Consider the following 140786-nt stretch of genomic DNA (forward strand, 5'->3'; position numbering starts at 1 on the left):
CTCACGGCACTTCCTGCCCCGAGCCACACTCCTGTGGAACAAATTACCACCTTCCGTGTTCCCCAACCAGTACGACATGGGAACCTTCAAACAAAGAGCCTACACCTTCCTGAAAAACCAATATCCTTCTGAAAGCCGGCAATACGATCGCAGTGTTCCTAACGTTGTGATCGTCATGGGCGGCGTCTATCACCTACCACCAAGTGAGTCGCCTGCCCTATTGCCAGGGTTATTATAAAAAAAAAAACGTAAACATGTACCACGGGCGAAGCCGGGGCGGACCGCTAGTAATATAATAATCTCAAAAAGTATTGCATGGATATGGCAAATCTGGGGCTACGGGCGAATAAATAAAACACAAAATTGATAATTATTATTTTATTTTAACTCTAAAATATTTACACGTACATATTCAATAAAATAACAGAGCCATTTAACATGCACAGGAGTTTTATGTGGATCAAATACACTTACTGCTTCATTAATGATATCGGAAAATAGGCAAATTAGTAATAAATGGTCTATTGAATAATAACTACATGAAACGTGTTCAAAAAATATTCATGTGGCTCGAATAGCCTGGCAAGGAAACGCCCTGTAAGAATATATTTTCAGAATTACAGCCAAATAATTTGTCTCAATAAATTTATGCCATGACTATTCCTGTCTGCAAAAACTGGTTAAATGCAACTTACGACACTACATTTGATTTTCAGTAGAGATAATTATATAAACACGTAAAGGTTACAAAAATAGTGTAAAATTGCATTAAGATTTTGCATTTTACATACTTACAACTTCTTAATGTGATTTTATACAGATACATTTTACACGCAACTTAGCAGATAATAATTTAGCTCAACAGAATTTGCAACCGAGGAATAACAGGTGAACAATATTCTGGCTACAGGAATTATCTAGTACAAAGATATCAATAAAATCATTAAAAAAATCTATTTTACTAAGTTATATCGCCATTTCTCACAACACGCAATACAGCCTTAAAACGAATTGTGAATAAAATCTAGTATTAATTATTAAACGTTAACAAAATATCCAATACATCGCTGTCATTTGATCGTGAATTTAATTCAACACATGACGATCGACATTCAATGAGAGCTTCAGTAAAATTAGACGACAAGACATATAAATAACGATTCTAAAACAAATCATTTATAAAATAAAAACACTTACGTTAGATTTATGTTTATATATTAATATTAAAATAGTTTACAAAACTACACCTAACGAAGTGTTCGACAAATATACGAGACGTTACTTCAATTTAACACACTTCAATTATATTCGTAAGTAGGTATAGTAGAAGTGTTAATAATTTACGCAACAGAATTAACAAATAAGTAGGTATAATATTAACATCGATATACAAATTGACCTATTGTTTTAATTAAAAATTCCGCGCTAGAGATGGCGTTCCACTCTGACGCGTCTTATAAAAGTGTTAATAAGTCTACGGATGCGAACTCAAGGCGCGTGCGTTCGACACCACAGTGACACATCCATAAAGTTATTTACTTCATACTACACATCAATTACATTCAAAGGGTTGGTTATTATATTATGATCAAAATTGAGGGATTGCACATACACTAATTTTAGTTATACACATCAATACATTGATACATCGAGACATATAGTTTAAAATTATGTTTATATACTAGTACATTGTATTATATCTGAACTATACTTATATGGGCCAATAGATAACAGGTATGAAATTGTATAGTAAAAATTGATTGAACAATATTGATGTAGATGACGTTGTCGTTAGCGCGTCTATAACATTAATTAACACCACAAACAAAGCGGCTAAAATGCAGATAAAATATGAAACATCACAGAGCCATTTAAAGTGTAATCTACGTGGGGAAAGTTTTATTCAATAAATAAACGAAATGACGTCACAAAATCTACAAAATCTATGGCAATTTAATAAGTATTTGACACAAAAAAAATTTACACGTCTACTTTTGACTTTTTGAATTAAATTAATCGTAACAAGGTAAAATCTTGTACACAGTTCAGAAACTTCGCGATCATTTTAATAGTTTGTTTCAAGGGTCAAAAAATTACAGTGGTTTTGTCTTCTAGGATGGAGTTCATTAGTACAGGTAGTTGCTTTGAGAATACGTCTTTAGACATGAATGGACATGAACACACGTTAAATAAATATTACATACATTAATAAAGCAGACAATTTTAGTAGCTAATTTCAGCAATTTGATCTTAAAACAAATAAATTATGTCACAAATTAATTAGTTATTGCATTGCACAAATAAGTTAAAATATTTAAATTACATGCAAGAAATCCCAAAAACGGTAAAAAATAAAATGGTATTATAATTTAAGACAAATCAACGTTAGATAAATTATTGCTAAATGTAAAAATAATTGAACTATTTTGTGATGAAGGATATATTTTTACACCAAATTGATGCTTAAACATGACATTGAGCTAAGTTTCAAGGTTAAAGGTTTCATACAAGTTGCTGAAAAATACTTTAAAAAATATACGGAATACATCTTTTTACGTTTTTTAAATAAATATATGTACAATATAAAATTATACAATACATTAAATAATCAAATTCTAAATTTTATTTTATTTTATGTAAAGTTTCTGATCACTATGTGATGTTTCTGAATATTATTATCTTAAAAAAATTGGACATAAAAGACAAATTTTAAAAGGGAATAGTATGAAAACCATTAATTTACAAAAACATAAAAATGTAAAACAATAAACCGAATCAAAGTAAATTAATTAAAAAATTTATCATAAGAAACGAAAGCTATCATTCAAACCGAATAATTTTTTTATAAAACTGGCTCGGTAGAATATTTTTTCAGTTTTAAGATCAATCAAAATTAAAATCCATAGTGTATAGAATTAAAAAAACATTTCATTTTGTCTATTCGATGGTCATTGCTATTTTGAATTTATCTTTGTTAAAATGGAAGACTATGTTTGTAAATCAATGATACTGAATTTAATAGTCATAAAATTGTATATAGGGTCAACCGGGGCAAATGCAACTAAAAAATAACAAGTTTCAAGTTTGATCGGTTGCAGTTATCTCCTTTTATATTTGGTCATTTATTTGACCCATTTAGTGATTTTTGTATTTATTCAAGATTATTTTGAACCAATCAAGCAATACAGTAGTCTTATAAATAACTGGTAGTGAGAATATTTCCTAAAATTGGTAGAAAAAGTTACATTAACCCCTAGTCGGGGGTAAATGCAACTAACTGCCATAGCTCTTCTTCTATTTCATATAAAACAACGAATATAGAATATATTTATGAGATTTCATGTTATTCATAGGATTTTGAACTGGATTACCGTGTAGCAAGGACGAGTTTTCAGGAAAAATCTTATTTTTCTGATTGTGGGGCAAATGCAACTATTTGTTAGAGAATTAGTGTGGGGAATGCAAAAAACTTATTCATCGATATATTTTTATTATTCTATATACATATGCAATACCGTTATCTATACAATAACGTTGCGATCGTAGATGGCGCCGCATTATTTAGAGGAAAAACTCATGTACCTACTTTGATTTACCACTTTAAATCGCAACAAAAAAAATAACAGTGTACTACCTACTAAGTCAATTTTAGTTTTTGGTCAGAACAAATAATATTCTTTGTGTTAAATATTGTTAAAAACGTAAACCAAACAAAATACGTTTATTAGTTAATCAACCGTTTACTAAAAATTACTTGAACAATCACAGAACTATCCTACCTATCGTTTTTAGTTACTTATATTCTTTAACCACACTTTATCTAATTTGAATTTTACTTATGAACCCGTCTCTGGGTATAATATCGAAGAAATAATCGATGGTTCTTCTTTAATTAATCATAAAGAAAGTACATTTTGACTACCAAGAAGGATACATAATAAAAATATCGACACTGTCACATCACTAGTGTTTTTAGTTTCATACAAAAATATAAGGGGCTATTGTAACTAACCTCACAGTTGCAATAACCCCACAGTGAAATTTTCATGAGGCAATTGTAACTGCATCAATAACACAAAATAGAGTCAACTAACGCACTAAAAATATAAATGAAATAAGCTTAACGGCTTTTGATAATCGTGCCCAATCAAAAACACCTGCAAAAAATCACTCCTAAACAATTTTTTTGTCTGCAAAACTCGACACCTGTTTTTACGCACACCAACTTCAAAATAGCGGTTTGACACAATGGCCTATCAATCAAATAGTTTTCATCGTAGGGGCACCATCTATTACTTGTAAGATTTATTAGTCGTTGAGTTATTGAATCATAGGTGGCGATTTATTACAACAACTCTAATAAATTAGTTATGATAACTAGTTGCCATAGCCCCATAGTTGCATTTGCCCCGGTTGACCCTAGATAAAATATCACCATATTGTTAATAACAATATTATATAATACTAGCTTTCCGCCTGCGGCTTCGCCCGCGTTTTCAAAAAAAAACCCGCATAGTTCCCGTTCCCGTGGGATTTCCGGGATAAAACCTAGCCTATGTCACTCAGAAATGATGTAGCTTTCCAACAGTGAAAGAATTTTTCAAATCTGCCAAGTAGTTTCGGAGCCTATTTAATTCATACAAACAAACAAACAAACAAAAAATCAAACCTTTCCTCTTTATAATATTTGTATAGTAATATTGCACATGCGGTTTGATAGATCACTGAATTTAGTTAGCCACTACTTCTTATGGAATTACAAAATCGATCAATGTATAGTGAACGCTTCATCAAAATTGACCAAAATTATTGAAAACCCTATCATTTAAATATAATATGTAATAGTGTGGAATTAAAATTGACGCATATATGTCACCGAGTATTATGCACTTAGAAGATATCACGCGTAAAATTATTAAGAGTTGAGCCTGCAAGTATTGGTAATATATTGTATACAGTAAAATACTAGAGTGCATGTTTCCGTAGCTTGGCCAAAGTAATGGCGTAAACACGAAATTATTGACCTACATCTCGATAGAGCTGAGCGACAGGCACTAACTACACGTAAATTATATTTATTATGCCACGAAGTGAATACTCCAATTTTTCGAGCGCTCAGTTCCATAGAAATAAAGTCAATAAAATGCACTTAATAGATTCACTTAAATAAAATGGCGAAACTACATAATCAACAAAAAAAAAATTAAGTCATCAATTGACGTGCAAACAACGCGGAAACGTAACCGACGAGTTGAGCAATGTTAATATAGTGCGTAAATACATCCTGAAGCTAAGTTTTATGTTGTGTGTTAAGTGTTATGTTTCAGTCAAACGTGTAAAATTAGTGAAATTTAGATTAAATTTATTCAAGTCACACGGTACTATAGTTAAATTTTAAATTATTTTGTCTGTTAATACAGTTTAGTAGAATCTGATTTTGTCGGTGAATAAATAAATGCCTATAGATAAGAGTTTACATACCTTTAGCATCGTTTGATATTAAGATAGAAAAATGAGTTCAGCAGCTTATGAAAAGTTGATTACAAATCAACTTTTAAAAGCGTTTGAAATAGTATTGATGTATATCACCTCTTTAGTTAATTTGAAGTTATTGAATGTACTGGCGTTAAGTTTCACGTGGCATTTTAAAAAACAACTTTCCCAAAATGCCATGTAAAACGCTGGCTATCAACTGAACGCCAGTTACAAATATAAAAATACGTCAAGAAGAATGTAACGCATACGTACGTTATCGTCAATTACAAGTGATGGTTGAACAAAAACAACAGAATGATTAATAAAAAAATGACTGTTTTTCACGCGGATTGCAAAGAAAGTTCTAGATAGTGTTGCCGCTCGATAGTCCACTATCGATAGTCTATCGATTAACTATCGATAGTTGGGGAAAAGCAATAGTATCGATAGCACTATCGATACTATCGATAGTGTCGATACTATCGATAGTATCGATAGTCCTATAAGCGTAAATACTATCGACACATAGCAATACCATCGATAGTATCGATACTATCGAAGCTCAATATCGAACGAACTATCGATACTATCGATAGTGTCGATACTATCGAAGCTCAATATCGAACGAACTATCGATACTATCGATAGTGTCGATACTATCGATAATATCGTCCCATCGATAGTGACCTTTTTCTCGATAGTATTGCTTTATCAATAATATTATAGTGGATGACAGAGAACTAGATGTTTGGTTATAATACTTTTCAAGTTATCTATTGGCGCTTTGTACAATCCATTTTTTTTAGTTCGTTAATTCGTAATCCAATAAGCCCATTGACTGACCCATTATACCAAGAAATCGTGAACAATACTATTGCACAATTTACTACTATCGATAGCTCAAAACTATCGATAGTATCAGTACTATCGATAGTATCGATTGTAGTTGCAATATTCAGTAGCAATAGTATCGATACTATCGACAGTATCGATAGTATAGCAACTATTGGCAATCAATACTATCGATTTTATCGATACTATTGCAGTTCATCAATAGTATTCCATGATTAACGCTATCGATAGTATCGATAGTATCGATAATATCGATACTATCGATAGTGCTATCGATATTCTGACTTATTTTCAAGGTCAACTATCGATAGTCAAACTATCGATAGTTCGGCAACACTAGTTCTAGAAACGTACACGTTCGTTACTGCAACCCATAGAACCAGCCCCCCTAGACAAGTGGCTTTCTATTAGCGTAAAGTGGAATAGAATAGATTATGAATGTATGAGATTGACGTAATCAATCGTCGTCGTCGTAATCAAACGTCAATCTTATACATTCATAATCTATACTATTAAAGGAGAATGGGCAAATTGGGCCTGAAACTTGGGCTAGGACCAATACACACGAAATATTGTTGTTGTGATAGATCATTACACATACCTTACGAAATAAATAAAATAAAAAAATAAATCAACCGGGTTCTTGTACAGTCAAGGCAAAAAGTTTTATTTATTTGGCTATTATTTTTCGCACAATAACGGTGTTTTTAGAGTGAAGTAAATATGAATCAAAATGTCACTGGAGTGTTTAAGTTTAACCACAAAAAACGTCTAACTACGTTGAATTACAATAAAGTGAATAAACACGGTTTATGTACCTGTTACAAAACATAATATAAGTGTATTTCGTTTATTAGAAGGCTTATGATTAGTACGTATTTGTAAGTGAAAGTGAATTGGAGTAACATAAAGATATTGTCATTGTCTTATAACAGTTAGGTATTTATTGCAAAAAATATTATACACAAAGAAATAAAACTTGATGTGACTGTACAAAAACCCGGTTGATTATTTTTTTATATATATTTTTCCCGTTATGTATGTGTTATGATCTATTATAAAAACAATATCTCATGTGTATTGGTCCAACTCAAGGGTTCAGGCCCAACTTCCATAGTAAAATGCCCATTCTCCAACTTTACGCTAATAGAAAGCCACTTGTATAGGGGGGGCAGATCTACGAACGCTGAGATAAAAGACAATCTCGATCACGCACGCAATTCTGCGTATGGGTTGTAGGAACGTTTATGTACATTTTTTAATAATTACACACAATAATTACGCGTTATACATAGATTGCTCAAGCCGTCGGTACAGGGAACGATGGATACCATGTTGCGCTGTTAAATACGAAATAAAGTTAAGCCCCCGGGGGGTTATCCAAGAAGCTTATATCTAATACACTGGAGATTTCAGTATAAACATTAACTTGTAACAAGAAAATATGACCTTGAATGACGCCTGTATGTTTTTTATCCCTTTCACACCAACTTGCCAAGTTAGGTGTGAAAGGGATAAAAAAACATACAGGCGTCATTCAACGTCATATTTTCTTGTTACAAGTTAATGTTTATACTGAAATCTCCAGTGTATTAGACATAAGCTTCTTGGGGTTATCACAAGGCGAGTTGGGTTGGGGCTTGTGGGTTCAGGCGGTGTCGATGTCCCCAACATTGATCCGATCCTCGGCGGCTGTCACAGAGAAGCCGAGGATACGAGCATCAACTTTCATCATTTTGTTCTTCTTTGTTTTCTTGCCTTTGCCCTGAAAATTATAACATTCTCATTTATCCATACTAATATTATAAATGCGAAAGTAACTCTGTCTGTCTGTCTGTTACTCAATCACGCCTAAACTACTGAACCAATTTTCATGAAATTTGGTATGGATATATTTTGATACCCGAGAAAGGACATAGGCAACTTTTTATGCCGGGAAAATGACGCAATCCCGGAAATCCCACGGGAACGGGAACTATGCGGGTTTTTCTTTGACTGCGCAGGCGAAGCCGCGGGCGGAAAGCTAGTTAATAATATGGCTAATACCTTCACTTCTTGATAGTCCGAAGTAGACGTGTTGCGGGGATTTATAGCCAGCGCAGGAGAGCAAAGATCGTCGGACGGCGTTACCATTCCGACGCGAAGGAGTTTGGACCTGCAAATGACATATTTAAATAACCTTTGCTTATGGTAATCTAATATTAATTCATTGTCTGATTACACAATAAAAGAAGAGATAATTTGTCAAGATAAATCTCTTGAGAATGAATTGGAAAGAATTTATGATTAAATTTCCTAGTATAAAATGTCTTTATACAAACCTAAACATAATTTAATAATAGTGATATTCTATAGCAACATTAATTTGCTTAACAATAAAATAAAACAAATAATACCTTCTCTCGAGGAACTGGCGGGCAAAATCACTGGAATCTTTAGATTCACCGAGATAACACTTGACATAGTCCTTCACTTCATACGGCGACTCTATGTCCTTCAGAAAACCAACAAAGGTCGGCACTGCAAAATATAAACAAAATGTTAATAGCTCTCACATACATCTTTAAAACTACAAAACGAATTTAAAATTTAATAAATTGTCTTGGTAATTTTTATCATGTCGCGTTTATAGTACTCCTCCGAAACGACTTGACCGATTTCATGATTTTTTTTGTGCATATAAGCCAGATCTGAGAGTCGCACATTTATTTTCCCCAACCAAAATGGTAAGAGTGAGGCAACGTTTGCCTGGACAGCAAACGTATACTCCATCCCAATATTCAAAATTCAACATCGGCCCTAAAAAGATGCTTAGTGAAGTCCCATGTCCCCTAGTGGGGTAAGGGGCAGATGCATTATCCATACATCTGTTTCACTGATCGATTTTCTTTAGGGACAAGTAGGTGATCAGCCTTCTGTGTCCTGCCAGACCGAGACATTTATTTTTCTTTGTCTCCACCGTGAATCGAACCCAGGACCCCTCGGTTCTACGATCATGCGTCAACCACTGTACCAAGGAGGCGGTCAAAAAAGATGCTAAAAAAAAGCATATTATCTCAAACAATATATTCACCATCAATCTTGGAGCTCCAAGCGCCAAGAGCTTGCGAGCACCAAGTCTCGAACTCCATAGCTGGCGTGGTCTCCTTCTTGGGCACGGCGCCGGTGTTCACCGCGATCGTCACCTTCAGCTTGTTCTTGTTCATGTCCGCTGGCTTGGGCTCCTGCTTAACGGGCTCCGGTTTGGCCGGCTGGATCGGCTGCGTGTCCCAGAAACCACCTGGTGGATAATATTACTTTACTACTATAATAAGTAATAATAGTAATTAATAACTTAATTTTTTTTTCTTCTTATTTTTTAAACTTCGTACTTTGTAATGTTTATTATGTACTTGTGAGTTGTGTGTGTAAGAATTTTCGACCAATATCAGTTAAGTTCATGGTCGGATTCGATAACAACTAGATACACAAGCAGCGTCAAAAAACGTAGAAATCTACCCAATCTAAGATTTGGGAGGACTTTGAGTTAAGTTGTGTTCGAAAGATCGAGACGTCAATATGTCATAGAGCGCGTTGAAAAATTGCAAAATCAGACATCTAGGATGATTCGTACAGTGTGGAGAATGGATGACTGTATTAGCATGTTAAAGACCTGACGAATTATTTTAGACAACATTAGAATATGTTCAAAGCATTTCCTAGAAGGTTATGGACAGAATTGTATAAAAGAGGTCAAATAAAAGTGAAATAAATCAACAGTCTAATAACGACGTGTGTTTCTATTGCCATCCGTGTCTTTAAATTGCTAATAAAGTACATAATATAAAAATTTAAATTTAAATTAGATTAAAAACCCTTACTTCTCTGTTAGTATGTATGGGCGGTGGAAGCACTTACCATCAGGCGAACCACCAGCTTCTGAGCCGACTATGGCATAAAAAAAATATTGTTATTATTGTCAAAATAAATATCATAAATGTTTGATAGTAAAGAGTTGTCCATACTATCCCACAACGTTTTTCTAGTACCCTTTACTGAGAAACATTGACGCTTATAACAGCTATGAATATGAACTTAAGACATAACTTTTGCATTCATGTCCACCAGTTCAATAAAACAAAAACTAGAAGTTGAACAATATAGGAAGAAAAAACTTTGCAAAACTTTGCTTTGCTTTTGAAAAAACTCCTGGCTCTGCTTTTTGCTAGTATATTTAGATTCAGTTAATAATGTTTATTCATTAGTCAGCTGATATGCCAATAATTTGAGCTACACTGATGATGTGATCCTGATCAGCACCTCAATCAAAGGCCTGCGATAGCTGATCGTAATATGACATGATATTATGTGAAAGATATGCTCCATCACATTGCTTACTGCAATTTTAAGAGTGACTGAATTCCCTCTATACTTGCCAATTTTAGATCTATTATACTAAAAAATCACATGATGGCATAACAGTAGAACATAGTAATATTTCCAGTATATGATGGGTCTAGAAAAAATTCTGTAGCGATTCTGATATGTACACAAAATTAAGAGTGAAATCCTTTAATTTCATTAAGAGAAACAGAATTGCATAGTATGTCAAGATTATAAAAATTGTACAGCTTTTGATAGGATTATGACGAGTAGTAAATATAGAGCATGGATATGAATTCTAATGGGATGTATGTTCTGAAATAAAGAAATGATTAACACATTAATTGTAATTACATGCATAATGTAACGAAAATGAACTGTATAAAATAATATCTATAGTTCGAGTTCATTCACTCCATGTTCTAGTGACGAGCTTTGTCAGCGGTTGGCACTTGCTAAATTTAATTCTTTTTTTTTGTGATTTCTAAATCCATAAGAATGAGTTGAGGAATTTATTTAAAATTGGTTGATCTAGGCTCATAGTTCTGTGAATACACCTTTATCGTAATAAGATTGACTTTTTTCTTTGGACTAGAATTTTGACAATCACATTTTATGACACTTTGGTCAATTTTTGTGTGGGATTGTGTATCTAGTTGTCACTTAGTATCAAAGATGAGAGGACAAAGATATTTGCTCTTATTAATGCATTTTCACATTATTGTTATAGTGAAAGGACATTTATAAGACTGTCTCGATTCGTACGATGCATAATGAATGAATCCGGAGGCCCATATCCCTTCCCTTTCCTTTCTCATTATTGATCCAAATACTATTCTATCATCAGACATCTATGGGCGGCGTATTTCCTTTCTAATGCTGTTTATTTCCAATAACAAAAGACATAATGGTGTGTAAGTACGAAGGCCCACACCCCCACCCTTTTATTACTTCGTATCTAGATACACTTTGTAATCGTTTTTATTGGTGAAAATTTATAAGAGAAGCTATAAAGTAACAGAAAAAACATGAATGTAAGCAATATTTTCAACTTATAGTTTTTATAATCCCGCTATTCGTCCGCTATCTGTCTGTGTGGCATGTTCTGTCCTTTCTAACGTTCATCAACAAAAAGCCATATCCAAAAGCCAGTAACCATGGCAATGTATTTCCTTTCTAATACATTTATTGATCAACAAATAATCCTGTATCACAAAAGCACTAACCATTAGACGCACTGCCCCACGGCATCGGGTTGGGTATCGGTGTGGGCAAAGCCTGAGTTTCCTCCAGCGATTGCGTCGCAAACGCAGCTAACGCGGCGACCGTACACTTGCGGCGAGCCTCCGCCTGTTAAATATACATAAATTAAATATATACACTTATTAAATACAATAAGTCAGTGTGTGTGAACACTCATTATAGATATCACTATAAAAAAAGACAGGTTGCACTCCGTGCCGGCAGAAGTGAAAACTTGATTATTGACTAAGATTAACGTTGAGCATGTTTGATATTTTGGAATGGTATCCGTCTTACGCTTTTTCGATCAGGTCACGTGTCCTGACGCGAGTTTAAGATTTTATACCCATTACAGAAAAAGTGCTCAACGCCACTAAAGAAGTTTTCACTTCAAAAATCCCCGGATATTTCATGCTACCTAGATTATGTTTTTCTCAAATTAGTACTGATTAAAGTGACTCAGAGTTTGAGTTTGATATCTACGCTATAAAGCTGAAGATTGTTTGACACACGCTAATCTCAGGAACTAGAGATCCGATTTGGAAAATTCTTTCAGTGTCAGATAGCCCTTTAATCGAGAATGTTCTAGCCTATTTAACATGACACTAAGAAAAAGTACAAAAAGGAGCAGAGCAAAGCAGAAAACAACATAGGGCCATCAGTGACCTGTATGTGTCAAATATAAGAAATCATGGACAACTCCATTTGAACACTTCAGCCTTAATGGTGTGATAATTTAATATTAAACCTTTTTTTTTAAACATTAAAAAAATAAACTTTATCTACTATACCTGAATCTCAGCCAAACTTTGTCCTGGTGCGTTAGGATTTGCACTCTTCTTTTTAGCCCAACCAAGACCAACTTGCATCTCCTGTAACAATAAGACAATATAATGGTTAAAATCTTAAAGCTTACACTAACCAAACACTGTAAACACTTAGTATTGTGAGACTTACGATTATCTGAACCAAATATTAACATGATTCCATCCATCCATTGCATGTAACCATAAAATATTAAAAAATTTACATTATACAATGAATTGCCATTCCAGTCATAGTGTATAAATTAAGCCAACAAGACAAAAAATAATACTACAAAAATTCCAAAATTAAGACTCTGGATAAACCATCTAATAAAATCTTGGTTAATTTCAGTGTTTGTTATATGCAACAATAATTATCTATTTTATCCAAATTCAAAATAATTTCTTTCTTTTTTTTAAATAGCCCTTAAACTAGTTAGTGTTTGGGACACTTAATGAAATGCTTGTTGTTAAATTTATCTATGTAATGTTTCATCACTATAATACACCATTAGTCAATATAGGATAGAGATTTGTATATAATAATAATACAAATCTCAGTCAGTTTGTTTGAAAGCGGTAATCTGGAACTTCGAATTCAAATTTAAAAATATTTTTGTATTGGTTAGTCCATTTATACAAAAAGGCTATATATCATATGTATAATGTGATATAATAGGGCACAGGTAGTTTGGGTGTCATTTATACTTCAAAGTGTTCAATACCTGTTCCCTTGCCAAAGTAGCAGCCTGTTGCTGCGCGATAATCTGCATCATCTGCTGTTGTTCCTTCATTTGCTCCAATTTTTTCTCACGTTCCATTTTCTGTATTTCGGCTAAGGTTAGTCCATCCTTGTTAGTGGCCATCGCTTGATTGGCCACGGCTGACCAAGGAGCTTTCTTCGCCACCGACTCGGCCGCTTGCTTCTGTTGTTGAATTTCCTGGGCAAATAACAATATTTCATAACTAACTAGTATTGAGACGAGAAAGTAAAATAATTAGTACTTAAATATGTATTGTCAATCAGTAATAAGGGAACTTTGAATTATATTTCTTGGAATAGGCAGTTGTTGTCAAGTTGATTTTGAGTTCATCACAAGGATTAAAAAGTTAAATTATATTTATGCATAAGTTATATTCTATGTAACATTCTATCATGTAATAAACCAATGTCACTAAAAAGAATACTTGGGAAACTTATTTTGCTTGGGGAACATATTTTTTTCAATATCAATTATAAATGTACTGACCTGTTGTTTTTTGGTGGCAGCTGCTATTTTTTTCTTTTCTTCCTCAAGCGCTAATTTCTCTTCTTCTTTCCTAAAATAAGTAGATATATGTAAATTAGGGAGAAAATAGATAGGTAAAACCGTTCAAAGACAATAAATAGGTTATTAAATGAAAAATTGAAATGTTCTATTAAAATGTAAAAGCAATTTGAAAAAGAGAAAGCGTTTCTACCCAAATCTTTTTTTCTGTAAAAAAATTTGTTGGGTAATATATAACGGTAAATAATTTATACGTATTTTGACAATTCTTAGAACTTAAAGGGGTAATGTTGAATTAATAAATATTAAAATTTTTGTACCGTTTACGTTCAGCTTCTTCGGCAGCCTTAGCCTCGTCTGCTTTTTTCTTTACATCCTTGTTGTTATTTTTCTCTGTACTCTTTACCATGGTGAAGCCGTCTTTCACCAATTCCTGTATGACATTAACCAAAACTGTTTCATATTGTTCTAAAATTTGAGAAAAAGAAGGAATAATGAAGCAAAACTAATTATTACCCTTTTCTCCTTTTCAATTTCTTTCTTGTTTTGTTTTTCTTCCTTCTTTGTCTTTGATGGTGAAGATTCCACAGACCTCTTCTAAAACATTAAGAAATTCATGTAATACTTTGAATTCACTATTTGTAACTAACTATCAACACTCTTTACCATAAAGAAACAAAGATTACCGCAAGTTTGTTAGCATCATCATCCTTAGATTTCAATTCAATAGTATCATCTCTCTTGTCATCCTTGGATTTCTTATTTTTAGCTTTTGTAACGGTATTCTCTTTAGGTTTAACATTCTTCTCGGAGTCATTCTTAGCGAGTTTTTGGCCCTTTGGGTCGGATTTAACTGGAGTTTGTTGTAGCTTTGCATTATTTATCTCATCAACAGGTGAGTCAGCTTTTTCCTCTTTTTCAGATTTAGTTGTTGTCTTTTCCTGGAAAAACCGTATCTATATTATATTTTGAATATGAGTTTTTAATAATAGCAGTTTTAAAATTATTTAAGTAAATGTATGCTGTTGTATAATAGAACGTTAATGTTACCATGGTAGTGTCCTTTTCAGCATTCACTTCAGCAGGGGGTTGTGTACTCTTTGGAGGTTCTGGTTGCATCAACTTTTGGAGTTCCGAGAGATCCGGTGTCACGGGAACTTTGGGGAATGGCACGTCACTGTTAGCAGCGCTGGCAGGCGCTGGCACTGGATCGTTGATGAACGAAGGCTGCGAGACCGGTATGTTCTGAGAAGCTCGCAGTTGCGCTAAAATCTCATCTTCAGTTTTCATCTCCTTGGCAATATCTTCGGGCAAGATAGAATTGGTAGGAATTGCTGATGGCTAAAAAGAATTAAGAACATTTAAAAAAAATAACAGTTTAAATAGATAATATTCATAATTGGCGATATCAAAATTACGAAATGATATTTGGAATTTAATCTTGGTTTAGATGCGTAAGTCATCATTATTCAAGTAACCAATACTATTTTGTTAGTTACAATTAATTCTGAAAACTATATAAGCATGCCTTACATTACTAATACAATGTTTGTGACTACTAGGTATATAAGCTGGAATGTGGCAGACATTTTGCAGCGATGATCCACAAACCAGCAGTCAAGCTGGTCCGCTCTACAGCGCATGATTTGGTTGGCACTGGCCCGCACACGGCGCGCTAAGGATGTACGTGCATCTCCATCGTATTGTAGCATTTAAAAAACAGTCTATACAAGCTTCTGCAAATTTATTTATAAATACACACGTTTCACAGTCATAGTTAACGAGCTATAATTTATTGAATGTACTTGCAAACATCTTTTGTGATTGACGTTGATTGAAAGCTTATTAACTTTAAGTATGTATGTATTTATTTCAAATAACTTAGGAATAAGAATAAATTCCAAACACGAAATCGTCCGTTAACTTACACACCTCGTATAAGTTAATTGACGAAATTCGGGTATTAGTTTAAATAATAATATGTTAAGAAAATAACAGTTACCAGTTGTTACGATATTCATCTTTCCTCACATCTATACATTACGTTAAAAGTCCGATACCGCTCATTGAGCGAAAAAATAGCTCATAACATGGTATAGTTACAGTGAAAAAAATAAATAAAAATCATTTATTTTTCTAGGTTTTGTACAATCATGTCACATTTAGACACCAAACATGGACAGCATGTATTTTGGGATCCAAAAAAATATCCATAGGCTGAATTTCGTGTTATGGCTCTAATGAAGACGGTCACAACGCTTTGTTAAGTGTCGTGGCCGACGTGCTTTTCGACCAGCATACGTTTTCGCAATAAAGAAAGGCCATGACGCGTTCTGAAGTTTAATTAATTCACCATAACACGATGGACAGATTTTATTATGTGGAAAAAAATTGTCACACCTTAAAATTTCCTTGTTATTTCTTATAGTATTTCTGCTCATAGATTTCATTTTAATGCTCACAAAAACCTTAAAATTATGCTTATCCTTTCAATAAGAACCGTAACTAAACAAATATGACATATGCGTTATGGTTTTTCTACAATGCCACAATGCCTTGAGGTGCATGCCACGACACGAATTTCACGATATAGATCTTTTGCTGTGACCACAAAGCGTTGCGAGCTATTTTTGGGTCCAATGAGTGTTATCGATCTTTGAACTTAACATATATAAGTAAAACATCACAAAACACAAAAGGAACATTGATAGTAATCAAAGCCTGCAACTTTGAGGCGTTAAATTATTTCCACATCCTTACGAAACCATAACAGACGCCGGACAGGTTTATTTATAACTCAATTATAGGTATGTTTAATGTATAATTGCAGAATATTTTGTAGTTAAATCATAAAAACTTACAACTTCTTACGGAGCTCTTTAAAATTATTGGTAAAACTTTAGGATTAAAAAGTAAAACATTTCGGCATTTATCTTAAAAGTCTTAAGTATCCTGTCGTCCACTCGATTATAATTAGCTTGTGTCTATAGATTATTATACGAATATATTTCTTCGTTATATTCTATCAATATTATCCTAATCCTAATACTATTATATAGGCGAAAGTTTGTATGTATGTATGTTTGTTACTCTTTCACGCAAATACTACTGAACCGATTACAATGAAATTAAGCACACATATAGAGGGTAACTTGGATTAACACATAGGATAGGTTTTATCCCGGAAATCCCACGGGAACGGGTTTTTCTTTGAAAACGCGGGCGAAGCCGCGGGCGGAAAGCTAGTTATTTTAATATTTAGGAAAGAAGCCGGATTCCCTAATTGGGAAAGTACCTATTGTTCTTTAATAATTGATCATTCGATGTATCTACGATTAATCTAAGTTTAACGAAGTAAGAAAAGTAAATAATGTTAACCACATAACAACTTAAAAACTATAAGATATTAATAAAAGTGGCGTACTTAATGGCGAGGACACTCATGGTGTACCAATATGGCGCGCATAACGCTGGTTCAAGCCTGGTTTCCACCACGTATTGATGTGATATATAAACATATATATAAAAGCCTACAAATTGTTATGTAGGTATACATAACAATTTTTATCTAAAAATAATAGGTAACATGCAATCACTAACAATATTCAAACAATATAACAACAAAACGTCAACAGTGTTACACTGATACATCTTCAATTGTTCGTAATAACTTTAATTATACTAGAATATCAATAGACATCAATAGATACTGAAAATCAAATCGCGTTCACCTAAAGTGGGTATCACCATCGTAACACTCGGTAAATAAACTGCCAGTTACATATCGTTAAAAAGAGCGGATGTACACATTTACTATAAGTAATAACATTATTAATGCTAAAGTCCGTTTGTTTGTTGTCTTTCAATCAGGTCGTAACGGAGGGATTTTACGATATATGATTATTGTATCTGGAGATAGGAGGCTGTTAATGATATAATCGTTAATATCGCGTAGAAAAATCTCTTTCCCATGGGAATTTCTTTTCAGTAGGTACGCGGGCAAAGCCACGGACGAAATTTAATATTTCAACTTACGGGATCTTGCGCGATATCGCAACACAAATATAACTCTCACAAGCGCTGCGTAGCCTTAGGTATGATCGCTTCGACTGACCGTTGACGACACCGCAGCCCGCGACACTCGCGATAGCGTTCTGTTCTGATTAGCGGTTGAGACGGCGACAATACAGTCGCAACGCTGTCATTTGTTTAATTTTGACTACTTAAATTATCTTTAATGCTGATCGTTGTCAAATTGTAAAGATCTATATGAAACGTATAATAGTTTAAATAAAAGTACGCACCATTTACGATTTTATCCATGAAGTTCTTATACCACACAATGAATATTTTATTAAATCAGTAAATTTCAATTTATTCGAAATAACATCAGTTTAATCCAACATTTAATTTAATGGCATTACTGCAATGCCACGAAATGCAGAATCGAACAATTGATATTAACTTGACAGATTCGGTTGTCGATACGGTTGACAGTTGCCACTTTACAAAAACATGAAATAACACAACGTACGATGATTTGTGTTATTTTATACAAGTGCAATTATTGAAACTCAGCTCAGACAATTCACAAATTTTTTTTTCAAAGCCTTAACACTCTGCGTCAGTCGTGGACAAATTAGGGGTATCCCGAGCATCTATCTAGTCGCTGCGTCTAATCGTGTTGAGCATGCGCATGAGTAGACACTCGTGCGACAGCGCAGCTTCAATGTCTTTACGAGTGCTAAGGGTGCTTATCGACGTGCGAGGAATGTATTTGTAAATAACCAAAGATATCGCTTCATTTAGTTTGAATTTGATTGGTTAGCACGCACATTATTGGTGGAAAAGTACCCTAAGGAAGGTGCGTGCCTAATTTTACGAGAATATCGACAATCAAAAAGGGTGCTATTGTCGACGGAAGGGACAGGCAGGAGGACAAGACGGGAGATCTAAAGCCTCTAGCCCCTCAACTTTTTGTACAATTTCGTTTTTTAAACGCGCGATAGCATTGGCGCGTGTTATTCGCATTTGCAACGCACTACATCATTTAGAATAATAGATTTTGAGTATTTTAAACGTTGTTACATATGATTTACTCCAAGTAATTTCTCTTATTAAATAGTGCATATGTGGAACTGTATCAAAAATTATATAGTATTTTTGTGCCGTTACAGAATTGGGTTTGTATCAAGCCAGTATCGATGCGGTCGCGCGACATCACTGCATAAAATCGCCGTGGGCGAACTTCGCGACTTGTATACACGCAGCGACAAGTCGCTTAGTATTCGGCAGCCCTTATTAGATAACAATAATGATTTATTTGACACTATTCACTCTGGTTCCTGTTTATCATCAGATTTTATTGGCGTTAATATTAAACTTCTCATAGAAATAATACAATTTGCTTTTCATTTTTATGTCCCAAAACGTTCACCTCCCCACCATTAAACTGTTTGGGGGCTAAAAAATATCAGAATCTAATCAGACACGTATTCCATTTACTTTAAGAAACCCAGCAGGGCTAATAGTTTAAACATCTTTATACAAGTCCAACGGTAGTTGGTGACATCCTCGCTGAAACCGATCGGGCCGTAGGCAATTTCCTCGTCACGCGTAGTCCAGCAACAACTGCTAATTCACGTACAATATCTTCCATTCAAATCAGGTTACATACGCCACAATAGTTTTAGTAAAAAAAAATTTTTTTTTTATCTCCACGGGCTAGTTATACCGTGAAATATGCCAACATTGCCCACTTTTTTTAGAATAATTTCAATTTTCGCAAAAAATTTCTATGGAAACGTTAGTATTTTCTGTTAGCAAATTTTTTTCTTAGATCGTGTGCATATATTGTTGTAGCAAATTTCAATATACTTCAACATTTAATTAATTTTTGTCTGTTTTTGAGGGCGGGCAAAGTTATCTACACTTTTTGCCGAAATCGCCCACGTCGATATTTGACGTAAATATGACATCTGAGAAAATAATAATTAATTGACTATGAATTCAACACTATGTCTATTGTTCATATCACACACACACTCGTACACTCAAAAACAAAACTTTGCCGCTATTCCTACCCATCCAAATCCTAATCTTACTAAGAATTGCTTTACCCTACCAATCCGTATCCGTCAACGTAATTTTTAAAACATAATTTTAAATTACAAATAATTGGAATATTAAACTTATACACTTTACTCTTATAAAGTATCAAATATTTCAAATCACGAAAATGACAGTGCACGCACGAATCACAATAATCTTTTTCTATTTCGTAGTTATTTTTGGCACGAGGAGCGATACATCCGTCCTTCCAAGAGCGCTTCTGAGCGCTGTCTGAAAAACCGCGAGAGCAAAATGTATGAAGAAATCGAAGTATTTTATTAAGAAGTATTTTTAATTTAGCTCATAATTGAAATAAAATTTTGATGTAGATACAAAAATAAAATTGCACCATATACATATAAAGGACTATCCCTCAATAAGATATAGTTAAGAAGATAGATTAGGATGTTTTAGACCCCATTTTTTTTGCATTTTATGCAATTATTGTTATGGGATAAACGTATTTCAGCGACAATTTTGTATGATGTGGTACAATTTTTATAAGATACTAGTACAGTGGATATTTTATTATCTTTAAATTAAGATATAACTATGTTCTCACGTATAATTGCTTGAGTTAAAAATTGTACTACAAAACAGCGCTTTTTGTAAAAAATACGTAATAGCGTCCTTAACCTTTGTTTTTATTCAATAAAAAGAGTGTTTTAAGAGATTTTGAGAGTTCGATTTCGTTCGATTAGTTTTTTATAAAGTTTCAATGAAGTAAAATATATATTTTGTCTGTTTGCTGTTCTTAATTATTATTATAGTCACAAGCTTTGTCTTTTTACTTGGTAAGATGTACATCTCGTAATTACTAATTACATTGTATTGTATTGTATTTCAAGAGTGTTCTGTAAGTAATTGTAATTGTTAAAATCTCGAAGAACATCCAAGAAATAATTGATATCACAACGCTCGGGAACATGAATCAAATTCTAAACCATAACTTTAATATATCCAATATAATATATCCCATATAATATATTTTAATGAATGTTTTACTTTTTATTTTAGTATGGAAGTTATAATTTTAGAGTAATATTTATATTTGCGTGTTTCATTGGTATTCTTTTCTTTTTTTTTTTTTGTACAGTATTTCATTACCTCACTTTTTCTCAACCATCACAAATTGGATAGAATTTGTGAATAAATAACAATTTGACAGATTTTACTCTGTAGTAGGTATAGTTATCGTTTTCTCCCCTTACTTCTTAAATATTTTGTTATTTTTAGCAATTCAAGGGCTCTTACTGAAATTTAGTATAGAAGTATTGAATATTTGAAAATGGACAATAAAATAACTAATGCTAAATTATACTTTATTTAAAGAAAAAATACAAATTAATAAACAACAAACTGTAAGAGTTTAAATTATAAATAAAAAGTAGTCAACTTGACTACCAAGTTGACTACATACCAAAAGTCCAAAAATTAGTCAACGTTTCAACGTTGGTAACGTAACAGATAAATATTATATCCTATATTTTTTAATTACATTATCTCAAAAAATCAGTCTTCGAATAATCAGTAACAGCCAAAAGTGTTTAACTTAATTTTAGGCAATGGAATATTCATAAAGAAAAAATGAGTTTATATATTACTTACTATAAATACAATTTTCTTAATAAAAAGAAAAACAAAAACGAAAAGAAAGTTAAAGTAAAGTAAATTCGTAAATATCCTTAACAATAAATGCTATTTGGAAATATAATACTACTGTATGTCTTCGAGTTGATCACCATCTTTACCAGAGACAATATGCAAGAATTTTAAATAGTACTTAATATTAATACTCTTAATTATAATAATCTAAGTTTTTCATTATACACCTTTTCAGAATTTTTATTCAGAACAATTTTAACACAAAGTATGAAATTAGTAAAATTTATGTTACTTATTGAATGTTTTAATTTAATTACTGGTGTTGTTAGAGTGGCAATCACCTCGTGAGCATATTGCTGTAAAATCTAATCTATGACTAAAACGATAGTCGGTAACAGTTTCAACAATTAACTTATCAATCACGTCCAATTAGTTCTAACAGATCTTTCCAATCCTACTAACAAACTAATTATTATAATCAAACGAATTTGAACTTTCATACTATGTACGAAACCCAATACAACAAAGAAAGTATTCCGAACTCATCGGAAACGATATTTAGGATTTTTGGTTTAATTAACAATCATAAATCAGTTCATATAGACTACAGGCCCATGTTGAAAAAATTATGGGTCATTTGACCCACCACCTGACCTATCTAGAATGATATAAGAGCATAAAATAATAAGATTCAGCACTATGACGTCACTTGTAAGCTGTCCACCTGAGTGCAGATGAGAATTCGAAGGTTCAGGTAGAGATTTTCTCCCCTTGTCTCCATGATTTTTGTACGGCGTTGCGGAATAATGGTTTAAAAGCAGTATAGAAATAGTATGACACAGATGCCGTACAAAAATGGTGGTCCACAAAGTCGGAATTTATTTTTATTTTTCGACAGTTGCCGGGGTAAATTTGGTCATTTGATTTTGTACGGCATCTGTGTCATACTACTTCTATACTACTTTTAATCAATTATTCCGCAACGCCGTACAAAAATCATGGAGACAAGGGGAGAAAATCTCTACCTGAACCTTCGAATTCTCATCTGCACTCAGGTGGACAGCTTACAAGTGACATCATAGTGCTGAATCTTATTATTTTATGCTCTTATATCATTCTAGATAGGTCAGGTGGTGGGTCAATGACCCATAATTTTTTCAACACGGGCCTGTAGTCTAATAAGTACCAAAACGTATATATAATTGAAATAAAAAACGTTTTGTACTTTGGGTCTTAAATAGACTAAATACTAATTAACAAAAATAAATAAAAGTTGAGATTAAAGACCAAAACAAACCTATACCTACAAATTATAAGGGTGCCTTTCCCAAATCACACAAGTTTATTTGTATGTCAAGATAATTTTCAACTAATACGTCCTAAATAGACTTAATACTAATTAACAAAAATAAACAAAAGTAGAGAGTAAAGACCAAAACAAACCTAAACCTATATATTATTGGGGTGCCTTTCCCAAATCACTCAACTATTGTATGTCAAGAAATTTTTAAACTAATACGTCTTAAATAGACTTAATACTAATTAACAAAAATAAAAGTATTGGGTATACATTTGAATGGTTAACAGTTCAATTTATAGATCAAGTCAAACCTAAACCTACAAATTATAAGGTTGCCTTTCATTAATCAAACAATTTTATTTTAAAGTATGTCAAAAGAATTTTGAACTAATACGTATTTGATAGTAGCCTTTAATGTTTAGTAACAACTTGAACTTGATATTTTATTCTTCATTTTTATCCGTGAAATAGGTATTCGAGTTCTTCTATTTTCGATCTCCAACGCTCTTTGTTTCTACTCTTTTACTGGTTACTTTACTGAAAAATTGTTTAAGGTGACTATTTATTTGTACAGATGTTCAAAAAGGAATCATGAACTCAGTACTATAAAAAATTGCCCGTAATATCTGAAAGCAGACGATTTGAGAATCTTGATCTCTTGAAAGATTTGTTATTCTGGTTTCGCTTCTCCTTTCTATATGTACTGCATCAGGATATTCGTAGATTTCGAAAAAAGTTCACTCAATATATATTTAAGTTGATTTCATACTTAAAACGATGAAATTCAACATTTTTTATTCCAGGTAAACATTGAGTAACAGTTGATCAGCAATGTTGCTGGAAACTTTGAATGTGGTCGCTTCTCGGGCAGACACATTTCAACAAGCTTTATCAACCCTTGGCACACGCACGGTCCACATCATTTAGATAGCAAGTTTAGCAACTCTACCATTTTTATGCGAGTTTTAGAGACATACTCTCAGTCATCTCATAAAATAGAAGAGAGCATTTTTTTATAGTGTTTTTTGTTTGGACACGTCAATGATAACTTGATAACTTACGAAGTTCTCGCTTTTTTTTTATTACAGAGAAAAACATTTTTTTCACCCAACAAATTTAGTGTCAACAGATAGTTTTTATCATACCTGATACAATCTTGACAAATGAACTTACCTCTCTCACCAGATAGCTATGAATAGTAAACTTTTGGCAAGTCTACCAAGGCATATGTTAAAACTGATATATTGAGACTATATTAGTTTGGTTATCATAAGAGAAGTGACGATGAAATAAAAATTGATCAAAATTTATTGCATTCATTTTATTTCAAACCTTGTAGTGTTAATTTGTGTGTATATATGTATAATAAACTAAAAATCAGCGGTTGATCGAATAAAACTAATAAAATAAATAAATAATTGTGCATATACAGAAAAAAACCTTTTCTGGAATAAAATAATAATATGACAAAAAATCATACATAGAACACTTTTTTTACCTTAGTATAAGGCCGGTGAAACACATCTTGTGAAAATATTTACATTTATGGTTACTTTATAATCAAGTTATAATATATTAAAAAATAGATCAATTAATCAATTTAAGATTTGAGAGCTCAGTTTATTTTATTTCTTACTAGCTTTCCACCCGCGGCATCGCCCGCGCAGTCAAAGAAAAACCCGCATAGTTCCCGTCCCCGTGGGATTTCCGGGATAAAACCTATCCTATGCCCTTTCTCGGGTACCAAAATATCGCTATCAGAGGCGGCTCGCCCTAAGGAGCGCTGGTGCAGTGAACTCCCATAAATAATTATAATAAAATCATACTCCTTAATTTCATTATTAATATTAATTATTACTATTTAAAATCAATCGTAATCGTAAAAAACTACTGTCAATACCAATGAATATATCCATCATTCCATCATTCCATACACCTGAATAATACTGTATTATACAGAAACGCGCGAAGCGGAGCGCTCACGATTGCGCTCCAATGAAAAAATATTTAGTACATTTCCTAATACGAAATCCAATAGGAGTGAAAGAGAGGGTTTGCCAGTGCCCTGCGCGCGTGAAACAGAAGATTTTCTATGGAAAAATAGCAAAATTCGGAGCGCCGCTCCCGCAAACGTTGCCGATACGTGTTGAAATAGTCTTTAGGTACTTATCAGTATTACTTGTGAGTGTGAAAATGAACAATTATAATGTGGCGTTCATTAAAAAGTGTGTTAAAACGTTACAAATTCGGCTTGAATTGAAAGCTAAGGGACTGCCACGGCCTGAACTTGACCTTACGCAAAAATGTACGACAAAAACGAAAACGTATACCTACGCGTGTGTTTAAATCCGAACAATATTATGTGAAAACACCGTGGTTGTGTGGTTGTGATGAAAGCAACAACAGACATTTACGAATGTCTTGTCGCTTTAAGTTATAGATATTTTTGCACACCAAAAATAAAGACGTATGTATTTCCTTTATAAGTAATTTTTTTGATAAATGTACTGCTTTACACCATGTATTTTCAGTGTTTTATTTCAAGTGAACACCCATAAAATTTTGTCACGAGCCGCCTCTGATCGCTATACCAAATTTCATGCAAATTTGTTCAGTAGTAAAGGCGTGATTGATTGAGTAACTGACAGACAGACATAGTTACTTTCGCATTTATAATATTAGTATGGATTTTGAATATAACACTCTCTATAGAAATATTGACAATTACTATACTTCTACAATTTGAATTATTTCAAACTAATATGTAGTTCAAGATTAATTATAGACCAGTGCCGATAATTTTTGAAACAAAAAAAATCGCAGTAGGATGAAACCCATTAGAAAAGGAGGATAATATGATAAAAATGTAAGGAAAAATAACTTACGGTCAATTCGGATTGACCGAACTCGGGTTCGGGAAATGGGAGGTGGGGAGCTTTTAAGAGAAAACAATTGTCTCTCTCGATTTCCGACAAAACTACAAATTCTACGAAATAAAGATCAATGGCAAAGTTGTAGGTAATAAAAAGATCTACAACCTTTGTATTAATAATTTTTTCACATAACCTCAAAATTTAGGCATCAGGCCCAGGAATCACAGACACAATAGAAAATCTATTGTGTCGCGGTCGGATCTGGCCGCTCGGTGGTGAGAGGTTAAACTTTTTTCTGTAGGACTTACAAAACTACAAGTTTTGTCGGAAATCGAGAGAGACCATTGTTTTCTCTTAAAAGCTCCCCCCCCATCCCACTTCCCAAACTCGGATTGACAGTAATTTATTTTTCCTTACATTTTTATCATATTTTCCTCCTTTTCTAATGGGTTTCATCCTACTGCGATTTCTTTTCACTTTTTATTATTTTTAAAGGTCCACCCTGGTCTATTATATATTTTATTGCTTGAAAAATATATTCCTAGCTATAGCACGCTATAGGCTATATTTATCATAATGACAATATGTAATACGGCATGCAAATTATTGTTACAACATACATACAACATACTATAACTACGCTACTACTGCCGAAATTAATTAATTTGCTGAAAATAATGCATTGATATCTTTAAACCCTCATGAAAATTATTTATTTCCTTTGATTAGTTCAACAACTAAATGGATTTATAGTCATGTGTAGAAAAAGGATAAGTTGTTTTGGAGTTTACTTGATGATAAAAAATGCACTTAATAAGAGAGATTATCAGGTTTCATGTGGTAATCATTAAATTTCGAAGCTCAGTCAGTATTTTAAGAACAAAAGGTTCTTACCATCTTAACTTATATGTAATATGTGTATGTGGATGTATGTGTGTTTCACGAAAAAACTACAGGACGGATTTGGATGGATTTGGATGGAACTTATCAATTTATAGGTTATAATTTCAGAATAACACATAAGTTATAGAAATAATTGATTTTGACGGCGAAGCACAGCAAGTAATATTATAAATGTGAAAGTGTGTTTAGTTTTTTTTTGTTAGTCTTACTTTCACTTCGCTACGGGGCTCGCGGTATGATCAGTTTGGAGATAGTTGCGAGGGTACTTTCAAGAGTAGAACATATAATTCCAATAAAATCTTAAGTCAATCTCCTATCTAAGTTAATATTATGCTATAGTTCTGTTATTATTGTGTCATTAAGGAAAGTGGACCCCAAAATACAGGCTGTCCTAGTTTGGGGTCCAAATGTGACATGTTTGTACCTAGCCCACAAATTGTTCAATAAATGATTTTTATTTTTTATTATTTATTAATCCTTATGAGGAGGTAAATTTTGATGCATATCAAATTCCAATAAATGGCGCTATTACTGTAAATTTCCTTTGACCACACAAGTGTAGCCGCGGGCAAAAGCTACTAAAATAATAAATAGATAGTATGATAAGACTTAAGTGTAGAAGAATTAAACAATTAAATTAAATATTAAAATATAGCCAACACGGAGAATTTGGAGTGATCTGATTCCTAATTTTCATCAGTAGCAATCTTATTTTATATATTTCCTGTCACGCTTAATATTATTGTCCTGACTGCACCAAATTTATTAAAAGACTAATTTATATGCATTCTAAAATATATCTTTCCATTATCCGAGCGGTATGACTAGAGCATATATTAATTAATTAAAGCAGACATTTTTCATTTGAAGCAGTTAAATTGAAGCACCACAATCCCAAGTACTTTATACATGAGGTACATGAGAACTCAAAATAAGCTCTAAAAGCAATCAAGGAATCATGAATTAGATAGTGATATTTTACTATTTTTATTTACTGTTTAATTAATATATTATATCCCATACAGAAAGCTGATCACCTACTTGTCCCTAAAGAAAATATATAAGTAAAACATATGTATGAATAATGCATCTGCCCCATACCCCACTAGAAAACACGGGACTTCACTCATATAAAGCCTTGTCTAATCAAAATAATATGTTAATGATAATAATATTGTTAATGATAATATTATTTATTTACTTTGTTATGTTATTCTCATGTAATTAGCTTTAAGTCTTTAAATGAGAATAAATGCTTCTTTAAACCTATATGTTGTAAATAAGACAAGTGGACCTATTTTAACCTTGTTTGGATTAGAAGAATGAAATGGAAGTGTTCAAAATTTTTTTTTATCCAGTTCGAATTTTCAATATATTTTTAATGCAGTTATATTTCTTTTAAAGATAAAGGAATGTTTCCTTTCAAAAAGTAATTGCTTTTCAATTTTCAATATAGAAATAATTATCAAAATATAACTATGTGAAGGATAACATGACGAACTAATAATAATCATTAAAATCATTATATTTATTATTATATGTTCAGCCGTTCCCGAGTTATAAGTGCTGTATATTTCACCAAGTTATTTCATTTATGAAATTTATAATTCACTGGTTTCGCTCAAGAAGCATTGAGTGCACATGAAGAATCCTAAAGAAAAAATATCATATACATGTAGCACATTGCTGAACAACTCTAACTGTTGAGTTTATACCGCCATTTAATCTTCACACAATTAGCTCAATGTTAAATTAACTTCAAGCACATAAAATTAACAAATCTTTCATGAAGACAAAAGCTTTAATAATTAATTAGTTTTTATTATGTTAGTTATTACATCTAAGGTAGTTCATGATTCCTTTTTTTTTAGGTGAAATGTAAAGCGTATTTTAGGCGGATATTCGGCGGAAATTATTTCACTATTTCATCATTCAGTTTTTTAGATAATAGAAACTCTTTGTGCTCAATATTAACCTTTTGACCGCCAGAGCAAAAACGCATCGCCGTGCCCTCCACGCCAAGCCACAAATTCAATGAGATAACCTTGAAAATAGTAGGGATTCCAAAATGTTATCGATAAACATAATAATTCACGTCTGAATATTTGAATAAACAGCTTATAACACAAAAATAATATTTATTTAACCTCATCTCCTACTGTAAAAACTTAAGACCACATTAAATAGCAACTATCAACAAAAAAAATCAACCTTTTGAGATACAAAAATACATATAAAATTGCAGCAAGTTACAGCACTATTCTCTATCAGTTACGCCCCATTGGCATGTATACATGCCAATGGCGCGGGCAACCATCCTTTTTTTTATAATCTCTCGCTTCTGATTAGGGATGTGTAGCTGTATATTATTATAACTTATCGAGTTTATTTATTAAGTTTATATGAACTATAGGTATTATTGTGGAGTGTTTATTTGTAAATATCAAAACAACTATTACCTTTAAATAAAGGGAATTGCATTATGGACTGGACTGGACTATTACTGGACTGGACTATTACTGGACTTACTCCTGGACGACAGTGCGCAAGCCCCTATTTAAACTATAGTAAGTCACAGTCGCCGGCGACTTGTCTACAGTGCGTAATAGCTCTAAAACTACATATTTATTTTCCAATCATTTAGTTTAATACTTGAGTTATTACAAATACTAATTATATGTAGGTTACCATATTTTGATATGACATAGCGACAATTTGTATCATAAGAATATTCTAATAAAGGCACTCACACTCTCGGCAATACTCGATAAAATATTTTTACAACTTTCCGCACTTAACAACACGGCACGCGCTTACGACGTCACCAGTCCGACATCTATTCATGTCAATGGCGCAGAAGGGATTGCATATCGATACTGTGCTAGGGATGCGCATGATTGGCGAAAAGGAAAATATTCAAATCAACAATATCCACAATATAGACAATATGGTATTATACCAAAGAATGTAGTATTTACCTTTTTTCTCAGTGACTAAGCTTATATATTTTTTTTTGTAGTTATTACAAAAATTAAGCGAATTAGAGTAATTTCGCTGAAATTTTAATGAAGTTACTTGAATATTACACTACATCACTAGTAGGCACGTATACATGTCATTGGCGCGAGAGAACATGCTTTTTTAGCCATTAATTAAGTTATTTTTTGTCATCAAATATTTGAATAACTACTTGGCAATTTTGTTTACTGTGTACAATTATGTAATAACTGGGGATTCAGTTCATAAACTGTATAAATAAAACACGTAAAAGTAAAGGTTTAATATGTTTATTTTGTATTTATCTATGATCTGTTTCTTGGCATGTATAGGTGTCGTTGGCGCACAGGGCACGATTGCGCATGACATCTATAGATGTCATTGGCGTTCAAAAGGTTAAGGACGCTGTCACAAATCTGCGTTACTCAAATTTAGGTATCTAACGACGTAACTTTGTTCGCGGCAATATCACGCTCACGTAAACATAGCGCATTCCATTTTATAGACCATCTTCATACTTGATATTATTTTTAATTTTTGATATTATGTATTTTTATTGAAATTGATTCCAGAAGATTACTGGGAACTTTAAAAATTCATTTTGTTACTTTTATTAGTAGGTACGATCCTAATAAGTATGTTAGTATATTCAAACAACTTAAAAAAGTGTGACTATTTTACATCATTATTTCATTGAATAATAATCTATGAATTGTATACAATATCAAAGCTTTTTAAGAAATGTAAAATTATTATCATACATATGATGTTACCGGCACTGACCGGCATTGTATACAATTCTTAGTAAATGTATGTTATTCCGAAAAATAGTCGGAATGAAATAAATTATAGGTATTCGTCACATAACACATTACCTAGGATACTCTTAAATCTGAACTTTTCCTACGTAGTAAACACATTTGCAAGTGTGGGTGGTTTTTGGGGTAGCTATTAACCAATATGAGGTCAAAACTAAAATCCAAGATGGCGCCGACGAAAATTTTACATCTTTTCGTCATGGATGTCATTTTCAAGGTTTTGGAGTAGCTCTTAACAAATATGAGGTCAAAACTAAAATCCAAGATGGCGCCGACGAAAATTTGACTTTTTTCGTGATGGGTGTCATTTTCATGGTTTTTGGGGTAGCTATTAACGAATATGAGGTTAAAACCAAAATCCAAGATGGCGCCGACGAAAATTTGACTTTTTTCGTGATGGGTGTCATTTTCATGGTTTTTGGGGTAGCTATTAACGAATATGAGGTTAAAACCAAAATCCAAGATGGCGCCGACGAAAATTTGACATCTTTTCGTCATAGGTGTAATTTTCTTAATAATAAAGAAGTAAACTTAAATAAAATAACAAAGATGTTAACGTTTTTGTTATTCTATTTAAGCACGCTGTTTCTTTTTCCGTACAAAAAATCTAAGAGATATTGCAATAAAATTGATCATCCATCCAATTTATGACCGCGCCAACCGATGCTTAACCTCGATATTTTTATTTGTTCTCTCAAAATTTTAACTGTTTACCTATCACGTTTCATGAGATACCTGGTGACAGATAAAAACACGAAATCTTAGTAATGAGGTCCTGTCATTTTACATTTACAATTTTATATTTATTCTATGCTAATACTAATATTATGAAGCTGAAGTATCTATTTTAAAAAAATAATTTTCAGTTTGTATTAGTAAGTAGGTACAATAAAACAAACAAAACATTTTCTAATTATGTAATTTCCGATATTATTAATAATTACAATAAATCTTGGCTCCACAGTGAGCTATGAGAATATGGGGTGGGTTCAGTATTTTAGATGAAAGTAAGTAAAATAAAAATTAAATCATAAAAATCTCTATATATCATTTTTATATAAGACATGATGCAAAAATACACCAACAGTTGTACTGCTATTGAACTTTTGCTTAATTTTTGTCAGTCAACGGTCTATTGCATTTATGTGAGTTATGGTCCCTTAAATCCAAAAACCATGAAAATGACACCCATGACGAAAAGATGTAAAATTTTCGTCGGCGCCATCTTGGATTTTAGTTTTGACCTCATATTGCGTAATATCCACACCAAAAATCATGAAAATGACACCCATCACGGAAAGATGTAAAATTTTCGTCGGCGCCATCTTGGATTTTATTTTTGACCTCATATTGGTTAATAGCTACCCCAAAAACCATGAAAATGACACCCATGACGAAAAGATGTAAAATTTTCGTCGGCGCCATTTTGGATTTTAGTTTTGACCTCATATTAGTTAATAGCTACCCCAAAAACCATGAAAATGACACCCATGACGAAAAGATGTCAAATTTTCACCGGCGCCATCTTGGATTTTAGTTCTGACCTCATATTGCGTAATATCCACCCCAAAAACCATGAAAATGACACCCATCACGGAAAGATGTAAAATTTTCGTCGGCGCCATCTTGGATTTTATTTTTGACCTCATATTGGTTAATAGCTACCCCAAAAACCATGAAAATGACACCCATGACGAAAAGATGTAAAATTTTCGTCGGCGCCATCTTGGATTTTAGTTTTGACCTCATATTAGTTAATAGCTACCCCAAAAACCATGAAAATGACACCCATGACGAAAAGATGTAAAATTTTCGTCGGCGCCATCTTGGATTTTATTTTTGACCTCATATTGGTTAATTGCTACCCCAAAAACCATGAAAATGACACCCATGACGAAAAGATGGCAAATTTTCGTCGGCGCCATTTTGGATTTAAGTTTTGTCAAATTGCTTTACCCCACCAATCCGTTCAACAACCCATAAAAAAAGAGGATCTCAGTCAACATAATTTTTAAAACATAATTTTAAATTACAAATAATTGGAATATGAAACTTATACAGTTTACTCGTATAAAGTATCAAATATTTCAAATCACGAAAACGGCAGTATACGCACAATAATCTTTTTCTAATTCGTTTTTATTTTTGGGACGAGGAGCGATACACCCGTCCTTCCAAGAGCGCTTCTGAGCGCGGTCTGACGACCCGCGAGAGCAAAATGTATGAAGAAATCGACAAGTATTTTTAATTTAGCTAATAATTGAAATAAAATTTTGATTTAGATACAAAAAAATTATCACAATCTATAAAGGACTATATATCCCTCAATAATTTATAGGTAAGAAGATAGATTAGGCTTTTAATTTTCTTAAAAGTGTACCGGTTTAGACCCCATTTTTTTGCATTTTATGCCATCATTGTGCTGGGAAAATCGTATTTCAGCGACAATTTTGTATGACGTCGTACAATTTTTATAAGATTATCGTAGAACTGAATATATTATCTTTAAATTAAGATATTACTTTGTTCTCACGTGTAAGTGCTTTGAGTTAAAATTGTACCGTAAAATAGCGGTTTTTGCTAAAAATCTGTTATAGCACCCTTAACTGTGTGTATACGATAGCACGACAAAATGTTCCTAATGCTTGGAATGTACATTGCAAATCATGACAATTGAATCAATCAAGATATTGCAAGTGTGATCATTCAAACGGCATATCCTTCTTGAATAATGTCACATCTGTCACACAATATATTCATCCAATTTGAGCTGTATTTTGTAGGCTCAAATAATAATAAACATGCATATTGCATGCCCATTGAATGTGCAACCTGAAGAACCATATTCAGTAATACTACAAATTGTTGTTGATGTTTATTTTGCGAACATCGGAATTTCATCATCAATATTTAATAAATTGTACATGTACATGTTCACTCAGAGGATAAATCTATAGTTTCCTGACCGAATTTCCGCCCAAAATTGGTAACACATTATGCTATTGAAGGCTTTCAAAAGTGTATTCTATTATAATGTAAGGATTACGTGATTGTGACATCCTTAACAGTATATATGGCATTCCGTTATGCACAACACAAAAGGGATATTAAAAAGGTGCTGTTTAAAATCCCATTCCATCATATTTTCATCAGTAGATTTGTGTAACAAACAAACTATATACAACCTTTACAATAGTCCAACGATGTAATGGAATTTAAACAGAAATGAGTGTCACTTTTAAAACGGCTACTAAAAAGATATTCACCTGTGATTCCCAGAAGAACATGGCCAAGTTGTTATTATTAACCCTTGGATTTGGATTGGGGCGGTGAGCCGATTGCATCCATATTAGATCCTGATTTGGTGATGGCTGACTCCACAAAGACTCCTGCAACAGAAATATTGCTTCAAAATTACTATCACATATTTTGTAATATCAACAACACTTAAAGCTTTCAACTTATCAAAAATAAACAAAAACAGTTCAAGATAGGAAATCAACAGTTATAATAGGAAGTTTAATAAAAGATTTTAATATATGAAGAATGAAACAATAATCCTAAGACCATTATAATAAATATATTTTAATTATATGTTTCTAATTAACACAAACAAACAAAATACATTAATTGATATATACATAATATATGCAAACTAATGTTTAAAAAAAAGTATCAAAGATTACTTCATAACACTAATATAAAAGATTACATTTTGGCGGAATATCTTAATTATTTTTTTTTCGGGGACAGCTCGTTCGTAGCATAGATATTAATTCCAAAATAATCTAATCTACATGAACAAAACTCATATTAAAAAATATTTTATATTGACCTGTATACTTAATATATTTTAATACTTAATACGAAATAAAAAAAATAATCTAAATATTGAATTGATTTAAGCAAAATATCGTCCCAACCCTTTTTGAGTTTATAGATTTATATAAAAAAATGAAATCAGACAGGATGCGCATTCCAGTTCCATAGTAAAATAAAATCATTGTACGAATACAAAAAAAAATATAGGAAGGCAAAAAATACGAAAGAAAAATAATCAACGTTTAGCAATTTACGAATTCTTTACAAAAAATACCATTGGGCGAGGTTCTACAATTGGCGGAGGCGGTATTCCAAATGGAATTGCTTCGATTCGAGCATAATGAAAAGTATTTATTGGTGTCTCCTAAAATGCAAAACAATGAATGACTATCACGCCTTTTTTTTTAACATTTGAAACATCTAGAAAGGCTGTATAATGTATATACATACTGGTCGATTAAGGAAAGCTGGCATCTTCACAGTACTCACACATATGCAATTTTACTATACAGTATGTTCAAAAATAAATGCGACTCTAGTTTAATTATTGTAGACTTGAATTGTAAAATGAGTGCGTTGAAGAGAAATATAATTATGAAAGCTTTCATAATTTATATGTAAAATTACAATTGAAAAGTAACTCAATCGATGAACTTAACTATTTATTCTCATAATCAATTGTAATATTAGCGAAACCCTAACACCGCGCACGTAAGAGATAAGGCTACATTACAATAAAAGCTGTATTGTTCAGATATGAATGAAAATTTTAACTTACGGCGTTTACATTTTTTTTTAAACTTATTAAAATGATTACATAATTAATTAACCTAGGAACAGTAAAAAAATATTCTTATCCGCGTGCCGCGAAGTATCTCGTCGAATATAGTGTAGTAGATATACCTAACGTCTTTGTATAAATGACATCACCCTGTATTTATAAACAATTGCAACATAAAAACAATAATTGTCCCCTTCACCCTCACAAGCTAGTCTGCGCGCGAGAGAGATAAACAGACTTTTCATGATGCGTATGCACTATGACGTCACGCCGCGCGCGTCTTCACAGACACTACACATGTGCAATGTTTAAATGTGTTGACGTTCCAGCTCTTCTTAATCGGCCAATATGAGTATATTGACATATAACATATTAATCAATTGGAAACATGGAATGCGAAAAATGCCCATTTTCATATAAATTTATAAAGAATAGAAAAAATTCGATCACGAGGCGGGTTCGAGTCCCGCGATCCTCGTGATCGAATTTTTAATATTCTTTATAAATTTATATTTATAAAGCATTTGAATGCCATAAAACCAAAACAACAATTTCAACATGCCCATTTTCACTAACAAACCTACGTGGGTTTGATCCTTTTGTGGTTTGATGAAAATATTTATTTGTTTGCAAAAAGATCCCAAAATTAACTGCAAATCCAATACACCTCACTCTATACAAATAAATGTATTAAACTATTAATCTGAAAAAATATGTCAAAATGTTGATAAATAAATATATAAAATATGTTTTGTCGTTATTCAAATTAATATCTACTTAAAAAAAGCTGCATTCTAGTTTCTGTTTGTTTTAATTAGCCCTTCCGCACTATATGCACTTCGTTGGATAAAACATATATAATATATAATAATAATAGAGCGAGATGTATATTAGGTACTAATCTTACTTAGCTATATGAGAATTTGAAAGAGTCGCAAAAGTAAAATAATGCCTTTTTATAATGATTTCGTAAATGTAAAAATTATCAGATATATACGACTAGAGAATACATGCGCAATTATAAATTATGTTGTCAGGAAAATTATTAAATTTTTATTATTTTTACTCCTTATTTATATTCTTGTAAAACTGTATGTATGTACTATGTACACACATACAATATAAAAATAATAATTTTAAAATGTATATATTATGTCACCCTTAAAAACCGTTAGATTATAATCTAACTCGCGAGATTACAATCTATCGAAACATTGTGATCGGTAACATTTACTTGCAATTTAACACATTATTCTTCTTTGTAAATACTACGCAACTTTGTAAATATGAATGCAACGCAGTATATTGTGAGAATTAACTCTTTCCAAACGCTGGACCTTACAGCTTGTGAATCGACGAAGCGCCGCTTCGAGAGACTCTTAAATCTGTGTACCTAACCCAACATAACGAATGCCCATTCCACATTGTTTTTGTTTAACATCGAAAAATTATAATCTAACGAAAAATAAGAATATACTGCCTACGGATGAAAATTTTCGACGCAAAATCTATCTCGCGAGATTGTAATCTAACGTATTTGTACGACAGTGACAAATACATACAATTTATAATAATAATTAATGATCTAATATTAGTCGTTGCTGTTCTTTTTGCATGTATTCTTTCATTGTTAGTGAAAACGAGCACAACAATAGCAGTTGTATCATTTTTGCGCTTGTTCACATTAAGAAAATTAAACCTTTAAGCCAAGATTCAACTTTTTTTGCATTTTACATGGCTTTGTATAATTTTTGATATAATTTAGTATTTAATATAAAATGTAGCATAATAAATAGCATTTTTAGATATTCAAAAATCAATAATTCCAATCGTGTGTTTAGATCTTGGCTTACATGATATAAATAGGATATCATCATAACACTGTTTCATTTTTATTTTTTAATGTTCATTGGCACGTTGTTGTATTTAATGTCATGTTTAGATACATAATATAGCATTTTGCTTTTTACTACAATGGAATTTTACTGCTTTGTCTACTGATCGTTATTTTTATAATATTCGAATATTATAATGATATTTTATTTTGCAAATTTGTGCTAAGACTAGTTAATTCGTGCCTTTTGAATAAGTATATGGGTCAGAATGAAGCAATATTTCATAGTGTGTACAAGCGCGCACAATTAAAATTTTAAATGCAATCCAGTCTCGTAAATTGCATTTAAAACATAACAGTCATGCATATAATCACACAAAATTAACATCTCTTTGATTACCATGATGGCGTGCGGTAATGGCGGATGAACTTGAACTGTAATTAATCGATCAGAGCCCAGTCGTAGCGTGGGCCTAATGTTAGTCAATGCAACCTAGAAGGCAACTTTCAAATTTATTATCATTAAAATAATGGATATATTACAACTGAATTTCTCAACAGGGAGTAGTGTTGTTTTCCTTTTTGTAGCCGTTATTTATAGCCAGTCAACAGTACACCAACCTTCGCTGCTGTATAATAATGCTGCTGCAGAACAGACAAACGGTGGCCAAGTCAAGTTTTGAGTTTCTGATCAATATCAATAAGTCAATTGGGAGCCAAAATGTACGTCCAGTTGTTTTCATGTGGTTAACTTTACAAATCATCGGTTACGAAAGGCATAGAATAATATAAATAAAATGAAATGTCATGTTTTCTGTTCACAATTCTCGTTGGAATTGAAATGTTACAAGTATCGGTAATTCAAGAAAATATTCGTCACTAAAATTTTGTACTGAAACCCAGTCACTGTAGCAAGTTAAAATAGATAAAGGTTGGTGTAGTGATTGTTCAATAGTATAAAACGATCCTAAAATCCTCGTAGATACAATTTTACGCTTTCTTTACTGAAATGCTTCTACAGACGTATATTAGGTATATGTAATTAGAGATTATTTAAAAAAGTTTATGTAAATAAGATAGTTTGAATAATTTTTCCCTAGTTAATTCAAAATTTTAGCCCGTATAAAAATTCGTCTATGTAAAACCTGTCCAGAAAGATCTTCATAAAAGGTAAACAAACTATTGAAAATTATTTAGAAAATATTTATTAATATTTTTTGAATAAAAAGTAAAATTAGCATAATATATTTTGTAATCTTTATTCGTGAGGGTTTGTTTGTTATCCAAGAAAGATTTTTTTATAATTATAGCCCAGCAAAGGTTCACCAATTAATTTACAGATTTGCAGAAGTTTTAAATTATTATTTAAAAAAATAGTTACACTGTGATTTTTAAAAATTTATTTATGGTATAACTTGAAAAAATATAAGTATGTATTACAATTTAAACAAAATAATCTAGATTCGTTCAACCAACCTAAAAAGTATTGTTTACCTTTTACACAAATCTTTTAGATGTACTTATGTATGTTAGTGCTATAATGCTAAAATGTTTTCGTATGTGTGTGCTACATTTTTTTTTAATAAATTAAGTATAAAAATCCTTATCCTTAAGTTTTAACTCCATAAAAATGAAGACAATAAAATTTATGTTTACATTGCATTTTCTTGGATTTCTTTTAGACTCTTTAAATTTCCCTCAATATAACTAAAATTATGTATCGTAGTTGTATTTCATTATAAAAAAATGTGGTGGTATTATATTTGTATATTATGCAGTGATATTATTAGTTATTAGTTTTGCAAAGGCAAGCAAAATTAGCATTTTTAAGCGAATTGAATTTTATTGCATCATGAGACAATTTTGTAAAATGTACATTGCATTATTTGCAACCCAAGTTAACCAACCCATTATTTTTTAAAACCCAAGCTCATAAGCTTTATTTCGCAAACAAATCAGTTAGTGTTTTTTTTATTTTAGCACAAACAAACTCACAAAGTACAAACCCTTTTATCAAATTCCACTAAATCTCTGTTGGTATTAAAAATATTTATAATGGAATGAAATACTTACATCAATCCCAAGTCCTCCGTGCTGGTTTATCATTTCTCGAGGAGGCTGCTGGCGCGAGTCAAATCCGGGTATATGTGGATATGAGGAAATAAGATCCTGAAAAATTATAAACAATGTGAAACATGAATTTGACATTTTTTTATATAATTCAAACGATGTAAAAATATAATTTTTTTAGAGAATAAAAGGGTGCGAACCCGCCCGCGTCTTTCTTCACACCCGGGAAACGCATGACCACTCGGGTGATTCTGGTCTTTATACTTTGAAACATGTTCAATGAAATTGAATTGTAAGCTATTTACGAAGATTTGTGACAGCTCATCACAGTTTTAGATATTTCGAATAAAGTTCTGATTAGTCGAGTTTCAGTTAACAGATGCGTTTAATATAATTTAATCTACTATATAAAAATAAGTCGGGTTTTCCTTCCTGACGCTATAACTCCAGAATGCACGAACCGATTTCCACGGATTTGCATTCGTTGGATAGGTCTCGGGCTCTGTGAGGTTTGTAGCAAAGAAAAGGTGTCTCTGGTGGCGAAACGGAGTTTGCCCGGTTTGCTAGTGTTCGTATAAATAAAACAATAGTTACCCTTTGCGCGAATGGCACGATAGGTCCATAAGAACCGAGCGGGCGCATATGAGAATCGCACGCTCTGCGCACCATTAAAGTGTTGTTGAAAAATCCTGCCCTGTACCAACTAAACATCTCCTTTGATGAAAATGGCCCTTGTATTATTTTCTACAAGAGAAATAACCGTATTAATTACAAAATCTTAAACCTAAATATAGAAAATATTTACAAATTTTCAAAAGGATATTGCCCTGCATTCGTTTTTTATTGTTATACTAAAATCGCAATTAGCATGGAAACCAATCGCAAAATAGCAGCTTATGTAGATCATTAAACCATTCATTCAAAACCGTGAACGAACGAATGATTTACACTTCCTCCAAATACAGGAGTTTCATCATAATATGAAATATAACTTTTTTTAAATATGCCACAACACAATAAACAAAAATCTTCTCCAAATGTTCTTCCACAAATTTCTGCTTAGCTTATATTTTCTCTAGACAAATCAGATTTAGCTTAGGTATGATCTATGTATATTAAATGATACATGAGGCAACAGAGAAAGTGAACTTGGCTCATGAGTTTGTACTACATTATTTAGTTATCCATCCATGTCATCGCCTGCTTGAACTGTACATTAGCATGATACTTAATCCACATACAAATTTCTGATCTCAACTCTTTTCAAAGTTTCTTTACAATCTTTTTTTGTGACAAAGCTCATCCATCAATGTATCCAAAATATTCAAAACTAGGTTTCCGCCCGCGGCTTCGCCCGCGCAGTCAAAGAAAAACCCGCATAGTTCCCGTTCCCGTGGGATTTCCGGGATTGCGTCATTTTCCCGGAATAAAAAGTAGCCTATGTCCTTTCTCGGGTATCAAAATATCTACATACCAAATTTCATGAAAATTGGTTCAGTAGTTTAGGCGTGATTGAGTAACAGACAGACAGACAGAGTTACTTTCGCATTTATAATATTATATAGTATGGATTCAAAATTAGTGATTCAAGTGAGAAACATAGCAGATACGTTCGCATTGACTTAAACTTTTATAACATAGAAATGAATTCGCAATTATTGTAGATTCATATCTACAAAATATAAAGATTCTAGACACAATAGAAATTTCCTATAAAACAGCAGTGCTTTGCATTGTTATTCTTTTGCTTATATATTTATCCATATAAATCTATGTCTGGAATAGATGTGTTAGAGAAATATTGTCTTATTTTATTTTTGAAGCTGCATTCTCTTCTGCATACAATAAATAAATGAGTTATTTATTGAGTTATCTTCTGCTATTCTTCCCCTATACATGTATCCTTTAATTTTCTTTCTGTTCAGATGCATTTGAACTTTAAAAACAAAACAACAAATAAATAAAATTCGCATTACATAACATTACAACCATAATTCGATTGTAACGCCCAAAGCATATTCGCATTAAATGTAATTTTTTAATTTAATAGCAATCAAAATCTTTACATTCTGTCAATATTACTTTTATCACTCTTAAGTTAAAAATCGGAATATATGAAAAAAAAAACTTATTCTGAAAATATTTTCAATAGTTTTCTTGTTATTTACATATATTTCTTAATTGACATGTACAAATCTAAAAAAGAGTAACAATCTCTACTTATAAGCATTTGATGATAAAATAATATTAATAAAGTTATACCTCAGGATCCTCATAATACCACTGATCAATCATACTTTGTGGTGTACCATTATTTTGATTGGCTGTTTGAGGCATTATGTTATTATAGATGGAGTTGAAAGGAGCCTGAGCGCCACCGTGTTGTAATCCGTGCATTGGGAACATATTGCTTTGACCTCCTGGATTTTGTAGATTCATATCATTAGGTGTTGGAATTTGCTGTAAGTCATGAAAATATTAATTATAAACATTATTTAGACAACCACAATGTGTCATAACCTGTGTTAGATTACATACCGAATTATTATTTTGTTGTCCCAAAAACAGAGAAGAGTTTGCAACATTCTGTGTTGGCATTACCGGAATGGCTGGATTCTGTTGGTAGTTGCCCATTACATTTGGATGTTGCGGCATCGGTATATTCATAGCAGGATTTATGGGATTGTTAGGCATTGCCTGTGGTAGAACTCCTTGCATAGGTAGCACCATGCCATTGTTGGCTGCACCAATCGGTAGACCCAATGAAGAGTTCAATACTGAATTGGGCATACCAATGTTCTGAATATTGCCTTGACCAGATGGATTAGACAAGTTAGGGACAGAATTCATCATAGCATGATTTTGCAAGGCTGGGTTGGCGAGCCCCATCTGGATATTGGAATTGAGGGATTGCATTTGTGGAATCATACACAAATTGCCAGAGGGCTGGTGTGTCATATTAGGTCCAATATTCCTTAACGGCATGTTCGGTTCATCTAAGAGCGACATTTCAAACAAATCATCCACAATTCTATCTTCGGCCGATTGGTTAGCATCACTGTAAGGAATATCAAAGTTAGTTAGGATCAGTACACTAAAGTTGTTTCATATTACAGCCATAACATACTTCTCATTTCCATGCGGCATTCCATGGAACATCTGTAGGAGACCAGGATTGATGTTCGGCTGATTAGATGTGTCCGCTGTAGATGTTACAATATTTTGATGTTTTTGGCGGAGGCTATTATTAGGAGTTATCATGACCGATTGGAAATTACTGCGGTCGTCATTAGCATCAGCAATATCTATATCGGATCGCATGAGGGCATCAAATGTTTTACTTTCAGCATACTGGTTCTTAGAATCCTCTGCAGCTTTGTTTTTCGCTTCTGGTGATGAGTCTTTTTCCAATTTTTCAGGTATTTGCTGAAGATCATCCATATCCATTTGCCTGTTGCGTGCACTTGTACTGGTACTGGCCTCGTTCGGATCAGATTGATTTGACGTCTGTAAATTTTCAACCTTCTATAAACATGTTAGAACTGTAACACTGATAATACATAACAAAACAAAATATGTCTACCTTCTCAAATTTAAAATCTCCAGCAGGGAAACGTTTAGGCGAGAGCTTTTTAGCTTTCTCCGAAGCCCACCATTCCTCTGAACCTTCCTCTGCAGTTTTAGATCGAGCAAATGAAGCATGTGTATGGGACCGAGCCAGCTCTATAAAGGAACAAATTATTTCATATCCATATAACAAATAAGTATAGACCAACACATACTTTTATTGAATTATTAATTAATGTTCATTTATGTATCTTACGATATGGTGTTTCAACGGTTTTTGGTAAGTTGGAGTCATCATTGCTATATCCATGGAACGCTCCAGATGAATCAAATGATCCAGCCCCTGCTTCAGGATTATCAATAGCCCTGTTCCAAAGAAAATATTATCATTCATCTGTATATAAGCAGTAACTAATGTACTAGTGTATTCTCATAGATTTGGACAGTGACATCCTTCAAGTAAAATTTATAGCTAATTCTTAATATTGTGTTGTAGATATAAATATCTTATAATTGTCAACACTAAAGGTTGGTACAGACTATTCCTTACCATTCTGGTAGATCATCACTATGTTGGCTCTCAGACCACGGACGCCGATTGGTACTCCACGACTGTGATCTCTCTTGAGGTGGTCTGTCTGGCCAGTCACGCTCTAAATTTATTAATTAAAAATTATCATTAAATTGAAAAATAAATAATTTGATAATTAAATTTAATTTATATTTTCATCAATCAAAATAATCTTGAACTAAATATGAAGCACTAGATTTCCGCCCGCGGCTTCGCCCACGTTTTCAAAGGAAAACCCGCATAGTTCCCGTTCCCGTGGGATTTCCGGGATAAAACCTATCCTATGTGTTATTCTGATGTATAAGCTATATTGTGGTAAAGTTTCATTCAAATCCATTCAGTAGTTTTTACGTGAAAGAGTAACAAACATCCATATATCCATACTTTCAAACTTTCACCTTTATAATAGTATTGAGATTTGTCGTATATTGTGATATGACAAGCTACAACAGCAACACAAATATATAGCAACAAACATGAATATGCATTCAATTGTTGAGTTATGATCTAACCTTGGTTTGCTGGTCTATTTCCTGCAGCCTCATTCAATCGCCATTCATCGCCTTCTTCTCTGGCCGATTGGCGCCAATTAGTATTGTGAACTTGTCGTCTGAAAGCAATATTTACATGTTTTAAAAAAAAATTATACACAGTGTAGAAATTTTCGATGGGCTCTGGAGGGAAAGTACTTGAAATACTGAAGATAGGTATTTTTGCTGAAAGGAAACATTCCTTTTTTTTAAAAAGAAATAGAACTGCATTCAATTATTTTCCAAAAATTCACTTGCTTTAACTGGAAATTCTTAAAATCGACTGAATGTTAAAGATAATTAATTATTAATTTCTCGTTAAAATATTTTCTCTTAGAAATAAAAATATCATGGAATTGAACATTTTTTATTGTATCACCAACAACACATGTCAAAATAAAGGAATGTTTGCCTTCAGCAAAATTCGCTACCTTAATTATTTCAAGTACACTGTACATGTATACAATATTGTATTGTATACAATGCAATATACATTGTATTGGACATACCTATTCCTGAATAATTTATTCTGGACCCATTCAGCTTGTTCAGTTGGTGTAGCCCTGCTCGGTCCAGCTCCATTACTAGAATTCCACGATCGTAACGCTGGAGTTTCGTCATCTGGTGAACCCGCACTGAACCCTGGGAGTCTAGGTTTCTGACTGTTCCATCCTCTAAAAATAAAATGCAAACATACAATTAATGAAAGAGTGATGAGTATTTTTATTAAATGACTAATATTGTTAACACATATTTAAAATACTAGCTGATCCGCGCGGTTTCACCCTCGTGGCTCCACCCCTGTTGGTCGTATCTAACATCGAAAGAATTTTTTAAACCAGTAGTTCCCGAGATTAGCGCGTTCAAACAAACAAACAAACAAACAAACAAACAAACTCTTCAGCTTTATAATATTAGTATAGATATAAAGTATATGATCTAACCTGCCATTGGATAACTGCCGGACAAAAGGTATGCGCCTACTGGTGTTATTCAATAAACCTCGACCTGCACCACGACCTGCACTAAATCGCTCTCCTGGTAAAGGTCCACTAATAGGTGGACCACCTCTAATTCCTTCCCGCTGTAATTTGATTATAATGTATTTTTTTACTGTATAGATTTATACAAATAAATAAATGAAATAAATAATTCCTTTATTTAACAAGACAGGATTATTAGCACCATATTGTTATGGTGTATTTCACAATATAAATTAATTTAATAATTTGATATTAATCTTAATATACTCACCGGCACGGAATCTTGGCCACTTACAAATTTGCCGATAAAAAAAGTTTGAAGTGTTTTTCACGATTTTTTTGTATGCAGATATGTTAACATATTATTTGTTTAATTTTATGGTAAGAAATCATTAAGTTTGAGAATAATCTTTTACCACTTTTTAAGAGTTACTCGAAATTTGTGATTTGTGCGGTTAAGCCGAAGCTACGAATTGTTCGTTTTAAACTTTTTTCGATATCGTTTATGACGTTTTAAGATATTGTTATTGTTGTACTGTAGTCATGCTGTCATGATGATACAATGATGTAGTCACGATACAATGATCGTAGTTATAGACCAATGACTGCCACAACGTAAAGTACTTAATGTTCAGTACGTACCACGTTCAGCGGTGCACTATGCATGGAGAAGATACCAGGAGACTGGTAGCTATACGTGCAGACCAGGAAATGAAGGCGTGAGGTGCACATCAGCTCGAGAAGACCCGTTTATTGTTCAAGAGATACTCAGAAATGGCTTTCTGACAGTTTTTGAGATACGCCACCGGCTCTAAAACACCAGGATAATAAATGTGAGTGAGCAATCGGTGAGAAGACTAATGAAGGAAGTTAATTTGAAGGTTTGCAGACCAGCATGCCGTCCAGAACTCCTCAGACGTCAAGGAGAAGCACGTCTTCGTTTTACGCGAGAACATGAAAACTGGACCCACAGCCAGTGCGCTCGTGAGGTGTTTACAGATGACTGCTAAGTCACTTTACGAGCTTCTGATAGCCAAGAGTCAATATAGAGGAGACGAGAAGAGAGGTTTTCACCCATCACCACACTCAAACTGCGATTTTTCATGAAGGGTCAATAATGGTATGGGGAGGTATTAGTTCCGATGCTCGCACGGAGTTAGTTATCGTAGATAATGCCTTAAATTTGATCAGGTACATTGAGGAAATTCTCCAGGAACATGTTCAGCCCTATTACAGGTTTAACAGTGAAGAAAATTTGCTACTAATACACTATAACGCACGTCCGCGTGTCGTACGATGCGTATAAGAGTACCTTCAAGAGGTTATTATTGAAAAATTGGAGTGGCCAGCTCGTAGCCCGGATCTTAATCCAATAGAACACATCTGGGACATGCTTAAAAGAAACATAAAGTTCGATTCCAACCCAGCACCAATGTTAGATGAGCTTAGAAATACAGCTGGGGCCGTTTGGTTCACTATAGCTCAAGTGGACATCAAAAATGTCTTCTAGAGTATGCCAGACTGGATGCAAACAGTGTTTAAGGAAAGAGAAGGAAACACCCTATATTAAAAGGCTCAATTTTTTTAATGGAAACGTTCTTTCTAATTTTTGTGCATTTTTTAAGAAATCATTTAAATTTCACAGGAAAAGCGTAAATTCTTGTTTAATTCATATCTACGCGGTAGTACTTCTTATAAACTTCCAATTATTACTAAAAGTTAGTAAAAACATTAAAGTAACTAGTTTTGATTAAATTTTTATTGAATTTTGTAGTAGAAAAGAAATAGTGTAATTTTTCGCAGAAATTTGAAGTGGCCAAGATTCCGTGCCGGTGAGTGTATATATAAATCTCGTGTCACAATGTTTGTCCTCAATGGACTCCTAAACCACTTAACCGATTATAATAAAATTCGCACACCATGTGTAGTTCGATACAACTTGAGAGATAGGATAGTATAAACATGTAGGTACCACGGGCGAAGCCGGGGTGGACCTCTAGTATAATTATAAAATTAATTGGTTCCCGCACTAAGAGAAGCCTGTCCTGCGGGACCAAATACACAACTAGGTAATTCATTCTAATTTTAAAGTATTAAAATACATATAAAATTAAATTACCAAATTATGTTCCTCTTCAAATGTATTTAATGCAAATGGTACTTTTCCCCTGGGTTGGTAAAGTAAATCAAAATATTTTAATTGTTCCGGTGCATCAACGTTACTGTCATACAGAGCTAACATCTCCTCCCTGCCATACCTATTTTCATAAATATACACATAAAAGAGACAAATATCTGTATGTGGATAAGCTATCATTTTCTAAAAGCTTGGCAAAAGAAAGAAACTATTTAGTTGCCAATATACTTAAACATATTATTAATAAATTGATTAATATACCACACAGTATTAAAGGGCTTTTAATAAATTGTATGTTGATGCTAAAAATGTTTATTATTGCATTTGGCAACTAAATAAAATCTCTATAAAATAAAATTTTAAATAGTACGATCACATAAATAAAAGGAAAATTTACTAACAACAACACATATTTTAATAAAGTTCACATCTACATACCTCAATTTTGCTAGTAATACTTTAGGTTGTTGATTGTTAGTTGTGTTTCTGTTTTGAGTGCCCGATGTACTAGGTAAAGCCAAATTTGCAGTAGCACCAGAGCTTGATGCATTTTGTCTATTTTGGGTTCCTGATGTGCCAGGCAGGGGTGTGACTCCAGATGCACCTGAGTTTGATGTATTGTGTCTGTTTTGATTGACCGGTATTGACGGTGCGGGAATGGCGGCAGCCCCGCCTGAACTTGACGCATTGTCTCTCAACTGACTGTTTGTTGTTACTGGTTGTCCTGTTGTGTTGGTAGTCCCGGAGGACGACGCACCAAGACCAAATCCAGCTGTTTGATTTCCAGACATACCACTGGCCAGTATTGGTCTCGGCCCTGTGTTATTTGGATTATTTGGTCTTGTTAAACTACGCTCTCGCGCCAACTTTCGTAGCCATTCAGGACCAAACATAATAGGATTACGATCAGCCATAGCAGGATTTATGAATAGAAGACAGTAGAATAAACAAACAAGTGCAAGGCAGGAACTGAAACAAACAATCTATTAATAATATTTAAAATGTTTCATTTATTTAAAATAAAAAATTGGCACTCTTCTGTTCCTAAAAACTTTAAAGTTTTTATTTAAGCACATGCAATATACGAGTAAAATAAGAGGAGGTATATACAGTGGTGGATGTATAATAAGAAATACCTTATACAGCGAGATGATAATATATAGCCTATATAGCCTTTCTCAATAAATAAGCTATCTAACATCGAAAGAATTTTTCAAATCGGACCAGTATTTCCCGAGATTAGTGCGTTCAAACAAACAAACAAACTCTTCAGCTTTATAATATTAAGTATAGATTAAGCATTATTTCATATATGTAATAGAACAACCGTTTATCTAGTTTCATAAGAAATTGCTTAATATTAATCAAACATTAGCATTAATAAAATTGAACAACTTTAAGTGAAGTATGATTTCTGTTGGCAGTCTAGACAACAAATTAGAAACAGCACAGTTCAAGTGTTCCGAAGTCAAAAGCTGTTGAAATGCCGCCCATATTTTTTTTCTTCTACAAATATTTGCACAGTTTTTTAAACATTCTATAAAGAGTTTCTGAAAATTAATTAACTTTGCAGTAAAAATAAGAGTGCTGACCCATCAACAAGAAAAATAATTTTAAGTTTACATTTTGACAAAAACTGGAGTTTTCTATTACATATGAAATAACGCTTAATCTCTATTATGTTGATACACAAATGTTGAATATATCTGAGAACTAATTCATTGTGTTAGGTGTTTCTAATTATACGTCCAACAATGTATGTATAGTAAATTAGAGAACTATGTTGTTGCCAATCACAAACTCCTTGAACATTTATTATATTAACATTATTGCTTTGTTAAGTTCATTTAAAAATTATCAATTGCAACCCAAAATGCTTTTACTTTTAACACATTATTGCTAGCAAATCACAAGTATCAACTCAACTGATGCGAGTTGCTATTTTATTGATAGTAATTTAAAATGAATTACATGATTAATAAAATATTGTTTTAACTTGCAGATATTTAGTAAAGAAATTATTTAATTGTGGCAATCCTAATCAGGATAATAAAATTAACTCATGAAATTATTGTATTGCTACCATTCCATGATAGGTACAAAGTTTGATTTAAATATGTATATTAAGTGATAACTGACCAGTTATCAAAATTAGCACTAAAAGAGTGGTTTACATAAAAATCTATGCATTGTTTGCTAAAAGTCCAAAAATTTTAAAAATAAAGGAGACTTTTGGCTGACATCTGATGTTATAAGGAGCAACTGTGCTCTGATACTATACTCATAAATATTACAATATGTTAATTGACTTTAATCTGAATTAATATCCAGTAATGTTTTATGTATGTATGTATGTGTCACCACAACATACCACTGAGATTAAATTTATAGCTGAAATTATTATTTTAGTCAACAGGAGTTGTTGTCCATAAATAATATAGCTAATTCTATTTAAATTGATTACTAACCACGATTTAAATAATTCAGAGAGCTATTTGAAATGACCTACATTTTTTTGTTATGTCCCCATAAATATAAAAATAAACAAAATCATTCCAAAGGAATAAAATAGGTCCCTTTTGACAAAAAATTATTAACCTCAAAAAGGTTGTACAATTAGGTATATTGTTTAAAAAGAAACATATAAACAAAGCAAAAAAGCCTTGAAATAACTTCCCATCAAAGATAATATAAATGAGTTTCATGACAACATTATAGGAATTATAATAATATTATTATTACACTTGGCTTCATAGCTTATAGAACAGGACATTATTTATCTTTAGAATAATTTATATGACTCCAAGAATAAAACAAATTTGATTTCGTTTTGTTTGGATAATTTAAAAAAATATCACTGTAGATAAAGACTAATTATTAGAGTGGTATCAATTATCATTATTGTAATGATTGTCAACAAATGTTTTGTGTGTATGTATATAAATTTACGTCATTCCCTCAAAATTTATAACGAATACACTATTATTGGTCGTAAATTTCACATGTAAGTTCATTTATTAGAAATATGAAGGTAGATATAAAAAAACGTGATCGAATATTCGCCAACACGTTCTTCCCAAATTGAATGAATTTCTTGAGTAGACCGCGCATCAAATGTCCTATTTCATGGAAATTACGACGATGTGTATACAAAGAAAGCCTCTATTAGATTATCACTAGTTGAAACTCCAATTCGAACATAGATCCCGATGTAACTTACAAGCTTATAAAACATTAAACCCTCGAATATTACTTATTCTAATTAACTTTAATCAACGCAAGCGCCTCGTGCTTGCTGCAACACCAGATTTGAACACATATTCCAAGACTTCCGAGAGTCAAGGTGGCAAATAGCAGCTACACATCGCTACTTACGAATCGTAACACAATCTTGATTTTCACAACAACAACAACAACACTGATAATAACATAGAAAACAATATAATATGCTTGAAACAGAATTATTATAATTACCTAAATTGTGAGATCTCGAATAGCTAGTTGAAGCACACACCGCGCACGACGACAGAGAAATATGGCGGACCAAAGACCAAAGTCAGAACTCGGAAATGTATTGAAGTTGTAACTGTGTTGCTATTATTAAAAATGTACATACCACCTTGATAATAATTATTATTTTCATTTTTGACTGAATATTAAATGACTGTTGTAAATTAAATCTTTGGAGAATTAATTATGAAGAATTCGAATCAATTACATTAGATTCTTAATTAAAGCTTTACTCTCTATACTCACCCTAGTAACGACAGCGATAACTTTACAAAAGTATTGATCGTATACTGTGATCGTATTACGCAGTTCAATAAAGAAACGAATCTTCAATGGTGGCCAAAGCTGACACTGATGTATGGTAGGGTCAGCAAAAAAGAAAATGAAAATAACGATAATGGATAATTATTTTATTAATTATATCAAATTGTTTGTTGACAAACTTTTTAAAGTGAAACTTTTATTAAGTACATCGTCTCAAACTTTTTGGTCTGTGTAGCACATGTCGCGTAACGGTCGAACCGTACGATAATTATCGTACAAATACGATAATTTTGTGCCTACTGCCTAAGTTTCACTTTTACCGTGGTTTCATAAAACCACACAACATTTTTTGTTACGGTATTTGTGTATTTATATGAATTATCGTATTAAGCGGGTGATCCACTGGCGAGCAAAACCGCTTTATACGCTAACGAACTCGCGAGCCAAAGGTCTAAACCGCCAATGGAGCATCTAAAAGTCTGCGGACTTAAAGAACGGCGAATTTGCTCGCTGGCTCGTTGTGCATGCTTGAAATTCTAAGTCCGCGGTCCAGAAAACCGCCAGTGGATCAGGCGAGCCGGCGAGCCTACAGTCTTTTTGCGACTTTCGTGTAGACCGCACGCGCTGCGTCTAGCTACAAAAATGGATTTACGCTCGTTTCGTCGCGAGTTTGTGTCGGAATTTATAAAATGTTTTTAGGAACATGATTGTCTATGGAAGTACATCAGCAGCGACTATAAAAATAAATTGCTAAAAACTTCCGCGCACAATAAACTTTTAGAGATCTACCAAAAAAATGATCCCAACGGTACAATATCTGATATTAAAAACACCATTCAATATCTGCGTCTTTTCTTCTTTTTTTGTTCTTTCTCCTGATTTAAAAGTACCCCCAAGTAACACGCCATGACTTCGCCAACGATGAGAGTAAGCTGTTTGGTACGCTAATGGTTCACCAACGCGAGTCGACGAGCCAACGAGTCAACGATCTAAACCGTCAGCTCGTCGGCTCGCCAGTGGATCACCCGCTTTAACGTATACAGAATGTAACAAAATCCCCATTATATTTGTAATGAGCCCACTAAACTGAACAACTTTTCCCAAAGAACATATTTTGTCTAATTCCAATAAAACATTATGTATTTACTTTCGCAAATGCATAATTGTCGTTGTAAATTTATGATAAAAACTATTATAGGGAAAATCAAATACATTTTAGTGATTTTATTTTTCCATTTTTTTTTTGCATGCCGTACGGCCGTGTGTAAGCGAGAGGGAATGATAAGCGCTGCCATTGAAGATTCGTTTCTTTATTGAACTGCCTTATATGTGTGGATGACGCTGTATCATTTATTTCTTTAATTATAAATTTTAAAAACAAACACAACAAACGTAGTTGAATTAAATTAAAACACCTGAATGTAATATTACAATGTGAATAATATTATAATAAAAGCATACAAATTTTAATTTTATTTTCTAATTTTGAACTACATATTATAATATATTATATTATATTATGTATAATATATTATATGTATTATACTATATTCAAACATAGGACATAGTCGTCGTGTTATGATATTAGAAGTTTAAATCATACATATTTTAAATATTATCTAAAATATGATCAAAATATATTATGTACCTACTTTATATTTTAATATGAAAGAAAGAATGAATTCCAAGCATTTTCAATTTCATTATTTTACGTGATTTTACAGTTGTACGATTAATTAAAGAATACACTGAATATGCGCAATAAAACACATCCCCTTTAAAATATTTTAGAGATGGTAATATTAGATTTTTCAATCAGTCAATCCCACAGATCCCACAGGTCAATCCTGATTTGAATTTTGAGCGCGTTTCTCAATTCTCACTCTGTGTCAACTGTCAACTGGTGCCAAGTGCCAACTGTCATGTGTGATGTGCTCGGAGGTCATGTGTGTCAAGTTGTCAATTATAGATGTTATTAGCTAGTTCAATGAAGAAACGAATCTTCAATGGCGGCCAAAGCTGACTTTGACAGATGGTAGGATCAGCAAAAAAGAAAATAAAAATAACGTAAATTGATAATTATTTTATTTATTATTTTGTTAATTATTTTAATTTGTTTGTTGACAAACTGTTTTGTTAGACCGGACTCTCAGTGGAGTTTCGTTTGCAAAAATCGCGGACCTAAATCTGACTTCTGATATATATTGTATAGATCCCAGACATCCTATAGACAGATGTTGCCAACCAGTTTTGTGGTCCCCCTGCCCGCACCCCGGTAATTAAATATGGCATACAAAGAAAAAAATAAAAATTTCCAAAACATGCCGTGTGGGGTATCAAATGAAAGAGCTTATTGAGTAGATCACGAATATATAGCATACTATATACATTTCTTACACTTTCTCTAAGATTTTTTAGAAAATTTACGAAAATGGTCCATTTTTGAGTTAACTTTAAACCACTATAGATTGAAAACTCATGAATATATTTTTTAAATTATTATTTTAAATAATTAACAATAGTCCATTGTTTACGATTCAATATTTCGTACAGTGAAATAGTTGCATGGGGGAGTGGGGGGAGCATTCAAAGATGGCGAGTATATTTTCAAGTTCATATAGTATATAGTTATTTTCATCAAATCCACCACATAGCTCACTTATATTATATTACGAACTATTGAATCATAAACAATGGACTATTGTTAATTATTTGAAATAATAATTTAAAAAATATATTCATGAGTTTTCAATCTATAGTGGTTTAAAGTTAACTCAAAAATGGACCATTTTCGTAAATTTTCTAAAAAATCTTAGAGAAAGTGTAAGAAATGTATATAGTATGCTATATATTCGTGATCTACTCAATAAGCTCTTTCATTTGATACCCCACACGGCATGTTTTGGAAATTTTTATTTTTTTCTTTGTATGCCATATTTAATTACCGGGGTGCGGGCAGGGGGACCACAAAACTGGTTGGCAACATCTATCTATAGGATGTCTGGGATCTATACAATATATATCAGAAGTCAGATTTAGGTCCGCGATTTTTGTAAACGAACATCTCCTTGGAGCCTGCTCTATGTTATGATATTTGTGTATTTATATGAACTATCAAATGACATATACAGAACGCAACAAAATCCCCATTAATACTCGTAGTCTCGTAATTAGCCCATAAACTGAACAACTTTCCCCAAAGAATATATTATTAAAGAAAATATTATTTACTTTAATAATATATTCTTATTACTTATAGCAAATACATAATTGTCATTCTAAATTTATGATCGGGTTTCGCATAGGGATCGACAGGTAGTCAAATTTGAAAATTATAATTTTGAGCAATACATTTCTTTAAATATTTCTTTATTTCTTTGTTTGAGATTCATCATCATCATCAGCCCATATAAGTACCCACTGCTGGGACAATACAAGTGGGAATGGAAGGAAGAAAAGTTCATATTATTTCTTGTCCATATTTTTTTTTTTGCAATTTCAAGGCAATTCTCAAAACTTTAAACTCCAATATCTCAGAAACTAAGTGACTCCTCACCCCCCCTTTGGAGGAGGGATTCCCACCAATCCCCCCTCCCCTCCCCCTCCCACAAAAACCTTAAATTCGAGGGTTGTATTTGTACACTTCTTCCAAAAATTATAACAGGGAAAATTAAATACATTTTACTTTACCCTATTTTTTTTTGCATACCGTACGGCCGTGTGTGAGCGAGAGGGAATGATAAGCGCCGCCATTGAAGATTCGTTTCTTTAAAGAACTGACTAATAATATTATCATTTTTTTTATTTTAGAGTTTAGACTGTAATGTTCAGTACTGTTTGCTGTGCTGTTTGTTTAATTGTCAGTAGGTATAAAATTAAACTTTTATGAAGAACTAGCTTTTCGCCCGCATTTTCAAAGATAAACCCGCATAGTTCCCGTTCCCGTGGGATTTCCGGGATAAAACCTATCCTATGTGTTAATCCAAGTTACCCTCTATATATGTGTGCTAAAATTCATTGTAATCGGTTCAGTAGTTTTTGCGTGAAAGAGTAACAAACATCCATACAAACTTTCACATTAATTATAATATTAATAGGATAAAATATAAAACACAATAATATTATATTTTGAATAAAGGCTAAACTGTACATTATAGGGCGTGGAGTTGAGAGTCGTAATTTTTTTTGTGGTTAGCTATTGTCCTATGGAACCTAAATCTGAAATTTCACAGCGCGAAAACTTTTTGTTTTTGAGTCACGAATTTTTGAAAATCGGAAAATTTTACTCCATTTTATCTTTGAAACGCGAACTTACTGTTATGACAGTGTCAAATTGACCTACAGCGATTGTCAAACGCGTTTCATTTCAGGTAAAACATTTCTATCTAACAAAAAAAATATTATAATTTAAATTTTATTTATGAAATTTGTATATTTTTTAACAACAACATTAAAAATAATTATTATTAAGTATAGTTTTTGTAAAATAGATTAAATAAAATAAAATTATTAATATTCGCAATTTATAATTTAACAAAAATATTAATCGAAGTGTCTAGTCGTCCGCTAAACGGATGAATAAAATAAATTAGTCGTCCGATTACCGGATGAATAAAATAATTTAATCGTCCGATTATTCGGATTTCTAGATAACCTTTTAACACTAAAGCTAGTTGGGTTGGACTAAAGCAAAGGGGGCTCAGGATTTTTGATGGAGTTGGTGTCATTTTAACACCTATTTATTATTGTTTTATCGTAAAGATAACGCTAATATAAGCATGTTTTATAGGAACAACTTTTCTCTAAAATCAAAAATGGCGGAGATATTCACCCTCAATCCGTTAGGTTAGGTTTAGGTTAGGTTAGCCTTTAGGTTAGGTTAGGTTAGGTTAGGTTTCTTAAAAAAAAACTACACAGAAATAGGAGCCCCGCGAAGCGGGGCTCCGTCAACGCGCAAAAAAAAATCAAGTTAGGTTAGGTTAGGTTAGGTTAGGTTTCTTAAAAAAAAAAACTACACAGAAATAGGAGCCCCGCGAAGCGGGGCTCCGTCGACGCGCAAAAAAAAAATCTAGTTTAGGTTAGGTTAGCCGTTAGGTTAGGTTAGGTTAGGTTTCTTTAAAAAAAACTACACAGAAATAGGAGCCCCGCGAAGCGGGGCTCCGTCGACGCGCAAAAAAAAATCAAATACCTACGTGTGCCCTCCTCCCCCCACAAAAAACCTATAATACGTGCGGCAGTTCTTTTATTCATCCGGTAATCGGACGACTAATTTATTTTATTCATCCGTATAGCGGACGACTAGCGCTGTCCAATATTAATTGTACGCTTTGTACCGTGGAACAAAACAATAACGACGTCATTTTCAGTTACCGTTCGTTTGCCGCCATTCAGTCGAGATCGTTTCGTGCGTACTCCTGTTAAGCCCTAAAACTGTACAAAACTATTAAACTTTTACTTTTAGCATACAAATAGGTAGCGAGGAGCGAAGCGACGAGCGTGTTAGGTTAACATTTGAACTGCCGCACGAGCCGAGCGAGCGAAGCGAGCGTGCCGCGGCAGCGGCCGGCGAGTGCCAGAAGCGACTTTAGGGCGATTCCCACTCAAACAAAAAAAAACTACAGGTCATACTAATGTCTATTACATTAAATCTGTCATATTTCAAATCAAAGAGCTAATGCAATATTACTAGTATTGAAAACTATTATTGTAAAGTAATAATTAATATTAATTGCTTCAGATCAATGTGGAACTGGAAAAAAATACCTAAAGCAAAGGGGGCACAGGACTTAGAAAATTTTTGATGGAGTTGGTATCATTATAACACCTATTTATTATTGTTTTATCGTAAAGATTACGCTAATAAAAGCATGTTTTGTTGGGGCAACTTTTCTCTAAACTTGATAATAATTACCAAGATACATGACGGATTGTAAAATGTAAATTTTTTCAATGATGGAATATTATGTATTCAATATTAAGCTGCGAAAGTCCGAATCTAGCTAAAAAACGTTACGCTAAAATAAGCATTGCATTATCATAAGGCTTGCCACAGAACCGAAGCTGTCAACCCCGAATTCCACGTGGTCTTGTCTGCCCTACCCCTAGAGTGTATGTAAAAAGCCGGAGGCGCGGAGGGAAGAGGCGTGCTTTGTCACGCAAGGGCGGAAGGGCTGCACTTCCCGTAGCGCCGGAGCTAAGGCAGTGTCTGAGACAATATAAAAAAGACATGAGGAGATAGGGAAAGGGTTAGGTTAGGTTTTATCATCAATCTTTGAGGGCGAATATCTCGGCCATTTTTTATTTTAGAGAAAAAGTTTTTTTTATAAAACATGCTTATTTTAGCGTTTTGAATAAAAATTATGTATTTTATGATTCCTATACAATTTTCACTTTAGATCAAAAATTTTCTAAGTCCTTACTTTGCGCCCCCTTTGCTTTAGGCGGACCAAAACTTAATTTGTAAATATCTCGAAAACTATTAATTTTCGCGCCCCCCCCTTTACAGGGGAAGTTCCTAGTACCCACCCCCCCTCTCTCCACCCCCCACTACCCCCAAATTCCACGCCCTATAATGTACAGTTTTACCTGAATAAATGTCTTGGTCAAATATTGAACACCTAACTGCGTTAAAATTTTCTGAACGATACATCACTGGAATGAGTAGGTAGTAGGTACCATCAAAACGACCATGTCTTATAATCATGAATACATAGTAGTCTTTGATCATGAATCTCAGTCCTTGTAAACTGGCACAAGTCCAAGTGCCAAGTGCCAGTTTACAAGTTAAGTTAGGTTACAATATACAGGTACAATATTTTTGAATATCTGGATGATTTGACTTCAACATGCACTGCATAAGATCTTCCTCCTTTAAAATAAGATAATGGGTAATAGGTACGGTACCTACTTTTTATCAAAAACATTTGATGGAGTATTTCAAATAGGTGTGGCTTACAGACACCTTGTACTCAGCATCTTGTTTCTATCAGTTTCTATTTGGAAACAAATTTGTTTTTTTTGTGGCTTATCTAGTAGTTATTTCACTACGTAATTAACATTATATCAAACAATTCTTTTAAATAAGCCTTTTGCAAATTGCCACCGCTGTTTTATACTCAAATAAAGAATGTGTTTAGATAAGATAGCTTAGGTAGAACTCCATTGACCTGGATATTTTATTTACATGGAGCAAATGAAAATTTACTATTTAAAAATACAATGTAGGTATTTTTAATTCGGAAATAGGTATGTACCTATGTACTTATTAAGAATAAAATTTAACACAAATATGCAAAAGTTTAGATATTTATATGATTTGTATGGATACCTGTCACGGAGTCAGTGACTGGTCGAGTAGAGCATGTGTGACGCGCTTTTATTCCTCTTTAACCACTCATCCTGGGAGAAAGTTTGGACTAATTATTTATATTCCTAGCTTTGAATACATATTGTATTTTATTTTAACAATGAAACTGATATATTTCCTGGATTAAATACAAAAAAAAATCCAAAATTGGTTGAGTGATCCGGAACTTGTATTTCTAGATACAATTATGTATATGCAGATGTAAGGAATTAGGACGGACAAGATGTCTAGGAAAATAAAACGAACAGTACCCTTTAAACTGTTTTATTTAATACTGTAACAAAACAACCACTCCCATGATTAAATAGGCAAACTGGCACTTTATACCAAACTGTACGCAATATCTATATCAATAGGAATGATTTTCCTCATACATATTTTAGAAAACTTATGTTTATAGAAAATAACTTTTTTAAAACTTTATAGAAAATAGTGCACTCTGATGACTCTGATTCTCAATTGACTTTTCGGATGCAATATGTTACATTAAGGTTACATTCAATGTTACATTAGTATATTCAATTGTTTTCTTGTGCCAAAGTCTGTGTATGAAATTCCTAGAACTTAAATTGAATTTCGTCTATTGAAGGAAGCTTTTCGGTTGTATAATTGCTATCTTAAAAAATATATCCACGATTATCCACTTGATTAAATACTTCAAGGCAAAAGGGCCTAAATAAATTCAGTTCTATTGAACCATCTGTTACCTAAAGTTTAATACATAGGTACTTAATTCATTATCTTATTGAAACAATCAAAATCACAATCTCTCGGAAGTTAACTAAAATAAATATCAATCAATAGACTCGTTCAAAGGAACATAATTTGATTATCAACTACGTATACAATATTTTAAATCGAAGAGATTTTATCCGTTTACTGGAACGGATTAATGCAAGTTTATACAAAAAGTATCATTAATAAAATAGGAATTGAAGTCAAATGTATTCTGGACAAAATTAATGCATTCTTAGTATTGAACATACTACAATATACAATATTTTTATATTCTATGCCTCATCATCATTTAATAGCCTGATTTCCTTACATACAATATGAATAAGTATTAATCACAGAGTAAATTCAGAATTTTTATTTTCAAAAAGTAGATAGTTATTAGTACAGTAGCAATAATTAAGGTAGGTATTTAGATAAGTTTTCAATTTTCTAAGGAACAATTTATATGCCAATTTTTTTACTGAAATTATTGCATAAATATTCTCGGATTTATAATATCATAAACGAGGTCTCTTGAAAGGCCTTATAGATTTTGATTTACAAACTAGCAAATTTTCGTACTTGTACAGCTACATTACTCTTTTACTCTACGTAAGCGCTTCTGTATTTAATATATGTATTATAATATATCAATTACAGGGATGTAGATAGTAGTAGAATAGTGTTATTATTTTTTTATTTTTTTCAATATTACTTCGAAAATGAGACAGATAAATATAAAAACACTGTAATTGTACAAGTGATTGTTTGAATGAAGGTAAAAGAATATCTAGTAGATATAATATTTATAAGCTAAATTAATATTTAATTTAATTATTATTAGGCAAAATATAATATTATGTCCTCACTACATCAGAACAAAAATGTATAAGTAATTAAAATTTAAACTTAACGTCTCAGTTCATTACATACCTTCATTATTTGTTGGTAGTTAAATGCCTTAGTATCCAAGTTAGTAGCCATTGCTCAATTTGAACAATTTTCTCACTAAGTAAATAGGTATATTACTTATGTTGTTTTTTTGGTTATTGAAATGCCATTACTAAGTAAGCATTAATATCACAAACAATGTTTTGACAATATAGGTACCCCAAAAATTGCAACACATTTTTACTTATGTCGAAATGTGCAGATGAAACACAAAGGGGTTTGGGTAAAGTTGGCGTCCGCGCCGTGATGAACTTTCGCGGCCAGTGATGAAATTTGGATATTTTAAAATCCAAGAATTTATTATCTACATTCTACACAAATCTCGAAACGTTAAAACGTTTATAATACAATATCAATATCTCTGTTCCTAATGGATCAGAGATATTTGGTTTCGTATTATTCATTTACTTTTAATTAATTTAATTTTCTTTATTTATTTAAGAGTTCTAATCAATACTTTGTATGTATATGAACGCTTGTATACGCAATATATTGCTCATTTAAAATATCCAAGTTTCATTACTGGCCGCGAAATATCATCACGATGCCACTTGCCCATACAAAAGTACCCAAACCCCTTTTACTAAAACTATTGATATTGTCAACGTTTTCAAAACGAATAACATTATTTTTAAATCATAAGTTCTATATTATAAGTATGCATAGAAATTTACGCTTTTCTAAACCTAATAATTTATCACATTTTAATAATGCACTAGAAAAATTCTCACACATTTCATATTTATGTATCTACAGTTTGCTTAATTCTATGTAAATGGCTACAGAGATTCGGGGCTAAACATATTTCGAATAAAAAACACAACCCGCTTTACGCGATATACTTAAAGTCATGTACATAATACTAATCTCAAACATTTAAATTTGAGCATTCCAGAAACTCAACATCTGTTAGGAATCTCTACTTTTCTACTTAGTAAATAAAGTTGTATAAAAATAATAATAATAAGCAAGAAAAAAAAATACGAAAGAACTTAGCCCACATCGAACTTTCTTTTGAGCCTTATACTATCTTAGTCTTTCGTGTTGCTGTCTTACTCTTCTCCTTTGAGTATATCTAAAATACTGACGTAGGATCCGGTGAGGAATCCTAAAATTCCGAAACAAACAAGGAATAGATTTTTCCACAGCACCCAGTTGAATCGGCCTAAGCCGTTGGGTCGGTCCCAATAGGTAACGGTTTCAATTACGGCAGGGAAAATAAGACCTAAGAAGGAGAGACAGACAGCACCAACGAGAGAAATGAAAGGACCTAGATTTGGAATAGCTATAGCAATGCACACCGTCATTATTACAATAGCAATTCTAATACTGTATTCAGCGAGGCTTTTCTTGGCTCCGAACCAATGGCGGACGTTTTTCCAGATAATTTCCATGGGTACATAGAATTGTAGACTGTACGTGAAAAATATAGCTACGGCAATCATAAGCTTTACACATTGTCCCAATCTGAAAAAAGAAATGACATTTAATATCTTATTCCTACTATTATATAGTATCATTCAAAAGTAATTCACTAAAATCATCATGATACTTACACTTCATACTCTGGCAGGTTCAATGTAATGCTCCCTAAAGTAGTATCTCCGTATTTCAAATATCCAAAGAAGCCGACCAAAGCATACAATGATACAACAAAGAACATGCCAGTATTGAGAACTCCAGGGCAGCCTATGAAGTGAGTGGGTGTCTTCATGTTATTTTCGAGAGGCATTACGACGCCGATTCCTTCAAGAGCAAAGATTGCAGTACCGAAAAATGTGGGAAGGCGATTAACACCAGCGAATGCCTTCCGAGAACTTAGGCTAGGAATATCTTGGAAAAGGTAATACAATGTTATACCCATTCCAGTGCCCACTAAAAGATTAGCAATCATTGAGAATGGAGCCAAATACTTGAGATTTCTTAAAAGATTCATTAAAATTAGGAGTGGTAGAAGTGATGCCATGTAAATTCTGATGTCCATGTCATGTGGTAGCCAATCACTTTCTTTTGCATGAAAATCTACTACTTGTTTTACATTTTTTGCAACGAACACTATGTACACACAGCAACATCCTAATAAATCTATCACGAGGAACCAGTTTATCATAGCCCTGAAAAAAAAAGTAAAAAAGAGTAATTAATTATAGTACATAACGAAATCATACAAAAATATGAATCATTTTAATTCTGTTTTTTTATTTTATTGCACATACTTGGCAAGCCTCGAGAATTTGTGCACAGCTGGAGGTCCGGCTAAGAAGGCAGCTTCAGCAGTTTCCGCAAATCCAAGAGATGGTTTCTGCAGTCTTCTACACAGATCGTGTGCAGTTCTTACTAGCACGTGAACGCAGTAAGTGCAAATTCCTCCAATGAGGAATGTAGCAACTAGTCCAAAATATAGACCGGCATTCATAAAAGCCATAGGCATAGCTAATATACCGCTACCTAATGATCCTTTCAGGAGATGAATCAGTGTATCCAAGTCCCTGAAATAATTTTAATTGATTATTATAAAGACCTATCTAACTATATTAGATTAGAAAAAAATTAAAAGAAAAAGAAACTGATAAGAATTGGGCAATTAAGTGGGCAATATTCTCAATATTTTACAATTAGGTGTTAATATTTTACAATATATTCTCTACAATAAATCTCTACAATAAAATCTCTACAATAAATTCTCAATATTTTACAATATATTATGCAAAACTTTAAACTTACGATGTAGGATGCGCTAATTTTCTGTGTTCAAACGGATTATAGTCCTCATCCTCCTCGATATCCCGACCTGGTATCTCCATGAGGGGAAGGGTAGACCCCGCCTGTTGTTCCACTGGGATTTCATTTGGATCAACTTTGTATCTGTAAAATATTTTACAACGACTATTATGTGTTTGTTCAGAATAACATTTGAAATATAAATAATAAATTATTGTGGAAATTATTGGTGAGTGAATTAAAAGTGTAGTTTTTTCTGTTTACTGAGTTCAAGCACAAACAAATGAAACGATGTGGCGAAACATAAAAAGCGTTGTTCATAAAGCTGTAGGTAGGTATGTGAAACGATGGGTGTGAGCGGTGTAATGTGATCACAAATGCATGTAGATACCGAAGGTAGTACTGATTGTGTTATCACCTAACGGAAAAGAATTGTTGGTCTATTGTAATCTAGTCGTCGCGAAATATATTCAAATTACAATATTTTTGTCTTCTAGGGAATGTAAGTGTTTCTTGAGTGACATGTGTTTTTTGAAATTATGGTCTCCAATATGTAAGTGGTAGTTGGCTTAGTGCGTTTCACTCTGTTAAGCTTCGGCATTTACAAAAGAATGGCCCAATCTCAAAATTCAATACAGCTTTACGTCGATGAAGAATGAAAACAAGTTGGTCATAATTTTAACAAATATTGATGTTCTTATGAAGATTTAAATTCGCCAAAAACGTTTGTAGAACATAAAGCTAAATTAAATTTGTACAGCTAGATGGATAGTGGGCCAATCCCGAACCTGAACAGAGATGGCGCACGGAGAGCGAAGCCGCCGAGGCACATACACGTAACGCAACGTCTTCGGCTTCGACTTTCCAGACATATGTTTTATTTTCAATAATTTACCAAAACCAAACAAAAATTAAATAAATTGAAACCATAAAATGGAATGATGTACCGGTGTATGAGTCCATAGCGAGATGGTCAAGGTCGTCGAACGACTTTAATCTCGTGGAAGCAGCTCACGTCTTCCCGCATCGTCTCCGAACGGCGACGAGCATTTTATTAGCTCGTATAAGGAGCAAGTACTTAACAGTCAACATACAATATAAAATACCATTTTAACAACAAAATATCCATTAATACAGTCAAGAAAAAAAGAGTCGAAAGACCCGTGATATTTAAAAAATACTTCAATTTAAGCAAATCAATAAATGTATTTTTTATGGTATTAAAGGTTTTTAAATAATTTTCTTTTGCAATGTCCTGTTGAACAAAAATATATGAATATCATTATTAAATAATGAGACATATTTCGATTATTATATACATTTGATAAACGAAACAATTCTGTCCATTAATAATATATATGAGGTTAAGCTGTGATGCATGCTTGTAGGTATTTTGATTTATCACAATATCAAGCAAAAATTGATAGACCGTGATATCAGATTTTTTTCAATCTGTTTAAAAATGCACACAAAGCTAGTACATTGATGAACGATTCTAATGACTTCCCCGAAAAAAGAAGGAACATGAAAACTTACTTGACCATAACAAGATCTGACAAGTCATTTTTGACTCCTTTTTTCTTGGGGTCATACTCAGCTATCATCGGCCGTAATTGAGGTTTCTGAAAAGAATAAAATTATAAATAATAATAATAGTTTTAAAAAACTAAAAAACACGCTTTTCATAGAAAACCGAACTAAAAAATAGAAAATTTTATCAAATTAGTGTATTGTCATCGGTCCTCAATAAATCTACAAAGTTTGAACGAAATCTGGCCGTTTAAAGTGGGTCAAAATCGCGCCCAAAGAAGTCGGTTACAAACATACAGGTGAAGCTAATATAATTAATTACACACGATATAATCAAACACATCATATTATACTGTTATGTTTTATGCGAGTATTATACAATAATTACAAATTAAAGATTTTTAAACGCGACCACAGAACGCGACAGTCTCCTCGTGTGGCGTGACCACGCTCGCTGCAAAGTGCGAAACGTCGGGAATATAATATTTGAATGAATAAATCGCGTTTAAAATCCATTAAAAATCTATAATTTCTACATTACATACTCAATAATACAATATAGAATAGGTAACAATTGCGATTAACAATTGTATTGTAGACAATAGACATATAATAAAAACAATATATTAGGTAAAAACATGGATTGGCTTGATGGTTGACTGCCCTTTTTATACATATTGTTTTCTGTAGTACTAAAATCTGAATCGCCTTTTCATTTCTATATATATTTTTATTTCATTTTATATACATTGTACGTTAATAATTTAAATTAACAATTAACAGTTACAACGCAAGCGTTTCATATTCTCAACTCTACATCTTTAACTTTTCAAGGGTATCAATTATAATTGAGCTTGTTGATGAAAATTTGTTGTGATTGCGTGGCAATGTTTGTGAAGGCATGTTTTGGAGTGTGACGCTTAGTGACGTCGCTATCTGGCACCAACCTTAGGGGCTCGGTGTACTCGTGTTTTAGCTACGTGATCACGCCATAGTTATTTTGGTAGGATATAAATAGGCATCGCTCCCGTGTGAGGATGAAGCAAGTCACGAGTAGTTAACAGAAACTGCGACTTATTGCTTTTTGTTACGAAAGTTTCAGATTTGGTTTTGTAGTGATTCAAAATTGTTCGTTTGCTCTGATTTATATTAGATATCTTTAATCATAAGCGAAGGTTTATTTTTGATTTGTTTCTTGCGTTGTCTTATATTTAAATAAATAATTTGAATAGGTATTATGTATAATTTTGCAATTGCAGCAAGCAATTCAACGACCACATTATATTGTCTATGTAATCACTTTGTAATGTATCTAGAACGCTAAACATCTACATATTTTTTAAAACTGCAGTAATAATAAATTATTATTAACTTAGTGTTCGAACAAACATAGACACTAGGTACCTCAGCAACTGGGATATTTGCTACCCCTTCATGTTATCGTGACTCACACAACTGCTTAGCATTGTATGTATGCAATTCCATTCCCCTAATTGTATTCAACTAAGCAGTTGTGTTCTTTAACCTATAAATATTTTAAACAAAAATGAACTTTAAATGGAATAGGTCAAGAGCTTTTATAGATTGTAAGTGTTCCGCTTCTGTGGTAGTCAACTAAGGCCGTCGTTGGCCATACTGGATTGAACTGGTTCCTTGTAATGAATTGGGAAGGAATCAGTCGTCCCATTACAGTTATTTAGCCAGGTCTGGGATTTTATGTTGGCTATTTTTATACACTTTACTAAACCCTTCAGTGGTTTCTTATGGGTATATCTTATATGCAACCGCTGTCCACTTTTCAAAGGTAAAATATTTGACAACAGGTTTATCCAGTTAGACGGGATTCGAAGCTTTAATCCCCTTTGATTAATTTTAATGCAAATCTCCTGTTCATTAGAAGGGTGAATATTTGGTAAGGAAATTCCTGTTATAATAAAAATATCTCAAAATAAGTAAAATTTACACAATATAATAAATAATAATATATCCTATTTCTCTCTAAGTTTGTTTTGATTGTATGGTTCCACGATTGTATGGTACTTATACATATACCTACTTAATTCGAAACATAATACCCATGTCTTTAATAAGAAAATAGTATATTCTGCGGTTATGTGACGGCGCAAATGAGGAAATAATGCCATCGGCATAAAACATAAATATAAATTCTAGAAATTTACGTGATGATCGTGACAATTGAAATATGTAATAAATAACATTGTCAATAATCGACAGCACGATACTTGATGAGGATTGTGCGTCCTGACATAATAGTTTCTATTGTATTCTTCGTCACGAGGTACTAATGGGTAAAGTACTCTAAATCTGTGACGAAACAAAAGTATACAGTGTTTGCCGACAACAAGTGCGCACTAGCACTTGACAAGGTTAAAGAAGATTAGGTATTAATTTAAGACACACCTCCCAATGCACTCATTAGATACTCCATCATATTCTCTTTTACTTCCTTTAACACGCATTATAGGTAGCTAAATATATGTAATAATATAGTTTGAGCAACGTTTATAAATATATACTAGTTCTACTTCTAACCAGTAAAATCATACTTTTCCAAAGAAAATTAAAAGAAAAAAGGATCCACATTTTGTTAATTTGTGGCAGTAAAGGTTCCATAATTTTTATTTATATACATATATCTATACTAATATTTTAAAGCTGAAGAGTTTGTTTGTTTGAATGCGCTAATCTCAGGAACTACTGGTCCGATTTGAAAAATTATTTCGTGTTAGATAGCCCTTTTATCGAAGATGGCTAAAGGCTATATATTATCACCTTGATTATCACGCTAAGACCAACAGGAGCGACTAAAGCGGGTAAAACCTCGGGGCACAGCTAATTAATAATATAATCTACTAAATATTTTAGTTTCGCAAAAACTACTTTTGTAATGCCATAAATGTGCCTTTTGGTTTAATCATATCCGCTCTACAGTTGGATGAAATACTGAAACAATTACATATATCACAGATCACAGAAATATCTCTATGACATAATATCAAGTCATCACAAAATTGTTATTGATCATTTCTACCTTGTTTCTACCTATATACTATATACCTAGTTTATGGGAAAGATAAAAAAAAAACGACTGTTGACATGCGCAAAAGACAACCTAGGTATTGAACTGTTTTAGGCTTGTAAGTACTAGGAACGCATAAATGCTAGGATATAAAATTAGAATAGAATGTTAAATAAATACTGGATATGATTACCACGTACTTTCAATATTAGCCTATGCTAATTTTAAAACTTAAATACAATAATTTGCATTTATTTAATTATTAAATAATTTATTTTAAAATAAATAGTATTCAATTTGATTTGCCATAAATATACGCATGCGCTGAGCTTTTAGGATAAGTCTAGGTATTGAACTAAAATCGTTCCCATGTTACTAAGGCTCCATAAAACTAAGGATATTGTATTAGGAGTTTGCGCACAATATGGTGAAAGGTGGATGTTTATCATGTGATATGTAGTGTTTTTGAATAACAAACCAAGTCGCACCAATACATGTGACAAAGTGAGTGTGATTTGTTTTGACTCTACCTGGAACCTGGGGTGGTTGGACGGAATTAAAGAATTTTAGATCGGTAGGTGCAAAATTGAGGATGTAATTTTCATTAAGATTTGCTTAGATAATGTATAATTGGTATTCTTACTGTTATTTCATGGGCAAAGAAAAGATTCAATAGAGGAATATGCAATTCAACTTTTATAACGTTTATTTTAATATCTTGTACACTACTGCATTATACATAATATTGTGTTTCCATTTATGTTTTACGTAAACTAAAAACTGTTAGTAAATAAATTGTGGTCTGTTTCGTGTTAATCGCATCTGATTGAATGTATGGTTTCTAAAATAACTTTTATTTTTTTTAGTACCTAGTAGCTAAAATTAGGCCCATGAATAATTTGGCACTCGATTGTAAACACAGTCTATATTATTAAGTATCTCTATATTTTGATATAAGCGTACCAAACAATTTATATTTGTAAAAGTATAATGAACTTGTAAATGCTCTGCCAGTTTTTAAAAGGAAGAAATTGAATACTAAATACTAATCATGTGCTTGGAATCCTTTCGAACTGGGTGGCATACATTTTTATTTATTTTATTTTAAACAATCTGTATATATATAGTATCAGTTGAAGGTGGTCTCTGTTTACCGAATTAACTAGAGGTTTTGAAACTGATTATTCACTGTGTTCTCGTTATCATCGTTGTTCTATGTACCTACACGTAATTGTTTGCACAACCATTTACTCACTTCCCGGGTTTTAATTAGCATTTTCTGGATTTGATTGATATGCTTTTTACGTAGCGCGTTACGTCGTTTACACGAAACGTTCTTCTTGATACTAATTATCGTTTCCATAAAATTTATCAAATTATATTTGATCCATTATGAAATTTTAAGTTCATATCCATACTAATATTATAAATGCGAAAGTAACTCTGTCTGTCTGTCTGTTACTCTATCACGCCTTAACTACTGAACTAATTTGCATGAAATTTTGTATAGAGATATTTTGATACCCGAGAAAGGACATAGGATAGGTTTTATCCCGAAAATCCCACGGGAACGGGAACTATGCGGATTTTTCTTTGACTGCGCGGGCGTTGCCGCGGGTGGAAAGCTAGTTCATAATAATGACACAAGACATATAGGAGATAAAATTCAAATTAATTTGTATATTTTTAATTGACGAAATATAATATGTCATTCGTCATGTGCGTAATTGATTTCAAGCGTCATTATTGCCTTGTAATTAATTCAAATTTTAATACACTGCTGTTGAGGTCACCGATTATTACATTGAGATATTGATTTGATGTATTGTAGATAAATTAAATGCAGAAATCTAGTCACTTGTGTATGCACCAGTAACATGTGAGAGCAAGATACAGTTATCGATATTTGAACCACGTCTAACGAGCATGTAGAGCAAGAAACAGCTTAATGTATTTTTAATTGTAAAGTACCTATTTTTGCAAGGAAATATTACTAGATTATAAGCAATTATTTGAGGAAGTCACATACAATCATAACGCATAAGTTAGCAGCGCAAGTTTTAGAGGAAAATTTTGCTTTAATTGTTTTGTTTTGCACGTTAGGAATTCTACGTTTAATTAAGCCGTTAATTAATATAATATTATTGAGTTATTCTCAAAAGTATCTAACTCTTGTTTAATAGAAATGTGGGTACTTATATCGAATTGAAAAGTGAATCGTTCAAATATTTTGCAGTATAATAGCAAGATTGCTCAATCAATGTGAGCCGGATAATAGTGATTTAGCACTTGTAGATAACGAATAGTGAGAGGAGTGTTTAGAGCTGGAGGGCGAGGGTCAAAAGTTGAAGGATCCATGAACGTGCAGTCAAGCGCAAGCCCACTTCCTACGTATTGAATGGTAATCACTCCTCTTTGTAACATTCACAAAGGTAGCAACAAGCTGTTACACGTGTTATAAAATACAGACTATACATCAATGAATAGCTCTAACTAGGTATCATTTGAATTTAGATATTTGATGAGCCTGTATAGTGACAATTTAACCTTAACTTTTCCAATTTTCCGTCTCTAGTCATAAGCAAAGATTGGTAAAACAGTTTTATTAACACCTCCTTGAAGAGCGCTATGAATACTATCTTAAAACATTTATGTATGTCCCTGTTATTTCTTTGTACACACCGAACAAAATAGTTTTGTTATCCATACTATAAATATTATGAATGCGAAAGTAACTCTGTCTGTCTGTCTGTTACTTAAATCATGCCTTTAACTACTGAAACAGTTTGCATGAAGTTTGGGATATTTTGATACCCTACATAGGCTACTTTTTACCCCGGGAAATAGGATAGGTTTTATCCCGGAAATCCCACGGGAACGGGAACTATGCGGGTTTTTCTTTGACTGCGCGGGCGAAGCTGCGGGTGGAAAGCTAGTTTTGACTTTTGAATAATTGAATAAAGTACCTAGTTAGTTATAATACAATTATGAAAAGTAATCGAAAAAACTTTTAGAACAAAATATATTGACTAAGATAGAGTCGAATGAACGAAATGCATAGACCGGTATATAGAAGGAAACGGTCATGTAGAGTCATTACTTAAACGGAAAAAATGATTTTCCTGTCCAACATTTTCATAAAACTAGTACGTAAGATATATTTTTATATTTAAATGACATACAATAATTATATAGTATTGTAACACATGTTAGAATAATTTATTTCCCATGTAAAGAAATTATTCCATGTATACCAAAAGCCCTAAAGTAGGTACTTTGTTATAAAACGAATACATGTAATCGAGTCATATATTATGGACTTATGTCATGGTAACAATCAATTGAGACGTTTATTGCCAATCATAATTTAGATTCGTATTATTTAAGGACGTATTTATTTACATTTATAATTTAACATCATACACGACAGTGTGGCGATTGTTTCAGAGCTTCAAAAGAAGCATATACGGTAGCTTCCTTTGTTTTATTTATTACATCATTTTGAACCCAATTATAATCTGAAATAAAGTAGGTAGAATATTTTTCTAATGTAGATAAAATCTGTGGGATGGTGCAAGTACTAATTTGTGCAGAATTATAGCATTACAAACAGCACTATAACAGTCTAACAAAAACTCTACAGAGTTGTAGCCTCTGTTTCATTTTGTTAACAACTACGCTGTAATGAGAAAATTCCAGTTCACTGAATGAAATTGATTAGTTAGAGTGTTGGTGATTAGTCAAGTGTTTCAAATCTTGTATTTTTGCTGCGTTCATATCAATCATGTTATGTAAATATGTTATCATATAGACACTCTATCACATTTATTAAACATGGACTGAAAACACTAATAATATTTTTCGTATTTCTGAAGTTTTATTACTTAATTCGTTTTCAAAGTTATTTTATCTATTTATATGTACCTATACACAAATTCACAATTTTTCGCGTAAATTCTGTACCATACTGATATTAATGTCTCGTAAAAATAAAATTTCAAATATATTATAGCTGACCTGCAACTCAATTTGAGTTCTGGACTGGAGACAAAAATGTTTGCCTCCGAGTAAATATAGATTTTCTGAATGTTTGACATGAGTTAATTATGGCGACTATATTAAACGTTAACAAGCTGCCATGTTGCCAAAATATTATACGTAGGTAATTTAGGAGACCCAAGATATAAACATTACTCTACCATATATTATAATAAACAGAAGTTCGACAATGGACAGGCAATTTTGTAAAAATTTAGCTTGGATATAGATACTGTATACGGCTTAAATAAGTTATGAGTACCTAAAATAATTGGGGCGTATAGAGGTAATGTGAACGGATCAGATAATAAGTAGTTTGGATGAAGACCTGCGTCACATGCAACAGTTTCACACGACCTTGTACTAGATGTCGGAAGCTGACACTTATGGCGACAAAGGATTTCTCTAATTAATTCCGCCACTTTTAATGTAATTCAACTATATTTGTACAATGCACGCTGAGCATCTTAATTGGAATTGTGGAATATAAATGGAAACCATTAAATGAATGTCTGAATCGAATAAAATTTTTCTTGACCCAAATATCTTAGTATTTTAGGAAAAACGAATGTTCCAACGAGTCTGATCGCGAGCATTCCAATGGAAAATTCTTAAAATTTAAATTGAATGAATTCATGATGAAACGTGAATAGGTATACATATTTGAAATAATCTGGCAATTTTCCCAGGGATGCACTACACGTTGCTTAGAATGGAACCGCATGTAGGGCTGAAGGTGTTGGCGGAGAATTGCGGAAGCAGCCGACCCTACCGCGTTCGACGCCGATGGCTGCCCTAAAAGTCGAACAGAGGACGACCTTAAAGGTCGTTACAATTAATGCACTTCCACTGAGAATTAAAAAATCTTCAAGATCAGCCGTCTACAACCATGATTTGTGTTTAGATTTAATGTTACGCTCAATGTTTTATACTCTTGAATATGATTATGGAAATTAGAAACAAAAAAAAATCAATTTGTTGACGCGTAGCATTGACAATTTTGATAATTAATGTTAAACATACCTACATAGTTGAGTGAGGTAGTAGAGGCGAATAGGGGAATTTTCGGTTATACTCGAGCGTGGCAGTTTAAAATATGAGAGATACCTTAGACCTAATAGAACAACCTTGTAAACTATTTAGCTCTATATGTAGTGACGCGCGCCTTGGATTGACGATCAGAATATAAAAGAAAAAAACGATAGTCTAAAATACTCGAGCGCGTCAGATTAAGATATTGGGGGTTGATTTTAGTGTTTTAAGACTAAATTTAACTAATCTAACGATAAGTCCTTGACGCCGCCGAGTTATAAGGGTCGCAAACTTGTAAAAAAAAACGTTAATCCGGCATTCTCGAGCGCGATTTTTTTTTATTTTTATTTTCAAGAATATAATCTAAAACTTACTACTTATAAATACAAAATCTGCCGGTTTCCGCATGACCGGAAGTCTGGAGGAGCCATTTCGTGATTTTCGTCTTCCGAAAAACGCGTTGCAGCATATTATATGATATAAGTCGCGAACGATACATTTTATAAAAAAAAAGTTTAAATAAACAAATAAGGTAATTTTATTGTACACAAAAAAGGTCTCTACATTTTTGTCCAAAGTTAAAACTTTTTGACTTGAAGCATCATAAAAACTTAAACTCCCGGTTTTTTTAGTATATCTCGAAAACTGAGGGTGTTAAAAAAATTTATATGAAATAACGATGATTAAAAAAAAGAAACCCAAAAACCTTTTTCGGTCAGATAAGAGAACCCACCAACATTTTTGTAAGATTAAGAAAATATGCTTTCAGGATACTGAGATAAACATCCCCTATGAAAATCTGACACGCTTGAGTATTTCAAAAATACTTTTTTTTGCATTTTCAAAAATTCATCGTAACTTTTCGTCACGCTGAAATCGTCAGTTTTTTTAAGGGGAGCTTCCTTGGACCCCTTTGAAAATCTGACGCGCTCGAGTAAATTTTTTGTGCATTTTTGACTAATTTGTATGCCTAGCGGCCTACGCCCCACCACGCAAACCGGCAGATTAGTATACCGTTGTTATCAGAGGCACTTGGGGCATACGTAGTATGAATATCTGATGCGCTCGAGAATGCCCAACTAACTGTTTTTTTTTTTAACATTTTTGAAAAACCGTACACGCCAAACCCACCCCTAAAATGGTTTTTACCATACAAGCTTTTCTTTTCGAAATTATTTTATCTTTCGACTTTGATAAGTCTCGACGGCGCCGTTGAATTACGCCATTTAGCTACCTCGCCTCCCTAACAGAATAGAGGCTAAATACAATCACTCGTATGTCCTTTTTTTGCATCTATTGAGTATTGCAGTCTTAAAAACCATTTGACTTAATTTAAATATACTGCAGCTCTCGCGTAAACTGAATTAATAAGAATGAAATGACTATAGAAAATGAAGTTGCGATTCAAAAATGGATTTAACTGCGCGATACGATAATTACATCTTTCTCCAACTACCCATGTGTGTATACTTACTAATAATATGTTATTATGATTATGTTCAATTAGAGCATAAGATTGCTCGTAATATTAATCATTATAGATTTATCTTCAAATTCTTCTCTAAATTCAGTTCGTGAAATTCTCCCGGAATCACTATTTAATCGCTTCTAGGGTCTTTGACCCTACCGCGTGTTCTTAAATTTAATACAAAAAAATCCACTTATAACTCTATCAGATCAATTGTGAATTATGATAGTTATTTAAATATAATGTCTATCATTTTTCAATAATAACGTATTTTTATGCTCCCGTAGCTTTTCTTTGCCCTTTATGTATCTTGCATAGAGGGTTGAAATCTGTGATTCAATTACATATTAGAGAAAATGATTTACATCCCGCGTTACTATTCACAGATTAAAATATAATCTAGCAATAACTTCAGATTTTGTAAAACAGATTCACATAAGTGCGTTATTGTGTACCTCCACCGTAAAACAGTTTAATCAAATGCACAATGCTACAAAACGTTCTAAAAAGAGACCTCGTACAAAGAGCATAATGTTACGTTATAAAATCCATTGAAGAGTAGTAGCTAGCTTTGTGAATGTAGGGACCGGTTGTGACGTAACTGTCTGGTTTCCACCCCGTGATGGCGCCGAAAATTTCGACTCGGGGTCACCCTACGGTTGTAGGTGCGTCCAAACCGTGGAAATATTTTATATTTCAGTACACGCCGTTACTTTATAGTAATTTACAGTAAATTACATTTTTCGAGGTTTATAGCTGCAAAGGTTAACTATTCTAAGTATAATTAATTATTTATGTAGATTTATTATTATAAAGAGATGAACTTTCATTAACGGAATTAAAAAAATAAGTGTTATGAATCTATTTTAAAATAGATTCTTTAAGTTCTTCTTTAAAATGTAATCTTACAAGTTACACATTCTGAAAAATATTTGTGAGTGATGATCCCGATTCTTTAATATCAGACACCTAGTCTTGACGATAGAGTCTAGTTATTACCTAAAGTACCTAACTACTGAGAATGATTATTTATACAAATCATAGGTAAAATCTGGATCGATAATAAATTTATTAGGTCGCGAAACTAGGTCACCTGAAACTAGTTGTTGACTGCAAATAAGTTTTATCTGTAATGCTATTTGTCTTTCTTGCACTAACTACGCAGTTCAAATATTTACTGAAAAAAAATGCAATCACATGCATGTCCTACATAACAATATTATACTTAATACACGTGTAAAGGTAAATAATCAAACGAAACATTAATTACATTGAACAAGATTTGTGACTTTTGACGTAAGCGCAGCGTCATCGAATTGAGCTGATGTTGAAATATTTTTTATATTGTTAAAAAGGCGTTCGAGTCGCCTGTTAGAAGTTGGAACACGCGGCTATCACGTGCCAACCGCGTGCGCAGGCCCATCGCTTCATGCCACCAGCGCGTACCTAGGGTTGCCACACTTTCCATATTTTAAATCTTTTGTATGAAATATTTGTGTATACTGTTTCAATTTATTTATTTTCTTTATGACGTGAAATTGATGAAATAATAAATAGTGACTTTATTTCTTTGCATGTACATTTAAGATGTCGTGGCAACCCTGAATGTATGATGAATTCATAGATCAAGAACAACCAGAGCCTTTACCTATGATCTATATTGAATAATTTATAAGAAACAAACCATTGAATGTTAACTAATAAAACGTTACCTATGTGGAAATTGAGTCCATAAGTACTATTTTCAAAACGACTTTATGTAGACCCACGTCATTTGTCTACGTCACAGTATTGTATTCAGAGCCAATAGTAAAATGCGAAGATTTGTAACTTGGCATACAGAACGATTTGATTTATAATGACGCAATATTATGTAACAAGGAGGCTTGATTGCTCTTTTATTGCCATACTACCTCTTATGTTTTCAGCACATAGTTGTAGGTTGGTATCTATGTAAAGATTATATTAACATGTATTATAAAATATACTCATTTTATTTATCATGACTAAAAAATGATATAAGATAGATGAAGATTTATTTATTTCTTATTGCACATGAAAAAAATCACTGTTTATTATCTGGAATAACAAAATTATATACATAGTTAGGTAAAGTACCTAATAATAAAATAACAAATAATAGATAATAATTTACTTTTTAAATTATTTTTTAAAATACAGCCTGCAACTTATATTTTCAATATAATTTCACTAAATTAATAGGTGCAGACTGAAGTAATGAATTGGAATCATTAAGTAGATACATGTTTTACTGTTTCTTATATCTATCTATTCATTTTAATTATCTTTGCCAAGGACGTGAAAGTATTGCTTCGTAACGCAACGGTTACTTTATGTGCATTATCGCTTTTATTAGAGTATGTGCAATATTTATATTTTATTTTACATCTAGTACGCTTTAAACGATGTTAGAATAAAAATAACGTCAACTGGTTATATCCAGTTCTAATGCTTGAATTAAGTAATTTATTATCTTTTTCTAGACAGACCGCATTATCTTACGGTATTTTAATGCTATTGCTATTAGCATAACATCGTACATACTTTAATTTAAATAAACATTTTGTTTCCTTTTTAAAAAACGACATAGAATTCTAAAGAACCGTAGAATTGATAAAATTAGATATTTGTAATATTAGACCGAATACAAAAAATAGAAGTAGGTATGCCATTGAGGATTAATGAGCTTTCTTCTATTTAAGTGGCTATACTTTATCATGAACGCGATAAATTCCGTAATTAGCACAAACAGCGTCATTTTATGTTTAGGTGTAGGTGTAGGGATAAACTGCCGTTTCTTTACACAATAACCAATACACAACATTGTCGTATCGACTTTCTCAATACAATACGTCGTATTTTATAAACGTTCGTCACAGCCTGCTTTTATACATATCTAGAAGTCTAGATATTACTAGTTACTTTAGTCGCAGGTTTCAAATAGATTCTATCGCTATAATTGATTTAAACGGATGTTCAATAACAGGATGATAATAATGAAACATATTCAGAGTCCAAAAATCAGATACCTATAAGTTATTTTTCAAGATTACGAAATATTTTAGTCACAAACTGCATTCGTTTATCGCAATGCACACTTACACAGACACTTTAAATGTGTGAGTAACTCCAACGTAGAAATTTTTATCAAGATAATGATGGTGAATTATCACAATTTAGATTAAAACTATCTTCAAGTGTTCCTGACGCGACAGTTACGCATACAGGTAGATATACAGGGTGTAATCGTTAAGTGTGCACAAGCGATTATTCCGTAACTATTGCAGATATCAAAAAACTTTAAACTGATATCGAAAGTACTTAACCTAATGAGTAAAATGGCCATAATAAATTTTTAAAAATAAAACGAGAAATAACCAAAAATGTTACATTAAACGCTCCCATACAACTTATTTCCCATACATTTTGTATTCATAGTAGATTTTCGAAGTGACGTCCTCATTGTGCAATACAATGAGGAGCTCTATTTACAGTTTCTAAATGAACTTCCCTCCAAATTTGCGAAGTAATTAAAGCAGAAAACCAAAAAAACAAAAAAAAAAGCTAAAATCTTTCATATTAAATGTATAGGTTGATCCAAAAGTAATGATAATTGGGTATTTTCTGTGCACATAAAAATATAAAATAAATGTTTTATGCTTGCTCATGTAATCACTAAGTTATCACAAAAAAATTATATCTACAGGCCACGTTTCCAAGTATTAACATTAATTTTAATGTGAACAGTGCGAGCCAGAATGTTTCCCGACGAAAAGAAGAAACAACGATTCGACATTTAGAGGGTGAATTTCTAAATTTTTAATGAGATCAGGATAATTTTTTGTCACGATTTGTGACCATGGGCGTTACCTGGGTTCACCATGTTTATGCTGAAACCAAGAAACAATCAATGGCCTGGATGCGAGCTTCCAAAGTGACGGTGAAGATTTTCAAAGTGAAAATTAGTGGGATAGATTAAAGCCGTAGTTTTTTGGGACGCTGAAGAAATGCGGAATATTTTAAGAAGGTAGCCACTACTACACAGGGCTCTTACTACACAGACCAAATTAAAAGATTGCGGGTAGGTTAGTAAGAAAAAGAGACATGGCAAACTTCGGTCTTGAATGTTGGTTCACCAAGACAACGCACCAGATCACAAAGCGTCAGTTGCGATGGCTGCCAATCAAAAATCGGCATTGAAAATGCTTGAATACCCACCCTGTTTGTAAGATCTAGCTCCTAGTTAATTCTATCTCTTACCTCGGCACAAGAAACACCGTCGATATAAGAAATTTTAAGACGACAGCGAAGTGATGGCCGATTTTGAGGGGTTTTTGTAGATGAAGTCAAAGTTTTTTTTTTATAAGTTAAGGAAAAAAAATATCGAAGTATATTATCTAGTTAGAAGACTATCTAGAGAAATACATAATTATTTTAACTGTAATGACCTTGTTTAATATTGATTATCATTACTTTTGGATCAACCCATGTACATGGGATATTCATATCTCATACTAAATGTATGGGAGGGTTTAAAGTTAATTTTTTAGATATTTCTCGTATTATTTTTAAAAATTTATTATGGCCATTTTACTCATTAGGTTAAGTACTTTCGATATCAGCTTAAAGTTTTTTGATATCTGTAATAGTTACGGAATAATCGCCTGTGCACACTTAACGATTACACCCTGTATTGTGTGAGTGCTTCGTTTTAAATGTTCCTACTTATGCAGCCCTACTAAGTATAAGTGCTTAGTGCATAGTTCCGATTTCATACGTATAAAAACTACTTTAATCAGGTAGGTATCAACTATCATTGTAGATAAGTAAACTGTAATATCACACGTAGGTACAAAAATATGACTTGATTAATTGATGTCAAGTGCTTAAAACACATTCCTTGTTAACAAAATTCCCCAAAAAACCATACACAAAGTCATGTTGTGATAAAATTAAGACTCTATCAGTATTATCAAAATAATAAAGTGAATCATTCTGTGCAAGATGTCCGCGATTAGATATGCGATGAAGTTTTTATCTCAATTACCTGAAAATGTTTTCAAGATCGGAAGATCGATAGCCAAAATGTCTGGATAATATTCATACCTTCTTAAGATAGGCAATGTCTAAGACAGGTACCGCGATAAAATCAAATATAGTTATAAATATCTTTATTTATGGAAAAGTTTGCAATTGGAGATATTTATTTGAAATAAAATACATAGTATTATTATATAATATACTTATATAAAAGTTAGTAATAAAATGATATCTATATTGCATAATATTATAAAAATGTAGCCTCTATAGTCTATATATCATGAAAACTGAGTGTGACTTGAAATAACGTTCCTTCTTATAAATTCTTATTATAGGTTTAAAGAAATATTTTCTTATATTCTAATTAATTTTGGATTTTATAACTATTATATTAATGATTTAATATAAATTATAATATAAAGAAGTATGCCATAGATCATTCTGTGATTATAATTTTATAGAAAGCCTACATTTCATCGCTATAATAACCGTTGAATGTGCAAAATTCATAACATATTTAATAAATAATACTTAATACATATTCTACATTTACACCATGTAGGCAGAATATTATACCCACTTTGCGTAAGTTTAATTGAAAAATGCATTGAAAAACGCTGTTTTAATATTTCTCAGAATGCGTAAAATTTATAGCACAATGTATAACAAAATGATATGATACATTTGGAATAAATTTTTGATGTTCTGTTACACCAACCTACACATTTAACTAACCTACAAATAACTGATTAATTGTACTAGTTTATAAGTAAGTACCATAATCTATCATTTATTTGTAATCATTATCATAAAAACATTACTCTATTCGTAGAGAGTATGAAATATAAACGACTTTAATAAAAATTTACTATCTATATATTTTGTACTGTATAATACAGATGTGTACCTATGTACATTGTACAATAATGTACACAGTAACGATAATGCATCGCACAGGCCGGGGACTCCTCTATTGTTTAAGAATGAAGGTATAATCAAATCGCATTTATTCATAACACACAGCTTTAACATGCAACCTAAACTGAAAGGCATAAAATATACTTTTATTAGTAAAACTTCACCAAGGACGTGCTTATCTTATCTCTGTTGTGCGTGCTTGTATTAATCGATGGCGGTATGAAGTCATGAACGCCATTAAACATTTGATGCCCAGAATAATTGATATTGTGATCCATAACGCGACCAGACTTCATACAATCTCCATACATTCATTGTCATTGAGTGAGAAAGGATGCGTTAAATAATACGCGCCTACGACTCTATTACGTCATTTAAATACACACGCTAAGAATTCAGGAAAAATAAGAAAAAATATTAAGTATTTTTTTTATTTATCGTGCACCAAACATCGTATAAAAGTTGAATATCCTATAACGTGCTGTCTATACAAAATCATCTACGTATTTCAAAATATGAAATTTGTAAACACGTGAAGATTAATCGTTTGTTGAAATTTCACTTTGACAACACAAGAGCTATTTTAAAATGACATTGAAAAATTTGGCACTATTTTCTTTACGGGAAAAACATAAATATTATCTGCGACAATGTGTTTTAAAATCATTCAAGAAAAATTATTTCATATTTTCTTCTTTATTTATTACGAGAAATTATCAGTATAAGGAATATTTCTGAGTAAAGTTATAGTACATAACATAACTTGTATTACATATTGTGTCGATTACTCAAACTATTTCGTAACAAACGTTAAAACTTAAAAACACTACGATTCAAGAAATTTTCATTGTTTTTGGGAACGTTGTTTAAAAAGAGAGTTGTGACGTTTGTGAGCCCTTTGTTGGTCTACGAAAGAGCCAAACATAGTATCATATTGTTTGAACACGCATAAAGACTATTTGCAGATATCTTAACGTGCGGCCTCATTAGTATTTCGAGTGGTACAACAATGGGTACGTGAAAGCCGCTCAGGTAATCCGCCAGCTAACCGCCCACTTTGATGTAGGTAGAGTTGAATCATTACATTTTGTACGCGGTTTGATGGCTCTACATACAAACTAGCGCTTCGTCGTTTTGCGACATCTCCTAAATCTCTTATATTCTAAATACTTTGAAAAATGGAGATAAATTCGGAATACAATAGTAAATCAGACTAAGACTTTATACTCATTCACGTTTCTTCCTGTCGCTCAAACTTAAAAATAATAATCCTATGGTGAAATACACTAACTTGAAAGTGGTAATTTTAAAAACCAATAAAATATTTAAAAGATAAACGTCACTTAAAGCGAAGCTTCGACTTGATTTATTTGTTCGTTGATGTCTTTTGTATTCGATTGAGCGCAACCCAAAACTTCTTGGAAAGGCTATAAGCTGTTCGTAATGGCTTCTCTTTCTAGAAATTTCGACAACCTATTGTTTGCTGTTGTGTGGTTTTAGTTTCCCATGCTACAATTCCCTGGTTATTTTAAGAACACTTATCTTTTAAATCGATACCAAATCAGTAGATCTTGTAAAAAGTATCAATTGTATTTTGTAACGACACAATATTTCTAATATTTTTCAAAGTTCAATGGAAATTTTATAGTGGAAGGATTTAAAATTTAAAGCAGCGTTTATTCAAATAACATGTAAAACATTCATTATAACAAAAATTTGCCTTTTTCAAACTTCCTTTGTAATAACTAAAAATAATTTTGTAAGTACTTAAGTCGCATATTAAGCTAATCTTTGTCTATAAACGTTAAAATATTTCATTTATTTATTTAGTTCATATATAAATTTTTCGCAGTGAGAAATTATCTTATATTTTCCACATTTATTTTATTAATATGAAAAAAAAAACAATATTTAATATTATTACAATACCTACACAGCTATTTATAGAACGTAAGATACACCGTAATAAATATTATGAAATTTCAGATACAAAGATATTCAAATGATGGATTATATATACTACACTATTTCAAGGTAGAGATTCAAACGAACGTGTAAAACCAGTATTCATTCTAAGCTTTCAAGCTTAGAGGTTCTGAAAGTGAAGCGTGTTTTATCTTTTTGCTGATACAAATTAACAAATCCAAAACCAGTTTAAAGCGCTTTACAAAGAGCGGTAAAGAACGGGTCGGAACTTGGAATTCTATGGGCTTTTACTGTGAATGGGTTTGAATTATGTCGCGGTGTCTGCAACAAGCTCGAGCGGGCCCGGTGTCCGAGGTGAACACGATAACGCGGCCGCGGGTATCCTTCTCGCTTGCGTGTGTTAGTGCATCGGCTGAGGGCGTGTGCGTGTATGGGTGAGGAGCAACGCGTACGCGGCAAGCGGGCAGTGGAAATTTCCACAATTGTGTAATTTTGTCGGCGACCGCTTCGTGTCGAGCGCCCGCGGTCGCCATCGCCTACTCTACACTCTTCACATCGATTCGAGGCCAACTTTTGGCGCCACGCTTCAGCCCAAGTCGTATACGTAATGACTCGTCTAAGTACAAGTCAATAATCTACATCTTTTCACCGTTCACGCTGAAGTGGATGATTTTGAAACCTTCATAATGCAACGATTCAACAAACATGAAGGCCATAAAATTATTGTGAATTATGGGGTTATTCCAAAATTGGAAATTCAATGTTTGTAGAGTCATTCTGTGGTAGACTATTCTAATAATATTTCCATGTTGCTACAAAATTACCGTAGTTGTAGAACAATAACTTATAAGAGAAAGTTACAATATTCATTGTCAATAATTTATTTGTGAAATTACCCCAATATTTGTCATCAAGTGGTTAGGGAGCGTCCATAAATTACGTGAGGTGTTTTTGTCCATTTTTTGACCCTCCCTCCCCCTCTGGTGAGATATCATGAGATTTTATTGAACCCCCTCCCCCATCCCCCCATCTCACGTGAGATTTTTCAAAATGTGGGTTTCTTATGTTTATTTGTTATTGTAAAAAGAAAAAAAATTGCTTCGTGCTTTTGTTTACGACTAGTTAAAAATAGTAATTAATATTGCTGAAAGTTATAGTGTTATAACAAGGTAACAATAGAATATTTAAATCTTAACCGTAACATTAAAATCTTAAGTATGTTATTTGGATTAAATGGACCAAAAGAGTATAATTTGTTTTGTTTCAATTAAAAAAAAATTGCGTGATATTTGCCGACACCCCCCCTTTCCCCAACGTAAGGTAAAAGGTTAGATGAGATTTTACTCGACCCCCTCCCCCCCTAAAACAACTCACGTAATTTATGGACGCCCTCTTATAGAGTCGTGCGTATTTAATAAACTATCAATTATCGCGTCATATACACACTACTATTTAAATTTAATTTAGTAAATTTATAAAACATAGGGTATTATACGTGTTAAGTTTATTGCAAAATTCCTAAAAAAACTTTTAGGTATACCTAGGAAATATCTTTTTGAATTAAAATGCAAGAATATTAATTGTGTACCAATAAATTAATTCTAATCAATTAGTGCAAATATTAGAAATCACCTGGCAAGATTTCCTTTGAATCAAGGAAACTACCTTCAGTGTAAAAAGTGGAAAATATACAGTTGGTACATTCTTGGAATTTCAAATGTCTTGTTACATGACAATAAATTCTTGGAACTGATAAAAATATATTATATAGGTTTAATAACTTGAACAACGTCAAATGAAACTCAATACAATGTCAACTTGACAACAATTTTGAAATGTAGGTACCTACTTATTGTAAGTATTCGTTATTTTTGCATTGACCAATACATCTACGTACTTGTATTATTTACGTAATTGTGTCCTATTGAGATTTATTTTACAACATAACATAAACATGAAATCGCATTCATGGAATATTATGAGTGAGTCCTTACAGTGGCAGTTAAACAAGACCAATAATAATCGTAAACTTCATAAACCGTTAATATATGCTAGCGTTAAACAATTTCAGAAGATAGCCGTCTCTAGATTTATATTCCATTTTAATGAAACCTTGAAAGGATTTAAGGAATTGTAGTTTAAACTTTCATCTTCATTCCTGAAACTACAATTCTTAAAATGTATAATGTAAACGTGAGAAAATGTGAACGTCATACTAATTCGTCCTTTATCAAATTATTAGGTGTAAAGTACTTATTTGGTATGTGTATTATTATTTATTAGTAACCTATTGTACATGAGGAAAAATACTATTTTAAATTATACAGCATAGAAGACGAATTAATTTCATAAGGTTAACTTTATATGTATATATTCTAGTTTAGTTCCGTGGCTTTAATATAAACAGTTTGATATAATTAAATGTACCTAAGAACTTTTTAAAGTGAAACTTTTATTACATCGTCTCAAACTTTTTGGTCTGTGTAGCGCATGTCGCGTGTATCGCGGCTGCCGAGTAGGTATACCTACTCGACAGCCGACCGTCACGCGACATGCGCTACACAAAGCAGTGTTCGGAACCGTTCGAACAGTTTCACTTTTACCGTGGTTTCATAAAACCACACAACATTTTTTTTAGATTACCAAAAAAACAGCATTGTGATCGTGAATAAAAAAACTGCATTATGGAAGATTTACATGTTTAAAAGTCCTTTATTACACACATATACAATTTTGTATGGAAATCTCATAAAGTTATAAAAAGTGTATTGTTATCTTTATAGGTAGGTATATATGAATTGTGACTAGTATCGTTTGCGATTACATCATGACGTGTTTTATACTGAAGGAAGCGCAATAAATAGACCGCAACGTAGTCCTAGCTTAAAACCTAAATCTAAACCTAAAACAAATGACCATGTTTATGCAAAAATAGTTATTATTGCTTTTAGTTAAGACTGAAAATTGTGTAACATTTTCTTATCCATACATTTGGAAATGCTTTGTAAGAAATTCTATTGAAATAAAGAGAAATCAAATTGCTGCATAATTTTATACGGTGGTGTTATTTTTTCACATAAAATGTAGCACATATTCTGTACAGTTTTACACATTATAGAAGACGATATGCCATCATAGTACTTTTATAAATTTCCCTTTAAAGTAGAGGCACAATAATTTTCCATTAAATACGTCATAAAACTTAATTAACATGTAAAATGTTAAACAGTACTGAATAATTTATCAGTAACAGTATGTCAATGTCTTCATAAAACTACACTTTGCATAGTTGATTTCGTATGATATATATATTCATCATTCTGTGCAAAAAATGCCAGAGGAAGTGAAAAAATAAAATAAAAACAGGACAAGTACGGAAGATACGGTACACGTATGCACGCAAACGATGATGGATGATCTTAAATCAGTTAAAAATAAACTGCATGTGTGAGAGACTTTTGGAGCAAACAAAAACATATTTAATACGTGGTTGAACACCTATTCATATTTTCATAACCTGTCTCTTTCGGTCAACCACATGTTTAGAAAAACCTAACAGAAAAATTGATAACTGCTAATAAATTATAAACATTTGAGTAAAGACCTACACAAACAATAATTTTAATTAAAACTACGTTTACGAAGATACCTACATTATGCTTAAATTAAAGCAACTATCCAATAATAAGACTCGGTCTAATCATTTTTCTCCGATTTTTATCGGAGAAAAATGATTACTGCAAGCACTGAAATTACCTATAATAATTACAATGTAATAAACTTTACAGAAAAAAAGAAAACTATTTATCTTCTATTGTTTATTTACAAACAACGCAAATGAAAGCTATACATTTTTAGAATTAATGAAAGTCAACATGACTCTACCGCAGACTCTACTTTCAATTGTTCTGAATACGGATTATTCGACGTGCTAAACGCACACATACCTAATAAATAGGGTTACATTTATTTTAGCAATTTTACGGACTTAATTTTCCCATTATTTTTTATTACATTTTTATAACAGTCGCTCAGCTTTCTCAATAATGTTGTTCCGGATGATTTTTTTTTTTTAATATTTCTGCAATAATTAAGTGCATCCCATTGTGTGTAATGAAATTCAACAATCTTAATTGAAATTACTTTTCATATCTCCAATGTGAATTTAATATATTACGTATAATTAAAGATCGCACAGCTTAATAATAAAGAAATAATAGGAATAAATAAAAATCGCAAGAAATGAAAATTAATTAGAGAAAAATCTTACCTTAAATACCGCAGGAGCAAGCGGTATAGCAGCTTGGTTGTGCAGGTGTTTTTTCGACATCTTAGATATCTTCCCGTATCACGTCTAAAAGTACAATATCGAGAACGCCACAAAAAATCTTCAAATTTTTTGGTCCAAGAATTTAAAAGTCGCGTAACTGAAAACGGCAAACGCTATAATCGCCGACTTTTAAAATTGTGATCAACTTTGCGATCACTGCGATAAATATTATCGAGCGCCGTCTTTGTAGTTGACCGCTTCGATATATCGCAAACAAATGTACCAAAGGTAATTTAGTTTTGGAAAAAGTTGAAAGTTTTACGAAAAAAATATGCTAGCGACAGTACGTCGTATCGCTCTTGCGGTCAAGTCGGCAATGAACAGCAATGAACGGCAGCGGCTGACGGCAGACGCGTCACGCGAGCGAGGAGCGGCCGCGCCGAGCGGAGTGCGGGCTGCGGCTCGGGTATTGTCTCGGAGCGGCGAGTCGGCACCGTGACGACACTGGCCGTCGCGACGGAGCAGTGTAGGCGCTCGACTTTGGCGAGAAACTCACCATGACGCCGCCGCAGCCGTCAAGACCTCGACGTATCGCTCATCATAATCATTCTTCCAGCCACACCTTCCTAAATCCAACAAGTGACGTGAAACCATGTCCTCGTTGTCGTTAAACAGATCGTAGTTAATAATTATCACAATGTACTCAATAAAATAAAAGTTAACCAAACATTTGCTGATGCAGCGAGTCGCAAGAACGTGATGGTTCTTTATTATAATAATAATGTAGAGTTGTTAAACACGAAAATTTTATTTGTACATTCGATACTATCTAAAAATGTCACATACCACTTTTTCCGGTTTTATATTCCACTAGCTGCTCCGCGTGGTTTCACCCCCGTGGCTCCTCTCCTGTTGGTCGTAGCGTGATGATATATAGCCTATAGCCTTCCTCGATAAATGAGCTATCTAACACCGAAATAATTTTTCAAATCGGACCAGTAGTTCCCGAGATTAGCGCGTTCAAACAAACAAACAAACTCTTCAGCTTTATAATATTTTATATTCCATAAGTGACATTTTCGAACTAAAGTAGTGCCCAATTAAAAAAAATAGTTACTCACTGACCAAGTCACTGACACAAATTTACCCATAGTTTATCTAAAACACTGACCTATTTTTAAGAAAAGAAATACATATCAATAAGTAAAAGAAATATTACCCTCCTTTTGAGGCGGACGGGTTAAGAAAAAGGGGCTAAGTTTAGAGAAGTTACATTGTACATAGTTTATTCTTTATTACAATAAAAACTTAGGTCCGATTGTAAAACACTGTAGAGACAATTCATTTAAACTATGAAAATATAAGATGTTTTTGTCTCTATTTAAAAATTCAGAATTGCTCCTCGTTGACAGGAGTTTATTGCCAGACTTTCTTAGACGTGAATCGTAATACGTGGTAATACTTCACACTTTACTGTACCTAATCTCGCCACTTTCCGCTTAATCTCCACCTTTCATTTCTGCATATTGATGAAGGTTTGTCGCACAAATAAATTTATTTTTTCTGCCCTTTTTTTTCTTATTTTTATAGAGATAAAAAATTTCTCGTTAATAGATGTAACGTTAAGTACCTACTAGTTTCAGTTTTCACCAATGATTTGATGTTTTCCAAAAATTTTACGTTGCATATAAATGTTTTAAGTTGTCCATGTAATATATATACTATACTGAATGGTTACTTCACTGTATAACCTATTACAAAATTAAAGGAAGTGCATGACAAATTAATCTACATTAACAGCAGACCGTTCTTGAGTAACAGGGATCTTTTTTCACATTTCTTATAGAACAGGATTTAACGAAATCCTTAATAATCATATACCTAAATCCGATACAATTACATAAAAACGATGCTTAATCAACCTGCTCTTCATTATAACATCATTTCGACGTTAATTCCATGATAATCATGCATTTAATTAAGAAGCTACTAACTAATACGGTCCACGTGTAAATTAATATAATATTATCATCGTTATTAAACAGAATTCAAATTATAATCTGGTGAAGGTACTTGGCTATTATGTTTAAGGGTAACATTCCATTTCTTAACAAAGAGGAAATCAGTGGAGCATTTCAAAAATACACGTAGACACTTTGAAAAACAAAATGATGAGAAATTATTTTGTCGGCATGTGTAAACATAAACATTTAGATTTATTAGATTACAAAACCCTTGACAATTAGTTTAGTTAAAACCGTAGTTATATTTCCTACAATTATAATCTCGGAAAGATTCAAGGAAATGTGTATAGGAATTTACTAGGAAGTCTGTTGCAAGTTCCGTCCCATTAAGCAAAGCTGAAGATCTATTAGACAAATACCAAAATACCAAACCTAACTCACTACAAAAATGTAACTAAGGCAGTTCTTCCAGAACCAGGAAGTGACATTTATTTGCTCTAATATCTATTTAAATAATTAGAGTCGATCCATATCTAGTGGTGTTAGAACGTCACTAGTACATACGGATGAAAGTGAAATAAATGCAAAAATTAACTGCAAATTAAAAGGTACATTATTATGTAGTTTATAGTGAAGTCAGATTAATAACCGGTCCGACTCTGACGTTTCTAACAAGTTCAATCGCCGTAAAAAGACATTGCTTGAAGTTAATTTTTATTGATGTCTGTAAAACTGTCATTCAGGTATCATTCAAACAAGGAGTACTTACTGAAAAAAAGCCAATTTGTTATTTCGATAACAACTTTTTTAAATCATAATATAAACATGAAAGTTTTTGGGGATGGATGCAGGATGAAAAGATGGATGTTTGTCAATCAAAATTAAACAAAAACATTCAAATGCGAACACACAAATAATAATAAATTCAAATTTTCGTCATGTAATTGCTATTCCCAACACGGAACTCGTCGAATAAAACTTTGTGCAAAACTTAGATAGCAATCATAAAAAAAATATTGTTCTTCGTGTTCATGCATGCTAAATGAATAACGGGCAACCGCGGTCTATGGCGCCGTACAATCAATTTCGGACTTTAGTAACTCTATAAACTATATTGACAAATCAAAACTAATGTGTTTACTCGCGGCGTTATATTTGAAGATTGTTTATTTAGTACATATTATTATGTACTATAATATGTCGTATTGCTTCCGAAAATATCAGTATGTACTATGTACCTCAATGTAATCGAGATGAATAGATTATAAGCTGAGTGCATGTACTAGGAAAAATGACTAAAAAGTATCCGTTGTTTCATTGCTATTCATTTTGACATTATTTATGTTAAACGGTAATCCTAGGCAGCCCTAATGTAAATTGTACAAATTGCTGGCTCAAGTTCCGCGATTCGGACTAGAGGAAAAATGGGAGTTTAGTTATTGAAAATATTATAATAATAAAAATTACTAGGCTAAAATTATTATTAATTAAATTACTTCAAATTGATTCTTGGTAAAACTGATACTTCTTCCGAAGTGAGGAATATCATTGAACCGGTAATTTTTACACGATTTGTTTTCTTTGCGGACTTTCACATCAACGCTAGGTTACCATCCGTAAGCAGAGATAATCGATTTAGAATTTGGATTAGAAACGGGACATTCGTGGTTTCTAAATTGGATGAATAACTAAATGATATTGTTATAATTTATAGTCTATGCTTACGATTTGCCTAGGTATTCTATGCGTAAGGCGTACCTACGTACCCAAGATTATTGTGTAACAAACAATGGTTATAGAATATTTAAATATTGACTGTTATTGTTATTTGCGCCTTATTCCTTTAATGTAACCACACTTTGCATTCACCGGACTGTGATCTAGAAATTTCATATTAGTAGATAGGTAGGTATAATATTTTTACATATGCATGTAATGATATAAATACTAAATAGGTATAGCAACATTATGTATAGGGACGGTCTTTCCTAATCACCAATTTACTTATATCATAAAGTATATTTTTGCAAAAGTATCAATTTCTAATGATGTGTACGGTCTAATGGTTTTATAGATAATCACCGTTTAGCCATATTGAAGATAAATCTACTACATATATAAAAATAAGTCGGGTTTTCCTTACGCTATAACGCCAGAACGCACGAACCGATTTCCATGGTTTTGCATTCGTTGGAAAGGTATTGGGCTCCGTGAGGTTTATAGCAAAGAAAAGGTGTCCCTGGTGGCGAAACGGAGTTCGCCAGGTTTGCTAGTTTCATATAAATAATATGTAGGTAAAGAAAAAAAATATACAAACGTAACTGCAATAAAATTTAAAACAACAAATCATTCTTGATACACAAGTGAAATATTCTTGATATAATCGTGTAACAAAATTTTCTCTCTCGAGGTGGTTTTGTATAACAGTGCTTATAAGAAATTTAACACATCGCCTCCGATAGCAAAACAATTGTATCGTATTGTCTGTACGTACTTGCTCGTGTGTCGAGTGTTGTATGTACATTGCTACGACACCTTTATTCTTTAGCGTCGTGTAACAATGAACCATTTCAAGATCATTTTTCATTATCAAATACAAGGCGAACGACCAGACTTCACTCTGTTTCATATCGTCGTCGAATAAAGAATCCATCGCTTATTGTAAACTTAGATGTTAGCGATGTTAACCTGTCCAAAACGATATACATATTTACCTACCTATAATCTATAAGTAGGTAGGTACATTCCAAATATGTAACTACTTAATTATGTTGTTAACAATAAAAATTGCTTCATGAATACAAGCATGAAAATTTTAACTAGTAGATAGAGTTACTTTCCCTTATAAAATGTAATTACATTACAAGTTCAATTTTCAAATGAACCAAAACTTACACAGGAAATTTTTCTTTATTTCAGAAATAATTATAAAACTTCTGCAAATTTTAATGCCTCAAATACATATTTGATACAATCACCGGTAGGAGGGATAGCACACATAAAAACATTGCTGCTATGTTAGAGCAAACTAAGCAATTACCTACTTGTAATTTGAAATGTAGGTACACGATCGATACACAAAGCTATCTGCTTAGTGCTTACTAAACATTATATAGAATATAGACTACATATACGCAAAATATGTTAGGTATCAGATAACTGCGCAAAAAAATCAAATAACAAATTGATCGTGTGACGTAACCATGTGGCGCTTATTGAGAGATCGCATATAAAAACTTGAAAATTAGTTCGTCATGTAATTTATAGTAGGTATTGTGTAAAGTAATAGGCGGACACTAACAACTCGCTCTAATGGTGCTAATCATACCGTCATCTCGTACAGTCAACTTTGAGAATCTTAAATCGCAGTAGTGTAACGCAAATTGCGATTTAAATCAAAATTTAAAATCCTTGATATCTTCTAGGTGCCAACCGCTCAGATTTCATTAGGGTCAGAAAAAATAACAAAAAATCTCTTACGCTCTAACTTCTAAGTAATTGATACAGTTCGTTTATTTTTTAGTACTGTGAGGACTCAAATAGATTAAACATTTGATGGACTTGTATTGTGTCCGTCTATCTTTGTATCACGATGTCAATTTGTTGCTTGCAGCCAGTGCTTGTTATTAAGACAGGATTCTCGTTGATTGCTAACTAACAACCGTTATCTATAACACGCCTATTGTGTCCACATACTAACCGTGAACAATATTGAAGAAACAAATTGTACCTTATTGCTTCTCAGCTAACGTTGAAATATCAAACAGTGACTAATTGGTAATTTTTAGGCATGACTGCTGTAAGATTTCGCACAAGTTTCGGAATATTCCTACTTGAGGTAGTGCTTATGGCATGAAAAGGATGTATAAACATCGAGTAAATGAATACACAAAACAGGCAACGCTCAGAATCATATAGCTACAGATAATTTGTTATAATATTTTAGCCCTCGAATAATTAATTCCAACGAAGCTATTTCTCATGCATTTTTTTTTTAATTAGCACTGTTAGATACCTACCTAACGTATCTAAAACTGTCAATATGCAGTTAAAATAAGGAATGAGGCAATCGACATTTAAAATTTAATAAATAAATAAAAGACATTTAACGTGTTTAAAAACTTTGAATAATAGAGACTAGGTACTTACTTATAAAGGAACAATTATTATTTTTGGGAAAATTTGAGCAAATATATCATTCTACGTACCTAACTAGTTACCTATATAAAATAAATGAAATAGACTCATCGAAACATAGTAACATCCTGAAATATTATGAGCCTAGATAGGCTAATCATGAAAAATATAATAACAAAATTATTATTTATGTAGCGTATATGTTTTTAGTGGGGAAATCTTGCATAGATACCCACGGCCTCCGGGGAAGGGGCCGTGGGTTATGTCGGATTCCTACCGACCAAAACCCCACTGTGTTCCGTCAAGCTGCATCAACGACAGGGCCAAGGGTATGGGTAGAATTCATCCGTAACCCCATCAGCGGCAGCCCATCGCCGCGGCCGGGCCCAAACAAGCTAAGAGAGCCTGCCAGCTCTACCCTCATGGAGCGGCGTGAGCGGAACACGTCTCACGCCGCCTCATCGCACCGGACAGTGGACTAAATCCCCGCTCCATCACCCGGCGCCCTTCGTCAAGGATGCTGGTTGCGGCCGCGTAAATCAACCGCAACGCGACGACAACGCCCAATAGGACGTCGGCGCCGGATCGGGTAAGCGCGTATAAAACATATTTCATCATCATCAAATGAACTGAAAGATTATTACTGTAAAACAAAAACGTATAATTACGAGGTTCGACACAGCAGCACAAAAATTTACTTTTGCTATGCGAAAACAATAAACACGTGTGAGGCCCTCACGGCAGATCGGAGCGGTCTGACGCGAAGTTGGGACAGCGTTGTCACTGCATCGCTCTTGCCACGCTGTTCAACAGACTTATTCGATAGTTCAGTTTTGTGTTAAGACCGCTGTGACAACCAACCCGTGAGACAACCAAACCCGGTCTCCCCTATGCATATAATGGTGGGTATAGCGACCCGCTACCCACCATTATGCGAACAATGAAGGGCAGAGAGACCGTTACCAAAGAGCACGAGGCTCAGCCCACGCGGGGCACACGGGAAGAGTATGCCGTGTCCTCCGGGCAGGCGCACCAGTGGCAAGCCATGCTGGGCTCCCTCCTCGCAACTTTACACAGATACCGCGCGAAGCAACCGTGCCCGTACCTGTGTACGGCGGAAGGTTATGGCTCCATGCCGATTGCCGCGTGTCGCACCACTCCTGCAGAACCGGTCGAATCGCTGCGACCGTCCGCTCTCCAGCGCTGGGCTCTTCGACTTTCAAGCCGGCGTTCCCATTATTTATGTAGCCTATGTCACTACTACAATCCTGATGATTTTTTTAAGCACCCGCCATCACTGAATGTTCGCGCCACCTCTGGATTATAGTCCAGAGACATTTTTTGCTTTTATTATTTGTTTTCTTATATGTATATATTTTCCTGATCCTGATGACTACCACGACCAACTAACTATCTGGTTGAGTTGTAGGGCGAGCTCAAGGAAATATAATTTACATAGATAGGTAAGGTAACCCTCCGTCTTTTGCAGTCGGGTAGTTAGTAAACAATAAGTTAGGATGTTGTTTTTTTTAATATATTTTTTTAATATGTTTATATTACTAGCAAGTAGCATGTAACAAAAACAAAACTCCCACTTTGTCGCTTCAGGCTGATTATGATGGCCTGCTGGTATCTATATTCTCCACTGCGCATAAAATTACAATAAGGAATAGGTACTTACCTATTATAATTTATACCTAAAAGCGTTATTAGCAACTATTTAAACACATATGTATCTAGAATCTATTTGAAGTCAGATTGTCGACATTTTGATCTTTGTTAAATTTCTGTTAAAAAAAATGTAGATAACCAAAACAACGCTGTCGTAGATAGTGGTAGATAAACGCAGTACCTATACCGCGAAAAATACATGAACAGTAGTAACTACCTATTTAGATACCTACGTCCTACACTCATGTACTAGACTAGAGAGTATATGTATTTGAAAGTAGCAAGTATGAAAAGAAAAATCCATGAATGCGAAAAACTACAAGGTAGCCAGACTGCGTTATGGGAGAATTGACGTCACGTCCGTATGAAATTAAGGCCACCTTGGAGGTCAGCTGTACTCCCACTCCTAAATACGAAGATTCTCAATGGGATCGATGTTCACGGCGTCTCCCTGTCTGTATCTTGTTTGACGTCAGAGAAAAGAATTAATAGGAAAATACGTGGATAGTAAACAACATAACATTTGATTAATTGAATGTACCATAGATCTAAAGGAAACATTTGAATATACATAGTATTCAGATCTGCCACTGATCAACAGAGATATTAAAATTGAAACTCGATGCTTATATCATCATTTCCGACCGATCGGGCCGTTCGGGGCTCAATGGGTTATTTTAGGAAGTTTATACCATTTAAAATGCTTGCTTTAATTATCGAATCAATCTGCTTTTTATTTTTTATTTATTTATGTTGCATATTTTTATTATCTGTAATAATAATACATACATTAAATAGGTACCCAAACATTTTTAATTAATTTAGGACACATAGAAGTCATGATTACATTACTAAGTAGTGTACCTACCCATTCGATTAAATTTTATATATATTGTACTTATCTTGCTACTAAAGGAGGCTATTATTTTATACTGCAGATAATGTTATTATGACTAAGTACACTGTATGCTACAAATAAAGTTCCCAAACGAATGTTGAAGACTATAATATTTCAGTAGCTTTATGTAGTTTATAGATAATTATTTATTAAGTGCAATAAATAAAAAAAGTTTCGGTGCAGGTAATACGGGGACCACCGAATTTAAATATCAATCAACGTTTATCTTAGATAGGCAGCAATTATTTAATATTGATAAGAGAGTATTTAATTAAATTCTGACATCGAAATAGTGAAAAACAGTGTTAAACTTTTTGAATAAGTAGGCGGAATACATAGATATTAGATACTTAATGTTATTTACTCAACCTACCATCTGAACTGAAGTTGCAACTTCATGATTTAGACCCAAGTAGATAGGTTAGAATTATGAACTAATACTTCCTAATTCCTATCTCCTATCTTTCAATATTCCCAGATTCCATTCTAGATTGGCAACATAGCTAATTCAACAATCTATTTAGATGATCAATAATATATTGGACATTGGTTCAATCATAGTTAGACTGTTTAATATCATTGTTGAAACTAGAGCTGGCATCATTGAAATTTGGAATATTTTTGTTCATGTTTTCAGTTTTGATAGTATGATATTCTATAAAGTGTCGAAGTTTTCAATGCACTAAATATATAAAAAATATAAAAAAATATATAAAAGATATATAAAAGATAAAGTAAGTTTAATAGTTACTAATAATTATTATAATCATGGGCGTAGCTAGCCATGGGCTCAGGGTGGGGCAAAAATAAAAATAAATATATGTAACTAGCAACTTTATCCTAGGTCTAGTCCCGGTTAATTTTTAGGACTTCGAACCTTAAAAGGAAAAAAACGAACTCTTGAAGCTGTGAAAAAATCAAAGTTATAAACCAACGCAATAAAAAAGATACAGCCGTTTGTGTTGCAAATTTTCACACATTTCGACATTTGAAAGGGAATCAAAACCTAAAGAGTTCGCAATTTTTCCTTTATCTGCGCTATAAGACGTTACTTAATACAAAATTTCAAGATTCTGGGTTCACGGGAAGTTTAGGGTCACTAATTACTGACCATAAAAACACAAAATGCTGACAGATTCAGGTGGAGCTTCGCTCGCAATCTTAAAGAAAAGTTTTTGGCCGATATCTCGGAAACTATCCACTTTAGAGCAAAAGTTATTTCGACTTTTTTATAGAAAGTAAAATTTCGCATATTTTACACCCTGTAAACTTTTTTGTAAAACTTACTGTTTACGAATTATGGCCCATTTAATGAACCGGTTTATCGTTTTTGGCTGATAACTGTCAAAATATTGGATTAATCAACAAAATGCATCTACCCATTTTTTAAGAAATGAAATGAAATAATTAATTAAATTATTAAATAATTTTTGAGTTGTAATGTAGAAATGTCGGCGCTCGGCGGGTGACGCGGGAGCCTTAAAGTTTTTTTTAAGGATGTAATGAAGACAAAGAAGAGATATCCAATGCATTTGGATTTTTGATAAAATTTAGATTTTTTTATATAAAATTTCACACATTTTTCTAAATAAACTCTTTTCGTTTAACTACTTCTATTTTACTTTTGCATCAGAATATAAAATAATATACTCAATATTATTTAATTGTACGAAATTTAATAAAATGAAATATTTTAAAAGTCTATTCTATTGCAGTTGAGGAAATAAACTATTAATTTTGAAGTACTACGGGACATCATTTTTAATAAGTTTGTTGAATTTGTAGAATTATATGGTATGCATACCTTGAAATTCTTCATTTTAAGCCCGGTAATCTAACATTGAACATTAAATAACTCAAAAATTGTGGGCATTACAAATAAAACCGGCCAAGTGCGAGTCTGAATCGCGCACCGAGGGCCCAGAACAAATCTACTTTTTATTATGTTGTAACTCTAAAATGTATGTATGTTTTAGCAATTTTTCCTTTCTCTGTGCTATAAGACCAATGTCTTATGGTAAAAAGCAATCTTTTTACCAAATTTCAAGTATGTGTTCACGGGAAGTACGGTGTAGGTTTTAATTCCCTTGCGAATGTCGAAATTTGCGATAATTTGCAGCATAAAACGGCTGTATCTTTTGATTGCGTTGGCTTTCACAGCTTCAAGGGACTGTGGACTTGAGTATTCGATATAAATTTCAGCTTGATATCTGCACGCTTTCTTGAGAAAAAGGGTGTTGACAGTCAGACAGACAGACGGACAACATAGTGACAACAACATTGGACAACAACAACCTATATGGGTTCCGTTTTTTCCTTTTGAGGTTCGGAACCCTAAAAAAAAGTTTGAAACAAAAGTTGTAGAGAATACAGTAAGCTTAAAAAAATGGAAAGATGTATTTTATTGATTAATCCAATATTTTAAGAGTTATAAGCCAAAAACGATAAAACGGTTCATTAAATGGGCCATAAATAGTTAACGGTACGTTTTACAAAAAAGTTTACAAGGAATGAAAGATGCGAAATTTTACTTTCTACAAAAAAGTCATAATAACTTTTGCCTTTAAGTGGATAGTTTCCGAGATATCGGCCAAAAACACACAAACGAAATATAAAAGGATTACGTTTGTTAACGCATGGGGTCAATCGTGCGCAAGTTTTTTGTTTAGATCGCATTTTTTTTGTGTGACGACTTTCGAGAGTGAATTTTCTTACGGATAGGTACTAATTTTTGTAGTCAGTAGTTACTTAGATAATTTAATTTAATTTTTTAGATTTGGTTAGGTACTTTCCAGGCCAGAGCCAGGGTGGGGCAAGTGCCCCACCCTGCCCCACCGTGGCTACGCCCATGATTATAATAAAGGTTCATAAAAATATAGAAATCCATTTATTATGATGGTTTGTTCCTGTCTTTTCATATTTTGTTTGCATATAATAATTATTATTATACCTACTCGTAACAGCTTTTTTATTATGAGTGAAGCTAAAATGTCTAGCACAGAGCAAGTAATATCGTAATTATAGTTAATTTTAACCTCTCCAATCTCCATACATCCCTAAAAACTTGTAAATTCAAAAGTAGACCGTAGTTTTCGTAAACAATCAATAAATGAATACGTACTTAAGTACGTACTATCATCATTATATTATCTATTTTTATTTACTTATTCCAAATGTTATGTTTAAGAAATCATTAAAAATATTATGAAGAAACGATTCCCTGATTGATTTCATATTTTAATATAAGTACATATTCTAAATTATTAAACAACAATAAGTAATAATAATTTATGAATAAGTTACATAAAATTTGTTAATTTATTTTATCTATGAACTTTTTTTTACGTTTTTATCTTGTTTTTTCTGTGTTTTTTTTTAAATGTTGGTACTACCCGGTACTACCGGTACTACCATTTGATTTTAGGATCTGGCAACATTCTGAGCATTTACGATGCTGAGTGCTGACATTGGTTTTATAATAATATTGTATTAGAAAAATATAAAACTAATATTTAACAACTTATTTTTATGCCATTTAAAAAAATATTATGTTTTTTTTAATATTTTGATCTTAAATATTATTTGCGGCTGTAGTCTATAGATAATCCAGGATCTGTAAACGCTTCTGCGCAACGCACCAACAAAACAATGTGAATGCAGTCAATCATTAAATTCAACATGGCTTGTTAGTGGAGGCAATCAGTTATGAATTGTTTGTTATTTTAAACATTAAGATATTAAATAAAATTATTGATTTATGTGATTATAATTCCGATTTTATTTTATTTCATCAATGGCTTTCAGTTTAGTGTATTGACTTCGTTTTTACGTTACCGCTCCGCGCAGGTGAGGTGTTATGCTTATACGAAATTGGAAAAAGATGAATGAATAAAGATACCTGGATAATTTATACTACAACAATGAACGGATATTATTTTCTCGTGGTAAATATGCAATGATTTGATGAAAGATGTATCTTCATTCTCATTGTACACGGTTCATTTTACATTCGGACCACTTCAAATTGTATGCGCATTGAGTTGACGCTTTTATCGACCGCGCTAACATCTTACAGGAATACCATTTAATCCTCTTAATACATAAGCGTAAGTCCATTTGTTTACGATAATAATCCTTTTCTACAAAACCACTTACAATGTACATTTACTTTATGTTTACTTTATAATCTCGGTACTCCTATTACATTCGCTTCGTACCTATATATATCATTTTCCCCCGATATTAACTGCGCAGATGTGATCCTGTGACCTATTTTTACCTATATTGATTTTATGATATGGAGTAAACAAGGTTAAATGTCATACATACATTCTGCTTAGCATAGCTGTGGAGATATTATCTCATATAGCATTTATCTAAAAACTTCAGAATTATTGAATTTCTTCTTCGTGTTTTATAATTTAAATCATTTAGTGCATAAATAAGTTAAATATTTTTTGTCCCAACTCCCCAAGGCCCAAGTGCTCTATTAGTTTGCTTAATTTTTTTTAAAGGTTTGTACTTACCTATATATATATCTTTGTTAATTATGTTTGTTATTTATATAGAAAATGAACATGTATTTTGAATTTGAAATAGTAATAATTAACTGCTGTGGTTATTTATCAAATGCAGACCGCAATTATGCATTACACCTTCTGTGTACCTTGTACTAAGATTTATGCCATAAATACTTTATTCATGATTCTCGCATATTATAATGTTTAATTAATACATCTTTATATAATCTTACATTATATTTGTATGGTTTGCTGATTATATGCAATAAACAACAGACAATTTGAAGTGGTAATATTTCATTCATTGAAAAATAATATCTTGGATTCATTTTGTGTCTAAATTTTTTTTCTCATTTACATTTGCTTTTCACATAGAAACTATATCTCATGGTTGGGTTGGGTTTTTATTTGAAGTAGTTGAAATTTAGATATTGTGCGTTATTAATTGCTTTATATTTTCATCGATGATTGCTAAGATCATTATAATTTTATTTATATTAGCGTTGAGGAGTTTTGGTGCCTTGATAAAACGAGTCATTTACAGGTTTTGAAGTAATAATGCTGAATTCAATATGAAGGAGATGGTAGGAGGATGCTGTGTATGCTCTGATGAGCGTGGTTGGCCCGACAACCCGCTGGTCTATTGTGACGGAAATGGGTGCACTGTTGCGGTCCATCAAGGTAGTTAAAATATGTCTTTAGAACATTTTACTTATCTTCATAGATAAAATATGAAACATTTGACATTGTAATGACATTCTGATTGCTTTGTTAAAACATTTATTCTTTTTTCAGCCTGCTATGGGATAATTGCAGTTCCCACAGGACCCTGGTTCTGCAGGAAGTGTGAGAGTCCCGAGACTAAAGGCAAAGTTGTAAGTTATTCAAATTTATATATTCTTTACCTATATTTTCCCCTCCTTTTTGGTGCAGTGTTTTGTTGTGTTACCGAACATATATTTTAAGAGCAACCTTTGCATAACCTGATTTTTTTATACAAAGAGTAATGCAATTGATACAAATCAGATATTAATTGAAATAGAGATCAGAAGAATTTGCTAATAAGAATAAGGAATATAGAAAAGTACATTGTAATCTAAACAGTAGCGAGATGTTTTAGAATTCTCTAATGTTTCATTTTTATGTTCAGACAGGAAATGGTGACAGTTTTAAATTGTTTTTTCTTCACAGAGATGTGAGCTTTGTCCATCGAAGTCGGGTGCTCTAAAGAGGACAGACACCGGTGGATGGGCTCATGTTGTGTGCGCTCTGTACATACCCGAAGTGAGATTTGGCAATGTAACATCTATGGAGCCAATCGTGTTGCGACTTATACCCCCAGAACGGTATAACAAGGTAATATATCATGTTTTTAATTGTCATTTTTTTTAAACTGAGAAATCTATACTTCTATACTAATTATTATTTATTTTTATTGTTAATATTATAAAGAGGAAAGGTTTGTATGTATGGTTTTCACGCATAAACTACTGGACCGATTTTGATGAAATTTGGCACAGATAATCTTTAGACCCTGAGAAAGAACATAGGCTACCTTTTATTGCGAAATATTTACCACGGGCGAAGCCGGGGCGGACCGCTAGTCTTAAATATTTTCATTTTTGGGTTAAAAAATAAATAAATTAAATAAATAAGGATACAAGAGTCATAATTTGGGAAAATTACATGATATTTTGTTTAAAATATAATTTTTATTGTTTTGTTAACATTTTTATCTTATATTGCCCCTAGACTTGCTACATCTGTCAAGATTTGGGCAAAACGCATCGCGCCAATGCTGGTGCTTGCATGCAGTGCAACAAATCTGGTGAGTACTAGTTTATTATTGATTTTTAAGGACAGTTGTTCTTAGGCAGTCCATTTGATAATAGAATATGGTCATTTGTCAGGGAAAAGTAACATCTTTAGTTAATCTATCAAATTATTGCAAGTTATTCTGGTTTTAGTACCATTTTAAGTGGGTTTCACGAGTATGAATTTAAATATGTTTTGACAAAAAGTCTAGATTTAGGCATTATCTAATAAAATTTAAATAATAATATACCCTATTGAACATTGAAAAACATAATTGATATATTGATAAAACCACTACAATGTTGTTGGCAAGCAATCCTCAAATCAGATTTGAAATTTGTATGGTATTGTCATATATTATGAAAAGAAGAGGTCATTGTCGAAAACCTTATGCTATTAATAGCTTTTCTTTAAAATATTGATCTTGGGTTAAGATCTACATAATATATTTTTTATTACCAAATTTAAATAGACTTTATGTCTCATAAAATGATTGAATACATACATGAAAGAGATTATTGTTTTTATGACTTATTGTGGAATTCCATTGATGCAAAATGCCATAGAACTTTAGAAGAGATTGATATAGAACATGTAAACGCACTAATAACACTCTGAAAACTGAATGCAACTACGCAATTCTTAACAACCAGCTGAAAAATTCAAAGGAGTTTATAAAAATTGACTCTACATTAATAACAAAGGTTTTTAACACACTCTCATTAGCTTCTCCTCTATGTTTGTATATAAACAACTCCGTTATACTCGATTTTGTATTCTTATCTAGGATTGGTGACAATAATTACATGAGTTTAAGCATATTGTTTAGTTATCTTAACTGTATCAATTGTATTTTTTTTCTTATTCGCATTTCTTGAATACTCTTTGGAAGAGGTACGCTGACTCCTGACATACAGGTTTTTACCTAGTTTGGGAGTCAGAGACTTCAATATTACAAAATGTAAAATCTTTTGTCAATAAAGATTTTTTATTTATTATATTACTTTACTAGCTGTTGCCCGCAGCTTCGCTTGCGTGGAAAAGATAAATTTTCATGGTATAAGTTTTCATCCCCAATTTTAGGTACCCCTTTAGGGGATGAATTTTCTAAAATCCTTTCTTAGGGGACGCCTACGTTATGACATCTACCTGTATGCCAAATTTCAGCCCGATACGTCCAGTGGTTTGGGCTGTGCGTTGATAGATCACTATATCAGTCACCTTTGAGTTTTATATATACATATATATATATATATATATAGATTTGTACTTATTTAAAGTTTTTTCCACAGGATGTCGCCAGCAGTTCCACGTGACTTGCGCTCAGGCGCTCGGTCTCTTGTGCGAGGAGGCTGGTAACTATCTGGACAACGTGAAGTACTGCGGATATTGCCAGCATCATTACAGCAAACTGGTGAGTTCATATTGACTACATTAATTTTGATTATTATAACATTTTATAAGAGTTTGAATTTTACACATTAGATTAATGATAGCGATGGTTAAACTCCAAATCAATAAATAATTTTAAATATAAGTATGAACTATATTTATTACAGGAGTTTTATCTTTCGTATATTTTTATTCGTCTGCATCATCTTTCCATTCATGTCATGTATTATTTGTGTATTTTAATTATTTGTAGCTCTGGCCACTGAAAATTTGTGTTGCAACTTCGGCTGAGTAGCTTCCTTCTTTGACTCCTTTTTTGTTTGGTTTTCTTCATATTTTTGTTTTAATTGTATTGTTTTGTCTTCATTGAATTATTTTGTTTCAATTGTATTGTCATGTTTTAATTGTATTTTTTTTTGTTCCTTCTTGTGGAGTCCAATGTTGCAACTGACTTCAAAAAAAGCAGGTTGTTCTCAATTCGACTGTATAATTTCGTATTTCTTACCGCAGTGGCAAAAGCTTCGACTGGGTGAACAGATTTTGATGATTATTTTTGTTATTGAAAGTTGGTTGGTACCTTCCGTGGCGCATTAAAATTTGGATTACTTCTGTTTCAGTTGACGAGAAAACAGTTTGATTATTTAGGTTTTTCTAGTTGTTGATAGCAAACTGTTTTGAATTTGCAATTTTTATACAGAATATAAATTGTCAGTCAGTCGTTTCGCAGCTTCACTTGTGGTATACAGGGTGTAATCGTTAAGTGTGCACAGGCGATTATTCCGTAACTATTGCAGATATCAAAAAACTTTATACTGACATCGAAAGCCCTTTACCTAATGAGTAAAATGACAACAATAACTTTTTAAAAATAAAACGGGAAATATGCAATTAAACTTTGGACAGGGTTATACGATTTTGATGATTCCTTTTTTTATTTGAAATCTAAATGCCTTTCGGTTAGTGTATTGTTCGTTCCATTATCGCCATTTCAATTTTGTCCAGTTCCATTTCAATATTTTTGTTATAAAATAATGATTCTAACATAATATAGTTTATTTCTCCACTATGATGTTAAAAGCGGTAAAAGTATAGGTTTGCCAAATCTTAACCAATACGTGTTTACGTTGAAAGTATTCAATTACTGCTCAAATACTGCGGTGATATAACAATGTACCGAAAATGTTGAAGAACTTCCACATTTATTACATTAACAACGACGTGAATGATGGAGATATCTATTATCCTTATTTATTATTATTAGTAGGTACATTATGAATGTGAAAGTGTATTTATTTGTTAAGATTTTCTTTTATGTTTAGATATATGTATAGGACAAATCCTAGGTACTAAATTAAAAAATAGTAATAGGTAAATTACGGTCTATAGAGACCCTAATTTTTGAAATCTCTATCTAATTTTAGAAATACCTACTATACGCTTTTCATGAAGAGTTTCTATGAATTGAAATAAAAAAAATGGCTCAAGTGCGTGTCGGATTCAAGACACTGAAGGTTCTGTATATTTGTACGCTAAAGCAATATTAATTAAAGAGCAAGACCAAACCAAACAAAAAAAAATTGGTCATCCATCCAATTTGTGACCTGAGAAACCGTTGCTTAACCTGGATTTTTTTATTTGTCACTAGTGGTCATTTCAGGCTATTGCAAGTTTATTAATTTGACGCAATAAGAATTATATCACGATATCATATGGGGGAAAGTGCTCTATGTGTATTAGATGCTCTTTTATTTTTTAACTACACACTACTAACATAGAATACAAAAGAACACATATAATAAAATATATGACTCCATTAAAAATACATACATATATGTAACGGGAAAATCTTATGTTCGAAACTTTGAAGCTTTCATCGCGATTATCGCGGAGATAGTCACACGGACAATTGAAACCCATCCATCCAATGTATTGGTCTGCGGGGAATTTGATGGGGGACACATGAGCGGTCTTTTTTAGACAATTAACTTTGTGTAACGATTTTGCGTAGGGTCAACCGGGGCAAATGCAACTAAAAAATAACAAGTGTCAAGTTTGATCGGTTGCAGTTATCTCCTTTTATATTTGGTCATTTATTTGACCCATTTAGTGATTTTTGTATTTATTCAAGATTATTTTCAACCAATCAAGCAATACAGTAGTCTTATAAATAACTGGTAGTGAGAATATTTCCTAAAATTGGTAGAAAAAGTTACATTAACCCCTAGTCGGGGGTAAATGCAACTAACTGCCATAGCTCTTCTTCTATTTCATATAAAACAACGAATATAGAATATATTTATGAGATTTCATGTTATTCATAGGATTTTGAACTGGATTACCGTGTAGCAAGAACGAGTTTTCAGGAAAAATCTTATTTTTCTGATTGTGGGGCAAATGCAACTATTTGTTAGAGAATTAGTGTGGGGAATGCAAAAAACTTATTCATCGATATATTTTTATTATTCTATATATATATATACAATAACGTTATCTATACAATAACGTTGCGATCGTAGATGGCGCCGCATTATTTAGAGGAAAAACTCATGTACCTACTTTGATTTACCACTTTAAATCGTAACAAAAAAAATAACAGTGTACTACCTACTAAGTCAATTTTAGTTTTTGGTCAGAACAAATAATATTCTTTGTGTTAAATATTGTTAAAAACGTAAACCAAACAAAATACGTTTATTAGTTAATCAACCGTTTACTAAAAATTACTTGAACAATCACAGAACTATCCTACCTATCGTTTTTAGTTACTTATATTCTTTAACCACGCTTTATCTAATTTGAATTTTACTTATGAACCCGTCTCTGGGTATAATATCGAAGAAATAATCGATGGTTCTTCTTTAATTAATCATAAAGAAAATATATATTTTGACTACCAAGAAGGATACATAATAAAAATATCGACACTGTCACATCACTAGTGTTTTTAGTTTCATACAAAAATATAAGGGGCTATTGTAACTAACCTCACAGTTGCAATAACCCCACAGTGAAATTTTCATGAGGCAATTGTAACTGCATCAATAACACAAAATAGAGTCAACTAACGCACTAAAAATATAAATGAAATATGCTTAACGGCTTGTGATAATCGCGTCCAATCAAAAACACCTGCAAAAAATCACAACTAAACAATTTTTTTGTCTGCAAAACTCGACACCTGTTTTTACGCACACCAACTTCAAAATAGCGGTTTGACACAATGGCCTATCAATCAAATAGTTTTCATCGTAGGGGCACCATCTATTACTTGTAAGATTTATTAGTCGTTGAGCTATTGAATCATAGGTGGCGATTTATTACAACAACTCTAATAAATTAGTTATGATAACTAGTTGCCATAGCCCCATAGTTGCATTTGCCCCGGTTGACCCTAGTTAGCTTTTTAGAAAATAGGGTATATACCCAACTGCGGCATATATCCCGTATTTACCCTAGATAGAGACATTATAGACTTTTTTACTGCGGTAAAAAACTTTTGACTTTGCGGTTGAAGCCTCTGACGGAAAGCTACCATTTATTATCATCAGCACAAAGCCCCCATTTTAAAATTGCGTCCAATATCTTAACCGGTTAAGTTCATTGCAATATGTATAGTATACAGCGTGGAATTTGATAATGAAATGTTTACTTTGAGTAAAATTTTCAATCGACGGTATTAAGAGTACGATCCCTTCAGGTGACATTACAAAGTTCCACCCTGTATATTATATACGTTCGCGTCGTTCACGGGATGTTGAATGTGCAGAAAAAGGGCGGTAATGTGAAGACCATACCGCCGTACAAGCCGGTGTCGCACGACAGCCAGTCGAGCGACTCGAGCGGCGAGAAAGAGGGCGACGCTTCGCCTATGGCCACTGGTAGCGGCACTCCCACGCACACCGCCAAGTCGAAAGGGGTATGTCGATTTACCTGTCAAAGTTGTATGACCATTAGTTGACTTAACATATGAAGTATAAATCATGGTAGCACCCCCGTATTGATGACATGCCTTCAAATTTCATACAAATAGCTGACAATTTTCGTTTTACACACACTTTATAGGTGTAACTAGAGTACCTTATGGGGCAACTGTGCGCGTGAAGCCTATTTTAATTAAAAATAAAATCTAATTAATTATTAGTTAAATTTGAAGCTTTTCGGGGTAAGGTCGTTTGAACGTGCGGGGATGAGGAGTGTCGCTTCTATATAAAATAGTGTAGTTTCCAACTACCCACACGTGCTATGGTCTTGTTTTATGAAACCGGGTCACACGATTCTTAGTAACTGAGTTATAGTGAGAAAAATTAATACTGTACATGATTCTAATGTTATTTTTATTTGCAGCCCGGACGGAAGACATCCCACTCAACGTCGGCCTCTAACAAGGGGACACCGGGCTCCGGCAAAACTCCCTCGCACTCTTCTCAGTCACAGGGTGAGTGATTTTATTTTTATAATTAATTAATTGTTTCTCATAATTATTTGCTTTAGGAATAAACTAATGGGAGCAAAGATGTGGGTGGGAGGTGGAGCATCGAGCTTTGCGCAAAATGCCTCGTGTCAGATGTTATGTCTATGAATTAGTTTTTGCTTCAAAGAGCCGCAAACATGTATACTTGCTTAAGGGGAATGCCCATTAAATGCGTGAAATGTACAGAAACTATAACTAGCGCAAAAATGATTTTTAAAATAAAACAAAAATAATGATACGATTTTTTATTGCCTATACAACTATAAGTTTATCAACCATGGATGTTTGAAATGAAATGTCATATCACTTTCATTGTTGACTCTTTTCGTTTGTTATTTTAATTTTTAATGTTTACCAATTACTTATATCTGTTATGGCTATTGTTTTTCTTATTACACAATTCCTGGATGATTTTTATAATTATTACTAAAGTTTTTAGACTATATAATAATAATTGATAATAGTTGTGGTATATCTTAAACGCTTATAATAAATAATCAAGATAAAAGGTAGATATAATAAGTTTTATGTACCTTTAGATTAAAATAAAGCTCTATTTAAATCTAGACTAGAAGAGGAAAGTTAAGAACGGGTGAATACCTTTTTTAAAATAGGTAGGTGCAGTGTTTTCGAAGATGCGAACATATTTACACTTTTTAATTTACTACCGACAATTATTTTCTTTTCGTCTTTCCTGAGTAAATCAATATTAAATCTGTGCAGAATTCTGTTATTTTATGAGCAATAGAAAATAAACTTGTGTAATGTGTAAATAACCTTTGATTAAGAAAGAAATAATTAATTGATTTATTTATTTATTTCAATAACCATCTTTGATGAACAAATTAAAAATATAATATTTTCCAAAATATTAGATACAAATTCTGAAAGCAGAATGAGGTTTGGTTAATTTAATATGACGATTTTCACTAGGTACTAATATAGAGTAAATCCTGAAAAAGGTTTGATTCATTTAAAGTGGGGCAAAAGTACATGTATGTAATTATGTAAAAGTACTCTGGAAAATAGGACGAACAGGACGACGACTCCGTTTACCTTGCGACAATATACTATACCTATTCAAGATATATTATAGGATTTTTTGACGTGACTACGTCTTATAATTCGATAGAGCCGGCTGCACGCACGAAAAAACATGACTCATGCGGCGTTACCTCGCTCTGAGCCGCGTCATAGGCTTGAAGTGCAAGTGAGAGCGCGGAACGAGCGACAATTTTTTTTTAGAAAGAAAGAACCAACGAATGTAACACCGTAAACTAATATTTAAATTAAAAATAGACTGTAGCGCTACATAAATATATCACAAATCGTTATATTATTGTAATGAAATACTCTCGTTAAATGTATTCAAACGTAACAAATACAGGTAAATGCACCGTATTTCCAGTAATTAGGTTGTTTGTATGAACGGCTTAATTAGTCCCGGTATCGAAATCACACACGCGTCGGAAAGTAAAGCTCGCTTTTGCGATCAATCCCTCCGCTACATCTGATTCGTCTCATTAGGGATGAGACGCAAAAGTATTGCTTTATAAAATACAAATTCACTACTATCCCTCTCTCAACCCGCGGAGGGTTATAATACTCTCGGGTACAATACTATTTTCGGCAAATTTGCGTACTCATTATAATTGATTGCTCTTTACGAATTCTGGGGCCGTAGTCTGGACATTTGTCGATATTTATATGGATAAACTAATTCAAAGTCCAGTCTTCAGCAATAAAAATGATGTCGCTTAATACCTCTCCCTAATTCGATGGAAGTATACTGAATGGATAAAATTTGTTTATAATTTTTATTCTTCGCAAAACTTTCCGTAATACTTCAAAATATTTATAGAATAATCGCCTTGTAGTAATGCATTTTTATCTAAATTAATAACATCATTATTTCAATTCCGTAGATAAATGAAAAATAAATAAAATATAGATTTCATGGATTTGGAAAATCATTTCTTTGCAACACATTCGAATATTGTCAAAACAAATTATTCTTTGACATTGTCAATCGTTATGATACCAAGGGAGTTCTATGATCTCGACAAGATCTCGATAACATACGGTTTGTGTGGGTTTGTAGATATGGTTGATAATATCGATATAAAAAATTATAGATTACTAGCAAACCCGGCGAACTCCGTTTCGCCACCAGAGACACCTTTTCTTTGCTATAAACCTCACCGAGCCCGAGACCTTCCCAACGAATGCAAAACCGTGGAAATCGGTTCGTGCGTTCTGGAGTTATAGCGTCAGTGGAGTATAGGGACAAAGAAAACGACTTTGTTTTATACTATGTAGTGCTCAAGCAGATTGATATTTTCTTAAGATATTTGTTATCCAATAGATTTATAGGATTTTTAAGAACACAATTAAAAATTATCCTCTTGAAAACACAAAATTTATATTTATTTTGATAGAAATATTATTTTGATCGATTGATGTCAATTGTCAAAAAAGTAAATAAAGAGATCACTTTGATACATGGAATTTTTGATTTCATGAATATGTAATAAATAGAACATTAATTAAACGATTGATATAAAAAATATCGAATTTTATTAAAATTAAATTAACTGCCATGTTTTTTGTGCATAACATTATTTTTTATTTTTTCATATGCAATTGCAATTATGCGAAAATTAATATAACTAATTTTAATTTACTATATATTCCCTAAAACCGAGGTAAATTTCTTGGTAAAAGAACACTAAATTTTTTAGGTCCATACTATAGTTACTGAAAATCGTTAGTTACCGACCGATTTCGGTCGAGATCGATGTCGAGACTACCGATCCTGATTTAGTATCTCATGTAACTATTTCGTGAAAGTATATTTAAAATAACGTTTTTCCAGTTAAAATATTTGTAGCAAGCAATGTGTACGAAGTATATTGAATAACGTATATAAAAGGATAACGTAAAAACGGCTTAACTCGGAACTGGTTTGAATCCATTAAGCAATGTCCGAGCACGTTGAGAGCTAACAATTTCATTAAAACTAACAATTGAATAATCGCCGCATCTTAAATTTCAAATTAATCGCGTAAAATCAAACATGAGTATAGCGATAATTAAGGGCGTATACAAGGGAGCAGCGAGCCCCTCCTCTACCGCCCTCTGAGCACGCCTGATCTCTCTATTCGCCCCTCCCTTACTCACAAAACAGATCGTAGCTGAATCCTAAACATTCTAGTCGGGCCCTTCAAACACTGAGCTGGATCTAGCGTTGAACCTTAGTCCAACTTTGAGTCGCGAATCGCGAGCTTTCGGTCGCGAGTGTCGATCCAACTTTAAAATATCGTTCGGAGATTAAGGTGACATTTTTAATACTTGCTATTAATATTGCGAATTAAAATTATTAGAAAATAATTATTATTTTTTGTAATTTATTTGAATTATACATGCTTTTGCGAAATTAATAAAAATTAAAGTAGAATGTCAATGGCGAATAATATCCTAAATAGAGCCTTGAGACTGAATATGCCCATCTTAGTGCATTTTTTCAACCCAATTTTCGAATTGTAAAAAATAAATCATTGTTAATGCTGAAATTTAAAAATTAATTAAATCACAATTATAATATTACTACTGATATCAATAGTAATTAATTTAATTGAAAGTAGCTGCAAATAAATTATAAAACGTATCATAAAAATAAAAAAATAAAACACAAATATTTTATTTATTAATTTTCCAATAATTTGGACATTCGAAACTAACTGATTATTCCTGCAGTTCATTCCGTTTAATATATTCGACCAAGAACCTGATACTTAGCTTCAATCATTATTTTTTAATTAAAACAAAATCCATGAAGAAATATTTCTAACAACTTTTCAGAAGTTTTTTCTTAGAACTTTTCTCTTAAGAGGTTTTCATATTTTATCGGCGTTTTAAATAAAATCTTGACTTATTAAGGTATAAAAAAAGGTTTTTATTTTTATTAAGATTTTAAAATTTTAAAGAATAGAATGTTCTACTTGAGATAGATATTGTACATTGCTATGAACTCGGCTCTTCATAAAAAAATATTTTTCAAATATTAATGTTTATTTTTTGAACGGAGAATTTTATCACAAACTGATATTTAGAGACGAAAAAGATTATATCCAAAGTTAATACTGAGTCAACGTTTTATTACAACCTACTCGCGTTAAAATATGACGGTTCTTTTTTATATCTTGGTAAGTATGTTTTTTCAATCATCGCATTTTTCTGCGATGTAAGCCAACATATTTTTACAAACTAGAGGTGATGTCTGATATTTGAACGTTAATTAGTAAAATACTTTCATAAATAGCTTCCGCCCAACGAGCTAAGATTAATTTTTTCATTTAATTACTTTGGTACCGGAACCAAGATGCGAAAACAATTTTATGTAATAGTATTTAGGGCCGATTTTTCAATGCTTGGATAAAACTTATCCGTCCAAGAAAGTATTACACGATAATATTAAAATGTCACGTAAACTGTCAAATACGGGCAATTAGAATACGTTTTTAAAATGATAGTTTTATACATTATTCGACGAATAAGTTTTATCCAAGCATTGAAAAATCGGCCCTTAATGTTAAATTAGTCAACATACCTTCGAGAAAATAATTATTGACGTTACTTATAATTTTTCTCGTTTAAAATATTGTTAAATTATTTTGGACTTGGCAAATACTTTACAGTAGTCTTGCAGGAAGAGAATTACTATTTATAATGAAATTACTTCTGCATGATTTCTCTTAACAAATTTCAAATCGCGTTTCATTTTGAACAAATGGAAAAAAAATATCTTCAAAAAAGAGTAACTATGTACTCGAATTTCTTGCCGATTCTTCTCGCTAGTGACTTTTCGAATCGGTGCAGCCGATAATTAAAAAAAAATAATTTTTAAAAACTATTCGTAAACGCATCAAAGAATAAAAAAGTTATAAGTTTGATTATGATAAATAATAAAAATAATAAAATACGCTTCCTATACTTACTTTAAAAAGTCTAATATATAATACATAATTTAATTTAACACAAATTTAAAATCAATCAAGTTAATTGGAATTTTTTATCGAAATTTTTATAAAATTAATATAATGTGGATAGATCAAATATTAAAATTCAAAAGGTGATGTTTCAGTTTCTAGTTTATTTTGTCTTATAATTTTTACTCATAAAATACTTATACTTTCTAGACAACCAGTAACGGAAATGTAGAATACAAAATATTTATTTGCTCTTAATCTGAAAAATTGCTTTGAAATCCAAGAATCGGTATACTAAATGTCCCTTACCTAAGTATACTACGTCAGTACTCATTATTGTACTGTGTCTAATTGTCCACACATGCTAGACGCTTGTCCCGAGACCGCCGGGGCTCACCCGGGATGAAAACGTAACAAAATATAACTTATATATAACTCACGGAAAATGTAACTTTCTGCTGGTGAAAGCATTTTTGTAATCGTTCCAGTAGTTTTGTGTAAAACATTACAAACATACATACAAAATCACAAATGTTTTCTCTTTATTATATTAGTTAAGATAATAAATAATTAATCAGACCATGTCTGTTCATACATATTTTTTAAAAGTTTTTTAAGATTTGCGTAGTTTAAATAGGTTTTTGGAAAAACAGTTGACAAAAATATGCATAAAAAATCATAGGTAGGATTTGCGAAGAGGTAAATAAAAAGTTGTAGTCCACGCGAACAGAAACTAGAGCCTTATTAATAAGCGGATTATTGGTTACTGTAATCATTAGAAATATCCCTGTAATTTAACGCAAAGCGTACGTTCGTTATAAATGAAGGATTCAAGGATTTTTTATGGTTTATGATATGAAATGATAAATGAGAGTAACGTATATATGATTTAAATCTATGATGCTATTAATTATATGAGATAAATTGTCGATAATCGTTCCGACTTTATAAAATCAATCCAAATAAAAATGCTAACTTATTTTCTAAAGAAATAAAATAACATTATCTTAAATACGAAAAGAGTTTAAATTTTAATCTTTAAACAGAATAATACTTTCACACATCACAAGACCGACCTTACATTTGAATATAAAGTTATTACTTATTACACATGAGAGCACAATACATAATGCACAACATACCTTGAATGATTTTTAAATTTAATACCGAAGCATTTTTTACAGAAAATTCAATCACTCTGACCGCGACATTGAATATCATCTTATGAAATTGTAAACTTAGAATATGCGAGGGTTGCTTTTGTGTAATAAGGGTCAGCTCACACCGAGACGCGACGCGGCGCGACGCTGCGCGCACATTTTTCATAGAGCGACTCAGAATATACTTTATTCACTACACGAAAAGATACACATTGCTACGCCGCGAGGCACCTCGAGGCGCAGCGCTGCGTGGTGCAACGTAATCTGAATTCTCACAATGTAATGTGTATCTTTTCGTGTAGTGAATAAAGTATATTCTGAGTCGCTCTATGAAAAAAGTGCGCGCAGCGTCGCGCCGCGTCGCGTCTCGGTGTGAGCTGACCCTAAGATGAAAATATGAATATGTTCAGAAATAGTTTAGTTATTGCATGTTCGTCTTGACTTTTAGATACATTACTAGAGAAATGTTATTGTATTATTAATCCGATTTGACTTTCGCAATCGTTCGATGAAATTATAGAACCGTTTCTGAAGATTACGAAAATTAATAACAGTTCATCAAATTTTCAACGTTGAGGGTTTATCCATTTAATAGGATTATATTAATACTTTATTTTAATTGGTACTAAGACAGTGCGCGCCCGAGCAACTTTGTCTCCGCAACTATTTTGTCTCTCCTCCCATGAGCTAGTATGAAGGTGCGCGCACGTAGCGACGCAACTCCCCATACAAATTGACGGGAGAGACAAAATAGTTGCGGAGACAAAGTTGCTCGTGCGCGCTAGCTCTAAGAGCTATTACGCACTGTCGACCACTGTTGTTAGTGTGACTTACTATAGTTTAAATAGGGGCTTGCGCACTTAGTCGTCAGTCGTCCAGGAGTAAGTCCAGTCGCCGGCGACTGAGTCGCCGGCGACTGGTCGACAGTGCGTAATAGCTCTAAGAGTTTTTAATATACCTATAGGTAGAAAAAATCGGGAAAATTAACTGAAATTTAAATCGGTTGTTACCAATATTAGTTATGATCAACTCGAACAGTTTGGATTGTAAAGAAAAATTTCGTTGAAACCTTAAAAATTTACCAATATATATATATTTTTTCTAATTTTACATAAAAACTTCAATCATTCATTCAATCATTAATTCGACGAAGCCTTTATCAAAGAGAGCTAAGCTTCTAATTAAACGACTGAATAAGATACTTATTTCCTACGTATTCATTATAATTTTCCTCGTATTTTCAATATCACTTTTTTTAATCTTAAAATTGTTTCCTGTTGGGGTCCATTGGCAATTAGACAAGAAGAAGCCATCTCCGAACCGCAGAGGCTCTTCTACCGGCGAGATGGGTGGCGGCAGCAAGACCAACACCCCGGCCCCTTCGCCCCAGCACACCACTGATATTCAGGGGCAGAAAGGTGCGTAACTAGGGAATTACATTGATGTAGTTTTGTTGGGTTGATTTTTTTGCAATAATGGGATATTGTTCGTGTGTAGAAGTCGGTGCGAAGAGCAAGACTAGCACCCCTGCTCCGTCGCCTCAGCGCACTCCAGAACCTGTGCAGGAGCAAACTAAAGGTTAGTTTATTTTCTCAATTCATCATCATACTTTTGTTCTCTATTAAATGCAGTATATTGCATGACTCGTACAATATACGTACACACAAATACAAGATTGCGTTAGTTATTTTTGAAAAGCTTATTTTACGGGGATAATACATTACAAAAAAGGGAAAATTTACAATTAGCATCGCTTTTCCCATTTCCCCCTAGCACGTGGCACTGAACACAGACACACAAACAACACAAAAGAGGAATTACAAAGTCCCTCGCGTTTTCCAACGGTGCCTTGGTTTCCTAAGGTTTCCTAAAGGCTTCTAAAAGGGGCCGCTTATAATGTTATACATCAAAGGAGAGGTAACAAATGCCCGCACGTTTCTCAGCCTCGGGTAGCACGACACCAGGCGGTACGAAGGTGCCGGCGCCTGCCGCGTCGCCGACTGCGAAGCCGGTGGAGCCGGTCGGAGTGATCAGCTCGGTTGCGTCCGCGACAGCGACGGCAACTGCGGCTACTATCACCCCGCCGCCCACGAGGTATGATAGGTTTGGAACTTTAGGAATAGGGAGGTGTTTTTCTGGTCGTTTACGGTTTATTCAGGAAGTGTGCTGTGTGACGTATAAAAGTTTTAATTTATAATGAAAATGTAAATAAATTATTAGGTACATTTGATTAAGTTACCCTTATTAAATTTTGCCATACATACACTTCCGATGTGTGAAGTCTAATTTCAAGTCCATTTCAAAACAACAAATGCGGAAATTTTCCCAATTTTACTTCAACTAATTTAAATTAAACAGCACACTAAAATATAACATATCCATATTTCTATTCACATTATTTTTTTTAATCCAATTCCCTCTTGAACTGAAATAAAGTCTAAATGTACAAAACACATCACGTTTATCAGCGCTTCCTCTGCGACATCGGTGGTGCAAGTGGCGACGTCGAAGCCGACCTCCTACCCTGAGTCGGTCATCACCAACACTGACGCGGTCGAGACCAAACAGACCAAGAAGCGCAAGGCCATGTCGGCCGCCAACACGCCGACACCGACCGACTTCACGCCGACACCGCCGCCGCAAATCCCACCGCCGCCGGTAAGTGACCGACATTATCGCGTGTATCGGTGAATCACGGTTTCAGGATTAAAACTCAAACTTGATTTGCACCATATCATGTTGGCAGTCAGCTGTGGAGAAGGAGCCAAGCACAAGTTCAACGCTGATCCGGCAATGCGATGATCGTATATCGTCCGCTACAGTGCGTAATTGATGTTTACCATTTCAAAATTTTCAGTGTGAATTTTTCAAGTGCGGTTCCGTTGATGAATGTGAGCAATGCAAAAATGGTAAAGCCGATTTTGCTCTCAATTAAAGCTTCGCTCTATTCAAAGTACGAATGCGCTGAGCGGAAAATGAAACGACAACAAGCTGCGTACGACGGCAGACAGTGTCATCAATACAGATAACTAATCTAAGTTTGTACATATAACTCTGCACACTTAAAAAATTCACCTGCATGTTGAAATACGCCATATATTAGATGAGATGCAAAAATAAAATATGTATTTTGTGTAATCGAATACTGTATCGCCTTTGTCGTATCTAGATGTTAGACTGAGTACTTAAAATAAAATCTATAAGTTTTTTTTGTATTTTATATAGCCTCCACTATCCGAGACTAGTACTCAAAATTCAAGCGGCTCTTGGGACAGCGCCCAAACAACAAACGAGCCACACGTTGATATGGAGAAAGTGATCAAAAAGGCCAGTATATTTTTTTTGTAGTTTAAAATTTAAAAACGCAAACAATGTGTTTAAAATGGCTTATTATGTATATTTAAACTAAAAAGTTTTTTATTTACTATGTTATTTCGGGACTCGCCCCGGCCTCGCACGGTGCAATAGCAAATAGGTGGTTTATATTTAACTTAAAAAAAACTTTCCTATCATTATCCCATTTTATCCCGAACGATGTATTTATTTAAAAATATAAGAAATACAAAATCAAAGTACTTTTGTAGCCCAATTTTTACATACTCTTATTGATTATTATTGCACCTTAACAATAAATGTAGCAAATAGCAGACACGAAACTGCTATACTATCTACGATTTAATCCTCAAAAACCGATATTACATTCTACAGTTTGATACCCAACACGACGATAGGATTAAAAATCGTCTCGTTCCTTTTTTATTTGCATAACATGCCCTCGCAACTATGTTGCATCCGACACCTGTCCAACCGAAATTCATCGAGCGTACGGTAAACATCGCACCGAACACCATAGCCAACCATAGCCATATGTAAACGTTGCCCAGCCGGGGGGAAAATCGAAAATCGAACGCGCCCTACGCCGCGGCCGTGCACCTGAAATATGAAATATTAATTCGTTATTTTGTGTCTGTTATTTTGACTATAGGCTAAAATGGAGGGTCCGGACGCAATACTGGCTCCGATGCACTTCTCAAGTATCAGCCAGGGGCCGCCCCCGCCCGCTCACAGCCCGGCGTCGCAGCCCAGCCCTAGGTAATGGCGGGAAACCCGAAAAACATCACCTATACACCATTGAGTTACATGTACTACGTACTAGAGAGGACATCGCTACTACTTACTACTTTTTTAACACGAGTTAGAGTCAATCGTCTCAAACTCATTTTTTAAAGTGAAACTTTTATTACATCGTCTCAAACTTTTTGGTCTGTGTAGCGCATGTCGCGTACGTATCGCGGCTGCCGAGTAGGTATACCTACTCGGCAGCCGACCATCACGCGACATGCGCTACACAAAGCAGTGTTCGGAACCGTTCGAACAGTTTCACTTTTACCGTGGTTTCATAAAACCACACAACGTTTTTTTTTGTTACATTGATTGGTTTTAATTGATAAGTAATAAGAGGCAGAATATCTACAAAGTGTATGACTCACTAGCCGGCCTGCGCCGCCGCGCTTGTCGCACAGATTTTGTTCGTGGTGCCCTCTCTAGTAATAATACCTCAATGCTATACACTACTATACACTAACCGTATAGACTAGACACACGCGTCGACTCGTGTTTGGGTCACTTTTTTATCTTGTCGCTCATTTTTTAGACACTCCCGCAGATCCGCAGATAATCAATTTTCGACTTGACCTACGTGTTTGTAATTTCGTTTTACGTGGACGGGAAATGTGGGGGATAAGTGGTTGGGCTCGCAATTTTCCTGTTTTTAATTGATTGGTTTTGAAACATGTTTTAGTAGACGAAGTTTATGAACAGATTTTTTTAATACATCTTCGAACTTCAAATAAATTTCGTTTAGTGTCGTACCTATCACTTTTAGTTAAAAACTTACATTCAGAAATAATAAATATGCTATACACACGTAATGCAATAATAATAACGAGCGTTTATTACAAGCAATGCTATTAATATTTCTCGTAGACATCTTCCGAGCCCCATGCCGGGGCCGAGCGGGATGGGCCAAATGACAACCATACGTTCGCCATCGCACATGCAGGTAAAGTGTAAACATAGCTTTTTAGTTTCATTTTTTAATACATATATAAGTAATTGAGTATATATATCATTAAATGGCTTTTAATGAAAAAAAAATAACCTAGATACGAAATAAAAATCATGTTTTTTACTTAAGAATATGATTACTATGGTTTCTTAAATTTTGAAAAGAGTTGTTTTTATGAAAACTCTAATATTTAAGTTGAGCGTTCTTCTACAAGCATATCGTTTTCTTTATAGTTGAAAGTTTAACATGAATATTTGCTACATCTGATCAAATAAAAATATTATACTTAGGGCATTTTAAAACTTTACATACCAGCAAAATGGGTCCTTCAAGCATGTTTTAAGCATGTTATAATTTTGTGTTTGAAATCATGGGTTTTGTTGATTTGTTTTAAATTCAAAATTCCCATTAATCATTAATATTTTACACCATTTAAGTTTACAGCGTTACGAGTGCTTATTATTATAAATTAAGGAAAACATCGAGAGATAAAACTCAATGTCTAATTACACTATATATTTACGAACTACAAGATCCGTTGATATGTAATATTTAAAAATTCAATAAACTTTGAGTATCATCATAGCAGGTTAAATTGATGGGGATATATAGAAATTCTATACTTTAATAGTTGTTTAAAATTAAAAGCATAAAAGCTCTATATATTAATATCGCTAGCCGCTTTAAATATCTTAAAACACACTAAGTGCAAACAATCAATTGAACCTGTGGTCAAAGCTCAATAACATCGTTATTACATGCGGGATGCAGTGTAGGGGACGTACTCTAGTTTTAAAAATATACAATATTTCGCTTAAATAGCTTTGCTGCAAATGTCGTATAAAATATCGATATATAATGCTGTTGTCATTCTAAGTATGATTAATCTATCACTTTGCGAAATTAATGTTTAATGTGTATTCTTTGTCATTAGTCACTTAGGACCCATCACATCTAACAATATCTATTTAGTACGATATAAAAATGCATGATTATGATGCCTGCTAGAGATGTAATTGAGGGAGCTTGAAAGACTTGGTGACGGAATTAGTGATAGAAGACAATTAGAGGACAAACACAAGTTATAATGAACCTCTTATGTATTGTAGTATCTCAAAAATTCATGTGAACCTAATTGTTCTAAGTACCCTAGAGAGTTCAATTGAATATTAGGCCGGGCTAACTCGATATTATTGCAACTGGAGCCTTAATTGTCCAGTGTTCCCGACAAAGGAGTAATAACATGGGCATACGTACTCGTAATATCCTGCTCCTATATCTCTGTTACATCCACTGAATGTGAAGTGCATTAAACCTGCCCCTGTGCTCAATTAGTACTCTCTCCCTAGGCCTTTAATATATTGGTACTGGTCTCTCCAAATATTAGGATAGTACTAATCCCTTTTTAATTAACATTCGGTGATATTGCAATCTGTTTTACCGTTTATTAATTTGTCGGCTTTCGTACTTACAATACCATGCGATTATGCCTCAAGGCTTGACCGTACGTTTACACGTTAAAGGGACTTGACTGCGCTCACCGATATTAAGCCAAATGTAAATATGGACGTTCTTTGTATTCTTTGGAGTCAAATTTTGTTTTTGATAAGTCATTTTGTGGTTTGATCGTATCGTATATATTTTGTTTTGGGACTACTCGACTACCTACATTTAAATGTGCCAACAAAACATATAAGTAGTTGATAACAATGAAGACAAGAAATGCACATCAACCAAAAAAAAAACATTAATTAATAAGAGCAATCGAAACTTCGAATGACGAGCGGCGAGTACGTAATATGCGGGTAGCTTGAGCGTACTAATGCGTGCGTTGTATAGGGCGCGAAGGACCGCGACGTGCCCGCTTCGCTACTTGTGTCGGTGCCTTTGCCGTCGACCAGCCACGGCCTGCACTTCACACACCATCCCCAGGTTCATACCTGTACACACAACTAGAACACTACACGATTACATTATACAAAATATTTTATGGTCAGGATTAATCGATCCCTTTGATTGTGTTATTAAAGGAAGTTTTTGGAAAGGCTAAGAAAATAATCTATTTTATACTCAGCTCATTATATTTCCGTGAAACAATCAATGATATATTAAGCTCATATTGGTCTATTTCCTGGAAACTATTTTCTTATATGTAATATGATAATGAAAATAAGCTTTACGGATGTTTATAACTGGTGTTATAATGAGCATCTTTGTTATTCTTCTTATCGTTAAGAGGATTAAATATGTATTTTAGTATCAACCAAATGGGAAGCTTATTCTGAGTCAAATAATATTTTATTGGGTTATTGTTGCAATAGATACATTATATTGCATCTCGAAGTACACTATAGGTAAACCAGAATCTGATGTCAATTAGGGAAATCAAAATTTTGAGTGTGCAACCCTAGGGAAAATGGACTGCACGATCTTGATAGTGCTTATTTTTTATTTTGTCCTCAATATCATTAGTCACATTACATAAGTTACTGAACTTAATAATAAGATATCCACATAATATTATGTAGGTATATACTTACATGTATAATATACATATTCCTTTTATATAAGTAATACATAATATTATGTATTTACACATACACACAATATATAATTATTATGTATATCATCATGTCATTATAATTAAGCCATGTGAAAATATGTATCGATGTAATGATAATGCAGATCGAAACTCGATTGTTTATAATTTTTTTATAAAATAAAATAAAAAAATAAAATACTGTTTATTTTCGGAAGTATTAACAGATACTCACATTATAAAATTGACTTGGACAGCTTGGACTTGACGAATAGTATTGGAAACTTCTGTAAGTAATAAGTTTTCATAAAATTATATTGTAATCAACAAACAATATTACCTACTTAAAATATTTTTAATTTAAAGTATCAAAACGGGTAAGTCCAATTTATCAGTCAAATCTTCCACTCGCTCCAATTTGAAGATTGTGATGTGTTGGAGCAGCGGCTTTTTCGACACTTTGGAAGATTTTGAAGACAAAATCCTAAAAATTTATCATTAACTACGAAGAAGACAAATAATTTGACAACCAATTTGATAGTTGTCGAAAAAAGTTACCACACGAAAATCTTTTATTTTTTTAAATAAGTATAAATATGCCATCAGATTCTGGTAGACCTATACACTGGTATATTACACATTTAAAACACCACAATACGAGTGATTTGCGTTGAAATACTATAATCAATCTCGGGATTATGATATAACGTTAAGAATTCATACAGTCCTTTATATTCGTAACTAATTGCGTGTTAGTTCATAGTTGTGTGTACATTTAAGTATATAACTTATAAATTTTAATAGGTTATGGAATAAAAGCCAAGTGATAAATGCATGAATTCTGAATAGCTTCGCTTAGCGAGTGCTTGATACTTAAAATATTGCATGAAGCTTGCCCTTACGTAGTGATTAAAAATGCTCTCAATTTAATGTCATTCAAATCCTAAAAGTTAACCGTGTTTCTTTAGATGGCCGGCCCATCCGATCTGGCTGGCCCTTCAATGCTGTATCTTCAAGCGCAGAAACAAGTAAGTTATATAAAAATAGGTACTCAAAATATTACATTTCCTTTCCTCACTTGTGTATTCCAATTCATTGATTTGTTACAGGGGTGTTCAAATTTCACGTTAATTAGTCGTCGATCGTCAAAACGTTTTGTGAACTGTGATCCTCCCCTTTCAGTCGCGACTCGCGTCTGCTAGAGTTAATTGCAGATCAAACTATTAGTACTTACAGTTACAGACAGTTATTCATTGATGCATGTTATATTAAATGTCTACGTCTCAATCTATCTGATATCCGACTCTAATTAACAAATAGTTCTCTTTCTTATACAATTAGCAATCGAGAAATTCAAAATAAATCGGGATAATTTATTTTGCTCTATATTCTATACAATAATACATTTATCAGTGAAAGAAATGAGAGCAAAGCATTTTGATTTGGTAAGACGTGGAATTTAATTACACATTTGTTTTAAAATGAATTTGAGCAGTGTAATAAACACAAGAGTACAATTGCCTGCTGACCCCTATTGCGCCTGAACTTACTCTCTCTAATGACGTGACGCGATATAAAATAGTCCAAATACTCTCACTAATATACCTACTGCTTTTTAAATACCAGCCACAATATTTTCGAACAAATATTTAAGAATGAAACGAACTTGGTATGTAGAAATAATAATAACAGAAATGTGAATTAAGCCAGTTGCGAAAACCAAACATGTGTGCTAAAGTGGTCGGAACCCATTGAGCCCATAATGTGGTTTCATGTCTCATTCTTATTCTTAATTTTGAGTTTTCTCATTTGCCTTTAATTTAATTTTTATTTCATAACTAAGTATATCTTGTAATAAAGTTTTTTTATTGTTATTATAAAACACTCGACTAGGCAACGAAATTGACTTACACATAAGTATACCAACAAAATACAAGCCTCTATTTTTTGATTCAAAGTCATATTTCAAACAAAACGGAACATGGAATTAACAAAAGAACATTTCATATTTATTATTCTAAGAACTCCGCTATACGTTATCTAGCACACCCTAGGCGGAGTATTGCGATTTTTTACCTGCACCCCAACCCCTCGACTACCTGCCCTTAACGCAATGCAATGGTCCATCCGACCGCCATTCATGTCCATACTCAGTCTTAGCGTAACCCCGCTTTAGGCAACATCTGTCGGCTCGGGGGATACACTAACGTTTGACAGTGTCCGTGACAATCAAACGACATACCCACGCGACGCATGAGCCATTTCCAACTCTATTACTACCATAAGTAGGCTTATTTTACCGTGCCCCTCGCTATAAAATGGTGAGTCGTAATTAATTTATTATTAACTGGATTCACATACGGTCATACATTCTCTTAAATTACTGAAGATGTCTCTCGGAGGCGAACATTGAAGTTCAGTTTTGCATAAGTTTTATGTGAACTCTATGCTCATCGCGCGCACGTGTTGATTGTTCGGTATTGTAATATTCTTGCTCGCTCTGAGAAATATAGTGCTGTAAATTTTTGTGTAAAATAAGTTAGAAACTAGTGCCGAGTTTGCAGAAGACGTTGAAATGAAAAGAAAATTTAATAGCATTTATTTTATACGTCCTATCGTATTTCAGAAGTAATACGAGACTTGCGAACGGTATTAGTTTTGAATTTTCTTTTTAAATTTATTTTGCTTCAAGATAGGAATAAAAACGGCTGGGGTATCATTAAATTCCAAAGCGGTTGTGTATGATGAGCAAACATACACCATCCTGTTACCACATTGTTATACTAAGTTACGATAGACAATATTAACATTGTAAAATCTTCAGCTGCATAACACACACTAGAATGCCTTTGCTATACTTTACATGGTATGCGCCAAATATTATTATTACCACATTTTTGTACTCTTATCAGTCATATATGTATTCGTCTCATTAATTAAAATATTGAGTATATTAGGACGAATGGTTATAACTAAATTTTTATGTTTAATATGTAATTCTGGTAAAACAAAATATGCACACTTAAGTAGTAGATGTGATACAGTAATATAAACCCTTATTAGCCGACCCTTTCAAAATGTGTATTAGTAACATTGTTTCAACTAGGTATCTATTTTGTTTATATAGTGGTAGTACCTATTCTTTACACGAGTTTGCTATTATGTAGCAATATTATTATTAAATGACCTAGAATTCATATTACATATCGTATCAGTATGAATCAGCACGATACGAAATACATTTTAAATATTTCATGAAAGCACTGAACATATTGAAGGCTCGTTAGCAACCGAATCAATTGAAACTGAAGTGAATCATATACGTATCACGGCTCGTATTCATTATTCGTAATAATCCTCAAATAGTAAAGAACAGTTTTATTCTTACGAAAACATTTTATAGATCAACCTGTCAATGCCTATATCGGTTTGAGACCCGGTGCCCTAATTTGAATTGGGGATCAGTGGATCAGGGGGCATACTGGGTCATGTTATTGAAATTCGATTATTCACACTTTTGCTGCGGCATGGGGATGCGGAGTGCATACGCAGAGCAATAGCTATTGGATAGCGTTATCAGTTGAAACCTCTGTTATTGTATACTTTGGTCGTGACTTCTCTAGTTTCTCATATGAATGAGGAGGGATATTCATTGGAGGTGGTCTTTCAGGCCGCGATGGAGCAGAACGTTCCCGGCCACTCCCCACTGATGCCCGGCAGGAGCACCTGGCCAGGCCTGAACGTCGCCTACGAAATGCAAGATCCGAGCAAAACTGGGTAAGTTCGCTATAATTATGACCTGGTTCGGTTTCATTAACGAGCTAATGTGTTACATAAGGAAGTGCGCGGATATTGTTAGCTGAACAGGAAACAATTATTATCTGAAATACAGTATATTGTGTATAATTATAAAAATATGTTTGGATAACACGCAACGTATTTTGCTATTTATGGCGTTATTTATATTACTCATTGAATTTTATAAGGCTTATGCGAATTTTTATGTTTTATTTGCGAAATTTTGTATATTTTTTTTTATTATATTGTAGAGGCACAAGCGATTTTATAGCGCGAATATTCATAGCGCAGCCGCAAAACAAAGCAAAATTAATAAGTTGTGAAATAAGAGGTATAACAATTGAGAAGCCCTTAAAATTTTTAACGAAGTTTTGGATTGAGGAAAATACATTGATAACTGAAATCAGTTCACGAGAAGCCAGCGTGCAAAAGACTCGTATTAAAATTAGGATTTAATAAATAAATTTAAATTTATCTTATACGATCGAGCCCCGCGGTGTTCGGACGAGCCATTTGCATTTGTAATGTAAGCTTAAGACACCCTTATTTTACCATAGACGTATGTAATTCAAAATAGCCAGGTGCCTTTTAATGACCTTGGTCTACTGATTCTTTAATACTATTTGCGTCCATGCTTTGAATCGAGACTGTTCTCACTTAGTATCATTGAAAATATTTACCAATAAAAACGATATTTGGCCTATAGTTTTCAGAATAATATAGTTTTTCAATGTGTTTCCTTCGCGAATGTCAATACCTAACCTAATTACCACCAAGCGCATTATATATTTTTTTTTAATTTTTAAAATTTGTTAATTACGAGTGATTTTCAACTATAACACAAGTGTATTGCTACGTGTATGTAAATGAAAAGTAGCAATTATTATCAGTTTCGAATGGCTCAATATCCGTCGTCTCGCTGGAAGCTCTCTTGATTGCTTCCGAGTCTGCTACCGGCCACTTCAGCTATAGCAATGTATCGAAATTTATTTGCTTTACATTTTTAACTCGATATTATGGAAAGGTGGCTTTGTAATTAGAACAATAAATTTTAGCTGTGTGGTATCTTTTGGTCTATTTTCATCTAATAGATTTTTCGATTATAAAATCAGATAGTGGAATCAAGAAATCAATCGATGAAGAGTGTAAAGAATACCCTTACTAGCTTGATGGAATAAAAAATTAGCTGAACACACCAATTTTCTGTTGCTTTTCCACAATAAAATGTCCTTCCTCTTTTCTCGTCCATAACAAATAAAATATTTCGCCGAGTTATTCAATAGAACTGAATAAGCCGAAGAAGAAAATAAGCCATTAATAACAGTGTTTTGTCAATATTAAAGTATGTTTCCTTAAATTTCTCTTCGTCTTCCAAATGCAAACAACGCGCTTACGCGATAGCAAAATTGTATTATTCTAAGTATTACATGTTAGTATATTTAACCGCACTGCCTTTATATACATATATGCCTTATACAAAGCGAAATATCAAAAATTTTTTGGTGTCCAAACATTACCTAACCTAATATTCTTGTACCCAGCTTGCCAGTAGCCAGCAAGGATCCATTGGGCTCTGGTCTCGGCCAAATGCCGGCGGTACACCGTAATAAGAAGAGGGCCATAGCTCACACCGCTACTTCTGTGGTTGCTATGACTAACCCCCCGCCGCAGACCAATTTGCGTGAGTACTATTTTTTTATTTTATGTCAGAGCAAGCAAAGAAGCAGGTGGGCCACCTGATGGTCACGGAAGAAGTCTACCATACCCGTGGCTCCGTCGTTGATGCAGCTTGACGGAACACAGTGGGGTTTTGGTCGGTAGGAATCCGACGTAACCCACGGCCCCTTCCCCGGAGGCCGTGGGTATCTATGCAAGATTTCCCCACTTAAAAAAAAAAGAAGGTGGGCCACCTGATGTTAAGTGGTGACCACCGCCCATAAACACTTGTAACACTAGGAGTGTTACAGGTGCTTTGCCGAATTTACTAAATGAGCTTACTATTTGTGCCGCGCGGTTTCACCCCCGAACGAACCTACATTCGAAATTAAGTATGTATTTCTATAGCTCATGTGTTATATTGTTGTAAAGTTTCACTTAAATCTGTCTAGTAGTTTTAAGTAATAAAAACGATCATCCAAACATAAAGATAATAATTTCACGAGTAACACATATCCATACATCCTAACGTTAAAGCTATTGCATTTATAATATTATAGTCAATGATATTATATATAGAAACAAGAGGTAGATACGTCATCAACGCACCAAAACTGATTCCGTGAATTGGTCCTATTTGGGACCAATGCAATCAGTCAGATTGTCACCGGTCCCAGTGAGCGCATGTGCCGATAGGTACATTAAAGTTGTCGAAAATGCCTTCCTGTGTGTTCAGAAAGTGCACGTATTCGTGCAAAAAAATAAAGAAAGATAAAGGAATGTCATATCACAGCAAAATATATTAAATTATTACAGTTTAAGAGTAAAAATAACAATTTACAATTCTTTATTAATGACACTTGCTTGACACGTGTATTGAAATAATGAAAGGGATAAAACATTGCTTCAATCACTAGTGTGACAAAGCTAGCGTACACTGTGTTCAAAGATTATCATGTAGATACGATTATTGAAAATAGAACGGTTATTTTATTAATTTCGATTTGGGTAAATACTTGATTAATTTTACATTTAAATCCACACAGTGCATATAATTAACAAATACATATATCTATTTATTATATACAATGAAATCGTGATGGCAAAAATGTATGTTTGCAAAAATGATGTTGAATATACGTATACTTTGAAGAAAAGATTATCGCTACTGATGAAAAATGCTATTTGCTTTTCTGTAAATAGCTATTGAACATAAATTTTATTTGTGTTTTAGATAAAAAATGCTTATACTTCATCCTTTCTTTTATTTCATCCTTTTTTTTCATCTAGGCACCACGATTATTATAATTATCCTACAAGTTGGAGTGATGACCTTGTACGGGTTTCGGGAACTGCCTTGAAACGAATAGCGTAAGATCGGTCCTTATGGAGTTCTATAAGGAGGACTATATGCAGTATGCTCAGCAGTGGGTGATTATCGGGTGAAATGATGATGACCGAAAACGAACACCACAGCTAGTAATAAATACTTAATACAGTTATATCTCCAAAAAAGTTTTTTTATTTTTTTTTTTCATTTTAATACGACATCATAATAATCATAAAATGGTAAATGAAATTGTCACATTTATTTACTTGTGCAGAAAACCTAAATCAAAAAATCGAAAAATCTATAACATTGAACCTTCTGTGTCATTAATCTATGCCAATAACCATGGCAACTATTTGTTTATTTATATTTAATTGGTGAATTCTTATGACTTTTGCTTACACCTGCGCGGAAGTGACAAACTATCTTTGTCTTTTTTGTTTATATCATTTTATTAGAGCCATCTCTCTTACACAGTCTGTCAATGTAATAAATTAAGTAAAATGAAAATTGTATTTGTGTGTGCCTGACACTGCATATGAAGCATTTTTTTTGGATATATTGTGAGTATATAACGTATCTATACATAAAATATCATTGATTATAGTATCATCAAGCATTACAAAATATGCTACTAATTAGGGTAATCATGTTACTTAGATTTTCAAGTGCTGTGTTAGGTTTGGGGTTGAAAAGTGAATAATAATCATTCAATGATTGATACAAAGCAACTTTTAATGTGATTTAAAACATTTTCTGGCTCAATTATACCTTTAATTTTAGTTTTGTTTATACTGTATACTTTACTACATAGGTACAGTTTATCTCAATATTTTCTGGCATCGCAACGTAAGCGAAATCTTCTGTTTCGCATTTAAAATTTAAATTGTAGACATGAAACTTCAATTGTTTTACTAAAGTCCAGTACAGTACAGTCTTGATTCTAAATAGATATATAGCATCGTAATGTTTTTACATTTTTTGTAAGGGATATTATTTCTCCAAATATTATCTACTTATAGCTTCATAATTATAATCCTATCTAGCGAGAAAGCCGAGCCCTTATCATGAGTCAAATCTTTCTCGTTAGTTAAATCTACGTAGATAAGGGAATCAACGTAGATTAACCCATTGATCCGCACACGGAGAAGTCGATACACAATTTTATACATTTTTGAGGTGAAACTTCTTTAGGCGCGTTGAGAGTAAAAATTCAAGGTCGCGTCATGGCAATACCGTCACGTCATGAAGTAAGGCGACGATTTTGTTATTATTTAATCTTACCAAAGAAGTTTCACTTCTGACACGTGTGCTCGGTACATACGCTCTTTCTTTTTTAATTCCATAAGTTATAAATACTTAAATATAAATAATTTTACAGAAGCCCAAAACCTGGCCAGTGTGCGTAGGCCTCCGATGCCGACCCCGCCGCCAATGTACCACGAACCTAACATAAAGGAGTCTCCACCTAGCTCTCCAGGTAAAAATCTTTAGTAAATACTTATATAAGTATACTTATATTGTAAAAAAAGAAGAATTTGATTCTTTGTTTATTTATACAGACTAACATTTTAAACAGATAATTAATTGTTGGTTTGTCATGAATAAAAACTTGTATATATTTTGCTTAATATGTTTGCTTTTAAATTTCTACATTAAAATTGTTTCTTTTTTACAGGACTAGATCGTCCCCTGAAACCAAAGTATGAGAATAAGTGAGTATATTTTTAATAACTTGCCTTGAAACTTTATGTCTATCAATTAGATTAACTTGCCTAATATGAGACTGAATAATATTATGGTATACTCTTAATAAAAATAATGTTACGATACAGTTTGAGTATTCCCCTATTGAAATAAACTTCAATATCCTTCATGTATTTATGTAGACTTCTTAGTAATTCATTATGAATCGATAACCTTTGTATTACCTTAGCAACTAGTAGTTGTTTTTATCCGGTCAATGAAAAATATTAGACACTTGTATTGATGTATTTGTTCCACTAGTCTAGCTTGTATTACATATTTTAAACCATTTTTGTTATTGACGTATTATTTGTATTATGAAAAATATAAGGAACAAGTATCCCTAAGCTTGGCATTAGTACTTGTCGTAGTTATATTTTATACAACGTAATTAGTAGCGTATGCAGTTCGCCACACACTTAAGCTGTACCACTTAAACCCGCGCCTTGCCTTTTGTTCAAATAGCATGTGCTATACATAGTGCATACAGGGTGGAAGGTTTAAATGCAGACCCCTTTCTTATATTCATAGATCCGAGATGTAGGATAGTTTCTTTAATTTGATTTACCTTTGTAAGAGAGATTTTATCCTTATAATTGACCCTAATGTTCAATCCAATAAAACTACAAAGTGAAATTTCAACAGATTGTTATCGGTTCAATGCCCAGGCTTGATAGGCGAATTTACGGCAATCTTTGATGGCAGCATTTTCCTTACTAACAGAGTAATTATTTCTTTGAGGAGTAAAAATTTCTATCTATAACTAGCGGTCCGCCCCGGCTTCGCCCGTGGTACATATGAAAAATAGATGTTGGCCGATTCTCAGACTTACCCGATATGCACAGAAAATTTCATGAGAATCGGTCCACCCGTTTCGGAGGAGTATGCAGACTAACATTGTGACACGAGAATTTTATATATAAGATATTAAGAGTAATTTCCCTCCAGGTGGCATTAGTAAATTCCACCCTGTATGAATACACAAATAAATTGTGCGGTTGTTTAAGTGCGCGATGTGATGCAAATTACCGTTGCTATAGTTACGCACCTCAAGAGGACTTATAAGTGTAATCTGTACAAATACACGGCCAATTAGCAGCAAATGCAGCGCACCGCATAGAAGCGTTGCCATAGTTACGCGTACCTCACTTTGAACTCTTAGCAATTTGTACGTATTATACTTTATGATAAACCTGTACAAATAAACAAACAATTAGCGGCAAATGCAGCGCACCGCAGAAAATCGTTGCCATAGTTACACTTGTTCCGACTGAGCACTTAGTACCTGTTGCATGTAATGCTCTATAAATATACAAACAGAATGGGCGCCGGTTTTGGCGATTCGTATAGTATTGCTACTTGGATATAAAAGCTATACAAATACTCTAAAGTCTAACAAAATAGTTTGCAGCTCTAGTGCGCCACACATCACTATTATCATAGTTAGGTTATTTTTTTTTTTTTTCAAAAATTCAGAAAATCTTTATTTGGAACATAATGCATATGTTATGCATTCACTATGCTATTAGTAGATGTTGCATGTAACATAAAGAAATACACAAAGGAATGGGCGGTAGTTGTAGCGCTCCGTCGCATCGCAGAAACGGCCGTTGCCATATTTACGTGTACGCTTTGTGCATGTAACGCGCACGCATAACACGTACAGAATGAGCGGCGGTTGTAGCGAGTCACCGTTGCCATAGTTACGTCATACGTGTACGCTTTGCCATTAGTACGTGTTGCATGTAACGTGAACGCATAACACGTACAGAATGAGCGGCGGTTGCAGCGCGCCGCACATGCTGGGCAACGAGCTGAACCCGGAGAGCGGCGCGGCGGCGCGGCTACAGGAGCAGCTGAGCGCGGAGCTGGCGGCGCACGCGGCGGGCAGCGGCGGGCCCGAGCCGCTCGTGCCGCCGCCGCTCATCAACAAGGCGGCGCCGGTATGTTTGCCTTAACTAGCTGTGCCGCGCGGTTTCACCCGCGTCGCATATTACGTTAATAAAATTTACCTAAACTTACCTTTTAAGCGGACTCATGTTGATGGAATTTCACTTATTTCGATGACATTTTAATGATTTTGAAATAAAAAATTGCGTCTGGCACCTATTTACAACGAAAAAAACGTCTTGCAATAAAAAAATTATGTCTAATGGATCTATCTAAAGGCAAAAGATTAAAAATTACGCGTTAATAAATGACTTTAAATTATGGATATTTTCCTATGCAAATAAGATGCGCACTAATAAACGCAACCAATGCGGCCAACCAGACAGCCCGGACTCTAACCGAAATAGGAAGAGAAATAGTAAAATCAAAGAACCAACTATACTAAAATTCTCTCTTGTCAACGTTGGTAGCTCCTATACGATTAACAAAACATCATTGTTACATTCAACATTTCATTCAGCTACTATTTTTTATCAATCTAGTATCATCAGAAGACTTTATTATCAACTATAGCTCATTTAAAAGACCTTGCCAAATAATAACATACATTTAACCGTCACTAACAAAGAGCTCTGTTATTCACTTTATGTACTTTTGTTAGACTAATAAATAGTTTCCAATCAACAATTACTAGGTACTTACTAATTGAAGCCAATATTGAAAATTCACTAGTACTAGATTGCGTTATTCCCCAGTCAATTTTTGCTCCACCCCAGCCTGCAGTAATCCTATTACATACTATCTTTCCGCCCGCGGCTCCGTCCGCGTTGTCATAGCAAATTGCTAAGGGATGTTGTTTCACCGCGGTACAAAGTAGTATACAACGATCTAGTCTTCTTATTGTCTTCATTCATATATAATTCGATACGACGTCAAATACAACAACTTTCATTTGTAATAATAATATTGGCTCACCCCAATTAGTTATCTTCTTCTTCTTATATATAAAAATGAATCGCAAAATGTGTTGGTAAGCGCATAACTCGAGAACGGCTGAACCGATTTCGATAATTCTTTTTTTATTATATTCCTTGAAGTACGAGGATGGTTCTTATGTAGAGAAAACGTAAATATTATGTACCACGGGCGAAGCCGGGGCGGACCGCTAGTATTTTATATTTTACAGTCCTAATTCAAGGGGAAATAGGACAAAGGAATAATTAAGCCGTTGCCGTTCAGCCGTCCTTTATTTATAAATGTGGCAACTTACACGATTTTGTCTGTCTACATCCAAGATGTTTGATAAATAGTTATATAGATTTTAATATATGAAATTGGTATAAATAAAATGCTTTCACCAAATTATTATTCTTGTTTTAACGTAACTTATGGCTTTCTTTTTGTCGGTCCATACCCAGGATGGTGGTTTTTTGTAATATATAATTTTATTGAAGACATAACATGAGGACCGTGTCCCTGCATGATATGCTGATGACGAATAGAAGAAACTAGCTGTGCTCCGCGGTTTTACTCGCATTGCTCCGCTCCTTTTGGTCTTAACGAGATGAATTTTTCAAACGGTTAACGGACCAGTAGTTCCCGAGGTGTTCGCGTTCAAACAAACAAACTCTTCAGCTTTATAATCTATACTAATATTATAAAGCTGAAGAGTTTGTTTGTTTGTTTGAACGCGCTAATCTCGGGAATTACTGGTCTGATTTGAAAAATTATTTCGGTGTTAGATAGCCCATTTATCGAGGAAGGCTATAGGCTATATATCATCACGCTACGACTAACAGGAGTAGAGGGGGGTGAAACCGCGGGGAGCAGCTAGTATTAGTATAAATATTAAATTCTCATACAGTTGCTCGGTGCGAGCTCAATCCGCGGCGGTTCAAGCGCGCAGAGCCTCGACCAGCTGCTCGAGCGGCAGTGGGAGCAGGGGTCACAGTTCCTGATGGAGCAGGCGCAGCACTTCGACAGTATGTACTGCGTGTTGTGACGTTTCTTGCAGATGTGGCTCGTGGCCGTAATTCGGTTTCGAAAAAAAAAATGTTGTGTGGTTCTATGAAACCACGGTAAAAGTGATACTTTCCGAACACTGCTTTATACCTACTCGGCAGCCGACCGTCACGCGACATGCGCTACACAGACCAAAAAGTTTGAGACGATGTAATAAAAGTTTCACTTTAACAAATTTGGTTTACACATAATAAGTTTGGGGGTTAGGAGACGGGTAATTTTAGTCGGGGTATTCGGATTTTGAATAAGTATACTATGCAAAGGAATAAGGGCAGCTGGTGTATTTAAACATTTGCAAAAAATAAGTTACGAATACGATTTTTTAGCTTGTTATTTTTATATTACTTTTATATTAAATATGATTCATTTTAGTTGTTTGACATAAGTTAATTAATTTTCAACCCCAAACCTACGTGAAAAGTTACTAGACATCAGGGCCCATATTCTCTTGAATGATATATTAGTACAGTATAATATCGAATGTAATGGAACGGAAATCGAATTACGACCGTCGCCACCAACGGATGCACGGGACACAATTCACCTAAGGACATAGAATTCGCTTCACTAGTGGTAATTAATTTTAAGCTATTACTTGGTTTGGGATTTATACTAACTCGCTTATATATTAGATAACGTAGCCGAGTCTTGTGCCTGTGGCTAATGTATGCAGTTTTGAGCAGCGATAAATCATTCTTACAATAACGCCTACTAGGACAGCGTAGATCACTTTGTTTCACGATTTTATAGACTTTTTAAGTGATGGGTTAAATCGTTATGTTTGTGCATCAGTTTTAACATACGTACAAAAAAGTTTGTATAATTTGCAGTCTTATTTAGTGTAAATATAATAGGTTATAGAGGTTTTTGTTTTGTATTATTCCGCAATCAGACAGGATTATTACAAAATTTATGAAAAATATAGCACCACGTGAGAAATTTCATTTGATTGGAAAGATATATATAGTATAAAAATATATATACATACAAAAACAGCATTATAGCCCCTTAAACAAAGTGTGAATAAAAATATTTCAAATTTGTGTGATGGCAAATCTGGTAAGATGAAAAAGTCAAAATACAATCCTAACCTAAATTGTTTGGTGACATTTGGTTAAAATGTGAGTTTTGGTATTGTACACAATATTATAGTACAGATAAGAACTATTAAAGTATACAAAAAAATAAGTGATCAAGGGATTCTTTACGCGATCTTACAATAATTTTACATTTTCAAGAAATAAATAATTTGTGATCAAAGAAGATTCTATCCGTCACTTGGTTCCGGCTTTGATGCTAAGGCTAAGTGCGTATTTTTTCATACCACTGCTCGTTCTATAGATTTATATAGATTTTTTTCGGTTTACTGTTAAAAGTTTATTACATACTGTGATATCACCTACAAAGAAAATAAATTTAACTTAAAGAATATACGAACCTAACCAAAAATCTATCATCTGGTATAGATCGATTTTTACAAAAATAACGGCAGTGGTGTTTTAAATGTAGACAAATTTTATTCATTTTTATTTTAACACATTTATTTACAATCTATTGTTTTCAATTATAATTCTTAGTATTGTGAGAAAGACCGATGTATTATTTTCTCTTATTTTTTTCTTTTAGTAGCTTAAATTTAATTTAGTTAAAAGCTTAAACGTATCTTATTTTTGAATGTTTCGGACGGCTTCGTTCATTTATAATTTACATGTACTAAAATCTATTCTATGCACCATTTTCATCACGCTTTTCAACACCAATACACTCCTATTGTTCTTATATTAATTATGTCGCTTTTGAACTTTTTAATATGCATGACCCTCAGTAATGTCTGGATATGTAAGGGTAGATCAAAGAGTTTACAAAATGGACCTTCGTAACTTACGTATACGTATACGCATTTGAAGGCGGCCATAACATTTTATTACCTCTACTACAATCTCACCCAATGCAATTAAATTATTTTTAAATATGTACACACTCCCAATTCAGGGGTCACGTTTTTTTTAACACGAGTGGCTTTTCATTATTATCAACGCTCTCTTTAAATTTATATTGCACAGTTATTACAAATCTTTTAAATTTCAGTTAAAAGAGTAGCCGTAAAGCCATATTTTGTGTAAAGTCTGGTTTTCCTAACTTCCGGCAGACATTGTTTCCTCATTTTGTTTGTGTCTATGGGAAGACTTAATAAAACTCTTTCAGTGTATAACAAAGTGTAATATAATAAAGTGACTCCACCACCCAGCGTCCTCTGCATTCTATGAACTTTGTGAACCGCCGCTTCATTTAATTAAGGTCTAGATTAATTTTTTGCCCAACATGCTTTATAAATTGCATTTTATTTTCTAACTCAAATTTAACAGACAAAGGGCGCTCTTTTGTCTCATTTGCTTTAGTGTGTCTTTTGAGACATCCTTTGACCATAAAAATATGCGACACAATGAATCGTAATTAAAATAAATCAACAAACAACAGTGTTTTAAACCTATGAATTTAATTTTGCTAAAGACTTGTGACTTGAGAGCGCTCATTGTTTTTCTTTATTTTTACGACATTATAGCGTAAGTTTTAATTACTTTTTCGGCTTATGATGTTGCTTAATTTTCCCTTTTCATACTTTTTAAACTTTCGCTACAGTGTCGTTCGGCAAGTACACGCTGCAATGTTTTATGTTATCCCGCTTCGTAACGGAACGCGGTTATTTCGGTCCAGCAAAACAAGGGGAGCCTTCTGCGATTTTTTATAATGTGCTTGTAAATGGCATCATAAAGGTTCGCGCGGACGACCCGGAGAGTGATCTAAGAATGATTTGAATTTAACAGTTGCCTCGTTGCTGTCCTGTCTGCACCAACTCCGAACAGAGAATGTACGTTTAGAAGAACATGTTGGCAATTTGCTTCAGCGGCGTGACCACTTATTGGCTGTCAATGCCCGTCTCGCAATACCGCTCACCGCCGGTATGTTGCCCCGCAGTGGTCACTTCACTGCATGCTTTACAACTAAATACCCTCGAATTCCGATCTCCACCTGACCCCTCCTCACCCGCAGTACAAAGTACACCACTCATTAATCTTATCGACGGTCACTTTAAGTGGCAATAGTTTCATTAATTTTTCGCCACTAAAATCATTAGATAACCCGATAATTCCATGCACGTGACTGTTCAATGTTTTTAATCTATGTTTAATTATGGATAGTATCAATTATGATTTCGATTACGTATTGCAATTATTTTATTTTTCTTTTGTTTTTATCAGGCTTTGAATGTTGTTTCTAAATCGATAAGATACGCTATGGGATATAAATAATCTTAATGCGTGTCTTACACTTACGCTGATTTGCCTCGACAAAGCCGTAACCAGCAGATATATGAATAACAAATTGATTTTAAACATTTCATAATATGTAATCTACGAAATTTAGTAAACTTGATATGAACACATTTAACTTCTATTCATAAGTCTACATATATTTATATATCATACAGGGTGCTTTTAATAGAGGAATAGGCATACTGTCACCGATATAAAGCCATCTTTATTTTTGAAACATATGTATAAGCAAAACAATGGATAAGTAAATATTCTGTTTATGGGGTAGTGACCCCAGGTCCTCCGGAGCCTCCTCGATGCCCTCGCGAGGGAACTTCGCAAGTTAGGCCTCCGCCCCCGCCGCCAGTGCGAGCACCTGAAAACATGAACGCTGAACGTCAACACCAGGTATTGCAAATAAATTATTTTGGTCTGTCTTAAGTCTGTCTCTTCTCATTATTGTTGAAATAATATAATAATTATTTTTCCTTTGAGTTATTTTCTATAGCTTGCATTTGGGATCGTCTCAAGGAAGGGTTTATTATCTGTATAATTATTTTATACTCGACCCTCCGCGACGTGTGTTAAACGTATATTTTCTTTTTTAGTCGCTTGCCATGGAGCAACTTAACCGTTACTTTTGAACGCGTGATAAGTAATGGAGACTTATTTGACCGTAGCTGATAATGCGCGAGGTTCCGCCGAAGCCGCCCAGCTGAAATGAGCCGGGCGGGCCAGCCGGGCCCAGCCGACCGGACCCGCTGCGGACCGTGCAGGCCTTCATCAACTCGGAGCAGCAGCAGCGCCGCCGCCCCGACTTCTCCATCGAGTCCATTCTCAAGTACGACTAGACGCGCGGCCTGCTGCGCCCCGCGCCCCCGCGCCCCCGCGCCCCGCGCTCTGCGCCCTGCGCCCTGCGCCCGCGTCCCGCGCATTGCTCCCGCGCCCCCCTGCGCCCCGCGCTCCGGTCTAGCCCAATTGTAGCTTAGGTGTAATTGTGTTGTAAATAAAGTGTGTTGGACGAGGAGTGGATCCAAGAATAAGACTGAGAGTTTAACCGAAACAGGGTCTAAATTAATGAATTTAGACTATCCGCGTGCGCCTCGTGCGCTGTGAGGATTTTAGTCAGAGCATGGCGACTGGCACATTTGATTGCAGATTATGGAGATGGTTATCGTTTACACCGCACGTACAAAGCTTGGCCACTTGACGTAAAGACGTTTCACCGAACGGGATGCATTGTTCGATTAGTTTGATGTTTTGTGCAAATATAACCGATAGCAAATGTGAACATTCTGTATCATAATGTGGTACCTACTATTGTGTCATCTTAAATGTCTGTATTGTATCGTAACGTTAGAGAAATGTTTAAACAGTTTTAAATGGTACTCGGTGTTTAGTAGATAAGTTATGTGTGTTTCGGTTTCCATGCTTTATGTTCTTAATTAGTACGAGTTATTTAAATGTGTATGTAATGATAAATTATATAATTTGTTATACCTGTGCGAAATCTTTTGTGGACCTGAATTTTACTACTTTCTGACGATATAAAATTTAGATAATTGAATTAAATGTTAATCATAATTTTAACTTGGTGTTTTGGTGTTGATTAATGAAATCAAATTATGAATGTTTAAATGTGTGTTCTATACCGATATTCAATATGCCGTTTAAGTGTTGTAGTGTGCATAATGTCAGCTAAGAGTTTCCTTTAATTTAGCTATTTCCAAAAAAAAAATAGATGGTTAAATTGTAAATCTAAGATATTATATGTAAGGTATATGGATGTTATATTATATACAGATTAGTCCTTTAATCGTCCCATTAAGTATATATTCGAATTCATGTCTATTTATTGCTGTAACATCAATGTAATGTATGGTGTGTAATTCAATATTTTTGTATAGAAATAAATATCTATGTTACATTAGCACTTAATTATTAGGAATATTATGGTCGTTGTGTTTTAAAATTACTTGGTGTAAATAGTATATTAGTGTAAGGGTAGATAGAAACTCAGTGTATCGGCTACTTGTCCCGAGGGTGTTTTAATGGATTTTTACGATCCCTCAGATTGTGTATGTTTAGAAAAATTAAAGTCTTCATATTTGTCACTACATTTGCCGTAACTTAATTTTTGCAATGTAGAGAGCCTCTTCATGTTAACGATCGCGCTCCCACTTTCCCAATATCTTATATCTTTCTTAAAAGAATACTTCATCCCTTCTTATTCTAATTATCCTATCGTAATTATAACATCTTCTGATCTACGCCCTAACAAAACATTTGAATTACTGATAGTTTGAATTCACCGTTTCATATAAACGCACACACGGACGCACTTTTAATGCTAATAGAAAACTCAATTAATTTTAATGACATCAAAATGAGACGGAAAAGGGTCTATTAACATATTACCTACCTACCAATAGTACCTTGTACAGTACGCGCGGCGAGAGTTTGGCTTTGACCTTCGGGTGGAGGGGATTACTGCGCAATGCACACAATACTTTTCCCCGCCTCGCAACCCGCTAATTGCCCGTTGATATCCAATTTCTGATTTCTGCGCAATAACGGTCAAAGCCAAACTCGCCGCGCGATCTGTATCATCTATAAAATTGTTTATGTTAGCGTCACATAGGCAAACGATGGGAAAGGAAGAGGGATCGATTTAAGATGATTGGCCCTTAGTTTGCGCCGGCGCATTGAGATGCTCACATTATATATAATATTATGTATAATTTCCCTTTTTAACATATTTTATAAGCTCTGTGGGAGTAACGAATTTTAAATTATTATTATTTCCCTTAAATTAAAGTTTTCACTCTAACTCTTACCAAAATCCGTCCGATTGATTTTATTAATTTGATATATTGACCATGTTATACAAAACGAAAAATGCATTTTAAATTAATTGTACATAATATTATTATATTATTTCCCATGGAGCTGGATTTCTGGATTGTATACATATAGTATAGCCATTTTTATTGACTAATAAGATAATGATCGTTTTAAAACTTTTTTTATCTAAATTATTGCATACATGTGTATATTTTAAATAATTTTCATAGGTAATTATTGGGATCTGTTATTTCTGTGTATTCATATTGAAATATAGAGCTGGAATATCTTCTTGGAATCAATGTCTAGCAAAAATGTTTCGTATAATAATTGCGACCTGGCACAATAAATAGATAGTTGCAGATAAATACTTTCCTAAGTTAGCATAATTTCACGACGTACAGATCCCAAACGACATTCTCTTATTTTATATTCATCTAAGTGACGTAGATTGCATCGAGCTTGCACAAATATATTTTTGTAAATACTTATAAATTTCATTGCATTTTATGTTTTCAAAACGACCGGTCGAAGTGTATTTTATTGTTATTATTAATTTTAAGTATTGACTTTATAATTATGGAATTTTGACATTTTTTTATGCAATTTGTTAAATAATTTAATGATGCCGATAGCAACAGCTATTTGTCATATGTTTTAACGTCATTAATTTTTTACATGTAATATACATTATTATATAGTTTAGACACGGACGAAATATAAAAAATGTATTTAAAATTTTAATGTTTATGCACTCGGCTGGTTTAGATATAGATAAATTATTTGTCAATTGTCAAATGTACCATTATCCCTAAATAAAGATATTCAATAAAGTATAACTTGTGGTATCATTTTATTTTTCCATCCATCCATTCTAAATTTTGTAATTTTCACAAACAACATGTTAATTAAAGAAATTCCACCATCACTATCGTATCAAGGCTATTATCAGATAAATAATTCTTGCATTATATTTACACAAAACTAAGTAATTAAGATATCAATAAAGAATTTCGATCTCACTCACTGCTTTTAAATAAAATTCATCGCGAATTTTCTGAACATACTATTTACAGAACAATTAAAGCGCGATTGAGTGAAAAAGTCACGATATAAATAATATAAGTAAAGAAATTACGTAGTATTTTACAACAGTTATAAAGATATGTATTGCTAACTGATTTACAACCGACTTTGAAAACACGAGGTTCTGTATTCAAGTAATAGCAATCAACGTTTGTGCTTTCGAGTAATTTTCACAATACTAACATAGGTATTATCCATGAGTTCATTTAATTAAATTTATTTTTAATGTTTAGTAAATAACGGAAACGATTGCGAAGTAATGTAAATAATATACATAATAATATATTTTTTGTAATATGAACAAGACTTGAGCATAGTTACGTAAGTACCTAGATATACCTACTTTGCTCCTAGGCTACGGGAATGTGGTCGCGAAGAAGAACCAATAGAAGAACGAAGAATTCAACCAATAACCGCGGCTCCATCATTGAAGCAGCTTGACGGAACACAGTGGGGTTTTAGTCGGTAAGAATCCGACATAACCCACCAACCCACGACTCCTTCCCGGGGGCCGTGCGTATCTATGCAAGATTTCCCCACTTAAAAAAAATGGCTATGGCAATGTCTTCCTATTATTGTAAAAGAAGATGGCAATGACTATTATTAGCTGTTAAAAAATATACCCATTAATTTTAAAAAACAATCACAAATAAATTATTTGCTAACAATGGCATTCATTTCATTAATGAAATTAAAACAATTGCGAATGAATGAAAACCATTAGAATTTTTATTTTCCATTATACTCCTGATACATAC

General features: G+C 33.1%; 3 protein-coding genes across 16 annotated transcripts; 1 reads left to right on the forward strand and 2 right to left on the reverse strand.

Moving 5' to 3' along the window:
* Positions 1–7467: 7467 nt before the first annotated feature.
* Gyf (GIGYF family protein Gyf) lies at positions 7468–50492 on the reverse strand. 7 transcript variants are annotated; one of them, XM_090103651.1, is made up of 27 exons: positions 50382–50492; positions 47346–47876; positions 46890–46938; positions 44732–44871; positions 44297–44461; positions 43770–43867; positions 43237–43339; positions 42943–43052; positions 42703–42842; positions 42247–42644; positions 41658–42177; positions 41382–41579; positions 39714–39863; positions 39123–39218; positions 33879–34001; positions 15056–15346; positions 14692–14946; positions 14522–14602; positions 14326–14438; positions 13988–14057; positions 13463–13678; positions 12723–12803; positions 11916–12039; positions 9401–9607; positions 8724–8847; positions 8374–8482; positions 7468–8092 (listed from the first exon to the last, which is right to left on the reverse strand). In XM_090103651.1, the coding sequence occupies exons 2-27, from the start codon at positions 47819–47821 to the stop codon at positions 7976–7978; spliced, it is 4554 nt and encodes a 1517-aa protein (XP_089959777.1). In that variant the 5' UTR covers positions 47822–47876; positions 50382–50492; the 3' UTR covers positions 7468–7975. The 7 variants fall into 7 exon arrangements, with proteins under 7 accessions (XP_089959777.1, XP_089959764.1, XP_089959771.1 ...); XM_090103638.1 differs by having other exon boundaries at positions 46890–47019; XM_090103645.1 differs by having other exon boundaries at positions 42247–42626; positions 46890–47028.
* Positions 50493–58295: 7803 nt separating this feature from the next.
* On the reverse strand, positions 58296–86151 carry LOC149911164 (proton-coupled amino acid transporter-like protein pathetic). Of its 3 annotated transcripts, XM_090103676.1 has the most exons (7): positions 85720–85734; positions 63973–64058; positions 63384–63513; positions 62440–62580; positions 61932–62204; positions 61272–61829; positions 58296–61182 (listed from the first exon to the last, which is right to left on the reverse strand). In XM_090103676.1, exons 4-7 carry the CDS (start codon positions 62517–62519, stop codon positions 60768–60770), a joined length of 1326 nt encoding a protein of 441 aa, XP_089959802.1. In that variant the 5' UTR covers positions 62520–62580; positions 63384–63513; positions 63973–64058; positions 85720–85734; the 3' UTR covers positions 58296–60767. The 3 variants fall into 3 exon arrangements, with proteins under 3 accessions (XP_089959802.1, XP_089959788.1, XP_089959796.1); XM_090103662.1 differs by lacking the exon at positions 63384–63513 and having other exon boundaries at positions 85720–86151; XM_090103670.1 differs by having other exon boundaries at positions 63384–64058; positions 85720–85782.
* An 11891-nt stretch (positions 86152–98042) lies between these two features.
* On the forward strand, positions 98043–139770 carry Alh (coiled coil domain containing protein Alhambra). 6 transcript variants are annotated; one of them, XM_090103856.1, is made up of 26 exons: positions 98043–98333; positions 99454–99590; positions 99705–99784; positions 100101–100265; positions 100662–100737; positions 102017–102138; positions 105883–106032; positions 106461–106551; positions 114034–114153; positions 114233–114313; positions 114679–114829; positions 115204–115393; positions 115961–116062; positions 116721–116827; positions 117722–117797; positions 119643–119735; positions 121311–121370; positions 124013–124119; positions 125682–125821; positions 128508–128606; positions 128805–128841; positions 130644–130815; positions 132627–132744; positions 135610–135744; positions 136388–136506; positions 136779–139770. In XM_090103856.1, exons 2-26 carry the CDS (start codon positions 99482–99484, stop codon positions 136815–136817), a joined length of 2739 nt encoding a protein of 912 aa, XP_089959982.1. In that variant the 5' UTR covers positions 98043–98333; positions 99454–99481; the 3' UTR covers positions 136818–139770. The 6 variants fall into 6 exon arrangements, with proteins under 6 accessions (XP_089959982.1, XP_089959989.1, XP_089959978.1 ...); XM_090103863.1 differs by having other exon boundaries at positions 98043–98235; positions 136707–139770; XM_090103852.1 differs by having other exon boundaries at positions 98043–98235.
* The last annotated feature ends 1016 nt before the right edge of the window (positions 139771–140786 follow it).

The sequence above is a fragment of the Colias eurytheme genome, chromosome 1 (genome assembly GCF_061535395.1).
Source record: "Colias eurytheme isolate Ceu_HAF_F1 chromosome 1, ilColEury1 Martin Lab GWU primary, whole genome shotgun sequence".
NCBI classification, from domain to species: Eukaryota; Metazoa; Arthropoda; class Insecta; order Lepidoptera; family Pieridae; genus Colias; species Colias eurytheme.

What these genes read in the sequence shown, in the direction of transcription:
- Gyf (XM_090103609.1), bottom strand. Translation starts at nt 47,821, where the DNA reads ATGGCTGATCGTAATCCTATTATGTTTGGTCCTGAATGGCTACGAAAG. An exon ending in AATAAATTATTCAGGAATAG is followed by an intron (nt 43,868 to 44,296) that starts GTATGTCCAATA and finishes TATTGCTTTCAG; the next exon opens with ACGACAAGTTCACAATACTA. An exon ending in CGCCAGTTCCTCGAGAGAAG is followed by an intron (nt 8,483 to 8,723) that starts GTATTATTTGTT and finishes TGTCATTTGCAG; the next exon opens with GTCCAAACTCCTTCGCGTCG.
- LOC149911164 (XM_090103662.1), bottom strand. Translation starts at nt 85,779, where the DNA reads ATGTCGAAAAAACACCTGCACAACCAAGCTGCTATACCGCTTGCTCCT. An exon ending in AAATTAGCGCATCCTACATC is followed by an intron (nt 62,205 to 62,439) that starts GTAAGTTTAAAG and finishes AAATTATTTCAG; the next exon opens with GGACTTGGATACACTGATTC. An exon ending in AACCTGCCAGAGTATGAAGT is followed by an intron (nt 61,183 to 61,271) that starts GTAAGTATCATG and finishes TTCTTTTTTCAG; the next exon opens with ATTGGGACAATGTGTAAAGC.
- Alh (XM_090103856.1), top strand. Translation starts at nt 99,482, where the DNA reads ATGAAGGAGATGGTAGGAGGATGCTGTGTATGCTCTGATGAGCGTGGT. An exon ending in CGCAAATCCCACCGCCGCCG is followed by an intron (nt 115,394 to 115,960) that starts GTAAGTGACCGA and finishes TATTTTATATAG; the next exon opens with CCTCCACTATCCGAGACTAG. An exon ending in CGCAATACCGCTCACCGCCG is followed by an intron (nt 135,745 to 136,387) that starts GTATGTTGCCCC and finishes TTTATGGGGTAG; the next exon opens with TGACCCCAGGTCCTCCGGAG.